This window comes from Aedes aegypti, chromosome 2 (assembly GCF_002204515.2).
Source record: "Aedes aegypti strain LVP_AGWG chromosome 2, AaegL5.0 Primary Assembly, whole genome shotgun sequence".
NCBI classification, from domain to species: domain Eukaryota; kingdom Metazoa; phylum Arthropoda; class Insecta; order Diptera; family Culicidae; genus Aedes; species Aedes aegypti.
In genome coordinates, this window is record NC_035108.1 from 348,993,263 (window position 1) to 349,098,958 (window position 105,696).

Consider the following 105,696-nt stretch of genomic DNA (forward strand, 5'->3'; position numbering starts at 1 on the left):
GACCATTTTTGTAATCTAAAGCTAAGTATGCTGTTTCGCTCAAGAAAAGTAAAAATTTCTGCTCAAGAAATAGTCAAGAAATTTCCTACAGTGAGCTCCATTCGAAATAACATTTCTTTTCAACTGCGTACTGCGATCAAAGAAAAATGCTTTTCTTGAGCATTTATTGCAAGAAATTTCCCACGCATCGAGATAGGCGATTACTTTTCTGTTGAAGTGCATACTTCGCTTAAGTCAGAAATTTCCATATATCGTTAAACGCCTAGAGGTATACAACGCCCTATAAATGTTCCGTAATTTATTCAATTTTGTTCGATTTATACTCCATTATCAAAATTACCCCAAAACAGAAAACCGACTTTCGATTATTTCGAAAAATTATATATTCATTCAGAATAAATCTTTTGGCAATCTATCAACTGCAATCGGTAGTTAGGATACCAGTACTTGTTTTAAAAATATAAATTATAATTCTTTGAAACAGCATGCAGAAATATTCAAGTTTTCTTCGAAAAAACTATCAAAGTTACCCCGTTTTACGATATTAGATATTTTTGTCCACTGAGCTATGAAATTATAATAAAAACATTATTTCTGTTTTTTTTTTTTTTGAACCGTCTTGAGAGATAGATTTATAGGATAAAACGTTTTTGTGGTATAACTAGATACATTTTTAATTATGAAAAAATTGTCCCGGATTGTAGAAAAACATATCTGATCACTTTAACCTAGTTATATTTAAGAATTTGTATGTATACTCATACCTGTTAATCAGAAGTGTTTCGTGATTTTACATTACAAGTCCTCGACATTAAAAATTGAGGAAAAAAAACTTTAAAAATGCAATTGGAAATTGGGAATATAAGTCACATTTAGAATTTGAGCTACAACAAAACATGCACAGGTAGCGCAGGATCCTATTCGTTGCACTTTTGATTGGTAGAGGGGTTTTTGAAAGCTGCTGACCTCATATTTGGCCACAACATGCATCGTATTAAAATACTTCTTATTGCAGTTTCAGACAAATCGGCCGACAAAAAATCCCAAATACCAAAGCACCCTAAGTGGTAAAATGTCCTGATTTTGAGTCTTCAGAAGATGGTCACTAGTGTGGGACAAAATTTAGATTCTCGCTTCAGTCCACTTTTTGGATTGCATTTAGGTCCCATAACAACTGTGCAAAATTTCAGCTCGACCGGAGAAACTATATTTTAGCGCCAGCCGTTCAAAGTTTGTATGGGATTTACTATGGGAAAACTTACTTTTGCAAAGAAAAATCGCCAGAAGTCGCCCATTGACATCTATAAAAATAACTAAAACAGACCTCGATAGGTATTTTTACGAAGAAGAATATTGTCGAAGACCACGAAACAATCCGACACTTGTGAAAAAAGTTATTCAATGAAAAACTTTTGGCAAGGCGACGCTGATTAACACGTTAAGGAATAACAACAATAACAAAATTGGGCAAAATTACCGAACAGTCTATCTTTAATAACTTTTTCACAAGCATCGGATTGCTTTGCGGTCTTCGACAATGTTGTTCATCGTAGAAATACCTATCGAGATCTGTGTGGAATTTTTATAGAGGTCAATGGGCGACCTCTGGCGATTTTTCTTTGCAAAAGTAAGTTTTCCCATAGTAAATCCCATACAAACTTTGAACGGCTGGCGCTAAAATATAGTTTCTCCGATCGAGCTGAAATTTTGCACAGTTGTTATGGGACCTAAATGCAATCCAAAAAGTCGACTGGAGCGAAAGTCTAAATTTTTCATATAATCGTGTCCCAGGCTAATGGTCACCCTGTACGGGAAAGATCACACTGAAATTAATTTTATTGTAGAAACTACTGAATCCATGGTAAAATTAAGAACTACACCAACGATTTTCAACCGACTACATTTATCTGTTAATTCTACCAAAACATAGTCAAAATCACTACACAAGAAAATATATTCCGTTTATTCAACCACAGTTGCAGTATTTATGACTAGAAACATTCTTGATTTAACAATTTTGGCAGTCTACTTTTGACCACACTGTGTTGTACGGTGGGTGTCACTGATTGAAATACAATGCTTTGTAGTGGATGCTACTATGGACATGGTCACATTTACTGCACTGCTCAGTGATTTGTACTAGATTATAGTAAACTTAACAGATTTTTGTAGTCGGTTGAAAATCGTTGGTGCAGTTCTTAATTTTACCATGGATTCGGTATATTATACAACAAAATTTGTTTGCGTGCACCCGCAAACAAATTCTGTTGTATAATCTACCGAATCCATGGTAGAATTAAGAACTGCACCAACGATTTTCAACCGACTACAAAAATCTGTTAAGTTTACTATAATCTGGTGAAAATCACTAAACAGTGCAGTAAATTTGACTATGTCCATAGTAGCATCCACTACAAAGCATTGTTTTTCAATCCGTGACACCCACCGTACAACACAGTGTGGTCAAAAGTATGATGCTAAACTTCTCAAATCAAGAATGTTACTACAACTCTGGTTAAATCAACAGAAGAAATTTTCTTGTGTAGTGATGTTGACTATGTTTTGGTAGAGATAACAGATTAATGTAGTCGGTTAAAAATCGTTGGTGCAGTTGTAAATTTTACCATGGATTCAGTAGTTTCTACAATAAAATTCATTTCAGTGCAGCTTCACCCCACTGATCGACACGGGCTCCTAATGCTACAGCTAAATAACTCGAAATTTCGATTTTAGAGTGCATTTTGTCGAAACATAGATCCGAAGTAAATATTTAAGTCAAAGATTATTTTTAACCATTAGCGTAACTTGAAATCAAATCTAGGGGGGGCTTGAACCTTCTAATCGAAAAAATCCCTTAATTAAAGCGTATACTCAGCATGAGAGTAAAAATTTTCTAGGGGGGCTTGAACTTTTCTAGGAGGGTCTAAGACCCCCCTAGCCCCCCGTATTTACGCCGATGTTTTTAACCGTATCCCTTGTGGACGGACAAACTTTCTATGTTGATTAGTTAATTAGTTCGAAATTTGGATTATCGAGTTAGGTATCTGGTTGTATCATCAAGGGGACGAACTGCACCCTGAATTACAGTACTGAAAACCACACACCCCTCAAGGCTAGCAACACGCATTGCACAATGGTAAACGGTGTAATCGAAAACTTTGCGAGCTTTTATGCTCTTCACTCATCGTTTTCGCCATTCATCCGAAGCACAGCCAAGAAGTTTTCCATTTCGCCACAACCATCATGGCGTCGCATTTCGCCCTTGAGCTTAATTTGCAGCGGTTGAAAGCAATGCTACAATCACTTTCTCGAAGCTAATGGCGGGCATAGTTTTCCCGCTCGGAAATTTTTCACTCAACACCCACTGCGTTTATTCGAAAACAAGCGTCATCTTGACATTTCCACACGAACCCTTTCGAAGACGATCGGCTCGAAATCAAAACAAACAGCCCCAAAAACAAAACACTCAGCCACCCCACATGCCACACTTGTCATTGTCGTCTTTTTGGGTGGTAACACGCCCGTCGTCGTCGTCGGCATCTCGCTCCCCTTTTATGAAAGCAGCGGCGTTGTGTGCTTCGTATAGAGCGGTCGTATTGGTGACCGATTTGTCATCGTCGGCGGCATTGTCGCCCATGATTACCCATCGCGGTTGTGTGTCAGTCTAATGGTGCGTTTCGAATGTGATAGACACGGTTTTTTCGCGAGAGTAGCTTTCTAGATAGTAAGCGCGCCGCAGATTCGGTTTTGAGTTTTTCTCCAAAGCGACAGAAGAAAGTGCAGTTTGTGTTCCGCCAAAGTAGGCGGAAAATTTGTTACGGTTTTGAAGTTTTGAGTCCGTGGACTCAAAACCATTCGTTTGGATCGGAATTTTCTGTCCTTTGGTCGCGTTCCGGCTTTATGTGTCCGGTGTTGTCCGTGAATGGAATCGATTCCTGTGATTACAAGCGAGTGTGTGTGATAGGATAACGTTGATTCACCCCTGGAGAAATGTAATGGCCATCGAAAAACCATTCCACGAGCAGTGAAAACCAAGGAAGATCATTCCCATCTCAAAGCTGAAAATCGTTCCCCAAGTGTGCATTTTTGTATTAAGCTTGTTTAACAAAAAACGACGGTGCATTTCTCAGTGAATTTCAAATATGTCGCCAGCATTCCTAGCGGTGATAGCCGTGATCCTTTGTATCCTGTTCCGGATCCTGAACGTGAACAGTCAACCGCAGCTGCCGCAGATATTCTGCAAGGATGGCCAGTTCATGGAGTGTTTCCACAAGATTGCTCCCATGCTCCGAGATCCGTAAGTAGAATTCATTTTACATCTATTGGAGTTATCGCATAAGAATCGCATAACACAATCAGCAACAGCTGGTGAAAAGTTATGAATGTAGTATAAAACCCTGCGAATGAAAATGCTTCGGTTGCATTTTCCTCAGTTCTCGCCTCTCCATGGAATAGAGGTATAATACAGTCCGCCTACAACAACCACATCACGGAATGTTCGAGTCGAGGTGCGGTCGAGGAAGACAGCTTCTTTTTTTCTGTTTTGGAATGTGTTTCGTTTGGCCTCCGTCCGATGTCGGTTTGATTCCGCTGAAAACGATTGCGTTTGAAACATCAGGGCTATGAGCGAGTCAATTTTTAGTGACTAGGTCACTATTTTTAAGCAAACGATAGATTGATGCATACAAAGTACGATGAATGGGAAGGGTCTGGGATTGAACCCATGATTTTCTGCATACATAGCAGAAATGAAGGTCATTAGACTATCAACCCCGTCTTATGCATTTTTGGTATTTAATATATATTTCATTTTAACTTAACGTAAGCCTGTCAGTTATACTATTTTTAGGTCAAGGAAACAACAATTGATTGACGCTTCTATTGGGCTGCTCGGTAATTTAATTTGGTAAAAATGGATAAATTATGAGTGAAATATTGAAAAAAATCCACATTCTCGGCTTGGATTTGAACCTTCTTCTTCTTCTTTCTGGCGTTACGTCCCCACTGGGACAGAGCCTGCTTCTCAGCTTAGTGTTCTTATGAGCACTTCCACAGTTATTAACTGAGAGCTTACTATGCCAATGACCATTTTTGCATGTGTATATCGTGTGGCAGGTACGAAGATACTCTATGCCCTGGGAAGTCGAGAAAATTTCCAACCCGAAAAGATCCTCGACCGGTGGGATTCGAACCCACGACCCTCAGCTTGGTCTTGCTGAATAGCTGCGCGTTTACCGCTACGGCTATCTGGGCCCTGAATTTGAACCTAGGAATCTTGTATGCTAGACGAGCGCTTTACCAACTAAGCTATCGAGCCACTTTGTAACCCAATAACTTAGAAGGTTACAAGTTTCGATCATCTCCGCAGATCTCATATATAGGGTGCAGAACCACTTGGGCGCTTCCAAGATTCACTTTGGCATGGCTGTTTTTCTCGGCCGAATTGTCTGAAACTTTGCAAGAAGAAGAGTTTTAGTACGACGCATGTTGTGGTCAAAGATAGAAGGCCAAGAATAGGATCCGGCTGCCTAATACACAGGCGTGCAGAGCGAGTGCGATTTATTTAGTGTTGAATATGCCCATCATACCTACATCGCTTCTACAACAACTGTATTGTAGAAGAGTAAAGATGCGAGAAAGCTATCAACAAGGCTCGTGGTTCATGCTTTGTGATCGTAGATATCGTGAATTACTTTTGCTAACGCTGGTATTGTGCTGAAACCTTCGCTGTACCCTGACTGGTTTGATGCAAGAAGTTGATGATCAATATCTTCCGCATAATCAATGATTTGCTCGAGAAGGATCTTTTCGAATACAGTCAAACCTCCATGAGTCGATACCTGGAGGTAAGATCAACTCATGAAAATATCGAGTAATGGAACATAAATTACTTGGAAAGCTGTTTGAAGAGACCATCATAGTAACCATGAAATTTTGATTTTAGTATGGTTTCATGAGTCGATATCGAGTCATGGAACATTGTCTTATGGAGGTTTCACTATATCTTAGATATTGCTGGAAAAACGCTTATAGGCCGAAAGTCCTTGAGTTGGGCTAGATTGATTACCTTCGGTATTGGGGCTTTTATGAACGATATTGGAATTTGATAGGAGTATCTTAAATTGACGCTTATATTGAGGAGTATCTTGCCGCGGTCTGTGGCAGTCCGGTGTTCCTGCTCTTCCTCAGCTCCATCGTTGTTTGCTAGTAGTCAATGTCCTTCGCAGAAAAAACGACTCATTTCGTCTGGGTTAGCTTGTTCGATGAGATCGCTCTTCTTGGCATTGTTGTGAACGTCTTCGCACCGGAGGGGTTGCTCCAGAGCTTTTTAGCTGGGAGATCGTCAGCAAAGTGAGTTTCACCATAACGCTTCTTCGCTGCTCAAATCAACGAAGCAGCCAAACTGCGCTTTCTTACGAAGTAGTTCCACTGGGCATCGTTTCTTCTCTTGTTTGGGTTTCGCGCATAGAATGCATGTGCTAAGGAATCAGATGAAAGGCCGAAGCACCATCATATTTTGGTTGTTATTAGTTGAGTCTTAGTGTTAATGTCGGCGGTATCTAATACATCTCTAAAATGTCTCGACTGAAAATCTGCTTGAAGTGCGAGAACATCTAGGGTATCCGTCCTATTATGGAGGACTTAAGCACGGTGTTGAAACTAAAATTGTATTCCACTGTCCAAAACCTAAATTTTATAGTATTTTGCACTGTGAAGTATTAAAACTATCCTTTATGTGGAGTATAGTGAACTAAAAAAGTAATTTTTGGAATCAAACATACATTTTTTTAACATAAATCTGAAGCTCTTCCTTTGTCCTATTATTGCGATATTTCGTCCTATTATTGCGGTAGTGTCGTCCTATTATTGCGGTATACCAAAAATCATAGTTTTTAATACATTCAGTATACATTCAATGCCATACAATGTTTGAGAATTGAAATTATGCTCCCTCCATGTTAATGACACTGCACGGTACTGTCAGTTTGTGTGACTTTGGACATATCTATAAAGAAAGCTAATTCATTACTTTATGTCACGATTCGAAAACAAATCAACAGAATCGAATGATTCTGCCGGTTTTATCTCCTGGACAATGTTAATGTGAACAGACAAGGTTCTTCCATCTGTGACCACTAATCGCTATATAATAAATAAATTTGTTGACTTAAGTATAACCTACAAGTTTAGTGCTTTTGAAAATATTTTTCACTAGCTTTCACCAATTCAATGCAATTTTAAAAGATTGCTTCCTAGCGATCATTTTGTATCTTAGTTTTTCAACGTATCGTTGGCATTTTCAATCAGTTCACGTAATATTTTTGGTAAAACATTGTGTTTATTTGCAATATATTTGTAAATAAGAGCGACTACAGGATAAAGATAAACAGAAATCTTTTGTTTGACTAAATAAATGTATGAATGACACAAAATTATGTCACAAAATAGTATCCTAATAATATAATTAATGTTTCCAGCAATTACATTCAAAATGACTATTGAAATATCGAATTTTACATACAGGTTTACAGATACCGCAATAATAGGCAAAAAGCTATTTTCATTGTCCTATTATTGCGGTATATGCTTTTTCTCAAAAATATAAAACTTTTGTTCAAAATTCAATATCTAGCATGTAACTACATCCATACTGAACTGATATACCCGCTGCATATAATTGTTTTGGTTCCAAACTTAAAAATTCACGCTTATGAAATCCCGTCCGTAGATAGAGGGGCTGGTTAAAAATATAGGATTTTCTTGATGCATAATTTAAAACTGTTCTTCCAACGATCAAAATCGTTCAATTTCTAAATAATTTATCTGGTACAGCTTGGAAATACTATAAGCTTTCATTATCATCAATAATATCCATAGAAAATAGAGTTTTCGATAAATAATGAGGGTTTAATTCTTATACCGCAATAATAGGGAATACCGCAATAATGGGCAAATTACCCTACATTACGAAAATTTCTCACCGCAATGCGTTGAGATGTAGCCTATCTTATTTTGACATCAGATATGAGAAAAACAATTTCGTGATCAGAAAAAACTAGATGCTTTTGTTTTCGCTGCTTTATAGAATAAGGGCAATCAGTGATTAGTAAATCGATGCTCGTAGTACTTCTTTCAGCTACTCTGGTCGGCAGAACGGTTCGATGACATGTATCGCGGATTCAATTAAGCGCTCCTAAGTTACAGGATGGCTGCGGAGAACTTACACTAATGTCAAAGTTGCCGATAACGAAAATTCGATCAAAAGCAAACTCCTGTAGGTCAAAACGCAGTTTTTCATACTCACGTGCAAAGTGCGGACTTGAAACAGATGGATTGTAGGGAGTCGATGCCGGTTATGGACCCTTTGCGTATCATGGACCCCCTATAGAAAAACATAAAATCACACTCAAAGCAACTTTATTCCTATGAAAATCCACCGGGGGAACTTCGATTACATTGTTAGTCAGCAGTTTCAGGCAAAATATTTAGTTTGAGACGCAGAAATACAGATATTTGAACAGTTTTGTAAATGAAACCACACAAGAGGGTTCATAATACGCATTTCCATGTGGGTCCATAATAGGCTCGTCGGCAGCGAGGCGGATTACATGGGAATCAAATGGAGGGTCCATAATACGCAACGTCAAATTTGTAAACAATCCTATTATGGACCCCGGGAGGGTCCATAATAGGCATTCGGACAACAATTTTTCAAATGCATATTTCGCTGGAAAAATCGAATGATTTTGTATGTTTCATAGACGTACTATGAATTAAAGACATTGAATTTGTTGTTAGACTCCACAAAACGTATATGCGTCTAAGATATCATTGCGGAAAAGCGTCTAGAATTAATTTTAGCTACTAAGGGGTCCATTACTAGCATTGAAACCCTACACGGTGAAGATTTCGATGATAAATTCATTGATTTTTACCTGCACAGCGAGGTACTCGAATCATTCCGACAGCGGCACATATGGATCAAATGTCGATTTGAGTACTGGGGTAGCCTTCGGACTTTTCAATACATAGAGTCCAGTTTCTCCACAAGATTTGCTTTTGCGGCCCCGGTTTGATGGCAAGAAATGCTCCACGGAGTTGTAAGCTGGAACACGAATTGGTCTAACAGGAACAGAAGATTTTAGTTTCGTTTCAGCGATAGCGAAGAAGTGATATTCAGTCTTGTGCAGACCGACAACAAGACGGTATTCAAAACTGAAAAGGCAATAGATGGCTCTTTTCCAGTAGTAGTAAAAATGAAATCCTGAAGCAAATAATGCACCATGGAACATGAACTAAACACTAAAAGTTAAGTATTCACATTACGCTTGATTTCTAATCACTACTTTTTCGATCCAGTTTCTTAATTGCTTGTCATTCGCGTTTTTCATTATTTTCCATACGTTTTGACAGCTCCCGACTACCATGCGCTTGTGTTGGAAGTTTGAGAAAATTGAGAATCCAGCGTAGCGCGATCAGTGAGTGGAATACAAAGATCAGTGTTGCCGCTCGGTGGCCAGTGAAAGAAACTCAATGTTCGAAAAGTTGTTGCCTGTTCTTTTTGCCGCTGGCGCCAACAGTTAGCGTTTAAGATCAAAATAAACAGTCGTTACCCTATGGACCAAGGCACGAGTTCACTAATTTGACGTTTGAGCGGTGCCGTATTCATATGCCTAACTTCGGAAGTGGTGCATTCGATTCCCATCCGGATAAGCTCCAATGCGCGCTACTTCCAAAGTAGGGTTTTTTAAATGAATACCGAAAAAAATCATATTCGGCGAAATGCATTTTCTAACGATTGATCGAACTCACAATGGACCGATGCACGAGTTCACCATTTGACGTTTAAGCGGTGCCGTGTTATTTATGTGGCCATGGCATTGGTTCATATGAACCGTGGCCAACAAGATTTTAAAATTTTTAGGAATTCTGACAGTTTTGGATTGTTCACGTTAACTTATAACTACACATTGACGTGGATTTAAGCTAGGTAAGGCGCATAATGACGGAATTGATTTCAGTGTGCTATTGCTATAAAAATATACGATTGCTAGAAATACGCAAGTAAATGATTAAACAATTGTGTAAGCTTCTAAATAAAATGAGAAACTATTTTCAAGATATTTTGTTGTAACCTACGGGCAAATCGTCTTGATCCCCTTGATCCATCCGATTTATCCTTTGGATTTCTTTTTTCTTCGCAGGTGTTTTGGTTTTTATGGATAATCTTTCAAAGATTTGTCAGAAACTTATGATGATCTCTATCCAAGTTATTATTAATCTTACGGTGTAAATTCAGTGTTGTGACTTCGGTCACTAGTTTTTCAAATGTGGACAACCAGAAATCGCTTAAGAGTTAACGTAAAAAGTCGTTTACTTGTGCGAATCACATCACACCCGCACAATCTGGTCAATAAAATCGTTTCATTGATGAATTTCCTCGCATATAACGCTGTTTTCTGAGTTCATCAGTGCATTTTGTTTCGTTCCGTATAAATGTATTTCGCATTTGTATTTCGCATTTATGTCGATTTCCATCATATAAATTATGCACATATATCGCCTCCACTTTTGTACGCATGGGGCCTTTTGACGACATCTTATACGGAATTTTTGCACATATAAGCATCGCATAACGCAAAAGGTGATTCAGTTATATGTACATTCTGGTTGTCTGTATATTTTTGGTATCACTCTTCGCTACCAGCCCTGGGTTTAGTGCTTCCATCAGCAACCCTCCAGCAATCAACTCTAGAAAGTGGCTATGTTGAAGGGTTGCTGCATATATGGATGGCAGACAGAATCGGTGCGAATTGTTTTGGAAAGAAGAAAAATGAAATCAAACGGTATTCATTGATGATGTCATGGCGAGCGGCAAGCCGTATGTATGCTTTGACTCAGAGAGGATGGAAGCGAATGGTGTGTGGTGAAAAAGATGGGAAGTAAACAGACGGTTGCAATGGTGGATAGAATTTGTTGGATGAGATATGGCATGCCAACAGTCTGAAATCGGTGAGACTTTTATTATATTCCTACAAGCTTCTTACATTAAATAAATTGGAACAACAAACTTTTTTGTTTATCGTAATGATCGACTAGATGGAGCATGAGGTGGAGTTGCTATCATTATTCACAGGCGTATAAAATACCATCTTTTTTCGTCATCTGAAACCAAAGTTTTTGAAACTTTGTATTTTTCTGTTAAAGAAACACAGTTTGGTAAATATACTTCCATAGCTACCTATTTGCCTCTTCAATGAAATTGGTAACTTTAATGCCAACCATCGCTCATGGAATAATTGACAAAGAAAATCAAACGGCAGAATGTGATTTGATGAGTGCTTCTCAAAAACTCAATACCCTGATAGCCCTACTTGTTTTTCCTCTTCTAGAAACCCTTCTACGATTGATTTGGTCTTAATCGGCTCTAGTCAGTTTTATAGCCAATTTGTTACTAACGCTGATCATATTGCTTTTTAATTTCAAACTCTCCATGAAGAGATCATATCAGTTCAATTTTTAACATTTCTTTGCAAATGGAAAATGAAATTGAGAAATGGCTGAATTGAGTCTCTGGCAATGATCTTCAAGAAAGGTAGCTAACTGTTCTTGGTTAATATACTTTTTTTAGGAAATTTAGTTGACATATTTTCCTGAAAAATAAAAACACAAAAAGGTGTACCAATTTTAAAACCTAACCAATTATAAATCCTGCCGAAACTTCTAGCTAATAGGTTTGCTTCACTTATCAGTAAACTTTTTGAGAAAGTTATTGAGATCTGAATGTTGGTTTGCACCAACGAAAATTTAATTCAATAAAAGAATCGCCGCCTGATGATTTTCAGAACAGAGATGTAAATTCAATTCAAAATCACGATACATCAATGTATTACAACCCGAACAACTGTTGAAACCACAAGAAGGCAATTCCAGTCGCTCGAATTGTGTGCACAATACACTTTCATTCATTCTACTTGTATTTAGCGGCAGGTTTATCGTTTTGTCGGAAAACCGCACCCCGTTCGTTGAAGCTGAACACCTTTTCTTTACCGGCAGGCAGAGCAACGTAAGCAACTTCCTCCGTTCAGCTGTTTGCACGAGGTACATATAGCGATTTGGCAAACATTTTTTTTTTTGTTCGTTTACGATAATTCAACTAGAAACTTCGATCACCACCACACAATATACATCGTCCAGCAGGGGCAGAAAATGCACTCTGAATGTTTGAAGAACATATTATTTGGTTTACCGCCACCGAGAAAAGCTTTGAGACACAGTTTGACTTTTCGACAGCTAAAACGATAAGCCCTTTTAAAATAATTGACAGCTTTATGGGGAAGAACTTAGGGACTGTGACGATCTTAATCCAAAAGATATCGCAACTAGATATTTAGGTACATATCACAGATTGAAAACAGGAAAATTAACAAAAAGCTGGCGGAAGCTTGGGTGATTTTTTTGTTGCGATCCATTGCAGAGGTTTATTTGAAAAAATAAAGTAACCGCAACTCATGCTACAATCATTCTGAACCATATTCTCGAACTACACAACGACGTTGAAAGGATGGAAATAAAGCTATTGAGAAAGTTGAAGGACATAGAATCAAATATAGTACGTCACAGTCCTCAGTACATACAATACAAAGGAAGGACGAAAACTACTTCACGTCGAGATCCGATGACCAGCTATGGGAAATCAAATTGCATTTATGGTACTAAGTTTTATTTTTGAAATTTGTGTTTTGTTTTGTATTACCTTTGTCCTTAATTATTTACAGTGAAGATGCTCCAGTACTTGAATAAGAAAAGAATTAGTAAGTCTACTATGAATCGAGCTCAGTTGAAGCAGAACCTGTTACATGAACCGAGATAACCACAGGTCACCGTTTCAAAAAGAAACGCATTCCTCTGAAGACGTACGCTTAATTCACGAGTGATAAGCTTCGCACATTTATACTTAAAAGCAATCACATGCGGACAAGAATCGAACTGAATTCTATCAGCAAACAGCGTGGATAGAAGGAATCACCCGACCGAGATTCTTCGCGAACTTTGAACGGATCCTTGTTTGATAAGCGAATTCCCGCTTTGTTTGTATTCCGCTTTCCGTAAACTCGCATACTAGACACCTATAAATTGAGCCAAAAAATGACGACATCTCTCTGTTGCCGTCCAGTAACGAAAGGTCAGTAGCTGATAAGAGTGATGTCGGCTTATCTAGCAAAAAAAAACTTGAATTAAAACTGTGTCGCCTGTATTAGTCATACCGATGATGGTAGAAGCTGATAGAAATGACTTTTCTATCGAACAGACTTCCATCAATTTGGAAGATTACACGAGGAATTACCTTGCCTGCTGATTGCGAACGGCGAGCGGCCCGTTTCAACGCTCTGCGAAACATGTGTGGGTGGGTACAGCACTTCCATTACCTAAGGCTTGATAGCATCTCCAGCCGGCACATTGCTACGTATACGATAGAATTTCTCGTCGCCAACACATCAAATACGGTAACGTGTGCGGGTTGTTGATATAACTACAGGGAACATGGTAAATTATCATGACTATTGATTTCTTTTTTGTTTAAATTTTTTTTATTTTTTCGAATTTAGTAATAGTTTGAAAATATCTGCTAGAATAGCTTAAAAATACTAGTTTTCGACTTTTTTCAATTTTTCTCTGTAGCGTTGTTTAATTTGTCTATCCCCTGTACATAGACAAAGGGGTTAGATTCATGTGCTACTGAATGAGCCTTCACCTTTACTGCTAATCGGATTACAATCAGTGACGTCAAAGGGCCTCGGTTACTCTGTTGGGATGATACGTTGGCCGACATTGAGCGTTTCTGTTTATGTTATGAAATCGATGAAGGTTGTGTTTTCGAAAAACTCGATACTCCAATTGGTATTTTTGGAACACTTATACCGTGAGATCAGATGGGATTAATGAATGAACAATGCGATTTTATTGTTATGAATGGAGCACCAATATCAATTCAACTTTTGGGGCATGAGCGCAGTCTATCTTCATTGACCCCTCTACCGACAGCTTCGTTTTCACCGCAATCAAAATATTCAGACCTCGGTAACTTTTCTGTATCTTGATATTTTTGCATCAGTTTTTCACAATTTCTGAAAAAAACTCTTCTAGTCTTAGAATCTGTATCGATATTGATCATTGGTCAACTGGATCCTGAGATATTCCGAAATTCCTTGGGGGGCCGAAGCGCAGCCATAACCCAAGTAAACATCTCAGGCTATAGGATTTTAAATCTATGAATATCCCCTCTTTGGAAAAATACATTAATATGAACATGTTGGAAAAAAGCAATTTGATGCAGCCGTCTTTGAGTGATAAACATTCATGTGTCATTGGCCAGCGTATCTTAAACCTGCTTTCTGGAAGAACTTGATCAAAATGTTTCCAGAAGATTAACAAGAGACGGTCTGGAATAACAACCAACAAATCCAAAAAGAGTTTGTTCAAAACTCGTCCAGGACTCCAAATGAGAGTACTTATTTTGCTAGAAATTATTTAAGGAATTACATTAAAAATTTCAACCAATGATTAATATCCACCATCCAACATTGGTTAATATCCACATAGGGTAAGTGTACCAGTTATGGATTTAGTGGTTCCCTATTTCGCCATACGTAATAACTTTAATGTCTTCAGATTTTGATTTTTTTTCTGTGTTGTAGTAGTTAGATTTAAGATACATCTTGTTTAAGCATTGAAAAAGATTTGAAATGTGAAAGTTATCAAAATGTCACATATGGCCAAATAGGGAACCACTATGGCCATAACTGGTACACTTTCCCTAGAATGTTTTTTTTCATTTCTAGTCTATTTTATGACTAATACTTGTAGTTTTGAGGTCACTATTTGGTCACATAAGTCACTACTATTTTGCTGTCTGATTGCTACCAGCCGTTAATATGTTAGTAGACTATGCCCGACTTAACAAAAAGCGGTACAGTGCAGCGAGAGCTGAAGAAAATATGAATAATCCAACCCTGGAAAAAGGCGGCACATAGAAATTACCACTGATGCAAAAAACAGTATGAACCGGAGCGATATGCGGATATTTTAGGCAACAATCAACGTACCAGTCTTTGCCAGGTGCAATGATCGAAAGAAATATCTGGGTGTTCATCCATCCAGGAATTGCTACGAGGATCTTTTTCTGTTGCCTCTTATAAAACGATAGCGGAGCTCACTTATACGAATGTGCAAATCAACAAAGTAGCTGGTGCGAATGTGCGAAATGGAGCACGGCACACAAATTCAACACATTACTTGCGTTTCTTTCTAAACAAATTGATACACACTTCCCTTTTTTTGTCTGGTTAGATTGTCCGAAAAAACATTTGCTTTTCTGTAGCTCATTACTATCAAACAGCTTTAGCAGATGTCGTTTTGCTCAATGAGTTTTGTACTGTTTTCTCTCGTAGGAAGAGGTAAACCAGTGATGCATTTCAAACTGAACGCGAGCCAAAAGTGAACTGAATGCGTTCTAATTTTGAACGAGAACGCAGCAAACAGTGAACTTGCGTGCAAAATTGTGTCGCTGCTCACGAACGGCCCGTTCACTTCAAAATGCACAATGAAGCACAAAACCCTAAAAGACTACCTTAAATAACATTGAATTCATGTCTCGCATAATGTATGGAACCTTAAGTGTTCCATGACATCTTTTGCAAGTCTTTCTACTTTTAAACATGTTTTAAATCTGCCACGAAAACAATTTTCCTTTCGCCATTAATTGCGCTTCTTGAATTTAGGCGGTTAACTGAAGTTCAATCGTGCTTAGTACCTCCACTATTGGTACATCTACCTTACGTCGGTGAATAACGAACTAGTTTACCTTGCGAATGACCATAAGATGAATTCCGGGTATATAACCTGCAGACTCATCAACTGTTTTTTGATTTGAAGGCAGCGTACGATTCAGTAAAGCATGGTTTTCCGGTGAAACTTATTAGGCTGATGTGCAACGCTAGATGATTCGAAATCAAGTATTCGGATTGCAGACGAAGTTTCAACCTCGTTCGTGATGCTAGATGGATTGAAGCAAGGACACGCACTTTCGGATTACCTGTTCAACATTGCGATTAGAAGATCTGGTGTGGTTACAAGGTCGCTTATGCTTCTTGGTTTTGCGGACGATATCGGTCTCTTAGGAATCGATCGCAGATACGCTTGGCGAGAGTAGTAGTGCTAGAAATGAGTAGCATATAATTCGATTCCATCAGTTGTAATAGCTAGCTAAGTTTAGTAGAATTGAGATTTATAAACAAAACCATTCCAAATTGAGCTTCCAAAGCATAAAGTAATCCTAAATTTTATCCAAGTGGAGTTTTAAGTAAAAAAAGTGAAATTCCAAGTGCAGAAGAAAGTCTCCTAGTGGCTGTTAGCAGCACCTCCGTGAGCTTTTTGCTAGTGCAGTACCCGGCAGTGCCACTCCTGCCGGGCATAGTTACTAAGCTACCGCAAGTGGCCGTTTTATTCACCGTTCCAATTCAAACCCAAATCATGAACCTGTTCCAAAAGCTTCTTGTAGTAGGATTCACAATTTACATCATATAGTTTTAATAGATAGCCCGATACTTGGAGTGACAAACTAATAAATGTTTTTTTTTTATAAATGCATAAACGTAACATTAAAACCGTTGTCACAACAAGATCTGTGATAACATATATAACTTAATTGAAATAGAAGCATGAAACGAGCTCACCAATTGATAATCTATCATTGATAGGGCAGTTGCCAATCACATTCCGTTTCGTCACTGCCCAGAAAAACGAGTAAAATTCACTCCGGCGATGAATACAAAGAAACTGCATGCTTGAGCTTCCGAAGCGAACTCCTTGCTATCTTTGAGTCTTGATTTCAGACAATAAAAAATAAGTCCCTGGCAATGATAGTTCCCAGTTAATTACTGAGAAGTTGTCCATCTAACACTATGCTGAGTAGCTAGATCAGTTGTCTTTGAGTCGTAATTTTTAGTTAAGAAGAAATCCTTCAACAAAATGAGGGAAACATGCAGTTGAAAATGTTTAACTTTATTTAAATAACTCAGATTATATAGAAAATCAAAAAAATAGGCAGTATCAAGTAGCATAACTAGCATAAATGTAATTAAATTAATAAAAGAGGTTTCCCATTTCAACCTGAAAGTGCCTATCATGTTTTGAGTCACACTTGAGTCTGTGTGAATACTGAATACAGCTAACTTGCCAGCGTCGAGCAACAACTGCCAGCCGTGTGGCTGCTTCAGGGAAATAGTGGCGCCATTATCGGTTAAACTACTCGGTATTCAGGTGTCGCGTCGTGCATGTGCGCTGCTTCTAAAAGCACTTTCATCTCATTCAAGAATGTATGGAATATGATACGATGCTGCTAACATCGTCGGTTGGGGTTGGGGATTTGGTTTTGTCAGTTTCCTTTTCAGCTGAATTATATAACTAAACTATTCACTGGAATGTCCCGGGATAAGGTTGTTCTTGGGGTGCAACCGTTTAGAGTTAAATCTAGGAGAGAAACCGCGATAGGGCTGTAAGCATGTATTCAACCTTGGTCGTGAACTTGACAAGTGCCATTATATAGCTGTAGCTTGGGTATGGTCTAGTTGAAACGAGTTAGAACAAGCTACTAGCCATTCAGGCTGTTGAAGTTCTAGTTTTAATAGACAAAGTGAAAATTACCTGTTTTATTGAGGACATAAGATTTTGGCAGACTTCAACTTGTTCCCTATTTTTTTCTTGGCATTACGTACCCACTGGGACAGAGTATTCTTCTGAGATTAGTTTCTCATGAGCACCTCCACAGTTATTAACTGAGAGAATTGTTTGCCAAAGTTGCTATTCTTACATTCGTATATTGTGTGGCAGGTACGGTGATACTCTATGCCCAGGGAAGTTAAGGAAATTTTCATTACGAAAAAATCCTGGACCGACCGGCAATCGAACCCAGACACCGTAGCATGGCTTTGCTTTGTAGCGACGGATTAATCACTAGACTAGGGAAGACCCCACGCATATATTTGTGATGTTTGAGACAGAAAGTTTTTCCGCAGTGAAACTAACACCAATTCCTACTTGTCTATCTTTAATGTCTAATGTCTTTGATCTTTAATGTCTAATCTTTAAGGCCCTGTGGTAAACAAACAAACAAACAAGAAAATTGTCAACTTTTTGCTCTTATTATCGATGGTTATCCTCAGGGGTGACAACGAGAACGGCAAGAAACCCGACCCTTATAATGGAACCATTATCGCCTACAATTTGCTTTCACGTTCATTTGCCGCCTAATGGTGTAAGAAACCCGTGTCTGAAGGTCACACGAAAGCTTGTGAATTGAGGTAGAAAAAACTAGAGTTCAGAATTGATAGATAACCACAACTTACAGATCAATCTAGCGTTTGTGGGGGCGTAAAATTTTACGCTACACTTCCTTATTAGGAACGGAAAAAGGGACAACACGTGGCACTAAGCACACCACCAAAAACCAAACACCAAATAAAACCATCCGAATAATTTATTTCTTCCGGTTTCTTTATGGTGACATTTACTTTATGCACTGTCGGCGTCCAACTACGACTGGTTTCCTTGAGAGCGACTCTTAAGGATATTCTTGGACCGGACCTGCACTTGACGGGGCAGTAAAAATCGATTTTTCTTGATGGCAGGACTCTTGTTGCACCTGAGGTGAAGCCGGTGTGCAAACTTTGTTCAGTCCGTTGATAAGCTGGGTGGTACTTATACATACAAATAACTGTAATTAATGTTAAATTGAGGGATGGTTGCGAAACACTTTTTTACGACTTGGTCACTATTCTGACCTGATCAATAAAAAGCCAGTATTTACAACAAAATGTGACTTCAGTCATACGAAAATATTGATTAGCTGCTCAAATTGAAACACCAGAGAATATTTAAAATCGACGGATTTTCGACAATTTTTTTTGGAGGCTTTTCTACCGTCTACCGTCAATAATGTTAGTCGGGAAATACGAAGGCGCATCATCAGCGGAAGTCGTGCCTACTATGGGCTCCAGAAGAAACTATGGTCAAGAAAGATTCACCCCCGCACCAAATGCACGATGTACAAAACGCTCATAAGACCGGTAGTCCTCTATGGGCATGAGGCGTGGACTATGCTCGAGGAGGACTTGCAAGCTCTTGGGGTTTTCAAACGCCGAGTGCTAAGGACGATCTTCGGCGGCGTGCAGGAGAACGGCGTGTGGCGGCGAAGGAAGAACCACGAGCTCGCTCAACTCTACGGCGAACCCAGTATCGTGAAGGTAGCTAAAGCTGGAAGGATACGCTGGGCAGGGCATGTTGCAAGAATGCCGGACAACAACCCTGTAAAAATGGTGTTCGCTACGAATCCGGTCGGAACAAGAAGGCGTGGATTGACCAGGTGCACCAGAACCTGGAGAGCGTGGGTCACAGTCGAGGATGGAGAGAAGCGGCCATGAACCGAGTGAATTGGCGAAATATTGTTGGCGAGGCTTTATCAAGATAATTGATGTAAAGCCAAATAGGTAAGTAAGTTCTACCGTCTGCACAATTGAGGTGCGAATTCTGTATAGAAATTTTTGTCGAAATGTCTACAAATTGTTGCCGGAGTTTCTTTCAAAAAAATATTTCTGAAGTTCTCGCATAACTTCTGATCTCGCCCTAAAAGCCATTGGTAACCATGTGTGTAGCTCGTTGTTTCTGAGCATTTGAATGGATTTTCATGTTATTCAACAACGCTATGGGAAAGGAAGGATCATTATCTACCTGTCCGTGATGTTGGTTTTGATGCTTATCCTTTCTTTTGCTCAGAAACAACGAGCTACACACGTTGCTGCCAATGGCTTTTAGGGCGTTATCTCAGAGTATGCGAGAGTTGTTTGACCAAAACCGAACATTTTGATAAACCTACTAAATGCATTTCTGGCAGACTTTCACTGCCCATAACTGCATAACAGTCACATTCGACATTTTTGACAAATTGGAGTTAATACCGGGGAGAGCCATCAAATGATAAATACTTTCGATCAACTTACTGAAATCTGGGAGATTGTTCTAGAAAATTCGAAAAAATACCAAGTTGTTTTGTCACATTGGTGATTATAACCGCATAACAGTCACATTGAGATTATAAATGAGCCTCTTAATGCAATAGCAATGAAATTTCTATCAGAATTATTTTCTGACTTTTCACCAAGTATGCGTTATAAGTTGTACAAAATATCAGCCTCAAATAAGCACTTTTGAGTTCCTGGTAATTTTTAGCAATTTTAGTTTACTCCCATACTACCATAAAATGGACGCTTGGTATTCCATTTACTCAATGCCTACTTTTGTCGAATGTTACAAATATGCAGTTATGGGCAGTTCAGGTGTAATCCACGCAATTTACTTAATATTAAGATTGTAAAGTCTCTTTTTAGGCACTATTTTTCTCATAATTTAGTATAACGCCATTGGTAACCGTTGTTTTTTTTTAGGAAATCAAAAAATAAATCCACAACCATCAAAAACGTGCGAATTTCAAATCTAGTTAAAACTTTGAATCAACGTATGTCATTATCAATGGTTTTAGGGTGTTATCCCAAATTATACAAGAGTTAATCACTATTTTGATAAAGTACCTAATAGTTTACTGTCAATTTGCTACACGTCCTGTAAATTAGATGCAATTGTTTCCCGAAATAAAAATGCAATGCAGTATGTTACAATTGAGCCAGATGTCACATTTCAGCATTTCAACCCAGCAGAGGTCCCACCCACTGCTATTAGCGCAGCTTACCAATTGACAGACCCCCACTGAATCAATCGAGCCCATTAATCATCAGCTTTCCCAATCGGTTTTCCAATAAAGCATCGGAAAGAAAGCAAAAAAATATCATCCGTCCTCAGCAGTGTTGACTATTGGCACAACTCGTCACACTTCAGTGAACCTTAGGCTCGTATCGACTGTTTGTTGGCTGGAGGTTACACCATCGCCATCATCATTATTATTATCATTTGCACCGCTGTCATCCCAAATAATAAGGCCCACAAAAGCGCATATCGTAAATCCGGTAGCAACATGGAATGAATTATAATTTGATACGCTTTTCCCTTCGATTCGCCGCAGTTGCTATCTCTGGTTCGATGGCCGCTATCGTCTTTCTTTGGCCACCGGATGCCGAAACGTGTTGGACTGTGAGCAACCTTTTAAATTTTAATGCTGGAAACCATAACTCAACGATTCCAAATGGGCGATCTGCGTTATGTCAGCTAACTAATCTTTATAAATTTATGACGATGGACTATTCCACACCCAAGCCGACTGTTCGCGAATCAAAAAATCAAATATTTGGCACGCGTCTTACTGTTGCACAGTGGTGCCACTTCATAGAAATGTTTGCCATAATAATAGAGGCTTTGAATTATTTAATTCATAAATAGATATAATTCTTCACAATAGTATTATAATATATAATTCAATCAACTCTCCCTAACTCGATATTGAAGAGACCGTCGAGAGGAGGTATCGAGTTATAGAACACAAAACCAGTGCAAATGTGATCCAAGGGGCTAAGCTATGAAAATCAACTTCTACTATGATTCTCTAACTTGGTATCGAGATATGGAATATCGACTAAAGGAGAGTTTAATGTAATTTTGCTTTTCTGAGAAAAGCTAATAAAATTCCTTTTGATTTTCTATCATTATTCAAAATGTTTCTCAATTACATAGCTAAATCTATCTTTAAGACTTTTCAACTGAATAGAATCCAACGGAATGTGTTCTATGATTTTTCTTCTTGCCACATGTTGCAAATTGAAGGTTACTATTCATCGAGTATATGTCCTTTAGTGAATCGGCTGTGCCATGTACGACACCTAGTTAACCGAATCCTTGGTAGAGCCCGATGAAGTCTTGAGTTGGTTGCCTCTGCTGGAAAACACTAAATCGATTCCGAAATTCTTTAGCTTTTGGCGGAGCTGATTGGTGATGTGTCTGTCATATAGGATGGAGACTCTCTTTATCAGTTCGGCGATAAGGGTTAGTGTCGTTAAAGTACTCTGAGTATGCTGTACATACTTACGCTTAAAAAACGCGTTGTTAAAAAAACGACGTAAAAACCCGCGTTATTTAAAAAAAACCCCGACGTAAATTACGACAAAAAACCTTACGGTATGGCCCATGAAATAATGTGAAAACCATATTATCATGTTCTATGTTAGTACTAATATGAAAAACGAAACAAAAAATATTTTTTATTAGTTGATTTGTTTAGTCTGTTTAGAAACTGTTTGAATATGATTTTTATCTACCCATTTTCCTGCACGAGAGAGGGTTTGTAAACATACTTTGTAAATTTATCATGTAGCCATCGACTTCAATAACTTTGTGAGCTTTTAAAACGTCGACGATATTATGAAATTATTCGAAGGCCTTGTCTCGATCATTCGCACTTGTCAAATGATAGAAAGTGTTCATATATGAAATACTGGAGACTTGAGCTATTTTAGCTTAAACTGTCTATTCTGAAGAACTGTGATTTAAGTTTCATATAAGTGGGATTGCTGGAAAACTATAAGCCGGTTTTTATCTAAGTGCTCTTTAACCAAAGGAAAAATTCGTACAAACCTAAGTATTTAGGTTTTATTAAACTTTGAAAAATAATTGAGCCACATTAAACTTATAAAAAGTAAAATCATAATGACTCAAATTTTCCTACATGTAGAAGTCATGTTAAAATTCACTACAATGATCAGAAACTAGATTCCAGGGTGGCCACCGAACCGGGAAAAACGGGAAAAGCGGGAAAAAGACGGGAATTCGAATCCACCGGGAAAAGGACGGGAAAAAAACGGGAATTTGAGAAGATCACCGGGGAAAACGTTTTGAACAGACATCTTCAAGCTGTAACCAACCTCCAAAATAAGTTATGGAAAGTAATTATGTTTAATGATATTGCCATTAGGCATCCGTAATTTTGAACAAATATCTTTCAAATATTAATGATTTAATTTGTACTATGCTACACCATATTTCTTGAAAATATTTCACTCTTTTCTCAGCAATTTTTCGAAATATATTTTTGAATTTTTATTCTTGCACTGTCCGTGCAAATATTTTTTGAACTTTTCTCTAACTTTTTGTACTCGACGTTTTTAATCGAAGTTCAATTACTTATTGCGGATTGGTTTAGCACTCATCTGTAATTGCTGAATACCACAACATGAAAACAAGCCTTTATTTATAAAAGCTTTTAATATGTCACTAGTAATCTAATCGACAATGTTTTGAATAAGGGCTCATTTACGATTTTAATAACGATCAAGCTGTTACTGTTACAGCTTAAAAATGATCATTTTCGGTGTTATCTAAATTGTGAGCCGTTAGTAAGTGCTTCTATATGTGTGGCCTTGTTTCATCCATACCTTGAACTTATTTGCTTTAGAGAACTCTTTATTTTTATGAAGAAAATTCAAAGGATTAAGAATTGAAATCATTTTAAATACGGTAAAAAACTACTTAGGCACTGTTATTAATAAACATTAATAAACTGCGTGGCAACATTTATTTCCAAGCATGAAGAAGTAGTGCAGATTATGTGTTACTCATTTGACATCACTTGTTGTCTCACTCATACTCCCGTGCAAACATAGCAAACATGATTGCAGTGACAAAAATCTACAAGAAGCAATAATGTTAGCTAATGTTTCATTGGAAGAAGCGCGATAGATCCACAACGACATTAGCTGATTTTGATGATAAAGCAATAATTTGGATATGAAAGCAATAATTTGGACATAAATTGCAGTGGTCCCGGCAAACTTCGTCTTGCCATCAAGTAGGCTGTTGGAAAACGATTTGAATCACTCCATACAAAATGACAGTTCTGTTCATTCTCGTTTTTTCGACTTTCCTAGTGAATATTCTTGGATTTTTATACACACAAACACGTCGGAACCCTTGTCGAACGAAGCGGAGAAAGAATCATCCAAATCCGTTGACCCGCTCGTAAGTTATTTCGTGACATACAAACATCATTCCATTTTTATTTATTGCTGTGTGCGTTTGAAATGCAAATATCAAATGCGGGAACACCAAATGCGGTAAGATTTTTCACAAGAAATGATAGATTTATCTTGCTTGGGCGGCGGTGATTTATACAATCGTTGCTAGGTGTCCTTTGATTGTTTTGTGTTACCGCATTTAGAGGAAGTTTAGTGAAGATTTGCGTCTCAAATGCAAACAGTAATATATAGATAGATTGGTTTGATTTATTTAGCATCTGAAATCTCCGCAAGTGCTCGGAAGTACATCAGCTGTATCCGAGCTTGCAGCGCGGAAATCACCAGATCATCAGTTTAAGTCCCAAAAACCGAAAGGAAAGCAAAAATGATCCACAAACAGACGAAAGACGAGAGGAGATGAAAGATATTTTTGTTTTGCTCCTCATGGAGGCGTTACATAATTTGACAGCGACAGTCAATATTTCTGAATGTGCATCATGGAGTACCACGTTATTTCGCCAAACAAAACCTGTTCTCCCAGTGAACCACGTATCGTATAGGAATGTGCATCCAAAATCACATATTCATGCGTCCAAAATCAGAATAGCACAAGATGCCATATTAAGCGTTATCAATGTCAATACAAGTTCCCAAATCCCAAATCCCCAATACAATTCATAAACGACAATCTGTGTTGACAACAAAACATGTCGTAAATAGTGCGACATAGAATCATGTTATGTTATATAAACTGACAGATCATATATCAATCCAATAAGCATCGTATGAAATCGCAATAACTTTGCAAAAATTGCCACCCAAACTTTGTCTATCTGCTCACGGGGCCTCACAGAACAACAAAGTATGTGTCGCTGTACATGAAACATATATTAACATTGGCAAATAATCACCCATTAAATAAGCAACCCTTGGTGGTACAGTGGTAAGGTGCCCAATTCCTGATCCAGAGGCCTCGTGTTCGAGACTCGCTGGAAACTTTTTTTTTAATTTCATTCAAATTTTTTGGCATCGTATATCTGATCGCAGAAAGTCCGAAAAAGTCGTATCAAGTACGCATGTAGCCTCCACTTTGGTAGGTATATAGCCTTTTCGTGCATTCTATACGATTGAATTAATTCATATAGAATGATGTTTAACAAAAGTTATACCAACCAAAATGTTGACTGGGCTGTAGCAGCACTACCAGATGTAATGCTGAACGAGTGCTGACTGGTTACTTGATTCAAAGTAACGCTTTTAAGGGTTAAACTTACTTTCGTAAAATTTTCGCGTTTTTATGGGCCATACTGTAGGGTATTTCCTTTTGTCAATTATGGCTCTTATCGTCCTTCTCTTTTTTTTTAGTATCATTCCAAACATTACATTCATTATTTCTTATATCTAGGTGTTCTGTGTTATTAGACAACACTATCATCCTAATTTGGTAACACAAATCTAAGATTTTATTAACATTTTGTTAACAACATATTACATTTCATTTGCCGTAGCAGTTCAGATTTTTGACAGGTGAGTTGATTTCACCTGCTTATAAGAGAAAAAAAAGTTTTTAATATAGTTAACCTAACTTAACCTAAACATATAACGCATTAATCGTGGCAATAGAAGATTGTAACGATTTTTGCCTGAAATTTTATTTTATTTTATTTGACATTTGTTCAAATGTTTCAACATTGGATATTCTATGTAACTCATTGGTACTACACACTTAAAAAAAATTACGGATTACGGTGAAATTTCACCGTAATCTCAACAGCTGAAGCTTCGGTGAAAAATCACCGAACAATCTGTAAAATCTTTGAACGAAATCATAAAGAAAAATAAGAAAATGGCTCAGACTGGGGATCGAACTCCCGACCTACCAATCAGGAAGTAGGCTTGCTACCACTAGACTAGCTTACACTGCTTGTTAGAGGTGTGCAAAAACTGCAACAAAAGGAAGCTCATGCCTGCCAGAGCGACTGTCACACGATTTCACAGAAGTTCGGTGAAAATAATGCTGTTACCGAACTGTTCGTTAGTATTTCACAGGGTTACAGTAAAATTGTTTGTTTCACGGATTTTTTTCCGGTAAAATAATAGATTTCACGGATTTTGTCGGTAAAATAGTGGATTTCACTGGAAAATCTGTAACTTTGTTGTTTACAGTTCAATTTCAATGATTTATTTCACAGGATACTGCGATTTATTTTAAGTGTGTATACCAGGGAGGAAGCCTCAGAATCATTTTCAAAATTTTATTTTGAATTCTCTGCTATCGTCTTTTCCTTGTATCCGTTGATCCTTGCCGTTTCGAAGACATAATCCAGCTTCTTAGTCTTTTCGTCTTCGCTGAGAGGTTGAGTCTGCATCCTGTGGATCATGTGATGAAACGAAGTCATGTTATGCTGAAACGAATGATTCGACGGGGATGACTCACTGGGTGTTTGTAGGCTTCTTATAGATCTCGAGGTTGAACGATGAACTTTTTTTCCTGATGACAAGTAAATCCAAAAACGATAGTTGTCCCTACCTCTCCTCCTCATGGGTGTCCTTGTGTACGCTGTTGATTGTATCCAAAATCCTAGGTAGATCCTTCCACTATGGGCGATCAGGTGGCCAATAATCGAAAAAATGACTTGTTCTAATAGGTTTTTCTTGTACATCATTCCATTGCAAACACTTATATGAAGATATTTCTGGAATATAAGGGGAAAGTTCTTTTATAGTTTAATTGAAACAGTATGTCAAAGTTAAAGTTTTAAAGAAAAATAAAGAATTCTGTGCAAATGCAAGCCACATATTGAATACAATATACTGCATAATCGTAATATTTTATACAGATCTTTATACACTGTCCCAAAGCTTATTCAATAAACTATCTTAGAAAAATAAAATGAAATAAAAATTCGTACTTTAGGTCGTAAAAATGCGGGGAGTGTTTAACTAGATTTGTTTGAAATTTAGTACAGTTACGGAGGTTTGGATGAAACAACATCCATGAAATGTTAAGAATCTCAATAGAGTAGTTTACGGCTTCGGCACCATTCGACTATTATCGGCAACCCAAAGAGCCTTTTTACGAGACGTTTCGGAACAGCTGATCGCCGCAACGGCGTCAATTGACAGGAGACGTGGGATTAAATCCAGCGTGATTTTCAACAACGCCTCATCTTACTAAACGAGGACATGGAGAAAATGATAAAAAAAGAGATCCAAAAATGTTCGTTACTGCAACATTACACCTAGTCATTGTATCAGCTACCTCTTCGTTACCCATATTGCACATAAAAAGGCACTTTTGTGATCAGAAATAATTTAATAATTTTTCTTCATTTAAGTTTTCGCTTGGATGAAAAGCTACACTAGAAATGCGCACAGTCCTCAACCACCATCATCGCGAAAACTGACGACGATGATTAAAAAGTCCCAGGTCTCCTGTCATTTGACCTGCTTCGTAAAATAACTCATTTCTAAGGCCAAATACACAGACAAAACACACCAATAAGCCATTTACTCAGAATCAGAAATATTTTAATAATTCTTCTCCATTTAAGTTTTTACATGTATGAAAAGCTACGCTAGAAATACGCACAATCATCGCGAAAACTGATGACGATGATCGAAAAGGTAAACTTCAATCCCAGGTCTCATGCCATTTGACCAGCTTCATACAATGGCTCATAAAAACATTCAGATGATTCTTTGTTCCATCAGCTTCTCGCTGACGATATTTACGAGGCTAAACAAACAATTTAAGGTGAAAGATCATTGAGTACATAAGCATAATGTACGAGCCACCCGCCAAAGCACCCTCTCGAACTACCCAACAAGGCGGAGCTCAGTGTTATGTGCGTCGGCCAAAAATAAATCATCATGTTCCATGTATACCTCTACCCACAGAATTATGTAGGCCGTATTACTTGCACACGTTTCATACAAAGGTATTATTGTAGATATGAATTCATCAACAACTTCATAAAAGCTCAAAATCACAATTTATTTCATTTGGTAGTGAAAACAGGTGTTTTGTCCAAAATATAAGCATTTTTCACACCATGCGAGTGTTATTTACTTTTTTTGGCAGTTTTCTCCTCTCTTCTCTCGCTTCTTAACGATCAACGCTTCGTCATCGTAATCATCGTCATCATCGAAACCTCAAAAGCAGTTTTTCTGTTCAAAACTAAACATTATTCGATGAAAATGTGTTTACAGTGTTTCGATTGAAGAATAAAATACAGTGAACACATTTTCCTGTAAATTTTATTGATTTTGAACGACAAAACTGCTTTTGAAAATTCCAAAATCAATGACGGATCCTGCCCCCTTAAGGACGGAGAAAGTATGCATCAGTATGCATTTGAATTCTACAGTCAATTGTACTGTATAATATCTAATCTTCATTTTTGCTGTTAAATTGTGTCATACATTGTGTGAGAAAAATAAAAGTATTTCAAATATCGCATTAGATTTTTGAATTACTACGGTGAGTAGAAATACGATTAAAAGTGAGTTTTAGAACGGGCACAGAAAAGCCAACAAACAACACGGCGCGTGAAGAAAAAGTGATTCGGCAGTGAGTGGTATTTTACAACACAAATCACAGCAAATACTACGTTTTTGCAATAAATAACTGATGAATTGTGAATAACACATTATGGAATGCTTCCAGTTAAGAAACCACTCCTCTACAATAAGGTTAGTAACTTTAAATAATCATTTTTTGTGATCGCTCTTCAAAACACTTTGAGAAGCGTGGGAGGAGGGATTGGAAAGTGAAGGGGGGAGTAAGGTTTCATATTAGAGGCAATGTTGGTACTCAAGGAGATATGTCCTTAACCAGAGATGTTATTAATTCAAATGAACACGCCTCAAAATACGACTTCGGAGCTTCCGAAGAGATTTTCCTACAGATTGCTGGGCTGCCGGACATGGGATGTTCGAAGCGTTGTAAAAACGTTTCCAAAAAATAAATAACAGGTCTGTCGGTGTGAATCGATAGAGGATTGAGCAGCGCATACATATAAACAAACAAACACTTGATTTGTCTGCTGATGTCCGATAAAATTACAAAAGAAGCTTGGCATCGGAATAAACTGCCGCGAATACATAATACATAATCTCCTATATATCATTCGAAAGTCCGAGAATATCAGTGAACCAATCAGCAATTTTATTTATTTTTTTCTCTTTTGATTAGCTTTGGACCACTGCTTTGAATCGTGATGTTGTTGGGGTCCGCGCGCGGATTTTTGACGCATCGCAAAATTCCTCGCGTCTAATGCGCTACTCCGCCATGTGTTGCGTTCGGCGTTGTGTTGAGTAACACATCATGCTGGCCCCCGGTTCAGTGGAGCATCAAACATTAAAGCGCAGATGTCAATAACCCGCCCTGTTTGTGTTGTTGTTTTGATTTTGGCTTTCGTTGTCCCAGATATTGTTGGGGCCTTCATGTATGTGGTTGAAACCGAATGGCTTCTGGAAGGATCCGGACGGTGTTGTTTGCGATCATAGGTTTAAGCTGAAGTTCAGATTACTTCTTATATTCTCAATTTGGAAAAACACCTTTTCAGAAAACATGTTTATTAAAACTCCCGCTTAGAGATAATGGAAGTTTTGATTAGTAATACATAATTGTTTCAATTGGTCAAGAACACAACAACTAATCACCAGCTCTGATGGTAAGGTAGCCTTTCTCACAATTTTTAGTGTGATATCACTTCATGCTTACTGTTCCTAGAGATGAATGGTTTGTGTCTGAATAAAATTTAATCGCAAACAGAGCCTGGGGAGTACCAAAGTGCCCTACACAAAATGTGCTCTTCCTGTGCTACCAGAGTCAAGGCGACCTTGTGTTTCTCCGAAATAGTCGGCTGCCCATTTTCAGTCTCAAGCCTGAGACTAAATATGTTAGTCAACATAATTTGTCACCTCTATAGTTTCGTATTATGCATTTTACACAGTGTATTCTGTGCTTTTTAGCCTCTGGCGACTCTCAATTGATACCGATGTTTTTTTCCTGTTTCATACTGAGTATTCAAAAAAGCGCTCCAATCTAGCTACATTGAGCGTAGGCCGTTGCCGGTGTCGTGTCGAGTCGAGAGCTTCTGTGGATGTCATTCGAAGCATTAATTATAAATGCTCGCGTGGCATGTTTCAACCACCCAATGCATATATCTAGTGCTTGCCGCACAACTGTGTCTGTCAAGCCGCGGTTACACAAGTGACGAGCAAATTTATCTGAGTCGTACCCGAACTGACGGAAACAACAAATCCTATTAAAGTTATAACAAAAATTTTTACAGAATATTTTTCAAGGATGTTCTAAAATAACAAAAATATTACAAATTATGTTACTGTTCACATGTTGTTATAAATCTGTTACAAAAATGTAACAAGTTCAAAACAGCCATCTTATAACAAAGTTATATTAACTTATGTTAATTCTAACTGCTGTTGGTAGGAATGTGTTATAATCTTGTCATGAGATTCTGGTCGAGTACTGAAGCTTTGGATGACAGAGTTGAAGCTAACCGCGGTGAGAGTTGGATCGGATATGGGCACATTAAACCGAAGGCAATTACCTAGAGTAGACAATAACACACAGTGAACGCTATCTTTGAAACACAACAATTGTACACCGAGTGCGAATTAATCCAGGTTGGACAGGTGCAGTAGACACACGAGAGCTTTGGCTGACCACATTAACAATAATCGCAATTTGGTTGGACAACAGCGTCCCATGGCTGAATTAACAGACTAACTGTCTCAGTCAGTGGCATGTTTACAAGTAGGTATGATATGCCTTTCGCGAACTGTTGTTTTATTTTGCAAATAAACTTAAGCAGGTTAATGTCTTCGGCTTACTGGAAGTTTCCATAACGTGTGAGTTCAGCTTCTCGTGTGAAAGTCTCTTGCGTAATCATGCGTGGTATACTTGGGTAATTCCCATTTATACTTACTCGACCGCTCTTTACATTTCATTTCAAGTCAGCATATGAACTTGACATGGGCGTAGCCAAATGAGGGCAGGATGAACCCTTCACAAGCAACATAGGTTTTTAGCTGGAAAAGTTGTTATTCAGCTATCAATGTTATTTGGGGCTTACCTTACCCTTAATGGAAAACAAATTCATGATAGATTCCTTGAAGAATTTTTAGTTTCAACCAATCAATTGGGCTCCTGAAAAACAAAATCTTGTCAGAAATTATTTGCCGGTAGATTAGATCTTATATGTAATCTGTCAAAAATCTGTTATACAAATCAAAAGGCTGCTATCAATATTTTTGCCAGGAATTCTGCGAAGAATTCTTCGAGAAATTTCTATAAAGAAAGCTCCACATATTTTTTCCAGAACATTCTTCTGAGATGCCATTTTATTCTCCTCTATACAATTATATTATCAGGGTGTTTACTATCTGGAAAAATTATAATGAAATTTTATTCATTATTTAGAAAAAAACCTGGAACTCTCAGGGAATTTTGGCTACACTCAGGAAAATTATTTTGAAGCAGTAATGCATGGTAGGATATGTCGTTTTTGTGTCACAAAATCATCGAAATATTTTGTTTTCAGCTTTGCCGCTATTAAAACGGTGGTTGACATGTTTAATCCTTTTATACAAAATAGTTTTTTTGCTTATTATTCAAAATAATAAACTTTTTAGAAAAAAGAGCAAAACTCACAACAGTTTCAAAAATAGTACATGTTTAAGATAAGCAGAGATTTTTAGAGTTTTTGTCACATTTGTAATGTTTGGTTAAAATCTCTATAGTCTCTTTTTTAATCAAAATGGTGGCCTTAACCACTTTTTTTTTATCTGATTGTAGCAGTGTTACCACAGTACAGATCTGGAATGTTACATATTTTCTAACAGTTTGTGGCACATTTTTCTGTACACACTGTACGGTACAGACTGAAGATTTTCACGAAAACGTACTGATTGGTACATATACAACTATTTCCACAATAGTAGTTTGCGGAACAAGTTGTAGAATGTTGATTTCAACAGCACGAGTCGTAAATTAATCCTACGAGGCTTGCCGGGTAGGATAATTGCGACGCGTGTTGTAAAAATCGAGTTCTGCAACGTACAACATTTTTTGCAATTTCGTAGAAGACCACTCGAGGGTATCAGAAATTATAACGGAATGCATTCACCATCATTTTACAATTTCTGAAAAAATGTGCTGTAATGATCCATTACGCAACTCAAAACAATTGCGCAATGAGAAAGCGTTGCGTAATGAATCATGACAGCACTGGTTTCAGTTGCGTAATGACTATTCCCGTACTGCATACTTCAGTACAGGAAAGTAGGCCGTTTCATGACAGATTGGCATGATGAAAAAAGCCTATTACGATGAGAAATTGCAAAAAGGTTTTTCCAGTGTTTTTGAAAAAGAAAACCTGCAGTACTTTTTATAGAAATTACCTTGAAAAAATCCTAGCGATGTTCCCAAGATTTTATCCAAATATTTTTTTTACACTGATCCTTTTACCGATTTCTCCAATTGTTTCTTATAGAAGATTTCCCACAGATCCCACAGGATCTTCCACAAACGTTTATTCCAAAGTTATTGAAAAAAAATCGTTTCGAATTTTGTTCCAAGGCACCCTGCAAAAAATTGATTTTTCTTTTATTCCAAGCACTATTTTTCAAAATTTATCCACGATTGCCCTCAGGAATTGCTGTCGATTCATAAATCCTTCAGGCATTGAACGATGAAATCTATTCTAAACTTTTCCAAGAATTCCTTGATAAATTTAATATGAAATACCTTATTAATTTCCTTCAGAAATTACTCACTGTATTTCTCCAGCATTTCATCAAAATATTATTGCTGCGGTTCAAATATATTTCGAAAAAAATTTCAAATAAAATTTCCTAATCTTCATGGATTTTGCAAAACTATATTCATGGTTCTACGTGGTTTCACACCAGTAAATACTACAGCTATTATTACAGTTATTGCTCCGATAATTCATAGATAGTTTTTTTTCAGATTTTTTGTCAGAATTACTTCAAAACATCTGGTAGGACATTATTCAGAGATTCTTATGTTTTTTTTTTTTTCAGTTATCTTAGCAATTAATCATGAAAATTCTTTGCAGAATTGCATAAAAATATAGTAGTGGTTTCAGACATCCTCATAGGAACTCATCAAGACATACTTAGAACTCACTCAAGTTTCATGATAGATTACTAAAGGATTTTCTAAACTAAAATCCTCGAGGATTTTTAAACAGTTTTATTCAAATAAATCTGGAAAATTTCCTCGACGTTTTCCTGGAGGCATCCCTGGATAAATGATTTGAAAAAATCTTCAAAGGCTTCGTTAAGTAATTAAAAAAAATGAAGGAATTTTTAATTCTTGAAGATGCTCTAAACGGGAGTGTTAGAGCAAGTCCAAGGGAAATCAATGGAAATTTTTTTTGAGAAATTGAGTCTTCATTGAAAAATGTCTGAAACGATCTTCGGAGGGATTCCTGTAGAAATCTCCGAAGTAAGTTCTGTGGTTATCCTTAGATAACTCCACATTGAATTTTTCAAGGTTTTTAAAACGGATTCCTTGGAAGGGTCACTTAGAATGTTTGTGAAAAATCTCAAAACAAATTCCTGAAGAGATCGTCGGAGTGATATGTGCAAGATATCCACAGTATAACGAGCTGTCATACTTGTAACGTCGCGAGGAACTCCAAAAAATTTTAGAAATAATCTTAGAAAAAATGTCTGTTCAACTTAGGAATCGATATCTCAAGACGTTGTATAGTTGTAGGTTTTTGAATTCATAATTCATGTATTGTCTCGTTTTTTCTTCATATTTATTTATTTTTTAAGCAAAAGGTCTCTAAAGTTCTTATTTCCAAGACGATCAGTCGCTACCAGCCCTGATTTCCCCAAAATATCATCCAGTAAAAATACAAAACGCTCTTCACAGAAATATTTTGGATGCGTCGCTTCCATAAATCTAAATTCCATTTTTGGGGGAAAGGTTATTTTTTCTTTAAGATCTAATGGCCTATTCTTTTTCTGCCTATATCTGACTGATGATTAACACTTCAGTCGTCGCGCTGTTGTATTTTGTACAACAGTGGTGAAAAAACCTCGCTTATCGTACATAGCATCAACGTGGTGGTTCAGACGGTGGCAAACCGCGCGACGACTGAAGGGTTAAAGCCACTTTCAGATCATTTGGCAAAAATTCTTTTTATTCGTGGAAATTGAATAGAAAAAAACAATTTCTTATTTCCTTTTCTTAAGTTATTTACACGTTTAGAGCAAAACTGATGCTTTTTTATTGAAATAAAAAAATACTCTGAATTTTATCGTTAGATAATCTCGTTTTCAAGGATACTTATCTTTGAAAATAAATTTTAAGTCATCTAAAATAACTACTCGTCAATCATTTGTGTACTTTGGAGAATGTTTTCTAACCTACAATAATTATTTGAAACCTGTAAAAACCTTAAAATATGAGGGAATATCATTTAGGTAAATGAGTAGACACCCTGATATTTTCCTGGGATTCTAACATAAATTATTCCTGGGAGTGCACTATGGGCATTTTCCATATAAATTGGCGAACGAAAATATGTTTGCCATCTCATGTCAATTATGAGTTTTGTGATTCAAATTTGATATTGTAGGAATAATATTGTTTACACTGTTTTTTTATTTCATTTAAAACTCTAACTTGTCATGCTGTGTCGTTGAAACTACAAAAGATCTTGCTCTGATATTCTATAAAAAGGTTTGCTATGGAATGATGCATGTATAAGAAATCCTTATCAGAACAAGTCATTTTTTCGATTATTGGCTACCTGAGCGCCAATGTGGAGAGTGGCTCGAGAAAAAAAGCGAGGAAGTAAGTTTTCATCGCGTCGGTCGCTCTGCAGTTCAGTTTGATTATCGCGTGTGGAAAGTTTGTTTCTTTGTCGCTCTCAGGGGCTTGAGTAGAAAGAAACGAGCAAGCGTGTTTTTATTTTATTTTATTTTTGCCTATTTCTTTTCTATGGTTGGTAGTTTAGCCCGTGTGCGTTAGGTGTGTTGACGACGAGGCTGGAATTGATATGTAGCAGACCTATCGACAATAGATTATCAATTGGTGAGCTCGTTTCATGCTTTTATTTCAAATGATACGTGATAACGGTATGAATGTTACGATACTTCTATGTGAATGAATGTGTTTTACTGTAAAATCGAGTCGTGTAAAATCGAGTCTAGTACACGACACTAAAGACGGGCCATGCTGAAGGTGTCTGGGTTCGATTCCCGGTCGGTCCAGGATCTTTTCGTAACGGAAATTCCCTGGGCATAGAGTATCATACCTGCCACACGATATACGAATGCGAAAAATGGCAACTTTGGCAAAGAGAGCTCTCAGCCAATATCTGTGGAAGTGCTTATTGAACACTAAGAGATCATACAAATATGACGTCCATCATTTGGGGGAGGGAGGGGGGTCTACAAAATTGTGCATGGATCAGATATTGGAAATAGCGTGGGGGGGGGGTCTAGAAATCCCGAAAAACGATGGACGTCATATTTGAATCATCCCGAGAAGCATGCTCTGTCCCAGTGAGGACGTAATGCAGTTATTACTGATGCTTTTTTGAACCTGGATCCAAACTCAAAAGTGATTCAAACTTTTTTGTTTATCGTAATGATCGACTTGATGGAGCATGAGGTAGAGCTGCTATTTCATAGGCGCATTCATAGGCGTATAAAACATCAACTTTGTTCGTCATTTGAAATCAACGTTTTTGAAACTTTGGGTGTTTCTGTTGAAACATAGTTTGGTAAATACTTCCATAGCTGCCTTTTTTGCCTTTTCAATGCACTGAGCAGCAAATTAATTTGCTTCGAACTGACTCTCGATTAGACAATTTTTTTGTGATTTTAATGCAAAACATCGCTCATGGAACAATTCGCAAAGCAATTCCAACGGCAGAATTTTATTTAACGAGTGCTCTTCAGGATATTTCTCGATTCAATACCCTGATAGCCCTACTTGTTTTTCCTCTTCTAGAAACCCTTCTACTTTTTTCTGTTGATGATTTACACTTAGAGCTTAGTGTCATATCGGAAAATGTTTATGAGTGATGAATCAATTGAAATTCATACACCATAATCTCTTCCAATCTTGATACAATTTGCTTAGTGATTGATGGTTATCCGTGACATTATTTTTTGAATTCACTCGGCAAAAGCAATCAAACGTCGCTATCTACCGGAACAATCATAGAGTGCTGCCGACGTCAAATTAAATTAAACTTTGATCCATTTCCGTTGAGCTGGATTCAACGGTTCGGGTTCATAACCATTGAGTCACATATTTTGTGGCAAATTCCACACAATGGAAAATTCTACAGAACCAACATTCTATGGAAAGCTTTCGGGAAAATTGAGTCTGATAAAGGTGATGGCATCGAACATATACATATCTCTCAGGCGGATTATCCAAAACTCGAGTCCATTTATGTGAGTTGTACAATAGAATCCCTAACTCCAACGGACTTTCCGTTCTAGCTATTTTCCGACCGTCCGTCCTGCACAACCTCCAAAGTGGACTGAATTCAATTAAGCTCAATATCTCGTCGGCTTCCACGTAGAGATGCTCCGACTCAGTATAACACAGGACAATTCCCATGCTCTCGGATGGGAGGCGGGATGGCTACAGCTGATTGATTGGAGCTGTGCTCTGCTGTTCTGTTGCCGGGGTGTGTTCCTTTCAGTCGGAATCCGTTGATTGACGTACAACTCGGAACGGAAGCCGTAATGGATGAATATCTGGACGGTTGAGAAGTATTTCTTTTGACGAAAGGTATAGAGTCAACAATTGGATCTGTACGGTCGTTGTCTTGTATCACCATCACGCTCTCTGAATCTGAGGTTCCGGAGGATTAACCCTTTCATGACGAATTTGTTTCCAACGTACAGATTTCAATGTTTCTGTTCGGATGTATCATAAATAATTTAGAAAAAGTCAAAATGTTACAGATTTACAGATTTTTGGAGTGGAGCTTGTATGTCACGAGTTGGCAATGGATTTGGACAATTTCTTAACTGTTTGCATTCATCCCACGTTTTCGTGTGAAGAAAAAGTGTCCGAAACAGCCGAGAAACGAGAGAAACCTATTGGTAATATTATATGGGAAATTTCATGCCATTTTCCAACAGCCTACTTGATTGCAAGACCAAGTTTGCCGGAATTACTAGTACATAATATAAATCCAGATTCAAGTACTTACCATAAGTCCATTTTGTTCCAAATTGTTGAGTATTCTAGAAATCTGGATTTTACAGTGAAACTTGTTTGTTTATATTTTTGCTGCATAGATATCTATCTATCTTTTGAAATTTATTTTATCCAGCCAAATATAGAGTTTGGGGCAATATGCTCCGTCCGCCTTGAAAGGGTTCAAATGAGGAAGGAAATCCTTTATGCTGTTCGGTAGAGTCACATTTTGTATTCCAATTGTCAATGTGCTGCACGACATCGGTCACGTGACTGCACTTGACTCCGATCAAGTTCAATTTAGTTTCCTTGCATATATGAGACATATGGATTTGTTGATAAAACGGATAAAACGTAGAAAGTACATTGATCAAGTGAGTAAGAGAATGATAAGTTTTCTGTCGAACAAGGTCTAACAACGACAATCAAATGAATCAGGAAACGAATGTTTAACATTTGGATAGCGTGATGAGTCCTGTGGGAAAACAAGAATGTCAAGCTTTCTAGCGGTGTTTTGAGAAGATAGTCTATGGCGTGTATGCGAAACTCTTCAGGTGCTATCATTTTGAACACGCAGGTCATGAACAATAATCGAAAGCAACATTTTCGATTTGCTACTGAACACGCAATGCGACACACAATTTAATCGTGATATACAACATTTATTTGCCTTGCCATTGCAAACTACGTATTGCTATGCCAGTACTCAGTAGATAGTTTGATAATGTCATGAAGAACTCTCAGCCTAAGTGACAATATATATTTTTTTTTTTTCTCTCAGTTTTGCAACCTTTCCGGTATTTTCACAAGCACATAGTAGACCTATAGAAAAACCCAAAAACATGGATGTAAGTGATATTTGGATCGGTTTTAAATTAAGTATAAAAACATAGGGTTTCAACAGTTTCATATGGTATGTTTTGATGATTTTCCGTCCTTCAGTAAAATATCATATTTCGTAGAAGATTGGCTAGTTTTTTTTTATCCTACACTACTTAGCTCATAACACCATCGAATGTTTTACTCAATTAATTTGAATGCTGCTTCTAGAGATCGAAATCTATACATTCAGAAGACAATACCTCGTTTTATTGATTTGGCCTTGTTAACACGAAAGATGACCACTGTCATGATGTGTCATTAGTCTTATGCGAAATACTTCTTGTGTAATCCTCACAACCTTTAAGAGATACCATATATCATACACCGAAACTTACTTTTTCTAGCCGAGTTCTCCACGTCTAGTATCGCTTCCAATTATCCGGCACAATTGGAACAGAAAACAAAGTTTTCCCATCATGATTGCTCCCGGCTGAGATATTCTCGAATGTTTTTTTTTTCTTCCTCGACTCAATGAGGGACAACTTTCCGAGCAACGAGAATAATCTCCCATAAGTACAGCTGAACAAATTCCACGAGGCGAGGAAAAAAGTCTGAAAACTTGTTCAATTTCATCTTTGCTACTTCTTGGCGTTTGATTGGTCGGTCAGTCATCTAGTGTAAGAGGGGAATCATCGAATTTTGTCCATAACTCGGATCATTTCACCGTGCTTTTCGGATGATCATAAACGGTGATTTTGTTTGAGAAGGCTACAGTTTATTTACTTTGCACAAGTGTTTTTGTTGTGCTAAGAACGTAATATTGGTCATTTCTCACATGTTTTCCTAAAACTTATTGGTAACCAAGTATGTAGCACTACACTACTTAATGAGAGCACCCTTTGGTCTATAAGGATCCAAATCAGGCCCTGATTGAACGCGATTGTTTCGGTCAAATTTCCTATATTTATCAAAACACTACAATAACAAAGTATATTTTGATAATTATTTAGTTTGTCAGCTTTACCCTGATAAGATTTTCAGGACAACAATTTCACCTTACGAAAAGAAAAAACAATGGGCAATGGACGAGTTTTTGTAAAATTGGGAATGACATTTCAATCTCAATTTCTTTTCCATCGGTTATGATATTTTGACCATTGAATTTTCAAAAGTTTGAATATTACAAGCACCATTTTTTTTCTTTTTTAAATTATACCTTCACTGCTTAAGATCTGACAGTTTTCTGAGTGTCGTTCTTCCGGTTGGCCTTCAGTGTGCTCTGTCAAAGCGTCGCGTCAAACTCTTGAGTCTGATTCTTAGCCCGATCAAGCATTCTCAATGAGAAACAGAAATCTCTTTGTTCATGACGCTCTTCTGCAGAATAGACAGTTTTTATAATGTCGCAGTCGGAAAATGCTATTTGAACTTCAGCCTGTAATTTTCGTATGCATTTCGTTAAATTATATTGTCAGTAAAAACGATACAATTGTTAGTGCTCATGGCTCTGTACTTATACTTGGTTTCAGTGGCGCAACCAAGGGGGGGGGTTTTGGGGGTCAAAAACCCCCCACCCCCCCCCCCCCCGAGACCCGGAAAAATATTAAGCTTCAAAAGAATATTATTGAAATTCATCACTACACTACGGCATAGTAGCATAATTTGGTTCGTATAAACACTGTAAGTTTCAGAGGGTTTTTACAATTTTATTCTCCTGATGTGTTCCATTTTTCAAATTTCTTTGACCTCTGGAGCGTTGATGATAAACAAAGCTGCATACGAGTTAAACGATATTTGCTTGCTTCTTTTTGGAAAATTGATAATAGATTTTTTATGGAAAGTTTATAAAAAAAATCGTAAACGCATTGGAATTTACATATTAACATATGCATTCCCGAAGAAGCGATCTTTCTTAAAGATTAAAAAAAACTTTGAATCCTTCCTATTAAAGGATTTGTCAGTATTTGAAAGTATCTCTGCTATTGAGCATTCTAACAATTTTGAGATTGTGTAGGTTTTGATGATGAATTACATCTTTTCGATATAATGAATAAAAAATGGGTGTTTAATCTAAGAATTGCTGGAAAAATGCGACTCATAACAGTCGATCTGATCGTATTGAAAACTTTAAGTTGGTACATATGTTTGGTCATAAAGGCTCCACTATGAATGCAAAACACGTTTCTGACCCTCAGACTAGACTTTCTGGATTGTGAATCCTCATGGAAAAACTGTGCTTCCATCAGCAGTTAAGCTTTACAATGCTGATAGACTTCCGACCAATTGCAGTAATCGTGACAATGATTTCTATTGCAAATTGCTGCGCTCAAAGATTATTCTCATTGTTGAAAAACTAGAAAATATATTTAAGAAACAAAATAACACAGATCAACAGACGCAAATGTATTAAAATTTTGTTCAATCTATTTTTACTATGCGTGTTAAAACAGTGTAATATACATAAACTTCTCATTTTTTTTTCATTTCAAACTACCTTCGCAAAAACAGTACCCCTAAATTTACAAAACCCCTACCAGAACCAAATCCTGGTTGCGCTACTGCTTGGTTTTGATGAAAATTGATTAGTATAACGCGCTCAATCGTTTACTCGACGAAATTATTTCTTTTTCTTTTACAACGAACTGGTTACGTAGTCTCATGTCGTAGAACATCTTTATTTCAATCCCAGCCTATTGCATCTTTTGTACCATGCACGAACCCATTTCGTAAAATGTACTTAAGCTTCAAAAATTCGTTATGTTTTCACAAAATATTTGTCCAGTTTTTTTTAGTTCTCAATACAAATTCCGATTACAAAAAGTCTAGGACAATATGACAATTGTTTGTTTGTTTTCAATTTGTAGATTGAGTGTCATTACGAAGCTCGTTACGTACATGCTATGAATTTATTTCGATGCAGATAACAACGAATGATTTCGTAGTTCAAACGAACAATTTCATTATACCGTTTTGTTTCAAATTCCGAACATGACTCATATTCCGAACAGTGGCGATTTCTGACATGAGAATTGAAATTTTCAAAATTTTAAAATTTGATGGATTTAAACAATAGAAGAATTGATCATCCTGTAAATAAATTTGGGTGGTTTTCTTGGACAATCCTTATGAATAGTCGGGTGTTCGGAATTTGAGAGAAAACAGTATAAAACGAAATATATTTTCAGTGTAGAAAGCTGAGAAGTATACTGTATCCCAATGAAAACGTAAAGACGGTGTCTGCTCATTAGACCGAAATACGATAGGCTGAAGTTTGTTAGGCCGTTTAGGTTATTAGACCGAAGTGCGTTTGGCCGAATGGGTCATTAGACCGAAACGTTCAAAATCTAGTAATGTAACCGTTCTTTCAATGGTTCGTTCAAGTATTATTAAGGTGATTATAAAACGAAGCCAAACATTGAATTTTCAAGTGCACAAAACTGGAGAATCAGACAACAGTTCGCACTGAAAATCAATCAAATTATTTGCTTGCTGGTGGCTTTTTGTACTCATGCTGCGTGCACTAGAGCAGCGAGCTCGATTTTGCGCACGGGGTCATCTACTCCTAATACCTTAAGGGCCGTTGGGGGACCACTTATCGTCCACGTAAGGACACTCAAAACGACAAAACAAGAATAGAAAAGAAGGAAGCCAACTTCTCGTTGCTGGTGATAACATAAATCACTGCTTCAGTTCTCTTGAGAGCATACTTCCGCAGTGCTGGACGGGTTTGATATTATCGCACATCTCTTTGCTCCGAAAAATCGGCTTGAGCGGTAGGCTTATGATTATCGCCGTGACCGATAATTTTACTCCCTGTGTCAAAGTGAATCATGGAAGTGCCCAAGTAGCTCTGCACCCCACTTCGATGAAATTCTGTAAAAATTTGAATAAAAAAAGATTTGTCCGAAGATCCCCTCCTGGCACTTTAGATTTCTGGAAGGAAACGTGAATGAATTCTTGAAGGAATCCACATGAACAGGTGGAGGAAATCTTGCAGGGTTCCTTGTAAAAAACTCTTAAGCTATTTTATTTTCAAACACTCAGGAATGAAGGAATTTGTGGATTTCCTTGGAAGAAATTCTGTTGAAATCTTTTGAAGATCTTCGAGAGTAACAACTGAAGAAATTGGTTGAAAGATTAGTGAAAAGTATCTGAAGGAAATTCTAGGATAGTTTTGGAAAAAAATCAAAGTTGTACCCGCAGAAATTACTGGAGGTATTAGCCTTGGAGTTTGCATAGATTTTTTGGAATCAATTCTAGAGAAATTCTTCTAAGAATCCTTCAAAAAAATCGTTGGAAGAGTTTATAGGAGAGTTAACAGAGAAATCTCTAGAAGAATGTCTAGAAAGATCCCTGTTGGAAAAATTATTTTAAATGAAATCACTTTGATAATTTCTGAAGCTTTTCCTCGGGTAACCTGAGACGAATTTCTTGAAGAGGCTCTTGAACACGTTATACTCTCTAAAGGTTTATTTGAACTGCTTGCCATTACAACGAGTGAGGTTTTATTCCTCATCTCATCTACTTCTAGGTAACAAATAGATATCAGCAAACATTCTGTGAATTTGCGCAGTTTTTTTTTCTTTGCACCGAAGGGACCCGGCTAATCGCAAAAGTTTTCAGAAGAAACAGAAGATACTTGAAAAACGTTTCATCACGCAGAAATTTCATCAAATATTTCGCTGAAATTCTCCAAAAATTCTGCAAAAAAAAAACAAATCTTTCAAAACAGAGAAGCAAATGTTTCTTGTAGCAATTTTTGGAATGTCTATAGTGAAATTGCTGGGAAATTAATTATAATATAGTTTCCCAGTAATTTCACTATAGACATTCCAAAAAATTCTTCTCGCGAGCCAGCATTTAATGAGGGTCATGCACAAACCGTATTACGCTTCACTAGGCAGGGAAATACCATAAACAATCTTATCGTTATCTCTTAAGGATATGTACGATGTTAACCGAGTTTATATGCATATTGAACAGATTATAAATAATTATTCAAGCTTTCTTCTGATCTTGTTATTTTTTTCGTTGAATCGTGGATAGGAAGAATGCTTTTGAGTGTCCACCCAGGTGTTTTTGTGCGTAGTACATGTTCTACTTATCTTACCTACTTCCCGCGCCACTTGACTTAATGATCCTTTCGGCCTTATGTATTTTGGCCAAATGATCCAGCACCGTAAAGACTGAAACATCCCAGATTTTTTAATTATCATGAATAATTCGTCCAAGTTAACCAACTTTACATGTATTTATTGATGGGAGTAAGTTAAAACTTGTGTGATTTATTATGGTGTTGGAAGAAACCATTATTTGTATTGTATATCCATCAATCGACAGTAAACTATCAGTCAAAAACACTTGAAAACCAGAAATTTCTGAGGGAAAATAGTTTTTTTTTTCAAAATCGCATTTGACAGCTCCGAAGACGTTCACGAATCACTTTAGCTCGCGAATACGACAGATGCGAGTAAATCAGCACTCTGATGCTCGCGAGCATTTCTTTATGCTTTTGTTCGATTTGCAAAGGTACCATCAAGCCATCTGATAAGAAGCATCATCCATCAATTATGTAAAGTCAATAATAGACTGGCCCTTAAACAAAAAAGCTGTAAAACTCAACGGGGCACCCCTAGATATGAGCCTTAGGGTAAGAAAAACACTCTCTCAAAATTTCAACTCAATTGGTTGCTTCACCAGCTGGCGCATTCGATTTGAAGTTTGTATGGGATATTCGTCTCAAATATCTTCATAATTGATCCTATGTCAATGTTTCGTTCCGTATACTAATTGTTCGCGTGCAAATAAGCCCAGAATGACAAATACACTAGTTGATATCCTAATAAACATAATTGCAGAAGGTTGTATCTGGATTTAATCTCATTTACATTACTGTTTCAGTTGTTGAATGTTAGGCTTAGATCAGCACTCCCGAACAGTCACTTATATGCATGCGACATGTGCCTCAGCTCGCTCAGCGTCATAGGTGGCTATGATGCGCTTAGTGGCTACCTCCAAGCTATGTTGAAGAAATACAAGCAGTATTGCATGATATACTTCACCCAGACAACCAGAAGTCGCATAACAGTTTACGAACAAAGTCGTTTATTTATACAAATTGCATCACACCCGCTTTACATGGTGGATGAAATCGTTGGATTGATGGGTTTCCTCGCATAAAACGTTATTTTCTGAGTTCATATGTACATTTTGTTTTGTCCCGTATACTTGTACAAAGTAAGTCGGATCAATCCGTAGCAGCTGTCAACTGAACTTTGTTATCACAAATTAAGTCGCATAATAGTACAAATTGATTCGCAATAAAATCGATACAATCGCATTGCATGCTATTTTCCATCATATAAAAATGCACATATATCGCCTCCACTTTTGTACGTATAAGGCCTTTTCGCACCATCTTATACGTGAAACTTTCCACATATAAGCATCGCATAACGCAAAAGGTGATTTCGTTATACGTACATGCTGGTTGTCTGGGCAGATGGTTAAAACACCAACTTTATTAATTTTGATCATGGTACAATCTTCTACAATATTCTTCGCTATTACATCAAGTAGTGTTTTTGACATTCTGGGTCCAATTGAACGCGATCATCATTTTTCCTGAACCAAACAGTAGATGATGTGCTGTTGCTCATATGTTTGAGCTGCAAATCCCATATTAACTTCAATTCAAATGCGCCAGCTCATGGAACGACCAAATGAGCTGAATTTTTCAGAAAGGCTTCGTCTAATCCCAAGAAATAATCCTGGAGGGTGCCCCGTGGAATCATACAACTTTATTTTTCTCCCATACTGAGCTGGGCCAGTCTAGTCAATAATGTATTTTTTTTTCTCCTCCGAACCTATGATGAATCTCTAAATATTAGAATTTATATTTTTTTAAGAGTCGAAACTCTCTCTAATTCAATTATTACTAAATTGTTACGGAACTTATAGATGGCGCAAAAGAGCTACTTGTGTATTTCCACTTTGTCATTAGCAGGCAATGTTTCATCCTCACGGCAAAAATAATTTCACTATAAATGTAGAGGCTGCTTCTTGTTGTTCCGCCTCTTGACGGTGGAATGATAATCAAATTTTCACGATTCCAGTTGTCGCTAATTTGGCCATGCTTTGCCAAACGAAAGAGACCAGTCGGTGAATCTAATCATTTCCAGTAATATTGACACAATCCAATTATACAGCAAAACGCATTTAAGGGAAAAGTTTTGATTGAATCAATTTTGTCTAACAGCTAGTAATTTTATCCTGTATTAAACGTGAGCATATTAAAAGAAATTTTGTTTAAATTCTTGGTCGACTTCCATCCAGGATCACGGGCTTAAGCAATCCGATGTTTGTTCTATGTAAAAAATTGTAATCTGAAAGATTGAGATACACATGGGACTTGAAAAACGTATGCGATTTCAAATATTAATGCTCTTTCAAGATTTGTGCTCTTGGAAATTTAAGGTATGCCTTGTTTCACCTTCACCTTGATTCTCTTGACATCAATCAACAGCTTTGGATCACATGCTGCATGTGTAAAAAGGCACTTTCCATCCTTTTTTACACCATTATGTCACTGCACATTTTCTGATTCTATTAGTTTGTGTAGTACCTTTCTAGCAGCCACGGATGTAAAAACAAAAAAGCTCTACTTTGATGCACAATCCTGGTCCTTCGTGAAAAGTCTGCTAAAGAGTTTATCGTCTGCCTTTTATCTACTGTCTACCCAGCGAAAAGCCATGAATGATTACCGCGTGCTGTGACGAAAAGGATGACGGCGTCCATTAATTTATACGATTATTCAAATCCAATCTCCACATTTATCCTTTCAACACACGACCAGTCGCTGTAGATTAAATTTCCATGTAGAAGAGAAAAAAAAAACTTATCTTCAACTTCATGGAAAACTAGGGTCCTCATTCTAAGAGGATAAATGGTAGGGGAAGTTCGCCTTACATCTGGGTCACACCACTTGTGAAACATAAAAGTGATTGAAGATTCACATCACGAGGGCCACTCAATACTGGCTGTGCTCGGAGAAACTTTAGCAATCGTTTCCTGGTGGTTCTATAATTAAAACTGAGATTCAATATCCAGGGCAGCCATTGATTCGGGAAACCCAAGGAAAACGGGTAAACCCCGTGAATTACAAATGGCCGGGATTCAGATTATCTGAAAAGGTGAATAGTAGATTGCTTATACGATTCTCAGTGGATTCTTAAAAAAACCCAATACAAAACGCCAGAACACAACCTGACCCAACACCATAATGACCATAAATTTTCATCTCTCCCTTTGCAGATACATTCCAACGCGCTTGTGGGGATTCAGCGGCCACATCCAGACAATAATTCACAGCATCGTCGGTCGCGTGAAATGCCCCTGGCCGCTGGGTGAACGCGTGTACCTTTCGCTGGCGGACGGATCAACCCTGACGTACGACCTGTACCAACCGCTGATCAACTCCATGGAAGGTATGAGTGTAGCACGTTTGATTTGTGCAAATTTTATATTCATACCCTGTCTCGTTCCACACATAGATGACATCACGGTGGCCATCTGCCCGGGGATAGGAAACTCATCCGAATCGGTCTACATTCGCACCTTCGTTCACTACGCGCAGTGTCACGGCTACCGGTGTGCGGTGCTGAACCACATCGGGGTCCTCGATAGCGTCCAGGTTACGTCCAGTCGGATTTTCACCTACGGTAAGTTCTTGCATTTATATGACTAGTTAATGATGATGAGGTTTTTTGTCAATTGGTTAGGAAGAGTTCTCTTTAATTTCTGTTGATGGAAGCCATAATATGTTGATCAGGGGGCGTTATTGAGATTTAAATTAGGATGATAGTTTTATCATTTATCTTACGTTCCCATATGGTCGGCGTTGAGTCAGAGTGGACCAAGTGGCATTTTTCATATTTTGAGAACGCTTTGTAATTTTTTAACGCTTTAAAATTTTGGTTCAATATTTCTACACATCTTTGTGTCACTTTCAAGCAATATAATGTGAAGTGATAATCATAAAAAATCATAATCCAAACCTCTGATAGAACATTTTTTTCATGGACTATGTGCACTTGGTCCACTCTGACTGAACAAAAGTCCACCGTTCAGTGAGTTGGTTCACTCTGACTGAACCATTTCTAGGAAAATAACAATCATTCAATGCTTGCATGGTCAAACTGGGTGCATATCTCAAAGATAAACAGATTATCAAGACCCTTCAACATCAGTATCGTAAATTCTTCAATAATCCATATATTTTATCCCGAAATCAGTGACATTACGATAGCTTGAAAATTATGGTTTCGAAGAGTCAGGGCATTAAAGACCAGAAATATTCAAATATGCGTTCAGTCAGAGTGGACCAAGTGAAAATCCTGTGTACCGACCAAAATATACAGGTCTAATAAGCGCGTTCCATGACATTCTATAGATACACTATAGAACTACGATTAACTTCTATCGGACTCTGAAATCGTCTTAAAAATGTAATAATCAATCAGTTTATTGCTTTTTGACACTTGGTCCGCTCTGTCTGCACAGAAATTGTTGCAATTTCTGACCATCCATCCAAATATGGTAAATGGTAAAAAATCAAAATCAAATGTATCGTAATATTTATGAATTCCTATTGATGGATGAGTAAAAGAATCATTCGATGTCGAATAATCTGGCAAATCTCTTGAAATGTCTTTCATTTCCTTGCATTGCTCAGCGCGCTGATCTTTTTCGCTGTTATGGTAATAAGCACTTGGTCCACTCTGACTGCATACTTTTATCGATTTTTATTGATCATCCAAAGTAAATTTGTTACATTCTTCTTCCTTTCTTTCTGGCGTTACGTCCCCACTGGGACAAAGCCTACTTCTCAGCTTAGTGTTCATATGAGCACTTCCACAGTTATTAACTGAGAGCTTACTATGCCAATGACAATTTTTGCATGTGTATATCGTGTGGCAGATACGAAGATACTCTATGCCCTGGGAAGTCGAGAAAATTTCCAACCCGGAAAGATCCTCGACCAGTGGGATTCGAACCCACGACCCTCAGCTTAGTCATGCTGAATAGCTGCGCGTTTACCGCTACGGCTATCTGGGCCCCTAAATTTGTTACATATCTCTCGCAATTCACAGCATTTATAAAATCCGATCAAGGTGAAATGGAGTTGATCTTATTTCGCATCTATTGAAAGAATAATTCAATTTTACCAAGTTTTGTACTTGGTCCCGTCTGACTTAACGCCAACCATATAGAATTAGTGTAGAAACAAATGTTTGGTGCACTGAAAGATCCGATTCTTTAGTGTTTTTATATGTATTTAAATAAATATGAGAAGAATCAATGAAACGACAACGATTTATTTGTCAAAATAAATTTGAGCAAAACAAATGAATTATTAAAAATAATTCAGAATTAAAGAAATTGTCTACCGTTAGGCGTAGAAATATTGTCGCTATGTTTGACAACTTTTACGAGAAACTTTGGAAACTGAATCAAGATAAAATAAATTATCTAATTATTTCAGAAGTTTCCCTTAGAAATTAAACTTTTTTTTTCCGAATTCGTGTAGAATCGTGTAGAATGTTCACTCCTTAATATGTCTAGGAATTTACTAGTCTTTTTTAATTTCTTTGACGATAAGTCTACCCTGCAAAAGAGACCGAAATATGTAAAACGTGCAACATTTTGTGACAATGACAATGACAACTAAAAGCTGCATATCTGAAAAAAATCGCAATTAGTGTCACTATTATCAAAATCACATTTCCACAGAACGAAGCCCATCGCTAGCCAATCGATTTTTCTTTGTGTTGAGCAAATTGGTGGTCACTGCAGATAACAATAATTACCATCGACACGCAACTGTCGCGTTTGTCCACATGTACAAACCTTCCAACCACATTAAAAAAAACTGTCACACGTTTCGATGCCAATCGTATCAATTTGCAACGGTACGGAGAATCGATGACAAATTGGGATGGAAGTGCCAATTTAAATTACCTTTTTTGTCAAATGCTTCCCTTTGTTATCGGAAGTTGGCACGTGTAACGTGTATGGGCGTTTAGCTGATAGGATCTAACCTTCAAAAACATGTTTTTTTTCGTTAATTACAATGTTTGATCTACCTATTGCATTTCTGCCTACGCAACTAATTATATAATTCTTTGATCTTTTCTACAAAGAATGCCGCCCATGATTCAGCATCCAAACGCCATCAAATAACCATGTTGCAGCATCCATTCACTACGCCAAACTTGGAAATTTTAGGATCAGATTTTCTGAGGAAAAGCGTTAGCATTTCTGTTTTCTTCAGAGACTTCTACTGGAATCAAAAAAAAATCCACAAAACTTTCTCTAGAGATCTCTCCACCAATTCTCCCGAGAACTCGCCCAGAAATACCTTCAGCGATTATTTATGGGATGCCTAGAAAAATTCTTCTAGAATTTACTGATTTGAAATCTTCGAACATTTCCATTACGCAATATTGAAGGAATCATCGAGCTACAGAATACAAAACCATTGCAACTGCGATCCAAGGGACCATCGAGGTAGCCATGAAAACCAACTTTTTGCTATTACGTTGCAAATAAGCCTACTTTATATCAAGGTAATGCACAACATAACGGCCTACTTTTCCTGACAACAAAAACAATGCTGAAAAGTGCTACTTTTCAGCACTCATTTTGGTGCTGAAAAGTAGCACTTTTCAGTTCTGTTTTGATAGTCACCAAATCTGCGTCTCTCCATACTCATCATATACCACGAAACAGCTCGAAGATTTATCGTCTCTTTATACGCCAGTATCTCAAGTTTTTGACCATGGTCATGCATACTACTGCTTTTGCAACCATTGGGCGATTGGTATCCGAGTAAAGGGAGATCGAGAGGCATTCTGATTTAGAAGCTGGTCACCCAGTGTTTGTAAAGGTTGATGTAGGGTAAATCCCAAAATATCCGGAACCTTACTTCAAGCTTCTTCACGGTTCGTGCAGGAAATATGGTACATGAGAAATAACTTTTAAAAGTCGAAATTGTGTGCGGCGTCTAGTCTGGTCCCTCGTCGAAATCCGATCAATAGATTCTCGATTGAAGCGTGAAAATTTGTGACTGTCATAATTAAGATCAGGCCTACCTGATTGAAAACTACGGAGTCTATGCGTCGCATGGAAGGCCATGTGGATACTAAATAATAGCAAAAAACGTTGTATGCAACTCGATGCAAAACTCGATTTTTTCAGCACTCGTTGTATTGTACAACTCGTGCTGAAAAAATCATCATTTTGCATCTTGTTGCAGAAATAACTATTTACTAACTGGATATCGAGATACGGAATATCGAGTAAAAGAGAGATGATTGTAGTGTTTTCTCTAGTTTTGTCTACTGATTCTTCCTTCGATTTCGATTCAAGAGTGTTAGCCACTAACAAAGCAGTAAATGGTTACCAGCAGCCGCGACCCTAGCTATTAATTGTGTACCTTAGCAACCTGCAGCCCACGAAGAACGACGCATTTCTAACATAGGATTTTCTAACATACGCTGGGGCGGTCAACCGAAGCTGTGAAGACTTCGAGCTCAGCAAGATCACGGCGGATCAGTTCAAAAGCCTGATTTTCACCTGTGGGCTCCGATCGTCGAAGGACGCAGACATCCGAACGAGACTACTATCCAAGCTTGAGACCAACGCGGCGGAAGAATGCACTCTGGAATCACTCATCACTGAGTGCCAACGTTTGCAAAACCTCCACCGCAACTTTCTACTTGACCAACAAATGCATCAACCTGTTCGGTCTGGACTGGATCGAGCTGCTCAAGCTGTGGAATACCCCACTATCTGCAATCTACAACCAGGTCCACGTTGCTGCTGGTCAACACAGAAAAAAATATTTACTTTTCAATGTGATGTAAACTGAAGTCTAGCATAGCATAGCATAGCATAGACTGACTGTACATGTCAATGGTTGCTACTCCGTGATTGATCGGAACTGGTAAGAATTGCACTACGATCCAAATGAATAAGGGATGGGAGTTTCCGCTTACTCTCGAAGTGATATTTTAGCAGATCTAATATTATTGATCAATAACGGCGCCGGCCAAGTCCTTACAGTCAGTTGGGATGGGGAAGGAATGTTAGGGTGTAATGATTGTTGCTTCTAGAGACCGAGAATACCTCTGCATCTCCACAATCACCACGGGAAGGGTGTTTATTAGTGAGGGAGAAAAAGATCTGGGAGTCACCTCTGGTCGGTGATGCGATCCATGAACAAGGGGGAAATATACGACTTATATTTAAAGCTAGTTTTGTATTTTTGTCTCGAGAAGTTTTTGGTAGAAGCTTTTAAAAATACGTCAACATCTATAATGTCGAACAATTCAAAAGACGTTTTTATTAATGACGAAAACTGAAAATTACATGTATAAATTTTAAATTATATGAAACAGGAATAATGCCGACACTTGTAGTGACGAACCATACATAGTTTGTTTGAAAATGACATATGAGTATTACTGTACATTTTGTCTCGATATGGTAGAAGTTTTAAAAAATACGTCAACATTCACAATGTCGAACAATTCAAAAGATAATTTTTAATAATGTCAAAAAGAGATAAATATATGTATATTGAAATTGTATAAGAAAAAAGCATAATGCCGACACTTATAGTGACGAACCATACAAAGTTTGATTTAATATTACATAAAAGTTACGCTTTCAAGAAAAAATGTGTTATCAGAAGCATGAAACGAACTCACCAGTTGGTAATCCATTCTCGACTGAACACAAAACTGACACTAACAGCAAAACTTCTTGGCGTACCGGAAACAAACCGTCTTGCTTGGGCCTTCTCAAATACCTACCCAGCAAGACGCTCCAAATCAGGAAAAAAAAAATTCTGGCGACGAAAACACGCGCGAAATTGTGAGTAAAATCTATCGGACGACGCAAAACCGAACTGTCCTGCTTGGGCCTCACGAAGCACTTCCCAGCAAGACGCTCTAAATCAGGAAAAAAAAACTCCGGCGACGAAAACGCGCGAAATCATGAGCAAAATCTATCGGGCGACGCAAAACCGAACTGTCCTGCTTGGGCCTCACGAAGCACTATCCAGCAAGACGCTCCAAATCAAGGAAAAAAAATTCTCCGGCGACGAAAACGAGTGAAATCATGAGCAAAATCTATCGGACGACGCAAAACCGAACTGTCCTGCTTGGGCCTCACGAAGCACTCAATGTGATGTTAACTGAAGTCTACTGTAAAAATAAATCAAATTCGTGTGTTATTACAGCATCATGTAAATTTAAATGAATATACCGTTTTGATTCATATTACGGACACTTAAGGCTTCAGTGAACTATAACCCAGCTTGGACCATACAAAATAAATCATTCTGTATGATTTTTTAGCGTTATCGAGCGTCGGAAGCCCTTAACTTTCGGATGGTGGGAAAAGAATACGCGTCCGTAACTTGAATAAATTTAAATAAATCAAAATGGGTGGCCTTTTCATGATTCTTATTCCGGACGCTCCCTCACTTTTGCCTTATATTCCGGACGCTTTGATTCGAATTACGGACAGCTCATGATAATCATTAATGGAACAGCCAAATCATCAATTGAAATCGTTCAACCACTCAAGAGACGTCTAAGGTAGTTGGGCATTATAAATTTGCAATGATATTCATGAAAAAAAGCTAATAAAACGAGTCTCGAAAATGAGAACTTTTGGACGGCGAAAATTGAAACATTTCGTGTGAAATGTTTCCCATACAAACGAGAGTGTCCGGAATTTGAAGCTGTCCGTAATATGAATCAAAACGGTACATTCAATTTTCAACTAAAAATGGTTGAAAGTTACATGATCGTGTAAATTCAAAGTGAATTCAATTGAAAAATAATGGATTGGTCGTTGAAATTTACGTTTATTTTGATGCTCCAAATATGTGCATGAAAATAAACTTAAATTTACAACATATTTTTAGCTGTGAAGTCAATCAAATCCAACGGTACAAAGCTGCGTATTCCGAAGTATGCTGGGAATCATCACGAAAACTGAAAACATCTCCGGAAACTTTTTGAAGTTAGAGAAAAAATCTTCGCAGTAGTTTGGAAGGAGTTTTCTTAGAGAAAATCTTGCACTAAAATTATAGAGGAATTGCTTAAAAAGGTTGTTAAAGTATCAACAAATGTATTTCTGCAGAAATCTACAAAGTGATTCCTTAATAAAATTTGTCTGGCACTTCCATGATTCAATTTGGAATGGGGGTTTCTCTAGGCCGAATTGACTACTAACTTGTGGGCTTCGTGGCCGTGTGGTTAGTGTCGTCAGGCATTTAAGCGCATCGTGTCATGGGGTGTGGGTTCGATTCCCACTTCAGCCATAGTAACTTATCGTCAGAAATGTTTCTCGGCAGGGCCACTGGAGCATGCTTGTCCGTTGTCTAATGTTAAGTTACAGTCTGTGCAGCTAAATGGCTGAAGACGGTGTCCGTGTCCTTTTTTTCACCAAGGGGCCTTCCTTAGCCGAGTGGTTAAAGTCCGCGACTACAAAGCAAAGTCATGCTGAAGGTGTCTGGGTTCGATTCCCAGTCGGTCCAGGATCTTTTCGTAATGGAAATTTCCTTGACTTCCCTGGGCATAGAGTATCATCGTACCTGCCACACGATATACGAATGCAAAAATGGCAAGTTTGGCAAAGAAAGTTCTCAGTTAATAACAGTGAAAGTGCTCATAAGAACACTAAGCTGAGTAGCCAGCTCTGTTCCAGTTGGGAAGTAAATGCCAAGAGGAAGAACTTTCAACAAGGTATTGATTGATAACTGTACTCTTACTTATTAAACTAAGCAATGTGTTGGCTTGGCATTACTTATAGAAATGAAGAGAACTAAGATAGACAACCAACTCCAAGCACCCATCTATTATTCAATTACACGGTCCTATAATTGAAACTAATTGCACGATTACCTTTTCTCTCGTCAGGCCACACCGACGACTACTCGGCAATGATTACCAACCTGTTGAAGAAGTACCCGACGACCAACATCGTTTCGGTTGGTTTCTCGTTGGGCGGTAATCTCATTTCCAAGTACCTGGGCGAAGCTTCCCGGCCGCAGAACATCATCGGCGGAGTGTCCATCTGTCAGGGTTACAACGCTGTGATGTAAGAAGTTCGCGTGGGTTAACATCAGAGTTGCTTGTTAACGTGGTATATTCTTTTTTGCAGAGCCACACAGTGGTTACTGAAATGGCAGAACTTCCACCGGTTCTATCTGTACGTGTTGACGGAGAATGTGAAGAGCATCATCATGAAGCATCGGCACGTCCTGCTGTCCGATGACATCAAGCAGCGGTATCAGTTGAACGAGAGGGACATTGCAGCGGCAGCTACCTTACCGGAACTGGACGAGGCCTACACCCGAAGGGTGCACAATTTCAACAACGTCAAAGAGATGTACAGTTGGAGCAGCTCGGTGAATTACCTGGCAAACATCAAGCGACCGATGGTGTTTGTCAACGCTAGGGACGACCCGCTGGTGCCGGATATGTTGCTGGATCCAATCAAGCAGTTTGCAAGTATGTACCTTAAGATCCCATGGGTTGCTGAAAAACACATATTACCGATCTTGCGTGTGTGAACCTACTACATTCTTTCACTAAAAATTAGCCTTTTTTAATGTTTTTATTAGTATCATTTCAAACATTACATTAATTTCTTATATCTAGGTGCTCTGCGTTATTAGACAACACTATCATCCTAATTTGGTAAATCGAATTTAAGATTTTATTAACATTATGTTAGCAACATATTATATTTGATTTGCCGTAGCAGTTCAGATTTTTTACAGGTGAATTGATTTCACCTGCTTATAAGAGACATAAAAAAAACACGTTTTTAATTTACTTAACCTAACTTATCCTAAATATATAACACATTAGTGGTGGCTATAGAAGATTGTAACGATTTTTGCCTGAAATTATTAATAATTTTATTTGACATTTGTTCCAATGTTTTAACATTGGATATTCTATGTAACTCATTGGTACTATACCGGGGAGGATGCTTCAGAATCATTCTTAAAATTTTATTTTGACTTCTCTGTAGAGCTTTCTTTCTGGTATTACAACAGCTAGTCCATATTAGTACAGCATACAACATGGCTGGCCTGAATTTTTTTTTTTTTTTGAATATCCAAATGCTTGTTCTTAAGACAATGTTTTGATTTTCTGTTAATAAGAGGATAGAGACATTTTACATATTTGTTACATTTGGCTTGAATGCCCTCAATGTGACTTTTGAAAGTTAAATTCTTATCTAGCAATTTAACTTCATCTGACCAATTTATTGGAACCCCTCTCATCGTGACAACATGTCTACTTGAAGGTTTCAAATAAAGGGCTTTTGGTTTATGTGGGAATATTATAAGTTGAGTTTTGGAAGCATTAGGAGAAATTTTCATTTTTGCAAGTATGAAGAAAAAATATCCAAACTTCTTTGCAATCGACTACAGATTACACGCAGACTTCGTCCTTTGGCGGAGAGGCCTGTGTCATCCGCAAACAAGGATTTGTGACACCTCTGAGGTAACTCAGGTAAGTCAGATGTGAAAATATTGTATAATATTGATCCCAAAATGCTGTCTTGTGGAACATCAGCTCTTACAGGAAGTCTTTCAGACCTGGAGTTCTGATAATTGACCTGAAGTCTACTATTTGACAGAAAACTTTGAATTATTCTAACAATGTATGTTGGAAAATTAAAGTTTTTTAATTTTACGATTAAACCTTCATGCTAAACACTATCGAATGCTTTTTCTATGTCTAGAAGAGCAAGACCAGTAGAATAGCCTTCAGATTTGTTGGAACGGATCAAATATGTTACATGTAAAAGTTGATGAGTAGTCGAATGTCCATGGCGGAATCCGAACTGTTCATTGGCAAAAATTAAATTTTCGTTGATGTGGATCATCATTCTATTCAAAATGACCTTTTCAAAAAGTTTACTGATGGAGGAAGGCAAACTGATTGGACGATAGCTAGAAGCTTCTGCAGGATTTTTGTTTTAAAATTGGTATAACCTTAGCATTTTTCCATTTGACAGGAAACTATACTAATTGAAAACATTTGTTAAATATATCAACTAAGAATGATAAGCTACTTTCTAGAAGTTTCTTGGTGAGGATGTAGAAAATTCCATCATCGCTAAGAGCTTCAATATTATTGATTTTTTTAATAATAGTTCTCACTTCTTCCAAATCAGTCTCCCAGGAATTTTCGAAAACGTTCTCTTGATTGAGAATATTTTCGAAGTCCTGAGTAACTCGATTTTCGATTGAACTAGAAAGTCCTAAATTAAAATTGTGCACGCTTTCAAACTGCACAGCAAGTTTTTGAGTGCGTTGAAATTGCCTTCTCCTCACGTTTTTAAGGTGAAGATGAATCGAAGCCAAAGTTCAAATTTTCAAGAACACGGATCTGGAGAACCAAAGATCCGTTTAAGCTGAAAACCTAATCGATTGGTCACTAGCTGGTGGCGACCAATCGATTAGGTTTTCAGCTCAAACGGGTGTTTGGTTCTCCAGATCCGTGTTCTTGAAAATTTGAACTTTGGCTTCGATTCATCTTCACCTTAAGACGGATCAAGAATTTTAGATCATCGTCTATAATCACGGATTCAAATTTTACTTCACATTTTGGAATTTCAATGTTCCTGGCTTCAACTATGGAATTCGTTAAAGTTTCAAGAGCATTGTCAATATCAAGTTTTGTTTGTAAAGAAATGTTAACATCAAGATTAGAGTCAATATATGTTTCATATATATTCCAGTCGGCTCGAAAATAATTGAAAGTGGAGCTGATAGGATTGAGAATCGCTTCATGGGATATTTGAAATGTAACAGGCACATGACCAGAATCAAAATCAGCCTGAGTAATTAGTTGGCTACAACGATGACTAGAGTCGGTTAAGACCAAGTCAATCGTAGATGGATTTCTAGAAGAGGAAAAACTATCAGGGTATTGAATTGAGAAATATCCTGAAGAGCACTCATCAAATAAAATTCTGCCTTTGGAATTACTTTGAGAATTATTCCATGACCGATGTTTGGCATTAAAGTCACCAATGACAAAAAAATTGACTTATTGCGAGTCAATTTTCGCAAGTCAGTTTGGAACAAATTAACTTGCAAAGCATTGAAAAGGCAAATAGGCAACTATAAAAGTATATTTACCAAGCTGTGTTTCAACTGAAACACCTAAAGTTTCAAAAACTTTAGTTTCAAATGACGAAAACAGTTTATACGCCTATGAATGATGATTGCAACTCCCCCATATTCCCCATCAAGTCGATCATAACGATAAACATAAAAGTTAGGATCTCTTTTGAGTTTAGATTCAGGTTTCAAATACATTTCGGTAACAACTGCTATATGAACGTTATTAGCTATAAGAAAAAGAGCTCGTCCTCTTTACCATTCAGAGAACGAGCATTCCAATTTAAAATATTTAAATTATTATTTGGATCCATTAGAAAAACGTAATCCAATAACGATTTGATTAGTAAATTTTACATCAACTTGGACTGCTTCAGTCATAGTTGTAGCTTTGAACATTGCATCAATCATTAGATTCAATTGTTCGGTTAGAAAATTAAAATCAGAGGCAGACATATCACTTGAAGTGGGTACATTACCTGATGATTTTCCGTTAGAATTTTCGTTAGCCGAAGAGGCAGAGTAGAAATTTCCTGTGGCGGCAGGGTTTTTTCCATTTGATTTGAAACAATTAGTACGGGTACTCATAGTATGTAAAGGGGAGGAGTTCAAATTACCTGCTACGACATCGGCAAAGGACTTTCCTTGGGTCGATACATTCGAAATTAAAAGATTCAGCCGTTCGACGGAAAAAAAATAGTTTGTGAATGAGCATGTTCATTATCTTCCTGATGGGTATGATTCTTGATCAAGCGATCGTTAACTGAAAAATGAGCATTGTTCGATACTCTACCAGGAAAATTCCGGAAACGACCGCTATCATAACGGACATTACTGTTTATCTGCCTGGCACTAGCCTCGACGACTCGCCTACGCGAAGGGCAAGCCCGAAAGTTTGACTTATGATTGCCCCCGCAATTGGCACATAAGAACTTATCAGTATCTTCCTTTACTTGACAGACGTCCTTGGCGTGAGAAGAACCTCCGCAAATCATGCATTTAGCATCCATGCGGCAATTTTTTGTACCATGACCCCACTTTTGGCATCGACGGCACTGAGTGGGGTTCTGATAATTTCCTCCAGGTTTCTGGAAATGTTCCCATGTCACACGGACATCGAACATAAGTCTAGCTTTTTCTAAAGCTTTAATATTATTTAGATCCTTTTTTAAAGTGAATTAAATAATATTCTTGAGAAAGCCCTTTCCGAACAAAGCCAGATTGGCTTCTCTTTTTCATAATGATTACTTGGACTGGGGAAAATCCAAGTAAATCATTATTTCCATTTTTTTTATCTTTTCAGTTGGCCTATAGTCACTTGAGAGACCTTTCAAGACGACTTTGAACAAACGTTCAGTTTTGTCGTCATAAGTAAAAAATGTGTGCTTCTACTCTTCAAGATGTTTGAGAAGAAGTTCGCGATGTTTAAGAGTTTCCGGTGACAGTCTTCTTTCTTTGCGGTTTGGATGGAGACCTTGATTCCCCTAATGGAGTTCAAGATCTCCTGCCTAAATCCTCTAAATTCGGAACAACTGACCACGATAGGCTGCACTCTTTGCCTCCTCACTTGAATCAAGGAGCCTGGGCTAGAAATTGCTTCGATTTGGTGTTCGGAAAATTTGTTTAGAGCATCGAACTGATTGCTCATTTCGATGCAATTACTAACATTATCCATTTCACCCTTGGAAGAAAGTTCGCATTCCGGAGAAGCGTCCTTTCTTCCATTCTTGCCTCGTTTAGTGACAGTTTTATCCCAATTTTTTGGAAGGAAGTTGTGAATCCAGAGATTCACCTTTTTGTTTGTAGTTGCAACCATGTTTAGTAATAAACGAAAGAAGACGAGATCTCCTAAGAGGTTCTTTTTTCCCAAGACGGTGTCCAAGAAGGATTACCACTGCTTGCTTTCGCCAACGGGTTTGATATGCAACGTATTTTTCAAGCGGGAGTATCAGCATTTCGAGAAATCGTTAAACAGACGAGGAAAGTGATTCGTTTCTCTAGGGACATATGAACGTAATGACCAATAAATATTCTCAACAAGAATAACGAAATGAACTAGAACTAGGACTTAACAGCTTAATTTTGATGAGAGTTGACGACAATTGACATTTAAGGCTCTGATCTTGCGTAAAAGACAGGAGTAACCACAATAGCATGACTGAAAAGGACACTTAAATGACAAATTATTCAAAATCCTTTCGGCTAGACAGTATAGTAAAGATACTACTACAGTCGACTCTCCACAACTCGATGTTCTATAACTCGATATATTCTATAACTCGATGGATTTTGCGGTCCCTTTAAATTCCCATACATCATGCTCTCCATAAGTCGATATTTCTATAACTCGATGTCTCCATTAGTCGATGCCACATGGGAGGAAAATTTCCCTCCATAACTCGATATCCACCTAAAAACCCTTTTTTATACAGGGAGACATGAATCATTTCTGGTTTGGCAGTGAATAAAGGACTTGCAAGTTGTAATAAAAGTTTAAAAACATAAAAATAAAAAATGATATTATAGTAAAAATAAGGGATTTTTCAAACATTTTGGAAAAAGTGTCCAAATAGGTATATTTTTTTCAAAATGCTATCAACGAAATGATATTGTTTGCTTTCAGAAGTGATCATAAATGTATTAGAAATGTAGAAATTAGAACCTTTGATTTTAAAATTTTTGGTGTCGGTATGTTCTATAACTCGATAATTCTATAAGTCGATGGTCCCTTGAATATCGAGTTATGGAGAGTCGACTGTATTTCAAACAAATTCTGTTGGAGTAGCTGATTTTCATAATGCTTCCTTTTCTCAGAAGCAAGGGAATGTGTTTTTTTAAACTACCACGTCACAATACTAATGAAAAAAATAGTGTTCATGTGCGCACCATAGCATAGTCCGTCTGAGTATTGGTCCTGGTAGAAGGGAAACTTGGCAAAAGCCAGACCGAGGGTTCAGCCATGACAACTATACTGCCCATAACTGCATATTTGTAACATTCGACAAAAGTAGGCATTGAGTAAATGGGATACCAAGTTTGCATTTTATTGCAGTATGGGAGGGAACTGATATTTCAAAAAATCACTAAGAATTCAAAAGTGTTTATTTGAGGCTGAAATTTTGTAAAACTCATATCGCTTACTGGGTGAATAGTCAGAAAAAAACCTGATACAAATTTCGTTGCCTCTGCATTATAAGACTCATGTATAATCTCAATGTGACTGTTATGCGGTTACAATTGCCAATGTGACAAAACAACTTGGTATTTTTTTCGAATTTTCTAGAACAATCTCACAGATTTTAGTAAGTGGGTCGAAAGTATTTGTTATTTGATGACTCTCCCCGGTATTAACTCGAAATTTCCAAAAATGTCGAATGTGACTGTTATGCAGTTATGGGCAGTATAGCTGTCAGGCAGCTCCAACTGAACACCATACAAAAAATATGCTAGGAATAATAACGTAGAAATGTTATTATTCCTAGCATATTTTTTGTATAATGTATGAAAATCTTACAATTTGTTGAATAACAAAGCCCAAATATTCCCAATGGGAGTATTGATAAGATTGATGATTCGTAGTATATTCACTGTAAATTTATATGATGATGAAAACAGGTTATATCAGTACATGTGAAGGAGATTAATTACAGCATACTGCAATAGGCTGGTTATATTGTGTAATTGTATGTAGGAATAATGTTCAATTTAAAACGTCCGATAATTCATTTGTGTTCAAGGTATGTCAAATTAGCCTTCAAGCGTAAGAAATAAGCTTTTCTTGACAACGTTATAGTGAAAGAAGATCAGAGGTTCATGCAAGTTCGATAATATGTGTGTTTTAGCACACCGTGGATCCAGAAGTTGATGTTGCGCTATTTATATTGAATTCTCATTCTATTCCAGCGACTCAAAACCAATCACTCTACATCGAACTTGCCAACGGAGGTCACCTCGGTTTCTACGAGGGTGGTCTCATCTACCCGAACCCGGTGACCTGGCTGGATCGGGCACTGGTCGCGCTGATTGGTGGCATCGTCATGTCCCACAACGACCTGCTGGTGGCCAAACGAACTGCTACCGTTATCTAAGATTCGCTAGCATTCCCCTCGCCATCGTTGTCCTATGGGGGTGCCGTAGCCAATCGACTCTTCGGGTGGTTCGGTCGTTGGCTTTTGCCGGTGGTGGCCGCACCTCCCACACCTTCCCTGCGCAGTATCCTTGCAGCTCTGTTGAAACAACTCCTATCAACGGTTCTGCTCCGTACTCGTCGCAGCGAAACGTTACTGTCGCCGACAACTCCGGCATCAACGCCATCGCAACTGGAAGCGACCACCTTCGAAGTATCGTAAGTATCTCCAAGATACTGCTTTTGTACTTTCATCGTAATCAAACAACGGCGAAGGGAATGATCTGGGTGAAACTCAGCCTAATACAAATCGGACACACCGAGCAGCACAATAAGCACACATCTCTTTGGGAGACAAAATCGTACGTAATGAGAGAAAAATCGACCGTACTAAGTCGCTAAATTAGCTAGAACAACGTAGAACGTTTTTCGGGTGCCCAAAAAATTTGACACTAAACTGATATGCGAAATTAAGCGTTAGGAATTTGCGTTTTTTATTAGGTTTTTTTGCTAGCGTAAGTCAAACCGCGTTCCTTAATGCGAGTACATAATTTAAGCCTGTGTAACAATAAGTAATCATCATCGGTAGGTTAAAACGGAAAATCAAACACAATATTGGATATTTAAAACAAGCAACCGTGTGCGGTGTTTAATTGTGATAAATGTGAATTGAAACACCTGCTTAATTTGGAAGGGAAGGATCACTCCTTTGGAAATATGATAGAAACTATATAAGATGACTGATAGTGCATCTCAAAAACGAATTGGACTTCTCAGAAGTTTTGTTGAATGGTTAGGAAGCGTTTTGAAAACGAGTAACGACTTGCAAGAAGCGGATGAATTTGTATTGTAATGCTCAATATCAAGTATAATTCATAGACTCACGTACAAATATAAATGAGTTTTGCAGTGATCGCACGCAGTCTGTTTGAGTGACTTTGATTTTGATGAAAATCAGCATTAGGGTAGAAATGAAGAAGTGTTCAAATAGTACAATTCGTCTGTGATGGCTTCTAAATATGTTTGACTTTTGACAGTCAATTTGGTAACTCCATTAAAAGCGACTGTCAATCAGTCTATGGAGTGAAGGCTGTAATCGTTTATCAGTCCCCTCTTTGCTGTAGGGTAGGTGTACCAATAGTGGAGGTACTAAGCACTATTGAACTTCATTTGACCGCCTAAATTCAAGAAGCGCAATTAATGTACATGTTAATGTTGTAACGGGAAGTAACGACCATTGACTTAACGAGAAAAAATATTTCATCGCAGTAATTCACGGCATGTCAGTGAAAAAAAAAATACCTCCACTATTGGTACACTGTTCCTTTAGTTGCGGTATATTTTTAATTTGTGTTCCTATAGTTGCGGTATCCGTGGTTTTCTTATGGGATCCTCCACTATAGGAACACTTTACCGCAACTTTTGGTACAATTGCTTGTACCAAAAGTTTTAGCAATTTTAGTGATATTTCATCAGTTTTGAAGCAATTTGAACGCTTTTTTCAACTAGTCCGTGTATCAACATGCCAATTCGTCGATTGGCAGTGTCGGTTCTGTGGCTAATGTAATAAAATCAGTGAAAACGGCACTACCGCAACTATATGAACACCCACAACTAAGGAAACACTTACCCTACTTTCTTTTTTGGTACACTTCAGCAATCATGGGCAGTGAAGGATCATAAACGTTGTTCTTGGAGTAAATATCTGGAATGTACTTCTTTTTTTAGAGTGAATTAGAAACTGTGGTAATTCGGAGATCATTAGATATCGATTATCGGCGTAAGATCGTATCAAAGTTTATTACCGAATGCGGTCACACATGTGCACTCTAATGTACTCACTTGTCGTCTAACTCACCGTGTTACCAACACCCTTCACTCGCTCTGTCGAGGGGTGGCTCAATGTATGTCATTACTACATCCCCTTTTCTCTTATAGATCGGTAGTCCAAACTTACATAGTAAAATCTCTGAAGGTATCTGGTAGTCCTGGATAGAAACGAAGCTGTTTCTGTTCTGTCTGCGGCAATATCGTATCCATATGACGACGCACATAATTTTCGGTCAGCTGTTGCTCTTTCGGGACCTCAGTTGCTTTTATCACCTTCTTAAGGTGCGACGAATTCCGTTGATACGTTTTTCCTGATGTGCTATCTTCCACTGTCACACGGGAACCTTTCTTATCCACTACGGTATATTCGTTGGCAGCAAAGTTAGAAGTGAGCTTATTACCTGGCAATACATTTTTCATCAAGACTGAATCCCCTGTCTCTAAATTGGATTGCTTGGAGTGTCGTGCATTATCCGCCGTTTCCCTTCCTTTCTCTTTGAGAATGCGATCTCTGTCAGCTACATCAGAGAACCGTGGACAATGTTGAAGATCTGAAAGAGATGGAATTTTTGATCGAATGGTACGCCCACACATCATTTCCGTAGGAGTTTTGCCCGTAATGGAGTGGGGAGATGTATAATACATCATTAGATAATCCTGTAGATCGGCTTTCCAATCTCTTTTCAATCCATGACTAATTTGTAGCCTCTTCAGCAAGGAACGATTTTGTCTTTCGACCAATCCGTTTTCCTGCGGCCAGTATGGTGTCGTGAAATTAAGTGTGATTCCACGTGCTTTGCAGTATTGATCAAATTCATCCGAAGCGAATTGCCGCGCGTTATCGAGTGTTATTGTGACAGGGTAGCCTAAACGAGTGAAAATTCGATCAAGTCTGGATATAGTATCCTTTGCTGTGATGCGTGTCATTATCTCGACTTCTTTATATCTGCTGTAATAATCTATGATGACAAGCAGATATTCCCCTGAAGGCATCGGTCCAAGGTAATCGATTGCCACGTCGATCCATGGATTCGATGGCAATTGCCGTCGCTTCATAGGTTCTGGTCTTTCAGGCAAACTAACTAGTCGACACCCTTCACACCTTTGGACATATTGGACAACCTCCTTATCGATCCCTGGCCACCAAACACGTTCCCTCAATCTCCTTTTCATCACTGTTTCACCAGGGTGTCCTTCGTGGGCTAGATCCATCATTCTCTTCCGTAATTGCTTAGGCACTACGAGTTTAGTACCCCTGACGAGAACATCTCCTACGAACCCTAACTCATGTTTGAACACCTCGTACGGTTTTACCTCCGAATGTTTCCATACATCTGTCTGCAAACAATCACGTAGTAATCCAAATTCGTGATCGTTTTGTGAGACGTCCTCAATTTCATTCGTATCAATAGCGGCTGAACTCACGATATTGAGTACGAGAAAGTTGTTATCACCATCAAATTCTTCGTTTACGGCGTTCTGTACTAATCGGCTGAATGGATCTGCGATGTTTGTGGAGCCTTTCCTGTACTTCACATTGAAGGTGAACGATTGAAGACGAAGAACCCACCTTTCTATACGGGCGCATGGCTTCGACGTTGGGGAAAATATGGTTTCAAGTGCCTTATGGTCGGTCTCAAGTTCGAAATTACGTCCTATCAGGTATACCGAAAATCGCTCTACAGCCCACACTATAGCGAGGGCTTCTTTTTCGGTTTGACAATACCTCTTTTCTGAATCTGACAAACACTTACTGGCATAGGAGATTATTCGAGGTTCAGAGTCATCATGATCGCTTTTGAATTGGACTAGTACACACCCAAGCGCAAATGGAGAGGCATCTACGATCAATCGAGTCCTCAGAGAGTTGTCGAGGTAGCTCAACGTTTTGACGTTGGAGATGAGACTCTTCAATGCTTCGAACGACTCCTGATGGTGTTGTCCCCATTCAAACCTTGTATTAGAACGAAGTAGGCCTCTCATAGGAGCTGTCACTGTACCTAAGTCTGGTAAGAAACGTCCCACATAATTGACTAGTCCGAGGAAACTCCTAAGTTCTTCGACATTTTCTGGTGGTCGAAAAGATTGCAACGTGCTCAACTTATTTTCGAGTGGCCGAATACCTTCGGACGACAGATGATGCCCAACGAATTCCACTTCTGTAACCGCAAACTGACACTTCTTGTGATTTAACAGTACGTTTTTCTCTTTCAAGGTTGACAACACCCGTTCCAATGCTGCATTGTGTTCTTCTAAAGTGCTCCCAAAAATAAGGATGTCATCGAGATAGTTGACAACGTTTTCGCAACAAGCTAGTATCTGTTCCAGTACTCGTTGGAATAACTCGGGAGCGCAAGACATCCCGAACATTAAACGTTTGTACCGAAACAACCCTTTATGGGTAATGAACGTTGTTATATGCCGCGACGATTCGTCGAGCTCCAACTGGTGAAATGCTTCTTTAATGTCTAGACGGGTAAAAAATCGCGCTTCGCTCAACTGTGGAAGAAAATCTTCAAATGTTGGCATCATATAGCATTCTCGTTGGATCGCTCGATTGGCTTGACGCATATCAACGCACAATCGTAAATCGCCATTATCTTTAACTATAACGACTAGTGGCGATACCCATGGACTGAATTCGGACACCGGTTCGATGATGTCCATTTTTTCGAGACTTGTCAACTTTTCTTCAACTCGGCTCAACAAAGCTATTGGCGGCCGACGCGCATGCTGTATGACTGGTACAACCTTATCATCGAGAGAAATTTTCAATTTTATACCTGGAATTTTCGGAAACTGGTGTCTCTCTCCTTTCCACAGTTGATTTACTTCCACCGGTTGTGTACTAGGAAGGCCAAGGACCAATACTCCCATTTCAACTGCTGTAGTCCTTCCCAGTAACGGTTGGGTTCCTCCCTCGATTACGTAGAAAGTAGCATCCTTTTGTGTTTCACGGGAATTTTGCATAATCGAGATGGTGCTTTCGAACATGCCACAAACCACTAAAGGGTTTGAATTCATACCGTAAGGACGGAATGTTTCATCGGAATCACGGAAGTTGCTGACAGATATTCCTTGTTGCATCAGCTTTCGCCAGGTCGTGTCGTCAATAATGTTCTTTTGACATCCGGAATCAATCAGCATCTGGACTGGAATTCCGCCTAACCTGATCCAGAGAAACTCTTCGCCATTTCCTATATTGTAGATGAAGCTTTCAGAAATCTTAGCCGTATCTTCTTTAGCGCTCGGAGCATCAACATGGTTGATGGTCCTGACCTAAACCCAGGTTCAAAAGATTAGGGATCAAATTTAAGGTTTAAAAATTTAAAATAATTACCATTTTTGAACTTCTTCCTTCATTTGAAAATTCAGCTTTCCGCTTGAACTGTCGAGTTGAAGTAGGAGTTTTGCAACGTTTCGCAAAATGGCCTTTTTTCCCACATTTATTACATGTTTGGTTCTTGGCTGGACAGTTCGCGTCGTAGCCATAGTGACCGGTTCGTCCGCAGCGATAACATTCACCAACCGGTGTTCGTGATTGAATTTTATTCACTTCCTGACTCGTTTCCGGTCTTGGCACATCTCTTGTATGAAGCCCAGCAGCCGAAAACTGGCTTACCTGATACTTCAACGATCCATACGATTGCACCATCTTGGTTAGACTTTCCAACGTGAGCCGTTCTTCAGCAAGCAGCTTCTCTTTCAGTTCTGGCGGTGAAAATAAGATCATCTTGTCGATAATACCGATCTCTCGACTTTCTTGGGTTGTTGCACCAAAATTACAGCTTTTGGCTGTCTCCATCACGCGAAAAAGAAACTTTTCCAGCTGCTCATCAGATTCACGCTTTAGCGTCCAGAACACGTTTCGTTCAAATGCGTCATGATATTTTGCAGCAAAAAACTCGTCCAACTTGGTCAATGCAGTCTGGAATGGGTCAATACCAGCCGCTGGTTCCACGTCTGCTCCCGGAATTGACTCATATACCTCCTGGACTTCCGGCCCAGCAAGAGCCAAAAATATATGTTTCAGTCTGACTCTATTCGCTTCTCGATTTGCCAGCTGTACATACTCGAAATTCTTTCTGTAACGCTTCCAAGCATCGCGAATCTGACTCTTTGGCAACGCCTTGAAATTGAACTGAGGAATGTTCCACTTATCCATCTCTGATTGCGTTCGGCCTCGTAGGCTCGCTGTGTGTCGCTAACTTTTGCTTCTCTTCTGACCGGTTTCGTGGACCTCAAGCAATGCTGCTGCGGTTTCCTAGACCCTTCCGCCAAAGGCCGGATATTTAGTTACGATCCTTCCGTCAATGGCCAGATACTTGAATTGAGCACGGTCTCCAGGACCCTTCCGCCAGTGGCCGGATTCTCTTGTCAATGTCGGTCTCCGAGACCCTTCCGCCAGTGGCCGGATTCTCTTGTTACTGTCGGTCTCCGGGACCCTTCCGCCAGTGGCCGGATTTTCTTGTTTTTGTCGGTCTCCGGGACCCTTCCGCCAGTGGCCGGAATCTCTTGTTAATCTCGGTCTCCAGGACCCTTCTGCCGATGGCCAGATGCTTGCACTCAACTCGGTCTCCAAGACCCTTCCGCCGATGGCCGGATACTTCTCTTCCTTGAGAACAAACACAAAAAGAGCTCAATGTTAACCTCATATTCTTACGCCATTTTGTTTTCATGCAGAGGACAAACGCGTTGCATTAATAATGGTTATATTTCGAGAAAAACACTTATGTTTTCATGTTTTTTCAACTTACCTTTATTAGCTGCTTCCACTTTATTCTCGTCGCCAGATTTGTGGTAATTCGGAGATCATTAGATATCGATTATCGGCGTAAGATCGTATCAAAGTTTATTACCGAATGCGGTCACACATGTGCACTCTAATGTACTCACTTGTCGTCTAACTCACCGTGTTACCAACACCCTTCACTCGCTCTGTCGAGGGGTGGCTCAATGTATGTCATTACTACAGAAACTATCGTCGTACACGCTTCGACAAAGTTTTTTCTTCTAACAGATGTACACTGTTTACATTTTGACAAAATGAGTTGTGTTCCAAATTTGTTTTTCCTTCATTGGGCTGCAAATGAGACCACTGAAAGAATCAAATACATATTGGAATCCATTACCAAACGAAAACATACGCACGTTTACTAGAAGTAATACAAATTCTTTCTCACTTATTCACTGCAACATGATTTATCAAGTTGCTTATGATTCTCAATCCATTTGTTAAACGTAGTTTTATTATACCGTATGATGAAAATTATTTCGTTTAATTTATTACGCTAGGCTTCTAAAACCATACCGCTTAAAAGCCATCTGCTTTATATTTTTAGTAATTAAAAAATAATTCATTTAACTCATTATTACTCTCATGAAGAAGGTTCGTTTACGAACCAATCATAAAAACTACTAGGCTATCAAAACTAAACTGTCATGAAGGACATATGAAGTATTTATATCTATACTCTGCTTCTAACGAACGGGTTTTCGATAAGCCACATATGGTACTTCAGATCATTGAAACACGGATGCATCTAACCAAAGTTGGTTTAAGATCACACAAAAGCAACATAAAACTTTTAAGGGAATCCAGCTAACTCTTGTTGGGTTCAGTATACAAATTCATCAAATCTACTCCTAAAAAACAGAATCCACTGATGGATCCAACATCCCAATCGACCGAAGGATCCCAACTCAAATCAACGAGCTTGCATCCTTACCCCAAGTGAGTCTCTTGAGCAAACCTGACCGACCCAAAATCTACTCGTGTATTCAACAGTTTATAATACCTACATACCAAACATAGCCGCCTGTTGTAAACTTAAGGAATCATATACTTACAGAGTCACTATTAGAGGAGCTAACGACGGTCCGCAGTTCGACGATACGTGTTTTCTGTACCCAAGTTGTTCACTGTAGTTCAGTCCAAATTGTTCGACAAACCAAACTCAAGTAGGACTTTTTGCGGAAAACATTCCACCGGGAAAATTTTGACACGAAAGCTCAACGCGAAGAGATTAGTACAGTTCGGAACGAAGGGTTTTTAGAAGCGCAGGGATTTACACGAACGTTCACCAAAATGACGATACGATATACAGTTACAGTGTAGCTTTACAAAGGTAGAAATGGGGGTAACGCCCAGTTAGGATTGCAAATTGTAGAACGGAAACCAAACAAAGCTGATGGCATTTTTGTTTGCGCAAAAAATGCTTTTAGAGAATGGTATTGAAGTAACATTAATTTCGATTGCTAGGAATCGAGCGAATACAATAAAACTATAGTATGAAATGATTGTGTAAAAACGGAAATATTGATTCAATGGTCAGTGGTATATCACCAATCAATATCTATCACTACTTGAGCTTCGTTTGTGCTCAGAACCCAGTTTTATTTCATCTTTTTTCAAATGTAATAATGTAAACCTATGTAAACTGTTCTTATCATCATATATTCTTAATATCAAGACATGTTTTCACTCAATATCAGTCTATTTATGCATTATTTTGATTACTTCTTTTATATTCGTACGATTGCATTCTTATATCCAAATCGAAGTATAGCCAACAAGGGGAAATATTGAATTCCGAAAATAAGCAAAACGCTCACCATAGAATTTTGCAACCAACGGAGCCACGCGACGCTCAGACTGAACTCATGTATCGTCACCTGCATCCGGAGTATCACCCTACTGTACAAACTCAGCTTCCGGTAGTTCTTCCCAGATAGATGCGCATATCCAGGCACTCCGGACAAACGATAGGTCATGTATATGTTTGCCTCCGGATTAACGAAAACGTTGGAATACCACATACCGTCCAGCATGTACCGGGCCATACGGTGGAAGTCTTCGCTAACCGAGGCGAGGGCCGGCTGAATCAGCTGATCGCGGACCTGTTGCATGCGGGAGCGGGATGTGGCCAAGTCAGCGGTACAGACGTTGAATCTGAGAATAGGGAAGTTATTAGACATGGGATTCAAAAACTACCATTCCACGTTACCTGTCTTCGATGCCAAGCATATATCCCATGACTCGCCAGAAATGTACGAATGCTTCCATGTCCTCCGTATTGTATTGGACGCCCAACATTCGCGGGCTTAACACAACATACCTGGAATTGAATTCTTCCCAACAAACATTTTTGCTGAATAAGAGCTGAACAAATCACTCTTAAGCTTATTTCGGTTTAAAAAACCATTGTTCAGCTACTAATGCTACTTGGGTTAGTTTTTAAACTTATGTTATCTGCATAGGTCTACAGATCTACTTTGATTGTTGAAGGTTTTCTACTTCTACACTGCCGTGAATCGCAAGTCAGTTCCATCTGTAAAAAGTAGGCATGTGAAAAATGTGGTGTTAAGTTTCCAAACTCGTTTTCCTTACAAATATTCAAAAAAAATTCCAGAGGATTGGAACATGTTCAAATTTCAATGAAACTTTTGAAGTTTACTTTTAACTATGATGTCTTTAAATGAAAAATATAAAAATGATCAAAGCACGGTTAATTTTTGTGTTACATGGTGCGGAAATCTGTAGTTGGACTGATATGCGGTTTCTTTTCATTATGAGACAATTTGACTTGCTGTGTTTTCCTACTTTTTCCGAACAAATCTTATTATCTCATTAGGGCAGCTGAAAGAGTATTGGAAGATATGTTGAAAACTGAACTCAACTCAATTTTGACGAAAATGCAGATGGGACTGACTTGCGATTCACGGCAGTATATGTTGAACCAATTAATTGTAGTACCGTAAAACGGGGTGAATAGAAAAAGTGGGGCGAATAGAAACAAAGTGACTTACAGGTAGAAATGCGTCTATTATGTAAAGATAAACTTAAAAAACCTACTGAAATATATTTTTCCATCAGTTTAATAGTAACAGAGTATCGACAGACTATTTTCAAATCATAAATTTTGCAACATTTGCTTGAACAAAATAAGAAGAAAATATTGAAATCTCAATCATTTTCGATAGCTTGAAACATCCGCCATTTTTGACAATTTGCAACATTATCAAAAATTGAAATTGTTTTCAATAATTTGAATTTTTTTCTTCACTAGGTTAATTAGTTATGATATTTCTACAAGATGCACTCGAACAAGTGTTTATTTTTCCATTTAAACGAAAAAAAATATTGATATTCATTGAACAGTGTTTCTATTCGCCCCATTGCGGGGTGAATAGAAACATACAACATTTTTACAAATAGTTGTACGAAATATTTGTTGTTTTTTAACCATATTTGAGAGTAATAAAAATGGTTTTTATCTACACGGTTTAAGTTGTACACATTCAAACATGTCGGAAAGTGTTTCTATTCGCCCCATTTTACGGTACACGAAATTGTTACAATGAATGGATCTTCAGATTTCTAATGATGCCTCACACTACAGGAATCCATTGATTTCACCATAATCTCAAGAGCTAAATGAACGGTGAGATAAATTAACAGAGTACGGTAAATTTTTACAGTTTCGGTAAAATTTCACCGGAATCCGTAAAGTTTTGACGGAGTTACGGTATTTTATTTTACCGAACTGTTCAGCTGTTACGGTGAAATTCACGGATTCCGGTAAAATAATTTAAATGTGCTCCTATGCATATATCATTACTATGAAATCTCTATTTCTGTTCCAAAGAAGAAACCAGTAGAGCAGTTCAGTCATATGGCGGATCAGTTATCCGACAAGATGATCGGACGAAGGCCGATATTCATCGCAGGAGACTACAATGCCTGGGCTATGGTGTGGATCAACAGACTGAATAACGCAAAAGGATACATCCTGCATGAAGCTCTAGCAAAGTTGAATGTTCGATTGTGTAATATAGACTCTGTTATGACATTTCGTAGAAATGAAAGGCAAACTGACGGCAAACCTGAACTGGATAGTTTACGAGGTGTGCACCTATGTCGGCCACAAGGAAAACCGCCGAAGAACGGTGACAGCTTATGACGTAATAATGTAGTGAAAACTAGAGCCGAAGAACAGTCAGCATCTAGTTTACTGGTGGCACGAGACGTTCAGCAAACTATGAGCTGCTTGTCTCAGGGGTGGAAGCAGGCTTCATTGAGCAGAAACACAGAGATGGATGCCGAGGAGCGCAATATGCCTTTCCGAGACCGCATTCAAATGGGAGATCAAGCTTAGTAAGACGAATTTCTACACCACACGGAGTTGTGTCGAGATGTAGACGCCAATAACTGGGATAACGCCTGCCGATATTAGAGCCCTTAGTTACTAGCTGCTCATAGTCAAACGACATCTTTACCATCAACACTGTACGATGAACATGAAGAAGCAATCGCCGAGGAAGCACCAATAAGTTCTTGGTCCAGATGGAACACCGAACACGGTGCTTAAAGCTTTCATCCTAGCGTATATGGACATGCAAAGTGCTGCAGAAGTGTGACAAAGGTAGTTTTCTAGAAATGTAAGCCCATATGCTCACTATGCTAGTGCTTGGGGAACTCTCCCGTAACGCAGGAAGATCACCTTTAGGTGGTGCGTTACGAGGTAAAATCTACCGGAGCAGCAGGGACGAAAGATTTAACGGATTCCCCTAGGACCTCTGCGAGTTGGGGTGTTGCCCATGATGTGGTGGAGTTCACAGGGGGCACTGATGCACCTTCATAAAAACCACAAAAATCCGAATGCAACTCTGTCAAAGCGGTCTAAGCACCCTAGCCCGGGACAGTATTTATGCCAATAAGATCCTGATTATGGCATACTGATCGTGATACAAACGAACAAGGCATGGAGCTTTGAGCACATTGGGACCAACGCCAGTACGGCCCCAATTATGTATACTGGCAGCGCACGACTTAGGATAAGTAATGGTATATGTACTGTACTGGATAATATGCATTGAGGCTGACAGCGGTGACATTCTACCAGGCATTGCATTTCATCTCATCATTCGATCATCTGAGCAAGATACGGATCAAATAATAAGATATTATCTTAGAGCTCTTTGATCGATTTTTGAACTTCATCTTTGACTCCCTTGATTCAAGATGAAATCTACTCATCTGAGCAATCCGTGCATTAAAAAGCCTGGATAGAAACATTACAAACAGCCCGGCTGTCACGTATGGTATTATCTGTTCTAACATTATTGTAAATCATCTGTTGGATATTAATCAACGGAAGTAAGTAGATAATTCGTACTGTGAGGAAATTAATTATAATTTTTCATATATTTATAGGTTGAGGTGGAATGCTTCTTTTGTTTTGCGGCCATGCTCATAGTGTGTTTTATTTCTGTCGGGCCACAAACCCAACTCACAAGCAGAAGAATTAAGTAATGGAGCGCTTCCGTAGAAACACTTCATATCAACCACAATAAACGATGAAGAAATTACATACATATAATATAATCAGTTTGGATTACCATTTATTATTGTTAAAAATAAAAATGTTCAAGGGAATGAAAGATTGTTTCTTTAGGCATTGAAAATAAAATTATTCGTGACAGGTTTTTTTTTCGTAGATTGCACCACAATTCAAGAAAGCCTAAATAAAATTTATTAAAAGATCTTGTGAGATGTGTTCCAAGAAACTGTACGTTTTTCTTGTTAAAGAGGAATTTATTTTGTAGAAATTCCTTCTCTTTGGACAGAAAGTCCAAACAATATGAGTTTTTTGATCGTGATTTTCATCTAGATAAGGATAAGAACAAACGCCCTATCGATTACAAAACATAGTTTTTTTTTTCATTCATACGCTGAACCATGTGGTAAAAATGCTACAATTGTTAATGGCGCTTACATCGACCATGGGAACATGGGCAGTGTAGCAGTATAGTCAAATTAAAAAAAGGAAAAAAAACCCAGATGTCACCAAACAAGCGCCAAGATCATCATCAGATAGAGAGATGGCATCTCATCAAAGCGCTCTTGGATTACTGATAATATCCCTTCACCATCTAAAGATGATCAAAGTGATCAGATGAGATTGCAATGCCTGCATTCTACTCCCTTAGTAGGACCTGGTGACACTGGCCCGACACTGGGCTAATGGTGCCGACTGCCCCGTCCCGTAAACCGTGGTAGATCTTAGAGTACGTTCCAAAATCCATCGCCTGGTTGTAGGGTCAGATGTCATTACCTGACTTGCGCCGATCCGGCTCTGAACATAGTACCCCATAAAGGACTATATCAACCCTAGCATAGCCTCCATGGTTGCATAGAAAACCATGTGATCACAAAGGCAACTATTCCAGGCGGAGGGTAGCAGCTCTCAGGGGACCCATAAGAGATGATCCATCAAAACAAACAACTAGCGGAAAGTGAAGGAGAGGCTTCTGGACCAATTAGTAACCGAATAAGGTTCCCGCCAAGAAAGGAGGCGATCAACATAAACAACAACTTGATGACCCGAGGCTAATCGAGACCATAGGACGCAATAGGGAGTACCTCCGTGAAATGAAGGTAGCTGCTGAATAACTCGATGTCGTCATCGAGTTTGTTAAGAGCATAAGCAATATCAGCAAGGACTTAAAAACAATCAGTACTAGCTGCAAAGCAGGATTACGAGAAAGGCACAACTTGACAAGGTAGAAGGCAGAAAAGACACTAAATCGTGTCAGACTGAAGTGTTTTCCTTAACAGGTAACGCGAATATATCAGATGATATTATTTGATACGCGATGCGAAAGAGGGGACCTTCCGAAAAGACGCATGGCTGCTAAGGGAAAAGTGCTAAGACCTACGCAGCCGTCCTCCAAAGCGGAAAAGCTGACACGCAATCAGAAGGACATGGCAACAGTTGGAGAGGCAAACACTACGTCTATAGCCAAGAAAGACAATAAAAAAGAGCCACGGGATAACCCGAACCAGGCAGTACTTCTACAGGAACCAAGGGCGCAAAGCATTAGCAATCCGTGGATACGAGTTGGAAAGCAGAAATAAAAGATAAATCCTCAAACGGCGACCAAGGAGAATCTAAAACCGACGACAGTGAAACGTAGGACCTTAACGAGGCCTTCGTTATCAAAACGGAGGAGGCGAAATACGCCGAGGTTCTGAAAGCGATGCGTAGCACGGAGAAGTTATCGCCATTGGGCCCAGATGTGCGGAGTATAAGGCGGACTAGGATTTTTGAAATGATCCTAGTCTTAAAAAAGACTCCAAGCAAGAGAGTGCAGCTTATAAGCAACCAGCACAAGGAGTACTTGGTGACGAGGTTGATGTAAGATCCCTGAAGGCAGAAGCGACTATCCGGTGTAAAAATCTGAATGAACCCAAATGTTCGGGCACACGCGAAATATCAAAGCAGCCAAAACGGAAGTAAAACAGTTAAATTTAAACCACTGTGATGCAGCCCAGCAGCTGCTTTGGCAGTCTGTCTCGGGAACCAAGACTGACATGGTGTTACTATCGGACCCATACCGCATATCAGCTAAGAACGGGAACTGAGCGGCGGATAGGTCTCAACAGCTAGCAGCAATAGGGACGACAGGACGATATCCAATCCAAGAAGTAGTGTCTATCTCAAATTACGGTTTTGCGATTACAAAAATCAATGGCGTATTCTATTGCAGCTGTTACGCGCCTCCAAGGTGGTCGATCGAGGAATTTTTCCACATGGTCGACAGGGTGATAGCCGAACTGGCTAATCGGCAGCTGATGGCCTTAAGGGGGCAAAATCCGTCATTGATTTCGGAATTTTCAAACGCAATCTACCTTCGGGCTAGACGAAGATTGCAACGCACACGCACAGAAACTCGAAGATCAGAACGCGGTGCAGCATTCAGAGAGGCAAAGTTAGCTCTCAAAAAGAAAATCAAGAGTCGAAAATGGGCATGCTTTAAAAGTCTATATAAGAGTACCAACTCGGGTCCATGTGGTGGTGACGCCTACAGAGTGGTAATGGATAAGACCAAGGGTGCCATGGCGCCCCAAGTTGCCCGAGCTGCTGCGATCGATAATCGAGGTGCATCACCCCACAAGCCCGTGGACCCCAGCGCCGTATGCGGCAGATGAAGGAGAAGAAAAGCAGCAGTTAATGCGGATCCGGACATGTTCAAAACAACAATGCCTTGCAGCAGAGATCAATGAAGTTGGTCCTCAACAGGCTAGAACCGTATACGGAAGGTGCGGACGGCCTGTCCAACAACCAGTTTGGTTTCTGGAATGATGAATCTACTCTGGACGCTATCCAGCCGGTCGTTCAGACAGCTTAGGCGGCAATCGAGCTCAAAAGGAGCGGCATACGTTACTGCGCGGTTTTCACTCTTGATGTGAAGAATGCGTTCAACAGCGTAAACTATGTGCCTCAAGGTACCGGTGTAGTTGTGTAAGCTTCTAACTGATTTTTTTCTCGACATTTCGAAGCACAGAGTGCTTCACTTTTAACTTCCTTTAATTCCTAAATAGAACCCTTACTCCATGAAGAAACAATCGAAAAATTAATTATTTTGTTGACTTACCCAACGATGGAAAACTGCACAACGGCCATATCTTTTTGGGAATTAATCATACCGGGATGCTTTGTGTTGGCTCGTCTGCTACTCGTGGAGTGAGCTCTCCGCACGAATTCCAAGGATTTCCAGTACCTTCAATCAAACGAAAATTAACACACTCTTATAACTCAGCTAAGCGAATTCACACTTTTGCGCACTTTGTTCCCGGTTTCAGCTCTTCCGTGTACCAACCGACGAAATGCAAAATCGTTGCCATGTAGCGTCGGTACGCCGATACGACACTGGACGATCGCTTGGTGAACATCAGCACGTTCAAAATCGATGGAATTGCCATAGTGGCGATTACTCCGTACAAGGCGACCACCACTAGCGCGTAAGCATTTCGACGATAGAAGTTCTGGGCACTGCAACGGAAGCATGATTGTTAGAATCGATTCAGATGGTCTTAGAACTTATTTGAAAGCTTACTGTTTGAACTTCGCCTCATCGTACCAAACTGGTAGATGTAGATTTTGAGAATCTGTAACTTGTTCAACCGGTGTACTGATTCCTTCACTCTGTAAGGTTTTGCAGTAGTCCTTTTCTAAATTTGAATCCATTTTGCTTTAATTGACTCAGATTTTGATCCAAATTGGTTCGATGAACCTTTCGTACTGAACGTCCAGTAGGTAAAACACACCGTGCGAGAGTAGATTTTCTTATCAAACCGAACGAACCCTAAGAGAGTCGAGAAGACTAAAGTTCGTTGGATGATAATGGCTCGGATAGATTACCCGAGCAACAAAATTGAACCAAAACAAAAAAGTGCAAATCATTATCAGCAATTGATGAGGTGCTTATCAATGCACTTATGCTTAGCATAAAAAATTGGTGAACTGTGTATAGCGGGGGCAATATGATAAATTCTGATGCAATATTTATTGGAAAAAGTAAATCCTGCCGATTGATTTTACGTCTTTAAAATATCCTCTAATTTAAACTAAAACAGTCTTTAGGAACTACCCAGACAACCAGAAATCGCATGAAAGTTCACATTATAACTCGTTTATTCATACTAATTACATCAAACTCGCAAACCACCGTGGATAAACTCGCCAGATTGATGAGTTTCCTCGCATAAAACACTTTTTTCTGAGTTTATTTGTACATTTTGCTTCGTCCCGTACACTCGTACAAAGTAAGTCGAATCAATCCGTAGCAGCTGTCAAATCCACATTTATTATCATACGTTAAGTCGCATAAGACCACTGGTTAGTTCGGTAGAATAAATATACACTCGCAATGTATGTTACTATTCATCACATAATATATGCACGCATATCGCCTCCACTTTTGTACGTAGAAGGCCTTTTCGCGACATCTTATAAGTGAAATTTTGCACATATAAAGCCTCCAGGTGATTACGTTATACGTGCATTTTGGTTGTCTGGGTATATCTACTTGGGCATTACTTTAGCAATCCCTCCAGGGAAGAATGTGAAATTTGTTAAAGCATTCCTCCAAGAATGTCTTCAGCGCTTCCTTCAGGAATTCTTCTACGGATTCTATCGAAAATTATTTTACAGATTTTTCCTAGGACACCTTCTGAAGTTTCTCCATGGTTTCGTTCTGGCATGCCTAGAAGGATGTCTTTAGAAACATCCCCATGGTTTCCTATAAGAATTCATTAACGGGATGTTTCAAAGATACTTCCAGGAATATCTTAAAGTGTTCAGCCAGGTATTGTGTTTAGTATCCCAGCTGTTTTTCCTCCAGAAATTCTACTAAGGATTTCTTCAGATATTCTCCAGTAATTGTTTTATAAATAATTCTAGAATTTTTTCCACAGATTCATCCATCATAAATCGTTTTACTAAAATCTTTCAAGAAATTTATTTTGTAATTAGTAAAGGGTTTCCTCTGAAGATATATACAGAAATCCTATGATTTATCCTAGGAAGTTTCCTGAAACTATAAGAGGATTTTTTTCTAGTAGTTTCAAATAATATTCTTCGAGAATTCTTTCAGATAGTATATTTTTGCAGGGTATACTTTAAGAATTCCCCTAAGATTCTATTCAAGTCTCATTAATCGATTTTTTAATAATCTCATGAATTCCTTCCCTCGGGGCTTTCTCTAGGGATTTTCAGGGATTCCAGAAACAATGTTTTTAGAACTCTTATCCGCAAGAGATTAGGTATTCTTTAATAAGAATAAGTAGGACTGCATTTTGGGCCACTATACTGCCCATACTCGCAATACAGTCCCATTAGGAAAATCATCATGTCGAACACTGTGTTCTTTCTGTCTCATATTCCGAACACCTTGATTCAAATTCCGAACAGCACGAATGAATCGTATTCAAATGAATAATTTCGCAAATAAATTTATCTGAGCTAGTTCTACTGGTCTCAAACTAGAGAATCATCACTACTCCAGAGGTATAAAATAGATTGGAAGACGTTAAAATTGAATTGCAATTGGCTGCCATTTCCTTGTAATTTGATGACATATTTCAGCGAAACATTTCAACCACATCGCCATACAAAAAGCGGGTGTTCGGAATATGAGTCTGTTCGGAATTTGAGACAAAACGGTTCTCAGGCTGGTAAGTTGTGGTTAGTTTCGGCAAAGCTGTTGAACATTTCTTAGATATCCACATAGCTAAAAATATGTTGTAATTTTAAGTTTATTTTCATGCACATATTTGGAGCATCAAAATAAACCTAAATTTCAACGACCAATCCATTATTTTTCAATCGAATTCACTTTAAATTTACACGATCATGTAATATTCAATCATTTTTAGTTGAAAATTGAATGTATATTCATTTAAATTTACATGATGCTGTAACAACACACGAATTTGATTTATTTTTACAGTAGACTCCACTTTACATCACATTGAAAATTAAATATTTTTTTCTGTGCATAATGCTGAATTCTTATTTCTCAGCATTTGAAGATACCAGCGAAGATGTGCCTTTTCTCATGTTGGCCCAAAAGCTTACCTATCCATGTCGTTTAATGTAATTTAAAATTGGCCAGAAGTCGAAAGTTATGACAGCTAAACACAGCTAAAAATATGTTGTAAATTTAAGTTTATTTTCATGCACATATTTGGAGCATCAAAATAAACCTAAATTTCAACGACCAATCAATTATTTTTCAATCGAATTCATTTTAAATTTACACGATCATGTAATATTCAACCATTTATAGTTGCAAATTGAATGTATATTCATTTAAATTTACATGATGCTGTAAAAACACACGAATTTGATTAATTTTTACAGTAGACTTCAGTATACATCACATTGAAAATTAAATATTTTTTTCTGTGTAGGTTTGACTTGGAGGTGAGCTGTTTACATTATTTTAAATTTAGACTCTTATAAGGATTAGACTACCATTTTTCTCATCAGGAGCTCATGGAGTTATGTCAAGCAGAACATATTTTTTATGAAATAAAAATGGTTTAAAACATTGTAATTTGTAGTAGGGAGTCGATGCCGGTTATGGACCCTTTGCGTATTATGGACCCCCTACAGAAAAACATAAAATTAACACTCAAAGCAACTTTATTCCTATAAAAATCCACCGGGGGAACTTCGATTACATTGTTAGTCAGCAGTTTCAGGCAAAATATTTGGTTTGAGACGCATAAATACAGATATTTGAACAGTTTTGTAAATGAAACCACACAAGAGGGTCCATAATACGCATATCCAGGTGGGTCCATAATTGGCTCGTCGGCAGCGAGCCGGATTACATGGGAATCAAATGGAGGGTCCATAATACGCAACGTCAAATTGTAAACAATCCTATTATGGACCCCGGGAGGGTCCATAATAGGCATTCGGACAGCAGTTTTTCAAATGCATATTTCGCTGGAAAAATCGAATGATTTTGTATATTTCATAGACGTACTATGAAGTAAAGACATTGAAATTGTTGTTAGACTCCATAAAACGTATATGCGTCTGAGATATCATTGCGGATAAGCGTCTAGAATGAATTTCAGCTACTAAGGGGTCCATTACTAGCATTGAAACCCTATTTTTTTTCTTATGAGATGAACACTACTATGCAAGATTAAATAAATCATAACAGGAATAGGTTTGCTTGAATTTCGTTGTAATCTTCTGGTGGGACCTTTATGCGAGTACTTTCAATATGGAACGCACATGATTTGGTATTTTTTTCGCATTTTGTCCATACAAAGATACAACTTTAAGTGTGATACCATGAAGTACACTAATACTAAACATGATTCATGAAGAAAGCTCAAAAGTGATGAAAATTCAAATGGGACTGTTTTGCGAGTATGGGCAGTATACAGTAGATTAAGGTACACGATATACTCGAAACATGATTTAATGAAAATTGAGGTTTCTTTTTGAGATTCTTTAAAGCATGCCTCCTGTCTGTGACTCATTCAAGAATTTTGCCAAGAGATTTGTTCAAGAATCATTTCAGGGTTACCTTGAGTGATCTTTCCAAGGATTTTCGCTAAGATATTGTCAAACTTTTTCATGGATTATGCGTCATACATCAAATACGTCACAGGAGGAGGGATGGAGATTTCTAGGTTTGCAATGTAGAAAATATCATAATTTTGTGTAATGTACCCAATGTCTGTTCTCTTACTCCAAAAATTCTTTCGGAGATGGCTTTATGTATTCTTTTTTGGTGGGATATCGACCGTCGAGACTGCTTTTCGAGATTTCTTGGCGTATTTTCGGTCATCGGGTTTCTTAATAAAGCAATTGTTTTGATTAAAGCCGACGTTTCGAGCATTTATTTGCTCATCTTCAGGGCAAACTACAATTTTACAAAATTATGGTATTGTTAAAGTCAAGTCCGAACAATAATTAAAATTACTTACATCGTCAATTGCTTTTAAGTCAAGTGGATTTGAACAAACATGGAACGAACAACATTACACTGGAATTACAAATAAATTTCGGACATAATGATATAATTCACATTAACTTTGTATTATTTTAACGGAGCACAAACTTACACAGCTTTCACCCGAGCACATCTAAACAGTTTTAAAAAACAAAATGTTAATGAGTGGCCATCTCAGGGAGTATTCTTCCAGGAATTTGAGCAAAAAAATCTCCAGGAAATGCATAAAGATTTACTCTAAGGAACATACCAGGACTCCTTTAAGAACACTTCTATAATTGTACACAAGAGTTTTCCAGAAATCTCTCAAAATATCTTCCTTCTGATTGCTTTTACCAGAGATTCTTCACAATATTTCTAAATGCATTCTTACAGCAAGTTCTCCAAGGAATGATGCCTATATTTTGGCAAAGATTCTTCGAGCTGTTGCACGACGAATATCGTCACTAAATCTTCCATGAATTCATGGGAGTTTTTGCCAATATTCTTGTATGATTTTTTTTGGTTTATCAGGGTTTATCCATGATTTTTACAATGATCTTTTCTGAAACTATTGAAGGATTTCCATAGTATTACCACATAAATTTCAAGAATTCTTCCCATAATTCCATAAAAATATCTTAAATTACATGAGGGATTTCACAACTAATGTGTTTGCTGCAGAGATTCAGGGATTCCAAAAAAATGTTATCTTCAAGGGATTATTCCATATAAGTAGAAATAGGTCAACATTTGAATTGCTATTTCTCAATTTTTCATAAATTTTCCACTCAAATATGTCTAACACACAGCAGAATTAAGTGTGCATAAAATTAAAAGTTCATAAGAAATAAATCAAACAGGAAAATATTGAGGGTTATTCTTTTTACGTCAAATTTATGAAAATCTAAAATTATCCTGGCGTGATATGATAAAAAAAGTAAATCGTGCTATATTGAAGTGTGATATAATTCTGCAAAATAAGAATGAATAGTGATAAAACCGAAAACCTATCGTGTTATTTCAAATATATTTAAATTGAACTATAAAATCATGTATCATAAAAGGATCTTTCAGTTATATTTGCGAACATCTTTACAATCATTTTTTTCTACGTATTTTCTGAGCGCAGGTTTTAGTTGACGAGTTAAATTCATAAAGACTTCTACAGTCATCTCTCCCTTACTCGATATTGAAGGGACCATCGAGTTAGGGAGGTATCGAGTTACAGAACACAAAAGCAGTGCAACTGCGTTAGAAGGGACCATCGAGTTAGCCATGAAAAGCAACTTTTACTATGGTTCTCTAACTCGATATCGAGATACGGAATATCGAGTAAGGGAGAGTTAACTGTAGTTCATTCATCAATTTAAAAAAAAAAAACCCTGTCAATAAACAATTTTTACATAGGCTTTCCTGACGCCGTGCTTCATCATCGCCAGCAACGGCAAGTACTTGTTCATAACATTGGTGTTGAAAAGGAACACCCAATTCAAGAGCCACCGCGCCAGTGTAAAATTCAGCAACACCTCGTGAATAACCATCAGAATGTTCAACATCACCCTGTCCAACCAACCCATTTCCTTATAAACGGTTTTTGCACCATCTCGCGGTTCGTCATCCCAATAATGATGTCCTGGAACATTTGAAAGTCGCTTGGTCATAAACATGAACGCTTCGTAGTTTAGCAGTATGCTGTAACACCACATCCCTTCAATCATGATCTTGGTCATGTGAACGAACTCCGCACTGGGATTCTGCAAGCTGGGGCGCAAAAAGTGCGCGTTTACGAGGGCCATTCGTTGGGCAGATGTCTCGAAGTCGTCCGTGCAGAGGTTGAATCTGAAAAGGTAGCAATCTGAATAAGTTGGGTACAGTTATTCCTCGAGCGCTAATTTACCTGTCTTCTAATCCAAGCATATAGCCGATAGTACGCCACAGATGTACAAAGCCTTCCACGCCTTCCTGGCTATGTTGGACGCCAAGTTTCTGATGATTGAGTACCACGTACCTAATGGTAGTTCAAATGATGAATTTTATGAATAGTGGTACAAAACAAAGTATATTGAAACCTCTATTTACATAATAAGTCGGGTGTACGCAAATAGATTTTTTTGCAATTTCCCATCGTAATAGGCAAGCCTCGTTGAATAAATGTTTGAGCGCTATTCAAAAAGCGTATGATATCGACAAAATAAAACGCAGTGCAAAGTGATCATTAGGGCGATTCAAATTTTAAAAATGTAAGAAAATCCAATCTCCCATATGATCCCTACCATCCTTACCATAAAATAAGTTTTCTGTGAAATTTTCAGCTTTCTAGGTGGTGATTTAAACGTGGCCCAAAGACAATGTAGGTTTACATTGAAATTACTATGGAGAAATTCTGAGAAATCTTCCAAACACGCTAGTTCTGTAATGTAAGTAGAAACTTATCATCCCATATTGAAAACTCATTCTTCAAACCTTTATGAAGGATGTTGCTGAAGAAAAAAATCTCTTTTGAGCTAATTTTGTTTGGGATTTTTTTACAAGTTTGCAGGGCTATAATCCCATATTAAGCTAAATAATAGCAAACAAACTTATGAATATCTCTTCTGCTACCCATCGGATTAAATTTCTCTCTTCTGCAAATTTATTTATTATGGTTTGAAGAATGAGTTTTTACTTTGAGATAATAAGTTTGTATTTCTATTCTAGAATAGAATATAATAAGTTTGTATTTACATTACAGTACTAGCGTGTTTGGTACATATCCATAGCAATTTCCATATAAACCTACATTGTCTTTGGGCCACCTTTAAGGGCCCTATTTTATAAGTCGAGTCGATCAAAAACGACTCGAATGGAGTCACTGTCGACCAAAAATTTCGCTCGACTTGGCGCTGTCACTCGAGTTTATCGACAGTTGTCACTCTATGTGACTGGATTACTATGGGAGTCACCGGGTGACATCTGAAATATGCATGATTACTTTGATCGACAATGAGCTCAGACGAGTCACATGAATCTGCTCGATTTACAAAATAGACCCCTATATCACCACCTATGAAGCTGAAAATTTCACAGCACACTATTTTTATGGTAAAGGTTGGTTTGCTACTGACAAGAAAAGGAATCGCCTATCTCGATGCGTGGGAAATTTCTTCCAAGAAATGGTCCAGAAAATCACATTTTTCCGATCGCAGTATGCAGTTGAGAAGAAATGTCATTTCAAATGGGGCTCTCTGTAGGAAATTTCTTGACCCATTCAATCAAGAAATTTCTTTACTTTTCTTGAGCGAAACAGCATACTTAGTTTAAGGATGGTAAGGAACAAATGGGAGGTTGATTCTCGAACATTTTTAAATTTTGAACCGCTCTAGTGATCATCTTCACCTCATTTTACGGTAACGTTTGTTGATTCGAAGACCTGTACTCAACGAAGTTCTTGGAACACTCTTATCAGCCTTTGGACTTAAAACTCGATAGATTATGCTTGTTAGAATCTGCTTCATTTTGAACCTTATTTATAAACCATCAAGACTCCTCAAGAAAATTAATTTACGTAATATTAAATGGAGGTTTCATTTTATATACATCATTTTCATTGAAATTTAGAATTTGAGTATTAGCCCTCAGAACTGACTACCACTATACATACTTCGTGTCAAATAGGTATGTCAACTAGTTCAACAACCAAATATGCCAATGATACAAATCTGGTGAATGTTTTTGCGCAAATATTTGAACATCTGGAGTAATCCAACGTGAAACAAGATACTGATTTACCCAACGAATCCAAACTGTGTGATGGCAACGTCCTTCTGCGAAACGAGCATCCTTGAGTTTGCAGTGTTGGCTTTCTTTCCACTGACAGCATGTATCCGACGAACGTATTCCAGTGACTTCCATGAGCTAACAAAGAAAAGAGAAAGTATAAGATTATGTTTAGAATCGATATGTTGCCGTTTGCATTTTTGTATGGCTTTTCTTATTCCCAAAACTTTTTCTATTTTGTTTGATGATTTTATAACAGTGAAATGAGACAAACAAGATATATTGTCGCGCGCCCACTAAATCGGAACGCGCGTGTGGGACACGCGACGTGTGACTCGTTCCCGACATAACTGTCATAATGACATGTGTGGCGCTGCATTCTTACGATGTTTATGAACACAGCGCACCATTCAAATATCAGTCGCGACGCTTAGAGATTAAGAAAAATATATTAAAAAAAAAAGTTTGTCCTTATTTCAGTCGGATCCATAATATTTACTCAGGATCGAATACACTTCCCTTCTTCATAAGGAAATTCTTTCCAGTATACATTTCCTCTGCGATTATGTTTAGGAAAATTCAGATAAAATGCAGAAAACGTTCCAGGAATCCTTCAAAAAAATCTCCAAGGATATTCCAGAAAATGTTTCTGTTCACCAAAGTCCAAGCACTTATCGCTCATAGATTCCAAGTGCTTGCCGTTCTCCTCCAATATGGTCCTGGTCTCTTTACCATAGAGTGCCTCCGTTTTTTTTAGCGTTTTGTACATGGTACACTTGATGCGAGCTTTGTTTTTGGCGCAATCACGACTGGTGAAAATTTTGTTGCTTCACTTTTCATGTGGGTGAACTTCCTCTTAGATTTTCCCAATAAAACCCATATTCTTCGCGAAGCAACCAATCTAACCGGATCTAATGAAAATCGTAACTCGAACGTTAAGCCCGGCTCCATGCATGACGTTTTCAATCATACTATTGAAAAACAGTTCATCACCTGGTCGTAGTTCCCGACAGGATTGGAACGAACTGGAGTGTTTGTTCGCGATTCTGACGCTTTGATGCATTCCGTTTATCGTTGGTCTAATGCAGGCCTGCTCAACCTTTTTGAACCGCGGGCTGAATCGCAGTTACAATTTCATGCAGCGCGTCATTTTTTTTTTTTTCAAACCATAAATATTTCTCGCGTTCAGTATCATAAGGGCGTAACTGCAATGATCGATTTCTCTTCATCGATTTTCTCTTTAGCTAATTACTTCGACGGGTGACCGTTTTCTGTTGCTATTTTCGATTCAGTAGAAAGAATTCATCGTACTTAATCGTGCTGCGTCGTAAAATATTTCGAAAATTGATTAAATTTCTTGTACTTATCGAAAGAGAAAATCGACGAAGAGAAATCAATCACTGCAGATACGCCTGTATGATACTCAACGCGAGATTTGTATGAAATCTGACAAAAGTTAGTAAATGAAGCAACTATTTTTTGCGAAATAGATAAACTTTGCTGCCAAGAATCATGCTTGATGTTGTGAGAGTTTCTTTTGAACTCATGCAATGATGTAGTCCGATAAACTTTGAAGAATCTATCCCAGAATGTTTGGACCCAGGAAAAATATTATTCCCAATTTTATCAGAATCATACTCAGAATTCTGCAAGAATTCCATCTGTTTTTTTTTAAGATTCAGTGTAAAAAGCTTTTTCGAAAATCTTGAACAGAATAAAGCAATAATTTTGTTGGATGGAGCTCACCGGTCGTTGTGGCCGTTACAGGTTCGGATGTCCTTGTAGGCGTTCGATGCTGGAGTTCTTACGGATTTTCTTCTTCATGGTTTTCATCTTCTTCTTCTTCTACAGCTACAGCATCACACATAACATGTAAATGTAAATTGCTATTGGTACTGCTACTATTTCTCACATATGCCCAACATATATCTCTTGAAATATGATTTGGGTGTTCAAGGGTATCTATTCCTTCCTCATAATAGTATTCAACCCCTTAATTAGTTATTGTACCAATCTTCATTCTAAAAATAAAAGAAAATCCTTTTTTAACTAAGCGGCTAATTCAAATTTTATATTTTTAACAGGTTGATAATTTTTCATCTTTGCGACATTTTTCTCATACACACTGATTAATGATTTAATTAAACACATATTTATGAATTCAAGCGAATTATGACTTAAATTGCTTGATGCTCAGAAGACCTTAAGATATTTTTCGATAATAGTACATTCCTCAACCCTCTTACTTATTTCTAACTGCTTTTCGTAAATGTTTTGCGTCATAATAATGAAACAGTGCTTAAAAAATTTTTAATTATTAATTTATCTGACCCAGTGATGTTCTGTAATAACTTTGTTTATTATGGTCCAGATTTATGATTGCACATCACTCATAAAAATATATAGACTATTTGAACCATCCCGAAAGTTTCATTAGAAAAATTACGCGAAAATTTGATTTTTTAATGTCAGCTCCCTACAAAATTCTCTTACCAAGTGGTGACTGTGTGAAGTAGGCGATGGATTTAAAGAAAATTTGTTCTTAGTTTACATCCGTTTGTCTGTGATTAATGTGTATTTTAATGCGCAAATTGCAATGTGTTTTCACAACAGTATAAATCGATAATAACACTGTTCGACAAAAAAATTTTTTGGATGGATCAGGGACGCGTTTATATGGGTCTTGAAGTGCAAGAAAAGTATAGAAAGAGACCGTTTTCAAATGATTTGCAGCACCCCTGGATTATTTTTTGATAAAGCTTGAAAATTTGGCATTTTTAATCACAAAAAGTGTAATAAGAAAAATATCAATATCTTTTTAAATTCAATTATACAACCATTTGTCAAATCAATATTTTTTAGCACTGGAAGACTTCAGGAAAACGTGCACCATTTCAGAAGAATATTGGCATCTATTTTGTATATGAATTTGGAATGTTAACGATCAATAAGCAAGTACGTGAGGATGTGCACCATATAAATACTACTTTTTTTTTTTTTCTATTTCACACATCTGGTTCATTATATGATAATTATTATAGGTTCAAGAAGAAGCTTGATTAAGATTTTATTCTTTGCTCCATTAGATAAATCAATGAGCAATGCAATCCAGTAACATTTGATTTCAACAAGGATACGTCGACTACGGAAAATTTATGTGTCTGTTATAATTATATGGGCTGGTTGGTCCAATAAACTCTTAGCAGTAATACAAAATTAGGTTAGACACTGACATGTAAGTGGTCTTACATGAGCTAGTCGGTTTATCAGGAACCGATGGCGAAGTCTATGAAAATTAAAAATAGATTACCTATCGTGAGGTCCATTTCACAGTGGTCCAGGAATCAGTTTTACGCGAAAGATGCATTTTGAGCTTTAGAATGAAACATTAGACAAAAACGGTCTTATACAAAGTTGTTTGTTTTAGTAAGGTCCTTTGTTTGGTGTTATTGAAAATTAGGGTGGACCACATTTTCATAGAAATTGTGTAACTAACTTTCTTATTTGTAGAAATTATATTATACATACTTCAGCAAAGTTGTAGACCATTCAATTTCCAGCAACTTAGCTAAAAAAGTTTGTATCTCTCAAATTTACAGATTTAGAGCATTTTTCCTACGGTGACATAGGGTGGTCCGAACAAAACTGATTTTCTGGCTCTAGAGTTTTCAATTCAAATTTCTCATCAAAGTAGTCTATGAAACACTTTTAGAGCTTTGAAAAATGCGTAATTTGATGAGTGAAGAAACTCGCTGTCTCCTTCCGTTTGGGAGTTATTGTTGTTTTTCTCTCAAAAACATGCCTACTTTGATTGTGAATATCTCTGATTGGGGTAAACATAAAACATATCTTTTGACGGCATTCGAAAGATAAAATAAAATTGTAAAATTGTATACCATATCAAAAATTACAGATGTGTTATTTTTGTAACTCTTATAAATTGTCTTGAAATACAAATATTTTTTATCACAAAAACTTCAATAACTTTTGAACTAAAATAGATATCAACAATCTTTCAATAACACCAAACAAAGGGCCTTACTAATACAAACAACTTTGTATAAGACCGTTTTTATCTAATGTTTCATTCTAAAGCTCAAAATGCATCTTTCGCGTAAAACGGATTCCTGGACCACTGTGAAATGGACCTCACGATAGGTAATCTATTTTTAATTTTCATAGACTTCGCCATCGGTTCCTGATAAGTCGGTTTATCAGGAACCGATGGCGAAGTCTATGAGCTTCAAAGCTCATGAAAGACCACTTACATGTCAGTGTCTAACCTAATTTTGTATTACTGCTAGGAGTTTATTGGACCAACCAGCCCATATAATTATAACAGACACATAAATTTTCCGTAGCCGTCGTATCCTTGTTGAAATCAAATGTTACTGGATTGCATTGCTCATTGCTTTATCTAATGGAGCAAAGAATAAAATCCTAATCAAGCTTCTTCTTGAACCTATAATAATTATCATATAATGAACCAGATGTGTGAAATAGAAAAAAGTAGTATTTATATGGTGCACATCTTCACGTACTTGCTTTATGATCGTTAACATTCCAAATTCATGTACAAAATAGATGCCAATATTCTTCTGAAATGGTGCACGTTTCCAGGAAGTCATCCAGTGCTAAAAAATATTGATTTGACAAATTCGATGGTTGTATAATTGAATTTAAAAAGATATTGATATTTTTCTTATTACATTTTTTGTGATTAAAAATTTTCAAGCTTTATCAAAAAACAATCCAAAGGTGCTGCAAATCATTTGAAAACGGCCTCTTTCTATATTTTTCTTGCACTTCAAGACCCATATAAACGCGTCCCTGATCCATCCAAAAATATTTTTTTTGTCGAACAGTGTAATTTAGACAAACAAAAACGTAGCTCATATCATTGCACAATTTGGTTTGTGTATGGCAATGCGTAATTTGCAAATTGTTGTGTAATATTGTCAACCTCAAATGACCTTTTAAGCAACGTGCTCTATGGGATTTAATGTGCAAAGATAATAAAAAGTAACTAATTGCTGTGTGTTTCTGCTTGGTGACCTGATCATTTATCCAAACCAAATTAGTACTTTGAAGTTGAAAAAAAATGATAGTCATGAATCATTAATGAAAAGCTGCTGTAAATCACGTAGAAACAACACAAACAACATCCCCCCCTCAACCCCTTCACTCACTTGGATCCCTGTCGCAGTTCCTCCTGGTACCAATTCAGCGTGTGGAGCACAGTCAATACGTAGCGCTTGTAAGCCTTCGTTAGGGTTGCCGATCGCTCGGTGAAGATAATCACATCCAGTATCGAGGGCACGGCAAGCACCGATATAAGGCCGCAAAATCCGGCCGTAACGATTGCCGTCAGATTATCTCGGAAGTACCGCTGACCTCTTTGAAAGAATCGATTTACAAGCTCATTTGCTTTCGAATTTGTTCAAAACTACAGTCACCCCCACAGTTGTGGGTAACCCACAGATATGGATCAGTAGAGGATTCACTATAAAATTTATCAACAAAACATAAATTCAAAATCATTCGAAAAATAATACATGATGCCTTCGTGAACTGTTAACTTCAAAAAAAAGCTTTGTGATCAATTATAACGGATTTTCAAACCACTAGTCAAAACGTTGGAAGTTACATAACTATCCCGCTTTCATTACGTTTGATCAGAAAAGCCGCGAGAAGAGGGATTTATTTATACATATACTTCGCAGATGAATGGCTGTTATAGTTTTCTGATGCATAATTAAGATCCTTCTTCCCACAGTGTTGGAATTTCGATCGAAATCGACACTTTTTCGTTGATAATCGCCATTTTTGAGGTGTACTCCCAAAAACAACTATATTCTACACAGCTAGGGAGGTAATTTTAGTTTGTGCTGCGTCACCATGGTAATTAATCATATTTTGTTCAGAAAAATGAACCTTAGTAGATCCATAACTGTGGAGTGACTGTATAAAAATACTACATTTACACACCGTTTGAATTTTTCCTCATCGAACCAGGGCGGCAAATGGATCTCGTATGTGTAAATGTCCGCATCAATTGGCGTAATAGCACCATCGTTGATTAGGGTCTCGACAAAGATGGTTTGATGGAAAAAGATAACCGACTTCGGCCTTTTCTAGGCGACACGAACAGCGCAGCTCTGGTGAGTCAAAAGAATAGAAATATTAGAAATTAGAACGCTATTGTCGCTGCAAACCTTGTGACCAACATCTAGTGGGCATAACTTAAGGTGAGGATGAATCGAAGCCAAAGTTCAATTTTTCAAAAGCACGAATCTGGAAAACCAAACATCCGTTTAAGCTGAAAACTTAATCGATTGGTCACTAGCTGGTGGTGACCAATCGATTAGGTTTTCAGCTCAAACGGATGTTTGGTTCTCCAGATCCGTGCTCTTGAAAATTTAAACTTTGGCTTCGATACATCTTCACCTTAAAGGTGGTACTCAAAGTGTCAAAATTATTTTAATTTAATCATAGTAACATGTTTTCGAAATCAAAACAACAGTTCTTGGCAACGTACTTGCGTGTTGTGTTTCATTGAAACAATTTGTTTTTCGTATGCCCTGAAGATCTCCAGGCAAAAGATAACAAAAAATCGCTGTCGTTCCACAGGTGATTAATTTTTATGCATATGGATTACCCAAAAGCGTAATTGAATTGCTCCTTACATTTACATAGATTGAATGCTTTAACCAATGGCAAGACGGATGCCGACTATCTCTGTGCTCCCGGTACTTTTCAACCTGCTGCAACTCGACTCTGTATGGTGAAACTGTGGAGACATGTACGAGGAAAGCGCAAGGATCAATTAGGACAATTGCAGTTGTTTAAGATGAAGATGAATCGAAGCCAAACTTCAAATCTGGAGAACCGAACACCTGTTTGAGTAGAAACCTTAATCGATTGGTTACCACCAGTTAATGACTAATCGATTAAGTTTTCAGCTTGAACTAATGTTTGGTTCTTCAGATTTGAGCTTTTGAAAATTTGAGAATTGGCTTGGATTCATCTTCACCTAAAACTGTTCATTATTCAGTAGCTTCTCATTCCCATAGCATCTGTCTTCTAACATCAGTCAAAATTCTTAAATAGTTTAAGTAATATAATATGACGGACCAAAAGTTGAAGATAAAGCAAATAAACGTTGTTTTATTTCAATGAAAAATTGAGTACAAATTCTTTTACATATTACGCATACGTGTATCCGAGCGAATTCTGAGTGTCGTTTTCCGATTCGTTCTGCCGTTAGAAACGTTAAACAAACTAGCACCAACTCGGTTTGGGAGTTTTTATCCATCTCTTTTGTTTCAACGATTAGGATTTGGCTTCACTTACATCCCGCATTTCACTTTCAGGATACGAAAAGATGTACAAAACAAAACAATCGTTTTGACACTTTGAGTACCGGTAGATTGCGCCAATAGAAAATCAAGGCTACTGTGGTTCATTCATTCCCATCACAACCATCGTATGGAAGGAACAGCGCCTCTAGCGTTCTATATTTAATATTTCTATTGTCAAAAGCCAACTAAAACGTAACGTTCTCCTAGTGGCCACCAGATGTCGAAATGTTCGTTTATGACATTTACACTTAAAAAAAGATACACAGCCACACGGGTTCGTTCGATATTCCCAATTATCTCTGAATACCATAAAAAGTAAGAAAAATAAAAAGAAACCAGCACAGGAGTGGTTTTTTAGCATTACACAAATTTTGTGTTGGTTTAGAAGAGCCAGATTTTGTGTTGGTCGTACTCAATTCTGTGTATCTTTCTTTTAAGCGTGTTTGTTTTGATTTCTTCCTCTTGCTCATCGTTGCACAATGATTTGCATTTAGCCGAAAATAAAGTTTACGCGCTTTTCACTCAACAGATGGCAGTAGTGTTACTTGAATAGTGTGTCGTCGGCAAAATGTATGGAAAAATAAAGAGTCGGTCATCTTATTCCTTTTAACCATCTTTGGTCTCGATGTAATGCAAATTCTCTGCATCCTTCCGGTTGGAAGCAGATTCCAGCACTATGTTTTCTCTTTCGGATGAACTCATTGAGACGATGATATCCCGATATGAGGGCGATTGCTCCAAAAAGTACTCAAAGTGTACTACTGGCTCTGTTTTGAGCAGCCCGATGCTACACAGGTGAGCTAACGAATCTCACTAATGTGAGCGGACGAACAGACAGGGATTGAATCCTGAGAAAATTGAGAGAATCTCTCACGTATCGCTCTCTGTAACTATCATAACATGCTGCACATTTTGAGAGACTGTTTATCGTATACTGCTACAAGTTTGATCAGATTGGGGGGATAGTAGTACATGATAAAACCACTCTAAACATGCTCCAAGCCTGGGGGACACTGTTGTTATTGGAAGTTCGTGGATTGTTTATCGTGCCAGTAAAGAAAAACACCTATCCCCAACGGTAAACAAGCGAGAAAAATGAATTTTTTCATCGCTCTCTCGTTGGGGCTCTTGCTCGCTGCTTCCATTTATCAGACTTGTTACACCTTGCGATACAATGACGATCGTGGACCGCAACAGATGGGATGTTTTTCTTTGCTTGCTTTGATCGTGCTTCATTCTCAAATGAGAGCGAATTCTGCAACGCCTGCGAACAGATATATGCTGTACTGTAAAATTGCGACTACTCGAAGTCGCGTCGCGTAGAGCTTATAATTGCGCATTGTGGATACAGTATTGGACAATATATTTGGTACTTTTTTATTTTCATTCAAAATACCCAAAATATTGCACCCAAAATATTGCAGAGCTCGTTCTGAGTTGTTTATGGTTTGATTTGGATGAAATTTTCGTAACAGTTGAGACTAATTTAAATATTCTTTCCTTACCGGGTACAAAACTAATGACGTTAGATCAAAGTATTTTATTAAGCTATTTAGTTGTACATTTTGATCAGATAGTTTTCTAAAGTGTGTGTTGAGCAGGTCTTTCAGATTCTAATTACTATCGTCAATATATTATTTTTTTGTGAAAAACTTCACTTTATTCCTTTACGCAGGTATGTTAGCAGCAGAGTGTCTTAAAATAGGAACTTTAGATACCTTAGTTGGAAAATGAGGCCAAAAATTTTCCGAACACTAACAAAAAAAGACTGAAAAAAATCCCGGAATTTCATCTAATACTAATTGAAATATTTGCCCAAAAAATGTCTTTATTGTTTTTTTCTTCGACCTTCTTATGGAATTCCTTCATGAATTTAGTTCAAAATACTTTCAAGAACAAGAGATGAATCAGCCTATAGCTTAAAATTTCGATTATAAGGAAATGGAGGATATGAATGGAATTTTCCGACCGTCTCTTTCTCATGATAGCTCCAGAGCTCCATTAATTTTTACGAGCCTAAGACAAACCGAATCAAATTAATAATATACAACAGTTATTAGAATATGATTGATATTCAGAAGTTTAATCCATATTGAGGTACCGTAATCCGGGGTATCATTGATCAGCGGGGTAACATTGATCGGAATGACTCATCTCGTAAAAAGTTCGTATCATCATTTATTGATGAAATATTTCCAAAGCATGAATTGCGCTTCTCTTTCTTATACTCATGAGCTAATGAAAATTAAGATGTTTGCAAAAATTGCATTTAGTTCATGCGTAAATTTAACAACTTTTTGAAACAACGATTTAAATGGTTAAGGATGACCCTACCGAAGATTCATTTCTCACATAAGTTGTGCAAGCGATATGAGAAGGGAAATTGTGATTTTTACTAAAAATGGCATCGCCAAAAACGATTCCGTTGTCAAAACTTTTATAATAATGTTAGTTCAGGCAACTTTAACGAATTACTGTTAAGAAAGTAGAATTTCCTTAGGAAATTGCCTACCTTTAGGCGTATTACGCGGTTCGAGGGGTTTTAAATTTTAAAATAACCCAAAAAGTGAATGACTTGTAAGCATTTGGTGATCATATTCGGCTTCAGAAGCCATGATTTAAGTAAGTAACGACAAATTTAATATTACCGAACGTTGTTAACATAAGTGATCAATGTTACCCCATATCAGCTAAATCAAAAAATCGCCTAAAACATTTTTATAAACATGCTTAAATCTTTCAAGAAACAAAATGCAGTATATGGTTACAAGCTATTGATGGTAGTACTTGTTTTAAAAATATAAAACTTGCAATATTTGCATTTTCAAATGAAATATTTAAGATATATCCTAAAAACTGATCAATGTTACCCCGGATTACGGTACCTGAAAAAAATATAAAAATTTTCTACAAAAACTCTGGAATAAATCCTTTGGGTTTATTCCTGTGTCAAACTGGAATTAGTAGAAAATTCTTCGAAAAATCCTGGGATAGCATTTGGGAAGATTTTCAAAACAATACTCGTGGAAATTCGAATCAGAGTTCACTACAAGGTGAGAGAAAACAGTGACTATAGAGACCATTTTAGTTGGAAAAGAGACTTTAAAGCCCATCTAAAAGAGTCTTTTAGAGGCTTGTACTAAAATAGAGACCAAGTCTCTAAAGAGATGTCTGCTACCAAGCCCTCCATACGTTATTGCTTTTAAACGCGTCAAACTGTTTGACTCAAACAAAACAAAAAACACAAAAATATAGGTTAAAATTAAATGTATAACTAGAAGGGGTGTGCAGTGTTGATAGACTCACACTCAAAATCTCAATCAATACGCTCTCCCGTGAGAGCAAACTCATTAGAGATCTGATCCGCAAATCTCACGCTTGAGATTTTGATGCAAAATCAACTCAATCAACTCAAACCGTAAAAAATGATTCAGTCGCAAAACCCGGCAAAAACTCGTGAAACCCGAATGTTGTTGTTTACGTTAGAAAGGATTAACATAATTTTACCAGACTAACAAGAAAATATTGCCGTGTGTGAGTAAACTGTGGAAATACGAGGCAATGAGTTAAAAAGGTGAGCCAACTCATCCATGATTTTTTGACTGCTGAGTTGCATGATTGACAACTCACGCATGAAAAATCTCAAGCGTGAGTTTTGAGAAATTGAGTTTTTCACAACACTGGGGGTGTGATAACCAAAACGTTGCAAATGCCTTGTCCAATACTGTAGATAAAGGGGATTCCCATCGCCCACTATAGTAGGTGAAGGATGGGACGCAGCTCTTCAAATCACAGTTTGCTATTTCAGCTGAGCCGGGTGTGGAACTGAGATGGTAGGCAGTTGAAATCAATTTAGGCGGCATCCACAAATTACGTAACGCTCTAGGGGGAGCCTACTCCCAAGTAGGCCCAAGCGTTACGACTCATACAAAAATTTGAAAGCGTTACGGACGGGGCGAGGGGATCAAAAATTTGCAATTTTAGCGTTACGTAATAAATGGACGCTGCCTTACGAGGTGAATGTAAAATTGTATCTAAATAACAATGTATTGCTAATTTCACTTTGAATGCTGTCCACAGGTATATGTAAATTATTTTTTTAAGGCACATATACGTTAATGCTTTGGGGCCTTCCTTAGCCGAGCGGTCAAAGTCCACGGCTACAAAGCTAAGCCATACTGAAGGTGTCTGGGTTCGATTCCCGGTCGGTCCTGGATCTTTTCATAATGGAAATTTTCTTGATTTCCCTGGGCATAGAGTATCATCGTACCTGCCACACGATATACATATGCCAAAATGGCAACTTTGGCAAAGAAAGCTCTCAGTTAATAACTGTGGAAGTGCTCATAAGAACACTAAGTCTAGAAGCAGGCTCTGTCCCGGTGAGGACGTAATGTCAAGAAGAAGAAGAAGAAGAAGAAGAAGAAGAAGACGTTAATGCTTCCAGCGAGCGATTTGCCCTTTGAAGGAAGCATCACATTAGGCAACGGACTAGCATGCATACCCAATGGTACAGTCGAAAAACATTATTTCTCTGAACTCTCCAAAATTCTTTATGTGAACGATATTCAATTCGCAATAACCATCACTCTTACCATACTTTTCACTCACTTGGATCCTGATTGGAGCTCTTCAGTGTACCAACTATAGATATGTAGCACAGTTCGGTAGTAACGTTTGTACGCCGCTTCAGGAGTCGAAGAACGTTTGGTGAACATCAACATCCGTAGTATAGGCAGAACGGCATATACAGTCAGCAGCCCGCACATGTGGGCCGTCATAATCGCCACATAGTTATCGAGAAAGAACCTTTGACCACTGGCCAATCGTATGAATGCAATGAGAATAATGAACCGAGTGCTGATTCAAGTATGCGTCGTTTAAAACAAACCGTTCGAATTTATCCCGATCAAACCATGGCGGTAGATCCATTTGAAAATGAACATTATGTTTGTCCACTGCGATCTTTTCAGCGATGTTTGTTAATTCTTCTAAATAGTTTGAACTGCATGTTTTACGCATTGCGAAGCAGTTCGGTCTTCAATTAAATGTAAATAAAATTGCACTACACAACAAAGTTACGGAACTGGCGCAAACGACTGAAACGTACTGAACTCAACTGAGCTGATCGTATACCCGTACAGGCTTAGCCGAGCCCGGTAGAAAGAAACGTGATCACAGAATAAACTATGTCTGATGTTTGAGCTGCATATTTGTATCATTGGCGTTATTGTCGAATAAGAGTTGATTTTGTGAACTTTTGGCGACATTGGTCATTCTTCACAATTTATTTTTTGCAATATCTCATTGTAATAGAATGTTTTTCATCACGCCTATCTGTCAAGAAACAGCCTACATTCCTGCAATGAAGTATGCAGTGCGGAAATAGTCATTACGCGACTGAAACCAGTGCTGTAATGTTTCATTACGCAACGGTTTCTCATTACCCAACTGTTTTGAATTGCGTAATGAATCATAACACAACAACACGCATTCCGATATGATTTCTGATACCCACAAGTGGTCTTCTACGAAATTGCAAAAAATGTTGAACTCGTCATAATTATCCTACTCGGCAAGCCTCGCAGGACGACTCGTGCTGTAAAAATCATCATTCTGCAACTTGTTCCGTAAACTACTATTTTTCGTCTGTATTTAAGAACATAAGTCGAAATATCCTTTCGACATCACTAGAATGATGAAATGCGTCTAATGTGACAATCCTTTTACGGTAGAATGAGAAACCTGAGACCAACTATTGTTCTGCTCTACAGTTCTTGAATTTTTTGACACTACTAAAAAAATAGAACGAATAGGAATTGATTTGATGGGAACAACTTTTAACGCGAAGCAAGGAACAAGATTTGCAGCATAGAATGTATTACCAAATTGACCAAATTGAACATTCTCATAATTCTTGGAGTCCAACTAAAAATCTGTTTCATGCCTAACATCTTATTAGATATCATTTGATGGTTTCATTTACAGTTCGCAATGGATCTTGTGAGGAATCACCCAAAGATCTTATATGATCCTCAAATGTTAGGTATTTGTTGAATTATCGTGCAATAAATTAATTCAAGAATTCTTCGAAGAATTTGAATAATTTATTCCAGAAATTGTTCATGGGAGAAGCTCTATTTCTTCATTTATTTTTCTCAATATCTCAAGATATGTTTCTGCTTCTCAATTTTTCAACAGAAGTTTATCATTGAATTCATCATTGAATTTATATGAAGCTTCATTAAAAATTTCACAAAAATTTTCTTTCATGATATCTTTTAGAACTCATCTATGGAATCCCGACATTTTTTCCAAAACACAAGTGATGTTTTAAAACTTCAAGCAAATAAACATATCAGGAAGTTTAAAGGAATTCCTTCAAGTATTAGTCTAAGATGGGTTTTTATTTTGTCCCTGAAAAGATTCGTACAGCTTTTTTCATTAGATATCTTCAGAAATTGATCCTGATAATTTTCTCGGGATTCAGCTTTTAATAACTCTATATAGTCTTTCAAAAAACGGGACGGGGTTGGTGGTCTGATGGCTACCGCTCCTGCTTCATATGCAGAAGGTCATGGGTTCAATCCCAGGCCCGTCCCTCTCCTCGTACTTTGTAGTTGTATATCTCCCACTTGCTTCTATCTTCCATTCTAAATATATCACACTCAAACTATTCGTTCATAGCAAACGGTAGAACAAGAGACGGACAAGAAACCGTTTCCCTAACGCTTCCTACTTCCACGCGCACGCCTTTCTTACGCCTGATACATAGGCAGTCTGCTAACCACAAAAGCAAACCTCTCTGCCATGCCTTTCCCCCAATCCATACACTCCCGCATGAACTGGCGTGGATGCAGTGGAATATACGGTCTACGTGGGAGCCAGTTCAATGCATCATCAATTCCTCCCCCTTCCCCTCATTGGTCTGCATTCTGACGTGGCAGGCGCCATTATAGCCTAAAAATAGAAGATCACCAGCACTTATACACTGAGGATGCCTGTTAGTCCCAAGCAGTCATTCGGTTGGTTCCTTGTGTAAGTGCAGCTGATCTGGCGATACTGGAGTAGCATCCACGGGCGGCCAATCAAGCTCAAGCTCAAGCTCAATATAGTCTTTCAAAAAACGGTAATTCTTGATGAAATACAATCTGCGACTAATAAAAAAATGTTCTAAGAAACATATGTGTTCTCTAGAATACCCTTTAAAGAAAAAAGTTTTTAAATTCAACGGAACACCACCTGTGCCTTAGGGTAAGAAAAAGCTCTCACAATTTCATCTCAATTGGTTGCTCCACCAGTTGGCGTGTACAATATTCGCTTCAAATATATTTGAAATTGCTCCCATACTCGCAAAACAGTTCCATCAAGAAAATTCTCATGTCGAGAAAAATGCAACATTAATGCAAATGTTTTGTCACACAGTTCCTGATAGGGAAATATTCTGGTGGCATTACTAAACACAGTATCATTGCAGTATAAGAAAATGTTCAACTACTGTAATATAAAAATCGTTTTTGCTCCACGCTGTTCATTCGATTCTAGATCAATTTCTGAATGTTCTCAAAAAATTTGAGCTCATTGGATGAAAACTGAAACTGCACAAGCCCTTCAAAGTTTATTGGGTGTGCTATCTTTCGCGCCAGATGCAGCATTGTTGCCTGTTCAGAAGTTACATGAGCACTGTGGAAGAGTTTGCTATTGGGTATAAATCAGTAACTAATTACTGAGGCATCCGATTTGAAAACGGTCTTCGGCAAAGTTGTAGCTAACAAATGTATCTCATAGTAGCAACTTAACTCAATTCCCCAAGAGCACATGGGCAAACACCTCGACCGATTGAATGAATTGAATGCTATTTACATAGCAATTTCCATATAAACTTTGAAAGGCGTGTGCAGTCTCCCGAATGAGCTCAAATTTTGGGAGGACACTCAGAATTTGATCTAGTCTCGAATGAGCGGTGTAGAGTAAAAACGATTGTTTGAACCACTCTAATAACTATCCGGTTGTTTTTGACGCCCGAAACCTAAATTCTGCCATATGGGACTTGTTATCCAAGAATTTCTCGCGCCAAACGCAAATATACCCGCATACCAGTCTCACTACTTGGGACTCGCTTGCTTTTTATCGCCTCACCCTGACACTTTTTAAAACTACAATAGATTTCAAGACATTTTTCCTCTTGCAGTTGTTAGTAATCGCTTCTTTTAATTTCAATGGTTCCTCGAAAATCCGGTGGTGAAAGTGCAGAAGATTTTCCTGACCCCTGCGGACGGCCCATACTAAACATTCCTTAGATTCAGTTGCATCGCTTGTGATTTCAAGCATGCCAATTTTTAAACAATCTATTGACGACAAGTTGTGGAAACCCAACAAACATTTTTACTGAACAAGAGTTGAAGAAATCACTCTCTAACATATATCTGATGAGTAAACTATTGTTCATCTACTAATGTTACTTGGGAAGACGGTGTAGTGGTTAGAACACACGCCTTTCACGCCGAGAACCTGGGATCGAATCCCATCCCCATTTCAGTGACGACTTCCTTCGGAAGGGAAGTGAAGCCGTTGGTCTCGAGATAAACTAACCCAGGGCTAAAAATCTCGTTAATAAAGATAAAAAAAAAAGTTGTGGAAAATTTGCTAGATATGGATAAACCATCTTGAACCATCTTATTTCTCAGCATCAGTTATCGCAATTACTCAATTTTACCATCCCATTTCCACGGAATTCGAGCAAATCTACTCCTCTTATTATTTCTTTAAACTTGTATCGTATTCTGCATCATATTTGAAAGAGAAATCATACTAATTTTCTTACTTATAAGTTTATACAAATATTCTTACTTGAGATGAAGATTTTTTTTTCAGAATGCCTTCTGGTGCGATATGTTGTAGAGCCACATATACATAATTTATCCTAGCGATCCTCTAAATAAAAAAAGCAAAATGGCCTACCTCTGACCCATTGCTATACCATTGCAAATGCATTATGCTTCGACATTCGGAATCTTCGGCAGGCTAATCTTCCAAAGACATTAAGGGTGAAGGGCTTTGGACATGTATTGACAAACATCCATAAACTCTTGGTTGTAAACAAGGATTTGAACATAGTATAAACCTGAAAATTTGAGAGGATGATTAAGATATATCCCCAAACCAGATTTCATCACCAAAACTCGTAATAATTTGCTCATTTGGTTAAAATAATTGAATTTCTGATAAATATCAAGGAATTCCTTAGGAAATTGCATACATTTAGGCGTTTTCCGCGTAATTCTTGAAATTTAACTGTTCAATATTTATATGAATATTGTATTGTTAAGAATTTAACAAGCATATTCGGATTCAGGGAGCTCGAATTTATTAAGAAGAGTTGTTTTGGAAACTAACAATAAACGCATTGACAAGTGATCGATTTCACCCCGAAATGAGATTCCCCGATTTTTATTTTAGAGATATTTGTTAGCACTAAAATGACATTTGTTAGAAAATTTCGGTACGTGAGCCGATGAGGCTCACCTTTGTACTTGTTTTCCTGCATTTAGTTGTTCGGCATTGTCAACATTATAGAAAACAGACGAGAAAAATCGTGAAAAGTGATCAATTTCATCCGAAATTACGGTACGCTAATCAACTACTGAATAATCATATTATTCAGCTGCTGTTTAGTGCTGACCCAAGCTGAGTTCAGTCGGCTATTTTTAGCGCACAGTGAGAAAATTTATATCGATGATGGTCAAAATAATGATTATTTACACAAAGTAAAATCAGTCGGAAATAATTAATCTAATTTCATAATAAGTTTTAATTTGTTTTTTTTTTTTTTAACTTCAAGATATGCAGCAAAGAAATAGTTCTTGGTATGATTATATTTAAATCATTTGAAGGGTTCTAAGCACTATGCACCTGAATAGAAATATATTCGAATAACTTGATGTGCGGAATTTTTATTTTCAGGAATGTCCAAGTACATAAATAGTTTTTCATAGATCGCAGTATTTATTTAGTTGTGAAGAAATGCCATTTGAAATGTGACTTGCTATTAAAAATTTATTTAATCAATTCTGTCAAAGAAATTTCCGCTTTTCTTGTACGGAATAACATCCCGAGCAGTTGAAAAAAGCTTAGCAATAGCAAATTATAATATGGATAGCTAAAAGTGATATTAACTTGATATATATGATATAATAGATCTGGAAATGATATCTACAATAAACTACTAGAACCAAATTGACATGTCATATTTAGATTCTGTAAGATTTGACCAATAGCTGCGAGCTATACATTAGATTCTATTCATTAGGATTTTATAAAATACTTATTCATTAGGATTTTATAAAATACTTATTCATTAGGTTTTTATAAAATACTTATTCAGCTCTTAATCATTTTTTTTATTAGTATCATTCCAAACATTACATTTATTATTTCGTATATCTAGGTGTTCTGTGTTATTAGGCAACACAATCATCCTAATTTGGTAAAACAAATATAAGATTTTATTAACATTTTGTTAACAACATATTTCAGGGGGGTCCGTAGCCTTGAGGTTACGCTTTCGCTTCATAAGCGGAAGGTCATGGATTCAATTCCCAGCCCCTCCACAAAAAACCCGTCCAGCACCAGAAGACGCCGCACGGAGGACCGTGCTTTGGGGGAGCACATCCATCCTCCGTCAGTATCAGATGGTGACTGAGACAAACTGACCCTCTTCGTAGGAAGCTAGCCTCAAACGACTTAGGAACACGGCAAAATGAATCACCGCAAGAGCAAAGGACTATGGCTTATGGAAATCGATTGGACTGAACCGCAGAGCTCTCTCCTACCTGCTCGGTGTGAGAGTAAAAAGAGTAGAAGAGAGTGAAAGCAGATGTAAATATAGATAAGTTAAAAATAGATCTGTATCGGTATAGCAGATACAGACGAACAGAATCCGGCACAGTAGTGGCCACGAGCACGGAGTGCCTTAAAAAAAAAAAAAAAAAAAAAAAAAAAAAAAAAAAAAAAAAAAAAAAAAAAAAAAAAAACATATTACATTTCATTTGCCGTAGCAGTTCAGATTTTTTACAGGTTAGTTGATATCACCTGCTTATGAGAGAAAAAAAATAACGTTTTCAATTTACTTAACCTAACTTAACCTAAACATATAACGCATTAATCGTGGCAATAGAAGATTGTAACGAATTTTTGCCTGAAATTATTGATTATTTTATTTGACATTTGTTCCAATGTTTCAACATTGGATATTCTATGTAACTCATTGGTACTATACCAGGGAGGAAGCCTCAGAATCATTTTCAAAATTTTATTTTGAATTCTCTGAAGAGCTTTCTTCCTGGTATTACAACAGCTAGTCCATATTGGTACAGCATACAACATGGCTGGCCTGAAAATTTGTTTGAATATCAAAAGCTTGTTCTTAAGACAAAGTTTTGATTTTCTATTAATAAGGGGATAGAGACATTTTACATATTTATTACATTTGGCTTGAATGCCCTCAATGTGATTTTTGAAAGTTAAATTCTTATCTAGCATGAGCCCTAGATACTTAACTACATCTGACCAATTTATTGGAACCCCTCTCATCGTGACAACATGTCTACTTGAAGGTTTCAAATAAAGAGCTTTTGGTTTATGTGGGAATATTATTAGTTGAGTTTTGGAAGCATTAGGAGAAATCTTCCATTTCTGCAAGTATGAAAAAAAAATATCCAAACTTTTTTGCAATCGACTACAGATGACACGCAGGCTTTGTCCTTTGGCGGAGAGGCCTGTGTCAACCGCAAACAAAGATTTTTGACATCCCTGAGGTAACTCAGGTAAGTCAGATGTGAAAATATTGTATAATATTGGTCCCAAAATGCTGCCTTGAGGAACACCAGCTCTTACAGGAAGTCTTTCAGATCTGGAGTTCTGATAATTAACCTGAAGTGTACGATTTGACAGATAACTTTGAATTATTCTAACAATGTATGTTGGAAAATTAAAGTTTTTCAATTTTACGATCAAACCTTCATGCCAAACACTGTCGAATGCTTTTTCTATGTCTAGAAGAGCAAGACCAGTAGAATAGCCTTCAGATTTGTTGGAACGGATCAAATTTGTTACACGTAAAAGTTGATGAGTGGTCGAATGTCCATGGTGGAATCCGAACTGTTCATTGGCAAAAATTGAATTTTCGTTGATGTGGGCCATCATTCTGTTCAAAATAACCTTTTCAAAAAGTTTACTGATGGAGGAAAGCAAACTGAGTGGACGATAGCTAGACGCTTCTGCAGGATTTTTGTCTGGTTTTAAAATTGGAACAACCTCAGCATTTTTCCATTTGTCAGGAAAATATGCTAATTGAAAACATTTGTTGAATATATCAATTTAAAATGATAAGCTACTTTCTGGAAGATAGTGAGGTTTTTTTAAGATTTTAGATAATTTCCAAAAGGGCTTAGAGCCAGGGTCCAATTGAGAAATTTTATTTTCAAAACTTTTGTTTCTAAAATCTGCAAAACGTTTATTGATTTCTTTCTGCAAATCCTGATATATAATTTTTATAGCAGGATCACGAGTGCGTTGAAATTGCCTTCTCCTGACGTTTTTAGACGGATCAAGAGTTTAAGATCATCGTCTATAATCACGGATTCAAATTTTACTTCACATTTTGGAATTGCAATGCTTCTGGCTTCAACAATGGAATTTGTTAAAGTTTCAAGAGCATTGTCAATATCAAGTTTAGTTTCTAAAGAAATGTTAACATCAAGATTAAAGTCAACATACGTTTCATATATATTCCAGTCGGCTCGTAGATAATTAAAAGTGGAGCTGATAGGATTGAGAATCGCTTCATGGGATATTTGAAATGTAACAGGGACATGATCAGAATCAAAATCAGCATGAGTAATCAGTTGGCTACAAAGATGACTAGAGTCGGTTAAGACCAAATCAATCGTAGATGGATTTCTAGAAGAGGAAAAACATGTAGGGCCATCAGGGTATTGAATTGAGAAATATCCTGAAGA

At 37.7% G+C, this 105,696-nt stretch overlaps 3 protein-coding genes and 2 long non-coding RNA genes across 7 annotated transcripts; 3 read left to right on the top strand and 2 right to left on the bottom strand.

The window, feature by feature from the left end:
* The first annotated feature begins 3,505 nt into the window (after positions 1 to 3,505).
* LOC5565707 (abhydrolase domain-containing protein 2) lies at positions 3,506 to 62,367 on the top strand. The gene is made up of 6 exons (XM_021846230.1): positions 3,506 to 4,297; positions 46,384 to 46,556; positions 46,623 to 46,790; positions 54,066 to 54,246; positions 54,310 to 54,659; positions 61,199 to 62,367. Exons 1-6 carry the CDS (start codon positions 4,143 to 4,145, stop codon positions 61,381 to 61,383), a joined length of 1,212 nt encoding a protein of 403 aa, XP_021701922.1. The 5' UTR covers positions 3,506 to 4,142; the 3' UTR covers positions 61,384 to 62,367.
* A 7,256-nt stretch (positions 62,368 to 69,623) lies between these two features.
* On the bottom strand, positions 69,624 to 77,680 carry LOC110676842 (rubber oxygenase-like). The gene is made up of 5 exons (XM_021846231.1): positions 77,154 to 77,680; positions 76,883 to 77,089; positions 76,692 to 76,817; positions 70,259 to 70,369; positions 69,624 to 70,203 (listed from the first exon to the last, which is right to left on the bottom strand). Exons 1-5 carry the CDS (start codon positions 77,282 to 77,284, stop codon positions 69,777 to 69,779), a joined length of 1,002 nt encoding a protein of 333 aa, XP_021701923.1. The 5' UTR covers positions 77,285 to 77,680; the 3' UTR covers positions 69,624 to 69,776.
* On the top strand, positions 73,076 to 73,820 carry LOC110676843. The gene is made up of 2 exons (XR_002500772.1): positions 73,076 to 73,410; positions 73,468 to 73,820. It is a non-coding gene; the product is annotated as an uncharacterized LOC110676843 (long non-coding RNA).
* A 4,968-nt stretch (positions 77,681 to 82,648) lies between the features above and the next one.
* LOC5577104 lies at positions 82,649 to 97,783 on the bottom strand. Of its 3 annotated transcripts, XM_021846232.1 has the most exons (6): positions 93,304 to 93,495; positions 91,305 to 91,407; positions 90,506 to 90,712; positions 85,329 to 85,454; positions 83,458 to 83,568; positions 82,649 to 83,399 (listed from the first exon to the last, which is right to left on the bottom strand). In XM_021846232.1, exons 1-6 carry the CDS (start codon positions 93,377 to 93,379, stop codon positions 82,946 to 82,948), a joined length of 1,077 nt encoding a protein of 358 aa, XP_021701924.1. In that variant the 5' UTR covers positions 93,380 to 93,495; the 3' UTR covers positions 82,649 to 82,945. The 3 variants fall into 3 exon arrangements, with proteins under 3 accessions (XP_021701924.1, XP_021701926.1, XP_021701927.1); XM_021846234.1 differs by lacking the exons at positions 90,506 to 90,712; positions 91,305 to 91,407; positions 93,304 to 93,495 and adding exons at positions 97,289 to 97,495; positions 97,569 to 97,783; XM_021846235.1 differs by lacking the exon at positions 90,506 to 90,712 and having other exon boundaries at positions 93,304 to 93,497.
* On the top strand, positions 91,409 to 92,190 carry LOC110676844. Its single transcript, XR_002500773.1, has 2 exons — positions 91,409 to 91,564; positions 91,812 to 92,190. It is a non-coding gene; the product is annotated as an uncharacterized LOC110676844 (long non-coding RNA).
* Positions 97,784 to 105,696: the final 7,913 nt, after the last annotated feature.

Bases quoted from the DNA above. Each gene is read 5' to 3' on its own strand.
- LOC5565707 (XM_021846230.1), top strand. From the start codon at position 4,143: ATGTCGCCAGCATTCCTAGCGGTGATAGCCGTGATCCTTTGTATCCTG. The intron at 4,298-46,383 runs GTAAGTAGAATT...CTCCCTTTGCAG, and splicing joins GCTCCCATGCTCCGAGATCC to ATACATTCCAACGCGCTTGT. The intron at 54,247-54,309 runs GTAAGAAGTTCG...TCTTTTTTGCAG, and splicing joins CAGGGTTACAACGCTGTGAT to AGCCACACAGTGGTTACTGA.
- LOC110676842 (XM_021846231.1), bottom strand. From the start codon at position 77,284: ATGGATTCAAATTTAGAAAAGGACTACTGCAAAACCTTACAGAGTGAA. The intron at 77,090-77,153 runs GTAAGCTTTCAA...CTTCCGTTGCAG, and splicing joins GATGAGGCGAAGTTCAAACA to TGCCCAGAACTTCTATCGTC. The intron at 76,818-76,882 runs GTGCGCAAAAGT...GTTTGATTGAAG, and splicing joins GAGCTGAAACCGGGAACAAA to GTACTGGAAATCCTTGGAAT.
- LOC5577104 (XM_021846232.1), bottom strand. From the start codon at position 93,379: ATGAGTTCATCCGAAAGAGAAAACATAGTGCTGGAATCTGCTTCCAAC. The intron at 91,408-93,303 runs TCGAGACCAAAG...AAACCATCTTTG, and splicing joins TGCAGAGAATTTGCATTACA to TCGAGACCCTAATCAACGAT. The intron at 85,455-90,505 runs GTGAGTGAAGGG...TTTCTTTGTTAG, and splicing joins GAACTGCGACAGGGATCCAA to CTCATGGAAGTCACTGGAAT.